The 144,179-nt window shown below is 42.8% G+C and overlaps 1 protein-coding gene across 1 annotated transcript; it reads right to left on the bottom strand.

Annotated features, from left to right (window-relative positions):
• Positions 1-3,563: 3,563 nt before the first annotated feature.
• KCNU1 (potassium calcium-activated channel subfamily U member 1) lies at positions 3,564-85,000 on the bottom strand. The gene is made up of 24 exons (XM_073324746.1): positions 84,830-85,000; positions 82,527-82,652; positions 81,329-81,390; positions 76,286-76,376; positions 74,613-74,724; positions 73,054-73,129; positions 72,611-72,686; positions 71,449-71,619; positions 69,692-69,783; positions 67,859-67,969; positions 66,103-66,208; positions 65,575-65,657; positions 63,472-63,541; positions 62,263-62,418; positions 58,405-58,517; positions 53,916-54,002; positions 31,899-31,998; positions 27,695-27,919; positions 26,961-27,138; positions 18,659-18,736; positions 11,323-11,453; positions 6,427-6,621; positions 5,074-5,168; positions 3,564-3,738 (listed from the first exon to the last, which is right to left on the bottom strand). Exons 1-24 carry the CDS (start codon positions 84,998-85,000, stop codon positions 3,564-3,566), a joined length of 2,880 nt encoding a protein of 959 aa, XP_073180847.1.
• Between the last annotated feature and the right edge of the window lie 59,179 nt (positions 85,001-144,179).

A 144,179-nucleotide genomic window follows, 5' to 3' on the forward strand; every position in this document is an offset into this window, starting at 1 on the left:
CAACTTGATTGTGCACTGTGTGAAGAAACATATCCTTTTGTTTGTTTTAAACTTGTTGCCTATTAATTTCATTGGGTGACCCCTAGTTCATGTGTGTTATGAAGGGGTAAATAACACTTTTTTGTTCACTTTCTCCATACCAGTCATGATTTTATAGACCTCTATCATATCCCCGTCATTTGTCTCTTTTCCAAGCTGAACAGTCCCGGTCTTTTTAATCTCTCACTTCACATGGAAGCTGTTCCATCCCCCTAATCATTTTTGTTGCCCTTCTCTGTATTTTTTCCAATTCTAATATATCTTTTGTGAGATGGAGCGATCAGAACTGCATGCATTATTTGAGGTGTGGGCGCACTATGGATTTATATAGTGAAATTATGGTATTTTCTATCTTATGATATTTTCTGTCCATCTGGAGTGTTGGTTCAAGCCTGTCTCTAGATGCTTATTAATTATTATTATTATTATTATTTGTTTCATGGTAGCACTTGGATCCTAGATCTGGGTCCCATTGTGCTAGACTCTACACATGATAAGAGATAGACCCTTACAAAAAGAGCTTACAATCTAAATAGACACAGGGCCAATTATTATCCTTAATTTACAGATGGTGAATTAAGTCAGAGAGATTAAGTGATTTGCCCTGATCACATAGAGTGTTTGTGGCAGAGCTGGGAAATGAGCCCAGATCTCTTGAATCCCAGTTCAGTTCCTTAGCCTTTCTCTCAATAACGGTGTAAGCTTGGATGTGTCCATTGCATAGGCCAGAGAGAACTGGCACACTCCTTCATTTAATTCAACCCTTTTTTTCCCCCTTTAAAATAGAAAAAGGACTAAGACTTTCTTCCTGAGCTTCAGGGATCTGTTAATTGTCTCCCTAGTAAAATTACAGAGAGTCGGCTGCCTGATAATGATTGTAAATGACAGAGACTATCAGGTTTACCTTGTGACGTCCCTGGGGAGCTTGCAGTTAGTTTAGTCTGAACTCTGCTTCAGCTGTTCGGGTTCCTTTCTTCTCGGCATGCGGTGGCTGGACTCAAGCTGCAGTCTTTCAAACCTAATTAGCGTTAGGGGAAGAGGGAAAAAAAACAACACCCTTTCTCCTTCCCTTGGCTGACTTTGTAATGTAAGGACAGAGCCTAATTTATGCCACAAGTTCCTTTTGAGTTTTTATATTTCATAGCAATATCTTCAGTTAACTGTGAAGTCCTTTCTCCCTCGGCATGGTAAAGAGACACTAATCTCCCAAGAGTAGTTAATTATGGTTGTTCCATGCATTGCTCAGCAGAGATTCCAGTATCTTCTGCCTCCTATTAGAGAAAAGATATCATCATAATATCCAGGTGTGGTATTAGCATTTGAGCTCGTCAACATCTTGAAATGTCAACAACAATTTAATTTTCAAAATCCATCTCTCACCCAAAAAGTAAAGCAAAACCACAGAAAAATGACAACAATTCCCTCCACATGCCCACATTTGGACCAACTCTAGAGTTGGTTGGCCTTTTTTGAATTTTATTTTTTTATTTTTTTTTTAAAAATCACATTTTGAAATTTCAAATTTTGAGGAACTGGGATTAGTTTCTGGGAGAAAAGGCCTGATCCTCTAGCCCTTTTTCCTGAGCCTCTCTAACTGTCATGGGTTTTTTGAATTTCTTTGTTCAACTGTCCTTTGCCCAGATCCTTAGCCCTCCAACTGACCCATTTGTTGCTGTTGTTGTTTTACACTTGAGAAGAGCAGCTAGCCAGGCAAGGAAGCTTTTTCCCCTTGGCACAACTGGCTCCTATAAGATGGATGTGGGGATTACCTTCTCTGAAGTATCAGATATTGGCCATAGGCAGAACACTGGGCTTGAAGGACAGATAGTCTAACCCCACATGGTATGTTTCAAAGAATCAATATCCTATATTTACTTGGGAGAAGCCTCAAAAATAAAGGGAAAGGGGGAATGAGATGGTAAACGAAAGATTAGAGGGGAAGACAGAATGGAAGAGAGACAAATCAGAAACATGTATTTCACAATTAGGAATGCACTGGGGTGCTCCCTCTGGGTCTACTGCTCCATTGAAGTCAATGGGAGTTTTGCCATTGACTTAACAGGCATAAGGCCAAGCTCTCCATGCCATCTTCCGTACAAAGGCAGCAGATAGCTACGCTTGGCTCTGCCCCTCTTCTATCCCTGTTTCTGTCTAGAATGGCCCACCTTGATTATCATACACATTGTAAGGAGAGTGGTCACTTTAGATAAGCTATTACCAGCAGGAGAGTGGGGTGGGAGGAGGTATTTTTTCATGCTTTGTGTATAAAAAGATCTTCTACACTTTCCACAGTATGCATCCGATGAAGTGAGCTGTAGCTCACGAAAGCTTATGCTCAAATAAATTGGTTAGTCTCTAAGGTGCCACAAGTACTCCTTTTCTTCTGTCTAGAAGAGAAAACTGTTACATGCCTTACCTGTGTGTGTGGCCTGAGAACCAAGGGAGATACCTTGTCAGTGAAAAGTGGGTAATGCTAATTGGGGGCAGATGGGTTACTTTCAAAGGTAGAGTTGGGAACTGGGAGCCCAACTTCCATTGAACTTCTCTGCGAGCGGGGTGTAGCCTGATGATTATTTTGAGGTGCAAAATGCACTTGTCACTAATAACAGCCTCTTTCTTTGGTGGCTACTTAGAGATTAATTATGAAGAAGATGATTGGTAAGACATATAAAGAGATTTCATGAATTTTATTAATACCACGATCAGTATAAACAAAATCAGAAATTAGAAAAACACAAACAGCAGCAGAATCCACATCTTGTAAACTCATGAATCCATGGGGCTGTGGGTTCCCCTTAAGGAAAGAAAAGCATTAAGGTTGACACCATCCTGTCATCCTGAATTCTTGCCAAGGCTCAGGTTCAATACCCCTTTATGCACCTATTCCCACACCCTCCTACTTCTGAGACCATATTTGATTACATCTTGACCTTTTGTCTATACTTGGGCATTTAGGCTATCTATTTTGGGTATTCCCACTATTGTCATAAGGATTTGCTCAGGTAGAAGGTTCTCTGTTCAATGACATTAAGGAAGTCTGGGCTAAATACAGCCTTTGCAGTCTAACAGTCTATCACAGGATACATATTGCTAAATCTTTTAACCCAAGGTTACTTACGTATGCTAACTTACAATAGGCCTAATGTGGCCTCATGCTAAGTACTGTGCCCCAGGTCTACTGCAAAACCAATTTGAAAATAATCCTTACATTTCTTTGGTTACTCCTACTTTGCATGAGAATTTGAGTTTCATTGGTGTTAATTTAGAAAGAGTTAAGATGCTTGCTAAGATATAAATGATTATTTACCTGATCATCTGAGTTAAGGTCATGGGTAAAAGGTTCACATGGATGCCTAACTTCTGTAGGCACTTTTGAAAATCCCAGCCTGTGTGGCTACACAGTTGCTCATGTCAGTGTTTAAGCATTTCAAATTGCCTGCTACATCCCTAGGAAAAAATGACCAAGAAAGCTCATTGTGGGGTCTTAGTAACCAATACATTCTTTTTTATTTCCACAGTCTCACTTAATTTTGCTTTATGGAGCTGTCCGTATGGCTCTGATGCCTCCTTGGTGAAAGATCCTCCTCACAAACTGACAGGTCACTAGTTGCTGTGGTGCTGAATGGGACAATGCAAAACACCATATCCGTAGGTAACATCTTGAAATCACTGGGGGGCCGAGCAATTGCATACCTGGAAAAGCACCAGAACATGAGAATCCAACAGCTCTGTGGGGTCCTTTGACCTTTGCTAAGTAATGCTCAGAATAGCTAGGGAATAGCATCTTTTTGCAATGTTTAACTGCACTTGAAAAATCCTTTTGAATAATTAGAACAGAGGTCAGCAACCTTCGGCACGCGGTCCACCAGGGTAATCCGCTGGCGGGCCATGAGACATTTTGTTTATGTTGACCATCCGCAGGCACAGCCTCCCGCAGCTCCCAGTGGCCATGGTTTGCCGTTCCTGGCCAATGGGAGCTGTGGGAAGAGGCAGCCAGCACGTCCCTGCAGCCCGCTGTTTCCCGCAGCTCCCATAGGCCAGGAACAGTGAACCGCAGCCACTGGGAGCTGCGGGGGGCCATGCCTGTGGACGGTCAACGTAAACAAAATGTCTCACGGCCCGCCAGCGGATTACCCTGATGGACCGCGTGCCGAAGATTACCAACCCCTGAATTAGAAGATGCATACTATACTGTACCATTCATAGGGCTTTCTTCTGCCTTCACTTATACCTAGGAATAAGATATAAATTTTTAATTGGGGTTAATTAATCACTGGAAGAGATTGCCAAGGGATGTGATAAATGCTTTATCCCTCGAAGAGTGGGTGTCTTTTTAAGAGAGCTGCTCTAGTTCAACCAACATTTTTGGCTCATTGCAGGAATCACTGGGTGGGATTCTCTGGCCTTGGTCATGCTGGAGATCAGATTAGATGATCATTGTGCTCTCTTCTGACTTTAAAATCTGTGGAATCTATGAATTTGGACAACCCCACTAACATCACACTCTGGCCTCTCGCTAAAGGCCAGTGTTCACATGTAAAGAATAATCAGATATTAAATAAGCATCGTTGTCTCTCATGCTAGCCTATAGTAGGCACCGTAACTGCCACAAAAGTAGATATATCTAAAGGTCTCTGTTCAGGGGATACCCAGAGCCATAACAAGGGTGTAAATCTTGACTCAGACTGGGGAAGGGACCAGGATTATGATATCATGGAGGCACAGCACTGGAACAGCTGGGGCTGCTCTAGTTTAAGATTTAGGTTAGCATCTGAGCTTCAAGTCAAGACTGAGGTGTCTTGTTAGAGCCATGTGAAGGCTTCATCTGCCCGCACTGCACATGTAATTAGCAAATCTTGACTCCTTTGTTTTCATGAGCACTCCAAAATTCATTGTATCTCCTTGCCCACCATCTAAAATAATTGCAGCATTATGATTATGATTGATTAAACAGAATTTTTTGGATCTTTCTTGCCCAGCTCAAACTGAAGTAAATATAAAACACAGTTTCAAATAAAATGCACTCCCCTATTCTTGTATGGATTGGGCTCTTCTGTCAGACGGTAGAGTCCAAAGCAAAGGATTCCAAACAAGTCTAATGCTTTGCAGTAAATGTCTCCAAAGGAATCCTGCAGAGAGAGAACAAAAAGTACTCTTAGCTGGAATGGTCATTCAGCCCTCTGGTGAGATCAGTCCATTAGCAGATTTATTATTATTTATTATTGGTATTTCAGTAGCACCGAGGAGCCCCAGTCATGGACCCCACAGTGCTTGATGCTGTAGAAGCACAGAATAAAAAAAGGACCCTGCCCTACAGAGTTTACAATCTAAGTAATATTAAGAAAGGATATCTGACACCCTAACCACAGATTCAGATCCAACTTAATGAACCTGAATTTTACATATGTCAGCTTAGTCTTATGTCTCCACTAGGGCATGTGCGCAAGGTTGTGTTTCACACTCAGCAGCCAGAGAAAAGACAAACCCTGATTCAGCAAAGCACATAAGCACATTCTTAACTTTAAGCACTTGCTTAAGTCCCATTGACTGAAGTGCTTTGCTGAATCAAGGCCTTCATTTGGAGAGTGGTTTTCAAAATGCTTAATAAGGATGAGCAATGCCTAGCCTTGAGAGTCACACTCACTTGCCTTGGTACATGATACATGCCAGGATTCCAACCCCCTTCCCATTGGTCCCTGTGGATTTGTATGAAAGAGACAATAATGACCACTGGAGAGATGACCGTGGACAGCAATCAGGGACAAAGGAAGCCAGGTATCTTTGGAAGAGAAAGAGACACATCTAGGCCAGGCCCTGGTCAGTAGTCACCAGCATTTTGGTAAGAGAACAAGAAGAGGATAAGTTGATAGAGGGTGATTCAGGTGATATTTTACTCTGAGGTTTGCAGCAGGCCAGAGTGTCAATATCATATTAGGACAGCCAATATCCCAGCTACACAAGTGAATCTTGGGATATTTTGTGCCTGGTCATATTCTTATGAAAGTTCCAAAATCTCTTGCTGTAAAATAAAGGAGGCTTCAGAATGGACAGGATATTGTTGAGACAGTCACCACTGGCTACTCGCAGATTGCATAGGTGGTGAGGCTGGATAAGGGAGGAGATATTTACTGACTGCACTTGGTAACCAACTCACTAATCAGTGCGAGGTCATGACATATTTACCCCATAAAACACTGAGATACAGGACATGCCATATACACAGGTTAGGCTGTTCACATGCTGCACTGAATAGCGATATGGGATCTGATTATACTCTCAACACTGGGTTTCCATTGACTTCAGGGGAGTTACTTCTAATTTACACCAGTGTGAGATCAGAACCAAGCTCATAAAGGGCAACGCTACCAAGATGGTACTATAACTTACCCGGGAATCCATTAACAGCCTCTTGGACAGAGGCATAAGCGCAAGTTTGCACCTAGCTCTGGGGGCCACGTATGCTGTGTTCATGAAACTGCCACACAGCACATTCTTCTCTGCCAGCTGTTCCTCCAGTTCAGGGCTTGTCCCACCCGTCACCAGAGTCTGGAGCAGAGCCAAGACGTGGTGGTCACGGTAGGTCTGGAAAGGAAGGTCACAGCAGACACAGAAACCTCCGGTTTATATCAGGCTGACAAAAATGATCACCCTATCACTTTAAGATGGAAATTACCTATCCGTCACCTCTAGTACAGCAATCCCTGCTGGTGCAGGATTATTCTCCACAGTGTGTGCTCCAGTGTTTTGACTAGACCTGGTCAGAAAATGGGACTTCTTCCCCCCCCCCCCCCGCAATTAGATTAAAATGAAAAAGAATTCCTGTCCTGAATCAGGACGAAACGTGAAAAAAATCTCAACAATCTTAATGAACCAGAAATCTGGGAGAGGTGTGTGTGAAACTAAATTGGGTCAACAGAAACATTTCGTTTTGATTTTGAGCTTCTTATTTTCTTAAATGCTTTTTACAATAACTTATCCTAAATTTCTAAACAAAAAGTTGTTTGGAGTCAAAAAATGGAACTCTTCACTGAGAAAATGTCAAAAAAGGGGACATTCTGGCAATTTTGAAACTTCTATTTTCAAAAGTTTTTCAAAACAGGAAATTCATTGAAACCAACCCTTTCCTGAGAAAAGTTTTTGTTTTGATGAATCTGTATTTTCCAATGCAAAAATATTTCGTTGACAAATTTCCATCTGTCTCTGATTACAGTCTAAATAGACCAAGTCAGACAAGGGGTGAAAGGGGAAACAGAGGCAGCAATTAGCGAAAAGGCTTGCTCAAGGTCACACAGACGTCAGTGATAGGGATGGAAAGAAAGCTCAGGTCTTCTGATTCTAGCACCCTAATTCTGTGGCTATATTTTTTTAAAGTTATGCAGGGCGCTTTAGCTTCATGGGCCCTCTGTTTTGGAAGAAGACTGGTGAAGACAGAACTAACACACTGAGCTTTCAAAATATCCCCCCAGACTGACAAAACAGAATACTCATTAAGTGTACAGCCCAAACTCTGCAGGACACAGTGGGCCTAATCCTCTATTGTCCTGCACTTTGTGAATTCATTTATACCAATAATAGTCGGCAAAAAATGCTAGCAACTCAGAAAGATACTTTCTGAAACACACTCTTAACAATGTAAGTAACTCTACAAGGAGAATCTGTGCCAGCCGTTTAAGCTAGATAAGGAGGCTCTCTGGAGAAACTGTAAAGCACATCCTGAAACATTACAAGACAGAAGTAGGGGGAAAAAGACAACTGAGCTTTTGCAAACCTGAAAAAAAAGTGTGTGGTTCAAATTCAAATTTGGGGCAAAAAAAAAAAAGCATTTTTCTTATGTTTATTTGAACCGATTTCCTCTGTCCATAATCTCAATGCATCGAATAATTTAATTTCTACTCTTTCTCAAAAACTGATTTCCCACATGTAGCAATCTTATGGAATCTGTCAGCTGCATTCTCAGGAGGAAAAACTAAACAAGCTGTGGAGAAGGAATGGTGTTACTAAATCAGAGCTAAACTCAAATCCGCTTAATAACATGTGAACACATTGTTGGGCAAAAGGCTATAATGCTGTTAGAGTAATTATCAGCCTTTTAAAGTAAGGAGCTGTAGTCTGGGGTTATTCTGAAGTGATACTGCTCCAGAGGAATCTGCATTTTACATATTTAACTGAAGAGCGCTGAGCTATTTAACATATCGTTGCTGTACTTTTTGACATCAAAAGAATTGTATTTCCATACTTGGGTGAATTAATAGGATTTGCATGTCACCCTCATTCTGTACTTTCTTTGCTTAGCTATACTGTAGAAGTTTGAAAGGGGCAAAACAAGTAAAGAGATGTGTAAGAGTATATGCACACAGGCAAGTTTCAGTATGCTTAAAATGGATCTCCAAGCTCACTGTAAAGGAGCCAAGTTCTTGTGATGAAAGGGGGAGACCCTACTGACTTCTCCATCTGTTATTTGGTTACAGCCTGAAGAGCATGGATGCCCTTGGAATGCCACTGCATACGACAGGACAGGCTGTGAACCCTCTTCTCACATTATTGAGCAGTTACCCAGTTAGTCCCATCAACTCCATATTGGCTGCTGAGCATGATGGAAAATCCAGACCAATTGTAAGTGCTGAGCATTTGCAAACCTGGCCCTGCATGAGTTGCCCCCCATCATACAGGAAACCTACGGCAGAGTTATTAATTGAACTCTTTTCAGTGCCTTAACCACAAAACCATCCTCTCTCTCTTCTTGCACTATATAGCTCCTTTCTGTCCTGCTAGCCATCAAGTATCAGGTTAGCGCGAGAGCCATTTCTACTTCCGACTTCTGAGGGGGTTATGCTTCACTTGATGGAATCTACTGTCATTGCTTTTCCTCCACTCTGGCCTCTCTAGCACCGTCCTTTCCCGTTACAGAAAAACAACAAACTGGCTCTCAGGCAGCTCAAAACCCCAGGAACTTTCAGCAGATCTTCACAATGATGGGAAAGCGGAGATGATATTTAACAGCTGAATGCTTTCCTCTATTCTTTATTCTCATTCGCTTGCTTTGCTTTTCCCAACCCTCTGCCTGACTAAACAATATCATGTCTCTTTTCCTTCTTCCCTACATTTAATGACCAGCTGAATCTGACCAAAGACATTCTCCTGCTGAAAAATTAGACCTAAGAGTTGATCATTCCTGGACTGACTTGGGATCTGAAGCCTGAGTGAAATTTTATCCTTTAAGATAGGTCATGCTAGATCTCAAGTTACTTTTACACTTGACACCAGCGATCCTTAATTACAGTCAGGCTGACTGACATATCAGTGACTAGCAGCCATGTAATACTTTCCCTAACACTGGAGTCTTCTCAGGAAAGCATAACTGGACTTGACACTCTTCTTTTTTTTTTTGGACTGCTTATCCCTTCAAGAGGTTTGTGGTGTATTTATTCAATTTCTTTAAAACTGCCGCCCAAGCAGTATCTTGTTACACCTGAATCCAAGGCAAGTCACGTGTAACTTGACTGCAGCACCAAAGGTCATGGAGGATGGGAGGTGGCACAGTTAAGAAAGAAGGGCAGCCAGTTTGGGAGATGCAGGCTTATTATGAATTGAGCTGCTGTCTTCCTGACAAAATATTGGCTTAACTGCCCCACACTTTCCCTCATCCGCGTCACTACCATCAGTATCACTCACTTGTGTCAGTGATCTGACATGAATATGTTATGGGGGTGGGGAACTGTCATGTTCTCTTTGCTCTCCTTACATTTTCAATCCCATCTACCATGTTAAACACACTCTTAAAGATATAAATGTTATACAGAGCCAGTGCCAAAAAATTTTGCAGATTCAAACCTTTCCCTCTTTTGCAAGGGTCCTAATCTGATGGGGCTTGCAGACATCTGGACCACATCGGGTTTATGATTGTGGCAACATGTGTAGAATTAGTTGTACACCTAAATCTCTTTGTAGAAAACATACTACTCCCATTGACTTCGCTTTGCAATCCAGCCCAATTGAATTTCCATGCTGATGCCAGACAGACATCCCTGGAGAATGAAGTGTTTTGTTTATCCCCACATCAGTTATAGCAGGGTAGTGGTCGTGCAAATGTCCCTCCACACTTCAGCTCACCAATGCACCTCAAGCCGGACCTGGAGGTACCTTCTCCCACTCCCTCTGTCCCTCCCTCCCATGGATGAGCAAGAAGTTTGAGTCTTCATGGGCCATTCAGTTATTGGCACTACTATTGTGATTTCCAACACAGGGTCCAATTGGTGTCAAAGGTAATGATGGTTTGAACGAATACATTTCCCTTTAGAGGAACAGCTTGCTCCTGATCTAAATCATGCTAAAAAACAGTCAGACTCATCCTAAATATCTTTTACAGCAAGTAAGGATTCTTTAAAAAAAAAAATCTGTAATGAAAACACTATAAAATAACTCCAGCTAACTTATTTATACAGTGTAGAGAAGCGGTTCTCAAACTGTGGATCGGGACAACCTGTTTTAATGGGGCCGCTAAGGCTGGCATTAGCTTTGCTGGTGCCTGGGGCCAAAGCAAAGCTCGAGCACCACTTCCCAGGGCAGAAGTCGAAGTCTGAGGGCTTCAGCCCTGGATGGCAGGGATCAGATTACAGGCCCCCGCCTGGGGCTAAAGCCCTTGGGATTTGGATTTGGCCCTCCCCACCTGGGGTGATGGGGCTCAGGTTTTGGGCCTGCCCGCCCCCACCCAGGGTAGTGGGGCTCAGGTGGGCTCAGGCTTCGGTCCCTCCTCCTGGGGTCGTGTAGTAATTTTTGTTGTCAGCAGGGGGTTGCAGTGCAATAACGTCTGAGAACCCCTGGCACAGAGAATGAGAGAGCTGACAATGGTGTGCACTGAATGAGATGTCTCTTGGAACTGATGGTTCTCCGGATTCGCATAACCCTGTGGAACTCACTGCCACAAGATATCATTGAGGCCAAAAGCAGGATTCAAAAAAGGAGTAAACATTTCTCTGGATAACAGGAATATCTAGAGCTATAAAATTTAAAGGATTAAAAATATACAAGAGTTTTGGAAGAGCTATAAACTCTCCTACATTAGGGAATAAGCCAACCTCTAACTAACCCCATCATTGCCTACTGCAGGGTTTCTTGCACCTTGTTCTCAAGCAGGTGATATTGGCTGCTTTTTTTGGAGACAGGATGGGAGATTTAGTGGATTTATCCCAAATGGAAATTGTTATATTGCTTGATCGGTTGTCCCTGTCCTAGCGAATGGTTGTTTATGAGGCCACCAGTTACAGGAGTCAGTGATGTACTTACAGTAGACAAGAGAGAATCCAAAAAGCTATCTGAGAAGATACCACCAGTGGAGCTGAGATACAGCTCTTGTTCTGGGATCTGAGAGTCACTGCTAATGTGGTGATCAATGAACTGGACATTCGATGTAGTGTCTGTAAAATCAATCAATCAATCAAAGAAGGAACACTAAAGATCTTAAAAACACTGTAGTTACCATACAGGATGAGAACAGAACAATGATTCATTAGCCTAGCCCATTATCCTGTCTCCTGCACTAGCCAGAACCTACTGCTTTAGAGGAAGAAGGGGAAAAAAGCGTTTAATGTACCTGACCAGTTGTGCACTGGGACAAAAGCTTATCACACCAAGAACCCAGACCTTAGTGACATGGGGTAAAAGTTTTCAAAGCACCCAAATGACTTAGGAATAAAGCCACATTTTCAAAAATGACTTATGACTTAGGTTTCTTTTTGAAGTCACTTTTTGAAAATGGGACTTCCCAAGTCACTTTTTGAAAATGGGACTTTGGCTTCTCAGTCACTTAAATGTTTTGGAAACTTTTACCCATAATGCCTCAGCATCCTGTAGCAGTGAGTTCCACTGCTTAATTATACAATCATAAAAAAGAAAAAAAATTGCTGTTTAAATTTGCTTAGTTAATTTTTTGGAACCCCCTCCCCCCGCCTCACACACCAATTCTTAAGTTATGGGATATCAGGCAGTCTCTCAGTCTTGCCCACATTTAAGAGCCAACATATAGTTCTTGAAGAAATCCTCATAATAAAAAATGGCATTGCTTTAACTTTCTTTTCTGTTTTTAATAGACTGTGTAAATCGTCCAGGCAGAAGGCACCTGCTGTGCTGCTGAATGTACTAGGTATATGCTCGTATTCGAGCTATGCCAGTGAGAATGTTGATGAATGACAGCAACACAGCTGGAGTGGGACAGAATGAGCAACGGAATTAAGACCAAGAACCCATTTTTTCCATTAAAAATAAAACCTTAACAAGTAACCTTTCTGTGATTACTGATTAATGTATTTTGTGCCCTGCAAAGCTAGGAGGCATTTGAACAGATGCTTAAAGAAGGTGACTAAAATTGGCCAGTTTCACATTGCTGTTGAAAGACTTCTGATACCCGGTCACACTGGCATTATCATTTAGCAGTGTATTCTGTACACAAAAATTTAACCAACCTACATTTTGGGGGTCAGACCTTCAACGGGTATAAATCAGTATTGCTCCATTGATCGGCCCTTAAGAATCTGGGTATAAAAACCATGGACATACTAGCACAGATTGAAATAACCTGTTTTGTTTTTTTCCCATTCTTTCCTGTTTAGGGGGGGGTTGTTATTGTTTCTAAGTTATTTGTTTCACTTATTGGCCGCTTGTGCCAGGGGTATCTAGCAGCCGTAACTCCAGAGGAATGTCCATTCACCCTGCGTTCGAGGGAGTAGCCAAGCAAAGTTTGTTGCATTGGAAATCCGAACCCTGCCAGCCAGTTCCCTGGGCTAAACGAAAGCCCACTGCGCCCAGTGAGACATTCTATTGACTTCAATGGGCTTTAGATCAGCCTGATGGGAGGTGGCTGGTTTGGCTAATTCCCTTCCTTGAATACTCCTCCTCATGTCCCCATAAGTAAGGGGAAAGCAGCAGCCTATCAGAGTATAAGGGCAGTAACACAACTCTCCAGATGTGGGAATAATGCTCCAACAGCTATATCCATGTCTATTTCCTTCATGGGCACTCAGGATCTATGCTGGCACTGAAAAGTCCGTGTTTCGGTCTATCATGCCTCATGGCTCAGCAAGTGCCAGGAGATGGCATGGCCTCAGGGGCCACAGTAAGCTTTGTACTTCACTGGGATATCATCATGATCTCACAGTAATTACAGCAGAGGCCAGCCAAGCTTGGCAATGCTGATTCAATTGAGATATCATATTGCAGATGAGAATCCAGAGGAAACAGCTTGGCTGCTTTTAATACAATGGGTCTGAGTTCCTGGAGAGCTCTTTTTAGTGTAGAAATTGGGTCTGCTGATGCCTTCTTATGCTTCTGTGGGAGCTGGGAGTCTGTAATAGGTTTCCTTTGGTAGGTGGCAATTGAGGAGCTCGTAGGAATTTACTATTTACCAGTTATATTGTGGCAGCTCCTAGAGGCCATCACGGTCAGGACTCCACTGTGCTAAGTGTTGTACAAACATATAGCAAAGGCCAATCCTTGCCCAGAAGAGATGGCAATCTAAAAGACACAGGATGAAATCCTATCCCCATGGAGATGAACATCAAAACTTCCACTGACTTCAGTTGGCCCAGGATTTCACCCAAAGATACTAAGGATCTAAGATATTAAGGTGCTAAGATGATACTTTTGGCAGGTTTTGAGCAGTGTGTGACTGGTATTCAGAAGATGCCTTTGGTAGATGGCAACATTGGTAATGGATGTCTTATTGCTGACATTGGTATGTAGTACCCAGCAGTGACCAGAGGTTAGCCACAGACCTGATCCAGCAAAGCACGTATGCATATGGCTAACTTTAAGCATGCAAGTAATTCCTCCATTGGCTTGGAAGGTAGGCACAGACATAAGTGCTTCACTGGCCAGGGAGCTATATGAGGGACTTTTTGCAAGACAGCTGTTTTTGTGCTTTCAAGTCTTAAACTCTTGAGGGCATTTGCCTTCATACCTTACCCCTGAGTCTGCAAACAGATTCCCATTTCTGTTCTAGGCCACAGTGGGGGCAGGGAAGCATGTGCGAAGGGACTGGCCCAAATTCATTACTTTGTCAAAGATCTAACATGACTAAAATGCAAAGCCATGTCAATTGATTTCAGGTGTTTTCCCCTCCACTGCCACATGGAATCCAGGAGGGAATTGCGCACTTGGTCCATTGCCTGTCTCAAGCCATCAGCTTGACGGCACATTCTCTCCTCAGTGGGGCTGGATCGTAACAGCTGGCTCAAAACATTCTGAGATGCTGGGAGGCAAGAGAAATAAAAGCACAGACCACAGCACAAGTGAATATCAAAGCATGACTATGGGAAATTCAAGTGTCAGAGTGGCCCATAGGTCTGAGATGCTGGTAGGACAGGTGTTATTTGATTATTATTTCTATTGCAATATTGGCTAGAAATCCCAGTCATGGATGGTACCCTATGGTGCTAGGTGCTGTACAAAAAGATGGTCAATGCCCCAAAGAGCTTACAATCTAAGTGAGGCATCATGTCCTAAACCTAAGCTTTGTAATCCCTTCCAAACTATCAGTACCAAGACATGTGACAGAACACTAATGAAATCAGGCTGGAACCCTCAGAGAACAACCTTCTTTCATGATTTCTGCTGCTTCCTGGCACCTATGGGAAATTAAGCTGTGATAAGGCAGCATCAGGACCATAGGGTACGATCAGTCAGTAAAATGTTGTTTTGAGGTTGTAAATAAGGATGGTCTTGTGGCTAAGGCACTGGATTGGGACTCAGAAGAGCTGGGGGCAATTTCTGGTTCTGCCCCAGATCCCCTATATGACCTTGAGCAAGTCATGAGATCTCTCTATACCTCAAGTCTCCTTCTGTACATAACAGAAGAACAGCCATACTGGGCCAGACCAATGGTCCATCTAGCTCAATATCCTATCTTCCAACAGTGTCTAATGCCAGATATTTCAAAGGAAATGAACAGAACTGGGAAATTATCAAGAGATCCATCCCGTCATCCAGTCCCAGCATCTGGCAGTCAGAGGCTTAGGGACATCCAGATCATGGGGTTGCATCCCTGACCATCTTGGCTCATAGCCATTGATGAAGCTATCCTCCGGGAACTTAACTAATTCTTTTTTGAATGAAGTTATACTTTTGGCCTTCACAACATCCCCTGGCAATGAGTTCCACAGGGTGACTCTGCATTGTACTTCCTTTTGTTACCTGGTGCCTATTAATTTCATTGGTGACCCTTGGTTTGTGTGTTATTTGAAGGGTTAAATAGCGCTTCCTTATTCACGTTCTCCATACCACTCATGATTTTATAGACCTCTATCATATCTCCCCTTAGTGTCTCTTTTCCAAGCTGAACAGTCCCAGTCTTCTTAATCTCTCCTATATGGAAGCTTAATCATTTTTGTTGCCTTTCTCTGTACCTTTTCCAATTCTAATGTATCTTTTTTGAGATGGGACGACCAGAACTGCACGCAGATTCCAGGTGTGGAGGTGCCATAGATTTATATAGTGGCATTATGATATTTCCTGCCTTATTATCTCTCTCTTTCCTAATGGCTCCCAACATTCTGTTCGCTTTTTTGACTGCCACTGCATATCCATCATTTTGTATGTATAGTTGGGATTATGTTTTCCAAGGTGCATCACTTTGCATTTATCAACACTGAATTCCACCTGCCATTTTGTTGCCCAGTCACCCAGTTTTGTGAGATCCCTTTGTAACTCTTCACAGTCAGCTTTGGATTTAACTAATTTGAGTAATTTGTATCATCTGCAAACTTCTAGAGATACCACTATTTAGGCCTCTCCATTCTGAAAACCGACCATTTATTCCTGCCTTGTGTTTCCAGTCTTTCAACCAGTTACTGATCCATGAGAGGACCTTCCCTCTTATCCCATGACTCCTGACTTTGCTTAAGAGCCTTTGATGAGGGACTTTGTGATAGGCTTTCTGAAAGTCCAAGTACACTATATCCACTGGATCACCCTTATCCACTTGTCTGTTGAGCTCATCAAAGAATTCTAATTTTGTTGACCCCATCAAAGAATTCTAATAGATCGGTGAGGCATGAGTTCCCTTTATAAAAGCCATGTTGACTCTTCCCCAACAAATTGTGTTCATCCATGTGTCTGATAATTCTGTTCTTTATTATAGTTTCAACCAATTTGCCTGGAACTGAAGTTAGGGTTATTGGCCTGTAATTGCCAGGATCACCTCTGGAGCCATTTTTAAAAGTGGTGTCACACTAGCTATCCTCCAGTCATCTGGTACAAAAGCTGATTTAACTGATAGGTTACATACCACAGTTAGCAGTTCTACAATTTCATATTTTCAGAACTCTTGAGTGAATGCCATCTGGCCCTGATGACTGATTATTGTTTAATTTACCAATTTGTTCCAAAATCTCCTCTATAGACACCTCAATCTGGGACAGTTCCTCAGATTTGTCACCTAAAAGAAATGGCTCAGGTGAGGGAATCTTCCTCACATCCTCTGCAGTGAAGACTGATGCAAAGAATTCATTTACTCATTTATTCATTCATTTACCTCTGTAAGATGAGGTAGTCATACATCCCTACATCATGGGGTGTTGCGAGGGTAAATTCATTAAGGGACGTGAGCTGTTCATATACTATAGGGATGGAGACCTACATGGGTAGAATGTACAGCCACTGGACCTTGGGCAGCTTTGGTGAAAATGAGGTTTCTGTGGAGAGCTACATTTTTCTTTCTCTCCAACTGGTGCAGTTTCAATTAGCTCAGCCAAATAGAATCTCCCAGTAGAAATGTGATTATTTTTCTAATGTGTCTCTGGAGTCTCCATTAACAGTTACTCCAAGTGTAATGACTACCCAGCCACAAGCTCCATCACCACAACTTTTCAGTAATTTGCAAACTGGATACAATTAACTCAGGCTTGAATAGAGACTGGGAGTGGATGGGTCATTACACAAAGTAAAACTATTTCCCCTTGTTTATTTCCCCCACCCCCCACTGTTCCTCAGACGTTCTTGTCAACTGCTGGAAATGGCCCACCTTGATTATCACTACAAAAAGTCGTCGTCCCCCCCGCCCCCGCTCTCCTTCTGGTAATAGCTCACCTTAAGTGATCACTCTCGTTACAGTGCGTATGGTAACACCCATTGTTTCATGTTCTCTATGTATATAAATCTCCCCACTGTATTTTCCACTGAATGCATCTGATGAAGTGAGCTGTAGCTCATGAAAGCTTATGCTCAAATAAATTTGTTAGTCTCTAAGGTGCCACAAGTACTCCTGTTCTTTTGTGAATACAGACTAACACAGCTGCTACTCTGAAACTTTTCAGTACTGTTACTTCCTGCCCCAGCTGGAACTGGAAAGCACAGAAAATCATGGAAATAGGAGAAACAATAAAATAAATAAATAAATGAATGAATAAAATAACATTGTCAAACCTCAGACAAACAAGTAAACCTCCTATTCAAACCACCTCAGCCATTCCTACCGCCACCTCAGGGCATCGAGCTTTGAAAGAGTTACCATAAGCTGTGCTGTGATGATCCTGAGAGATGGTTACATATGGACAAGAAGGAAGGGCAGATCATTGGTTCTGGCTCAGTTATGAATGGAGGGTGATTCTGGAATTGACAGAACTGTCACTGAGTTGTTCAGTGCACATGGCACTTCTAAGGATCATGCCAAACAAAACAGTGGCTGATGGAGTCAGGGTCCAGTCAGAACGCCTAGCGACACACTATGCTAATTTGATGAGTACTGCTTTGTGTCAGCACTCTAAATGGAACTAAACATCCGCATCCCTGGAGACTAGCAGCCCAGCCATACCACTCTGGTGTCACACTGCCTGCTATGTTACTAGTAATCAGTTAATCATTGCACATGTTTCTAATTAATGGATTTAGTATGTAATCACCAGGGGATGAAGATGAAACAGCCAAGAGTAGCATGAAAAAGCATTGTGGGTTGTCTCTGTTATAAATGAAATCCAGAGTGGCTGAACAATATGGGATGTGAAGGACAGACGTATTCACTGGATCTGATACTAAAATGCGTTGAGCTCTTGAGCTGTCTCCAGACTAATATGGACTCATCACAGTAATGTCTGAATTGCTCACCATCACTCTGAATGATCTTCACAGCACACCCTTGTGAGGCAGGTGGTACTTAGATTGCATGCTCTTTGGTACAGGGATTGTCTTTCTGGAGAGTGGGCTGACGCCTCTAGATGACAACGTAGTACAAATGAGATGAAAGAGGGAAGTGGTACTAGCCCTAAGTTTACAGACTGGGAACTGAGGCACAGAGAGATTTAGGGACTTGCCCAGATCCCAGAGGGAGTCTGCAGCAGAACCAGGTACTGAACCCGGATCTCCTGATGTGTAGTCAGTTGCATAGCCGTAAGGGTATCCTTTCTCTCCTAAACAGACTCACTACACACTGGGGATTTTATAACACTGTTATAGGTTTTTTCCCCCTGACTCCTTCAAAGCCACCAAATTAACATTTAAGTCAACCCTTTTAATGCTCCTTGGACATGCAGTGCTTGTTGTTTTCTGTCTGTGAATTTTAAAGGGGGCATGGGGTAAATAAATAATGCAGTACGCTTATCGCTTCTGTGAAATTTGTTCCCAAAGAATAACTTACTCAGCTCTGTGATGATGGGGATCCTTTTATAACTTGGCTCTGATTCATTCTCCAGTGTTCTCACTCTGCCAACTGCCTCTGCAGAAACAATCAACAACAACATGGGGAGAGAAGAGAGAGGTAAAGGCAGAAAGACAATGGTTCAGAGACTGACACATACAGAAAGGCACTTACCTGAGCCTAAAAAATGTCATTGTCATGTAAAAATCCCAAAGCACTTCCTATAAATAGAAAGTTTCTTGCCTTGGTTTGCTTTTCCATGCTGCATTTTATTCACTCAGAGTTTCAAAGGATTAAGAAAGAAAAGCTCTCCTGGGAGCCGCTTATTGACATCATAACTAAAATATAATTACTCTCTGTGGAGCAGCGGGGCTGGTAATAGTGTTGTTAGGCACAAAGCCCCTAGTAAGCCAATTTGCACTCCAAGGGTGTTTTTTTTTTCCCTTGAAGAAGGCTATAAAGAAATGGGATAGGACATGTGCAGCAAAAGTGAAGGGGAAAGCAAAATGGCCTGCATTTTGGAACTCAAGACATAAGCCAGTGGTTTAAGAGAGACATGTGAAGGCCTCCTGGAAAACATTAGTCCTGATTCTCCCCTTACTTTGTGGGTGCCTTCAAGGAGTTATTTCTGATTTACATCAGTGGGAAAACCAGACTCATTTTATTTAAAGACAGTTTTCAGAGACTGTGTTAGATTGTCTGCTTTCCCCATCTCTTGTTTGGATAGGATTTGATTCGGTCTCTCTTACTTATGTTCTATCAATCAACATCTAAGTACTTATATTAGTGCCCATCACTGTAATATCTGAGTAGGTGACTATTAATTGGACTAATCATTGAGTAAGGCATTATTCAAAGTAAAGATGGCAGAATCCAAACTGCACTAGGGACTCTGACTAAAAGCAGGGTCTCATCTCAGTCAGAGACAGGATATTGGATAGTGGATCGTCTCTCTTACAAATCCTATAGAAAGTGGCTGAACAAACAGGGATAACAGAAGTATTATCTGAGTCTGGAAGTAAAATTCATTGAACCTTCTCTCTGTCTAGACACTAATATGGTCCTAGATGGGTCACTGGTCTAATCTATTCTGACAATTACTAAATTCAGGTGACACAAATGCCCAAAAACATTTGAAATGTGGGGCACAGAAGCAGCACAAAAAGCACCTCCTGGGCATGCACTGGCATTTCTGAACATCGGCTGGTGACATCAGCTAAATGCCTGAAAATGAATTATTGCCCTTTTTCTACCTTTCCACGTATTATAGTAGCTGATTTGAATGTATGTCAGATCATTGCCTGGATGCATTTTCCTTATGTCAATATTTTTGCTACCAAACAGTACACAGCACTGTACCTGAAATCTTACAAACTGGCAGCGTGCTATTACAAAAGATTACTTAATTGTAGATTACTACTGTACATTTGAATTTCAATAGCATATTAAGTTGTCAGACTTAATTACTGTTATATATTTAGATTATGCCACAGATTATTTAGTTCAGTACCTAGGTTTGCCAACCTGTTCACTTAGTGACATGACAGGGTGATCATTACAGCATTACTGGAAAACCTAAAAGTTTCCATGGGAAAGACTAGGAGTCCTTGGCATTCAAAATGACCCTAACAAATGGTCATTCCTGTGGGTGTAAGTAATGTTGACCTCCAGGGGGGTCTGGCTCACTAAGATCTCTTCAGTTGCATACCCCGGAGACAGGTAATGTGTGGAAGAGATGTGCTGGGCTCGGGTAGAGCTCTCTGAAATGTTTATGATGAAATCCAAAACCACAAGACACAACCACAGAAACCTCCAGACTCGGTTCATATAGCTACAATGTTCACTTAACTTCTGAGGAACCTAGGACTTCTGCCTCAAAATCATGACAAATGTCCAACTTTTGCAAGGTTGCAGATGTGAAATGGGGTGGTTTTATTTACAGCTGCAAAGTTTAGGATGATGGAGAATCAGGATCAGTAAGGTGGCTGGATGTCCAGCCAAGTAATTGAATGGTCCATCAGCAACTGATAAATATTGCACAGAAAAGTCCAGCTTTTAACCATCTTTTTTAAAACTAGGTTTGCTGCTTCATAACATACATAAACAGGTATTTTAAATTGGTCCCTTCTGTACTTGCTAGTTCCTCAGATTATTATGATGTTAAAGAATGATCTTCATAATCTATGCTCTCTCCTCCTATTTCCCAAACCAATAGTTACTGTCAGCCAATGCTTTTCTACTCTTGGTCTCCAAGATCAATCTGGGTCATACCAGCAGCAGGTCTTCATCAGTCATTCATTCTCTGGTATGAACTCCACACCCCCTAAAAAAGGAATCCTGCATTCATGGATGTGCTGCAATCCCACTTATTTCAGATGGACTAATTTGGACTATTTATTGGACATCTTCTACATGTCTCCTCCCTGACCCCAATTCTGTGAACAGTTAGGCTCTGTCTACATTGGGTTTTTTTTTTTTAAATTTTGTCTTGCAACTGTAAAGCTATGCCAGTGAAACCCCCGGTGTGGATGTGCTGCACTGGTATAGAACGGAGCTTGTACACGCTAGTGCAATTTATCCCAGTGAGTTCCCATAGTGGGTTGCAACAGTAGAAGCCCTAATTTGCTTCTACCGGGGAACAGGTGTACATTCATATTTTCAAAGCTTAAGATGAAAATAGAACTATAGGTGTCTCTCCTGTGCTGTGGGCACCTACTCCACATATTAAAAATCGCTGAATAAGAAAATGGCTGCCTATAAATACATCCGCTCCTTCCTCCAAAGCCTTATAAAAGGGAAAAAAAGGAGACTATCTGCATTCTCAAACTTAAACATGTGTCTGAGTGTTTGCAAGATCAGGGATCTTTTGAGACAGAGCCCCTCCATGAATGGTTTTGCCAGCCTCATACCAGCTGAGTTTGGCAAAATGTTTGGACATCCTCTATCTCTGTGGGCTCTTTTCTCCCCCACCCCTTTCTAGTTCTTTTACTTGGCTTACATCAAGTAAACAAGCTCATCTCTTTCCCCCTTTGCCCCCACCAAAATGGAAACAGAGAATAGAAAACCCTCTTCCTTATTTATATTTGGATCATCAGCTGACCTCATCAGGTTCCTTAGTTGCTAGCATTATTCAACTGTTTCACCTGGAAGTATTCCCCTCAGTTAATGCCACCTGAGTAGTGGCCCTGTTTCAGCACCACACACAGTGACCCTGCTGTAATAATGCTAGTAGAGAAAGGAAAGATCAACACTAATTTGCACTTGAGGCCAGATTTTCAAAGGTATTTAGGTATCTAAATATGCAAATAGGCACCTACTGGGAAATTCAAAAGTGGCTAAGCAAGTTAGCCATGTAGGGTAGGATCCATGAAGGGACTTAGGCATTGCAATGCTGAATGTCATAACACCTAACTTTTAAGTGCCTAGAAAATCACAGGAACAACACTGTGATCCATAAAGCCAAGTTAGGCATCTAGAGTCCCTACTAACAATGCACAGGGAAAGAGAGGTGCCTCAGAATGTGATCCACAAAAGCCAGCATGCGAGGCAGGGAGCCCCCCAAGCTAACTGATGGGAGCGGGTGTGTACCAAGCCCCGCTCCTCCCACAGACCAGCCTATAGTATAGTGGTTAGGGACCCACCTGGAAGGTGGGAGAGGACCCATTCCCCTACTCCAATCACTTGTTATTTATCCACAATGGAACAGCTTCAGCAGGAGACATTGAAGGAGCCCCACATCAGAATATCCCATAGCTCAGTGATTAGACCCAGCTCCTGTGTGGTGGGACATGCTGTATTCAAATCCTTTCTCTCTGCTGACAGACGGGGGAATTAAACCTGGGTCTCACACATGAGTTAAAAGTTATAAAGTGGGTGCCATTACCTCCTCCTCCAGCTGGCTTTTGAATGGGACCCAATCCTGTAGATCTGCTCAGAGGCAGCCTACCAGATTGTGCCCTGCACATGACTTAGGCAGCTGAATGCCTATCTTCTCCCAGGTCTGGAGTCACTCCGAGGCTTAGGTGGGAGATAAGTGGCACGGCCCAGAGAATAGAGCAGCAGTGAGTGCATTCCAGGGTCTAAAGCTTAGGCACTTAGGGAATTTTTACAGAGGAAAGCTAGGCACCCTGAGTGAATTTAGGTGCCTACAAAGTTAGGTGGCAGCCAAGCAGGAGATTTGGTGCCACACCTGGGGATTTAGATACCTAACTTGTAGGTACCTTAGCTACTCATGCATTGCACCCCTACTTCCGCTGAAATCAATGGGAGTTGGACACCTAACCTGCTTAGCAGGTGTTTAAAGTGCTAGTAGGCACCTTTCTGGGCCTTAGACCCCTTGAAAATTTGGGCCCTTAGACCCTTCTGACAGCCTAAAGGCAGCTTTCGAGTACAGGACTGTCTGATCTAGCAAGGCTGGGAATTTTTGTTTTTATATGTGAGGTTATTAAAAAGAAATAGTCATTCAAAAAAAATAACATATTTTTATGGTATCTCCTGCCTTTAACCACTGATGCTTTTACTGACCACGATTTTGGTTTCTAGAAGTGGTGTTTAGAGGTGGACTAATACAAAATAATTACGAGGAAAAAGTGAAGCTAGTGGTTATAGCAGTGGGAGCTGGGACACCTGGGTACTACTCCAACCTCTCCCCACCTTAGTTCATAACCTGCTGGCTAACCATATAACCTCTCTGTGACTTGATTTAGCCATTCGCAAATGGGGTGTAATAATAATTTACTTCTTCCTAGGGGTGAATGTCTATAAGACGGTTTTGAGATCTTCATATGAAAAGCCCCATAGGAGTGTAAAATGTGGCCTCAATCTTTTGTTGGATCAGCAGAGACTTCCTATAGGTGGACCCAGCTGCAGGATCTGGGCCTATAATTACAAATAATTACAGCTGCAAAGCAGAAAGTGGGTTGGCTATTTTAACAACACATCTAATGAACCTAGAAAGAGGAAAGAGCTAATTTATACTCAGAAGGTGAATCACTAAACAGATTTAATGGCTGGCTCAGGGAAAAGGGGTTTTATTTATTGATGATAATTTCCTTTAAGTGAATACTACTTTTCTGTCCCCAGAAAACAGTGTAAATCTGAGAAATGGCCTTAACTGAGTAGCCAAGGATTTATGAAATTGGGATTGTAGTTACTTTAGGGTTCCAGAACTCACTAAAAAGTGAGTTAGGAGAGAGGCACTTTATAAATACCTGAGTGAAAAACCTAGGCTAAATAGAAAGGGATCATGTTGGGGAACTCAGTCTTTTGTCAGAAGATGTCAAAGCTGCTCGAGTCAGTGGTGACAGAATCTCTTTCCATTTATTGAAATAATTCTTTTAACAAGAACTGATCACAGTTGTGAGTAATAAAAACAAGAATAATTTGCATTTCCACATTGCCTCTCAGCCAAAGATCTCAACGCATGTTGCAAACTTTAATTAATTTGGCTTCACAACAATCCTATAACTATTATTACACAGGTGTACAATTGGGGTGCAGAACGACTAGGTAGTTGCCCAAGGACACACAGCAAGTCAGTGGTAAGGATGAGAATAGACTTGATGCCAGGATTCTTACTCTAACCACTAGATACCACTCCTTCCCAAACCCATAAATAGAACCCAGGAGCTCTGACTCTCAGTTCCCTGCTCTAACCACTAGCCCACACTCTAGCCATGAGTCAGGAAGAGAACCCAGGAGCCCCGATTTTTAATCGTCCCATCTCTAACCAGTACACTAGACTCCCACCCTGAAACATAATCTGGGGGTCCTGGCTCTCACTCCTATGCTCTAACTACTAGCCTTTTTTTTCCTTCTCCAGAGAAGTAATCTGATTCCTTATATGCTTGTCAGTGTCCCTGCTTCTCCTATTCTGGGGCCGAGCATTGGCCAAGCTTTTCCATTATCCATGATAGAAGATTTTTTCCCCATCCCCCTTGGTCATTTTAATGAATGAGGAAATCAGAGGCATCTTATTCCACATGCTCTGCTTCCATGGAACAAATTGTCTTGTCATCTGTCCATCTCCCAACAGAATTGTTGGAAAGCTACATGGTGTGAAGAAGGATAGTCTTGTAGTTAAACCCCAGGACTGAGGATCTGAGATCTATTCCTGCCTATGATGTGTGACCATTGGTATGGGCTCAGATCAACAAAGGTATTTGGCCCACAATGCCTGAATACCCTTGAGGACCTGGGCCATGTTGCCTAACTTCTTTGTGCCTCAGTTTAAAGAACTGTAAAACATTGATAATACCTTGGGGAAAAGCCTGGGAGCTTGTTGGGGTTAATTAAAGTTTGTAAAGGGCTCTGAAATCTTCTGATGGATAAAGCTATAGAAGTATTTCCACGAGAAGTGGATAAAAATGTACTTGAGGAAACTACCCAGATGGGGTGGGAAGGGTTGTTTTTCTATTTTTCTCTATTATTGTTATTGCAGCTAAGGGGTTTGGATTCTGCTTATCACAAGTTCTGGTGATAAAGGCAAAAATGCTGAAGAGAAGACAGCCAGTGATTGATAGAAAGAAATGTCTTTTTATTCCTGTAGATAGATCTATCTATCTATCTATCTATCTATCTATCTATCTATCTATCTCCATATGTATGTACAGTAGCTATATCTGTTTACTATGGATAGAGAGATTTAGACAAATATATATATATACACACACACACGGTATCTATATCTATCTATGTGGTCAATATATAGATCTATAACTATAAATCTAACTTTATATGTGTACAGATTGCTTCTTAACTAATTAATCTGTTTCAGCTACATGTACTTCTTACTCAAACATCCCTTATTAGTCACTCTTTCTTCTTTTCTAATCCTATATTCATATTGTTTTGTCAATTTATTATTAAAAACGTGTCTCTGCCTTACTCTAATCTTCCTTTGGCACAGCCATTGTTTTAAAAGCCTTGTGAATGATAATAAAGTATGGGGAAAACACTTAGGAGAGCCATATATTTCTCAGCCTGTTTTCAGTTAATTAATACTTCTCCTTTCCCAAGAGGAGGACAAATCTTGGCTCCTTTGCCAAATGAAGGGAGGAAGAGAGATGCAATAAATATTCTGCTGGACTGGAGTTGTTTGCTTCCATGGCAGTTCTGTGCTATAAATGCTGTTTAGATTAAAACAGCAGCCCTCCACCCCACCTCAAGCCCCCATGGGGAAACATACAAATCTCTTACCTGTGTTGAAGGTTAGGGAATGTGCAATTCATCTGCCATCTACCACTGCCCATTAGCTCCATTCACATGGGCTTTTGCAAACAAAACTGGAGCTACTAAAGCTTCAGAAGTAAGCATGGATGCACCCCCACCCCTTCCCCATCCTCAGAAGGTGGAAACCCAAAGTATTGCTCTGAATTTGGAAGAGTCATTGATGTATTTATCTTTCGGAGGGATACCCAGTGACCAGAGCAGTGGTAGATGAGGGGGCAATGCCCAGCAGTCTAAAGGGGTGGTGGAGAGAAAGAAAGGACACAGATGATTCCTCATCAAATTTTTCAATTTGACTCAGTCATGTTTTGCTATAGCACACTGGGTAGCTCTCTGAGCACTTGGAGAATAAGTCCCAGAGACCTACTGGTTTTCCTTTCCATTAAACACCTGTTTGTCAAGCAGAAAAAAGTTTCCTTCCCCACTCCCTGACTCACCTCATTACTTAAGCTTTCTCTGTTTTTAATTTTTTTTACAATTATTTTATGCCAGGAGTTTCCTAGCAACCAAAGGATGGACTGTGGGGCCCCTATGGTTGTTCCTGGCAGTGGTAGTGGGTGTATTTTGCAATACATGCTGCCCATTGGTGAGAGTAGCTGGCTTCCTATTCTCCCTGACCCTTGCCAAGGAGTTGCTCTTACTTGGTGCCCCTCACCTCAAAGCTGCAAGACAGTGGGAACTGCCATCTTGTGTCCCCTAATTCCTACCAAATCTGACACCAGTACTAAGCCAGAGAGAGGGCAGTGGCTGCATTTTTTACTTCTTCGTGTTGGACAAAGCAGGACAGGGCTTGTGGCAAGAGTCCCAACCTACAATCCATCACTGATGGGGCCTTGAAAAACCTCAAAATTGCCGACCAAAGTGCATGTTACCATTGTGGATGGTGTTAGTGCAAAGTCGTGACCACTCTCAATGAAAGATTAGTTTCAATTTGTCCTCTGCTAAGGTTTATGCAGAAGTAAACTGAAATATTCCTCTTCTAATGCTGCTGCTTGAGAAAGGCTACAGAGATTATTCTATTTTCCCCTGCCTCATCACATCAAAATGCTCATCTACATAACTGAGAAGTTCTTACCTCCAGCAGTTGAGCTGCACTTAAACTGCATAGACCGGATGTTAAGAGTGGCTAAGATATTTTCTGTGTCCACCAGAGTTGGATTGGTGGAAGCCCTCACGTGAGAAGACAGGATGGTACACATGGTGCAGTACCTTATGTTAACTGCCCTCAGGTCTGCACAGGAGAGGGCGCTGCCCTGGTAAAAAAGGACAGACAGTTGGAGTATGAGACTCAGAGAAGGGTGAACATTAAAGGGTCATAGGTTTGGTTCAGATAAGCAAACAAATTTCAGAAACTTCTCCAATGTTCCTCTCACCAGCAAAGGTCCAGAAACAGAAGTAGAAACTGCAAAAACTTTGAACTTCTCTTGTCAAATTTTGGATACTTTCCCACTTATTGTGGGGATCAGGTTCTCTGTGCTTCTGTAGGAAACCAGAGAGTGAAGAAGCACCCATAAAAGAAAACAAACTTTGGAGAAGTGAAAATTTGTCAAGAAAGTTTTGGGTTCAGGTTCAAGTTTGGATCTGAACGGATTTGTCCATCTCTGATGAGAATACAGAATTGCAGAAGGAAAATCCAGTGGAAGACAAAAGAAGCAAACTCCTATCATAAGGGAAAAGTGTCAAATCTGGAGTGTTGTACATGGTTACTAAAAACATATTGAACTTTAAAACTGTCTAAAAATGGTGTGTGTGTGTGTGTGTGTGTGTCTGTGTCTGTGTGTGTGAGAGACTGAAGAGAGAAATACTTACCGGGAATAATAGCAGCTTTGGGAAATTCTGGATAAATTTCCACTCTCTTTTCATATATTCCAGAGACCCAAGAAAGACAATGTCTTTCAGCTCCTGGTAAGTGAAGTTACTGGCTCTTAAAGGCATCACAAAGTTCCGCAGCCCAATCAATGTTGAATTAGCATCTCCAAAGACACAAACGACGATATGATCATGCAGAGGTGAAGTAGTTTGTCTCTGGTGCTTCTAAATTAAAACAGAACAGACCCCAAGCTGCTAGTTTTTTACATTTTTCCTCAACGTCCCGGAAGACTTGGGCCATTTCCTTACTGGATAACACTCCTGCCATAGAATCAGACTTTGTATACAATGAAACAATTCCTCATAAGTTCTTTGACTCCAAACTCACTCCCCTAAAGTTTCGGTAGCAGGAATACAACATAGCAGAGAAGATAGCTTACAATGGTGAGGAGAACTACATGTTCAAATCCCAACAGTATCTGCTGAGCCCTACAGTCTTCTAAAACAGTAAAATAAATATCAGGCAGTGTTGTGTTTGAGTCTTTCAGGTGAGCCTTTAAAAAGTAAGGTACTGTTAGCTCTGCATGGACATTACTGATACAAGGCACTTTTTCACTAAGGGTTAGAAGTTCCCCTTGAAGTTGTGGTCAAAATCTCTTCCCCCTACACACACATTGTTGTGAAGTGTGCTCGCCTCAGTACATATGAGCAGTAAATTCCATGAAGCTTGCAACTTCCCTTCAGAAAACACAAGCTGATTGCTGCAAACAGAAGAATTTTACCCAGACACCAGATTAGAACCCCTTCCTCTGCTGTGCTCAGGCAGAGTCAGGGATTTTAAAGGGACGCTCCCCACCCTTTCTGCACTGGCTGCTCCTACTGTGCTAAGGTTTTTAGTGTGTTCCATATCATGGCTAATCAGAACTTCACTGCAATGGTGGGATTAGAACTCCAATCATCTTGCTCCAGAAGCACAGAGCAGTATCGCTTGGAGCAAGCTATTAGCAGTATAGGTCCTACAACACACAGTGGAGCAGTTCTTAGTCCTTCCAGTAGAGAGCAGTGGTGCACATAGACAATTTAAAACCCTCTTCGTTCCTCTCCCTCACAGTCTCTTCACCTCATCTTTACGGCCCCTCTCATCTGTGTCCCCCTCATACGCCTTCCCTTCAATTTCCTCACTCCCTTTCTTTTCTGTTTATTTATCCAATCTCCTCCCAACCAAACCTGCCCCCCCCAAAATAAATATATACATAAATTAAATTGTAGCACTAACATGACACCTGCTGCCTGCACACTGTTCTCTCTGCTTGTGTTTTATATCATGTTCCCCATGCTGTGTCCGCTACCCTGTGTTTGTCCATGAGCCCCCCTTCTTGCTTGGTCCTTAGGCATTACTGCAGTAAATATGATTAATAATAACAACTTTGGCCAATTTGTTATTTACATAGGATCGTATTTATCCAGTTATGTATTTGTTATTAATTTCAGGGTTGGGGCCCCATTGTGCAAGGCAAAGTACAAATGCACAGGAAGACATGGTTAGTCCTTGTCTCAAGGAGCGTGCCATCTCATTTAAACCACAGAGATCAGGGGAGAGGCAGAGCAATCATGTTAGGGAATTTGTTTCCTTATTTTTTGACCAGATGTATATTTGGGTTTTGCATTTCTGGTCCTGTGATGTCATGTTTCCTTGTGACACACTATGCCATTGTTTGTGTCATCCTCTCTGCATGATGAGGTTCCAAATAATGAGATGTAACTGAGGAAGCCTTACTTGATTGGTACATGGTATGTGTCCACATTAACCAGTTGAGAGCTGTCAATGTACATGGTGTGTATCCACCTTAGGCAATGAGGTGTCAAATTAGTAAGTCCTCGTAACATTCTTTCCCCAGCCACTTTTCTTTCCAGAGAAACAAAAGCATTATGGCAGAGGAAACTTTCCTGATGAGAGATTACAATCATAACTAAATTAAATGACAGGTTTCAGAGTAACAGCCGTGTTAGTCTGTATTCGCAAAAAGAAAAGGAGTACTTGTGGCACCTTAGAGACTAACCAATTTATTAGAGCATAAGCTTTCGTGAGCTACAGCTCACTTCCTCAGATGCATATTGTGGAAACTGCAGCAGGCTTTATATATACACAGAGAATATGAAACAATACCTCCTCCCACCCCACTGTCCTGCTGGTAATAGCTTATCTAAAGTGATCATCAGGTGGGCCATTTCCTGATGATCACTTTAGATAAGCTATTACCAGCAGGACAGTGGGGTGGGAGGAGGTATTGTTTCATATTCTCTGTGTATATATAAAGCCTGCTGCAGTTTCCACAATATGCAACTGAGGAAGTGAGCTGTAGCTCACGAAAGCTTATGCTCTAATAAATTGGTTAGTCTCTAAGGTGCCACAAGTACTCCTTTTCTTTTTAAATTAAATGATTGTCTCTAACTAATCGGTTTAGTTTATATTGAATAATGAAACCTTCAGCTGTATTTAATGCAACATGCCTTAAGTCCAATGATTAGTTTGTTGAATGGAGCTAAACAATTAAAAATGCAATCTATTATATAGTGTATTTTATAGGAACAATTGGAAAAACGATGACCGCGGGAATCTACAGAAGGAAATATGCAGTTGCTAGATCAACAGGAGAAAGTTTGATATAATAAGCGAGCAACAGGGACGGACATGTTATTTTGGAGAAACAAGTCTACAAGCTTGAGGTGTAATTCCCAGCTTGAAGAATCATACCGGTGCTAGCTCTGATAGTGCTTGTGCACTAAAAATAGCCTAGCATGAGTAATGGGAGCGGCTCACCACCCCAGTACATATCCATCTGAGATGCTAGGTACCTAGCTGGGTTGCCTAGCACCTCAGGCTGCTTGCACTGCAGTGGCTACACTCTATTTTTAGCACACAGGCTTGATCAGACCTAGCGCTGATGCGATTTCTCAAGCTAACAATCCCCAGCCCCAAGTGTAGACGTACGCTAAGGATTTGAAAATGTGACTTAGGTGCTTTTGAAAATGCTACCGTTGGGTTATCTGAGCTGAGCCTCCAGGCCTTTCAGATATTTATCCCTTTCTACTTTGGATGTTGATGGCTTTTAGGATCCTTTTACATGCTCAGAAGGAGGATGCTGCATTTCAAGCAGCATGAATTCCAACCTGCTGCAAGTCTCCCAGCTGGCGGAACAGCTTGAACATTCCGTATTTCTGATGAAATCTTTGATCACCTCACTGCAAGATTTGGTTGCCTCCTCTCAGAATCCTGGCAGCTCAGAGCACCACCTGCCATTTCTAAATGGAATTTTATTCTTTTAAAAGATTAACACTTATAGTAAATAAATGAGCTAAAAGGAAAAAAAAAAAAAAAGAGTTTAAAGATTCCCAGACTGGTAAAATCAGAACACAGAAAGTCTTGAAATTTGCAATTAAGTCATTAAAAAAATTTTTTTTGAAAATCTGTTTCCTCTTTGCCTACCTGCCAGGACCCTCTAGTGAACCAGCTGCTCCCCCACCCCCAAGTCTTGCTGCATAGGAAAGGCCTTGCTGGGGAGGTATTATGTATTATATTAGAGATATATTAAAAAGAGCCCCCTCTCTGTGCACCCCATATAGCCCTAGTAAGGTTGGGGTTCAATTCCCAGCCCAGACACCTTGTATGACCTTGGGCAAGTCACTTAGCCTCTCTCAGCTTCAGATCCCCATCTGTAAAGTGGGGATAACACTCCTGTGCCAGTCGTCCGCCTGTAGAGTATACGTTCTTTGGGAGAGGGACTGTCTCCTGATATGTGCATTTACAGTGCCTAACACGATGGGGTCTTTGTCTTGATTGGAGCCTCTAGGTGCTATTGTCATACTAATAATAATAACCAGCAGGAACAGATGGAACCACCCTCAAGGATGCTACTGCTTCTAGACACTCCCATTCCCACCTGTCCCTGAGGCTCAACCCCTCTCTGAGCTTCCCTCAGGGTCTCGTAGCATAGATCAGTGTCACAGTGTATCCCTAAGAGAAGAAGAAAGAACACAAGTAAAGTGAGTGAGTGAACCGCGCAGGTGTGAGTGTGTCCTCGGCACTGAGTACACAGTGGGTGCCAACCTCTGCAGACAGCACAGCCCTTAGATACTTAGAAAGGCATTCCCCAGAAGCAGTCATAGGAGTTCCATACAGCCTAGCTGATTACACCACACCTACCAGGACAGCCTGTTCCAGTGGGACAGCCTTGCACCAGTGGAACATTCCTGTGGAATCCAGCAGAGCATTGCTATCCTCTTCTGCCACGACAGCCGCAATCCTAAAGAGATAGAGCAACTGATCAGCTACATCGCAGCCATGGTGACAGTTTAGCCACATTGAAATGATCTTTGTACCGGTTCGCAAGAACCCATCTTTGTCTGACTCGTGGCTAGTCTGTCTCACTGCAGCAAGGCAGATCGGTTGTAAGGAGCTGTACATTACATACAAGAGATCTGTCTTGTCCTGGCTGGTACATAGTTGCAGTGATGGTGCAGCAATTTAAAGAAAACACTAGAGGGGATTATTTAGATGAATTCTCTTGTTAATGTGCAAAAAGAAAAGGAGGACTTGTGGCACCTTAGAGGCGAACAAATTTATTAGAGCATAAGCTTTTGTGAGCTACAGCTCACTTCATCGGATGCATGCATGTATCTCACAAAAGCTTATGCTGAAATAAATTTGTTCGTCTCTAAGGTGCCACAAGTCCTCCTTTTCTTTCTGTGAATACAGACTAACACGGCTGCTACTCTGAAACCTGTCATCTTGTTAATGTGCCGTGTAGAGCCAAGCAAATGCAGGGAGAACACATTCATCAAATATTTCTTTGAATTATTATATGGATGGTTCTAGTGGCTGTTTCATGCTTGCTTCCCCTGAATACTCTAACCACCGAGTTCATCAGCAGGGATGTTCATGGAAAGAGCGATTTTTATGCAACCCCTGTCTAGCCCCAAAACCCAATGAAATCAGCAGGAACCTTTCCATTGACTCGATGAGTTTAGGATCAGGACGATGTTGCAGAGTATTGACAGAAAGTAAATTTCAAATATGTAGTTGTGCTTCAAAGTGTTATATTCATCTAATCAGGGAGCAGAACGAACACCATGTGCCTTACATATCCAATCAGGTTAAATTCTGAATGCCAAATTGTTGTGATGTTACTGTTCCTGACCTCAAGAATTGTTCGGAGAATACTTTTGAATGGCAGATAACTATGAGAAAATCACTATCTGATCTCAGCCAACTCCTGAACAGAAAAAAGAGGTGAAATGTGTTGAATAAATAATTTACTCAGAACGATTTTCTCCCGTTCTGAAGTTGGGGTAAAATCAACCTTGAACAATTGTCAAGAACATTTACCAAGTCAGGTACAAAATCGACTTGATCACCCTATGACTGTAATGACCACAATAATGGGGGGAATTAAAAAACCCACCCAGGGGATTAGATCTTCTGCTGTCGTAAACTGGCATAACTCCACCAGCCAAGGTACTAGCCCTTCATATTTTACGTGTCTTAGGGCTTGTCTAATCTTAAAATGCAGCAGTGTTGCTGTAGTGCTTCAGTGAAGACGCTACCAATGCCGATGGAAGGGCTTCTCCTACTGGCGTAGATACTCCGCCTCCCCAAGAAGCGGTAGCTGTGTCGACAGGAGAATTCCCACCTCCCCATTGATATAGCGCAGTCTACACAAGGAATTAGGTTGGTATCACTACATCATTCATGGTGAGCAATGCAGTTATACCGACATACCTTGCTGGTGTAGACCACACCTCAGTAATCTCTCACCTGGCACAAACAGAATGAGCAAGGCCAGGTTCACTGAATGGGAGGGTGTTGCAGGGGCAGGAGGGAGGTGTGAAGGGAAAGGGTGACATTCCTTTCTGAGGGCCTTTCTGAGGCTGTTTCTTTCCACAGGAGACCTCATCAAAGACCAGGCTGGAAGTTCCAGCTGGCTGCTGCTAGCTCACCAACCATAGTCTAAGGAAGTAATAACGAAGCCCCAGGGTGTCCTCGTTAGAATGGGTTGCCTTGTTCTTTTTAAATTAACATGTTTCCAGGTTTTATAAACATTCACCCATCACGAGACCAACACAAAATATAAAAGCCACAGAGGGTCCATTAATGGCACTGAGCAAAACTGTAATGATTGCAGCTTGGCAAGCAGCCCGCAAACCTTCTCTGTGACATGTTCAAGACATTAGAACATGTGCTGGGTTTAATTTTAATCATAAGTCAGAAAGCTGGCTCCATTGCAGAACTGCAGTGCCTTCCTAACCCTGTTCCCTCTTAGCTAGCACAGTCCAGCAGGGACCAGCACCAGATGTTTCAGAGGAAAGTGCAAGAACCCTCACTGTGGCAGATATGGGATAATCTGCCCTCAATGATGGTCTCACTTTAGAGACTGGCTTAAACACTGAACCATAAGGTCTTATATCTCTTCCAAATTTAATTAGTATTAACTATTAAAACTCTAGATATTATTGCTACCATGTAAATGTCTAGTCCCTCTTTGAGTCTTGCTAAATTCTTGGCCTTAATGACATCCTGTGGCAGTGAGTTCCACTGTCTAATTACTGGTTGCATGAAAAAAATTCCTTTTATCAGTTTTGAATTTTTCACTTTCCAATTTTATTTGTTCTCCCTTTGTTCTAGTGTTATGAGACAGTGAGAAAGTCTAAACTTGTTCTCTAAATAGAACTGTCTACAGTAATTGATATATCTGGGGGAATAAATAAACCTGCGTCCCATTAAACCTCTCCAGTGTATCCATACAGTCCGATGCCAAATAGAGACAGTTTTGTCCATTAGCCCTACGGCTCCTCCCCAGTATACAAGGCCTCTTCCCTGCTGCCCAGATAATGAATGTCCCAGCCAGTGATTAAATGGTATTTTGGCAAGCTGGAGACAGTCTTCTCACAAGTCCTTTTCACTCTACTCAGCGCTACCAATCAATCAGTGCACACGTTTTCTATCATAATAAAACCATCATCTATATACACAAGCCACCATGGGTGACATCTCCCTTCATTCCAATATTATAGGAAACATATATGCCTTGGAGGAAACACCTGTTGGAACTCCGAGATGGGAAAAAAAAAAAAAAAAGACTGCAAGAAACCCACTTAATCATAAAGGCATCCACCCGATGTCCTTGCCAAAGCAAAGGGGATTGTGATTTAGCTCACCATTCTTTAACTAAGGTTCCCTTCTGCCATATGTTCTGCAAATGACATGATCCTTGCAGAAATCTGCTTTCCTTGGGAGAGGAATAAATCAGCCTACACTAAGATCTTAGGAATTTGAAAGTGGGGAAAAAAGTCTTACTGGTATATAGATGCTTGGGGCCAGATTATCAAAAGAGTTCAGGGCCAGCTTTTCAAGAGCTTGTCACTTGCTGTTGGGACCAAATTTCTCAAAAGGGCTGAGCATGTTGGGCGCTGGGCTTTTTTGAAAATGTGGCTTTTGGTGTCAGAATAAGAGCGGCTGCATGGTGAGTACTTTGGAAAAACTGGGCCTTATTTAGATGTCTGAATGGGAGCTGAGCTCTTTGAAAATCTGGCCACAATTGTGAGGGCTAAATGTTTGAAAATCTGGAGATAGGTGCATATCCCACTTGTGGATTGGTGCGTAGGGATGTGGGGCGTGTGGGTGTGTTTCCAGGTCCCACTCTGTGCCTGATCCACCCAAGATATGAATCTTTTATAGCCTCACCTGATAATGCTTGGCTGTTTAACCAAGCCATAGAAAGACTTGTGCTTTCAGCTCTAGAGGTCCCCAGTTTAATCCCCTGTGTGTCAGCCAGGATGGCAGCCATCACAGGTGCTCTAGAGTTGAAATGATAGGTAGACAGATAACCACAGTTTGATGGTGAAGTTTGTTCTTTTCCTATATCAACTCATAGTCAGAACTGTAACAGAAACCCATCAGTCACGTCTTAGTGAACACTGGATCAGTACCTCAGCTCCGAGGTATGCTAGAAGACAGATAGATAGATCCATTATGTTTCAAACGTCACCTGAGAATTTTGAACTAGCATAAGTGATTAACAGTTGTTTATAGCATTCCAAGACAGGAATGGAAGCCCTTTTATCGTATCTTCAGCTGCCAATAACTTCTGCTGATAAGCTATCTTTAAATCCTTCACAATGTCTTTGCAAAGCTCTGAAATCTTTTTTGAATCCCCAGCCTGCAGCATTCTGACCTTGGATGTTTCAGTCTCACATAGGAGAATGTGCTTGAAGTGAGTCTTGGTGTCAGACTTTTTGGTGTTTGCTGAGTTCTTTGCTTACTGGTATTCCCTTGGCTTCAGCTGAAAGCTAAAAACCTTTGCAAATCCTTTGGACACAATACTGCCTTCTGTCTCCCAGTGTTGTAATGAGGAGAGGAAAAGGACATAAGACTGAGTGCAAAGCATCCTACCGTTAGCGGTGGATGGAAGAATTTCTTGATTATGCCTGAACAACCAACACACACAGTAAATACCTGAGCTGCCATTGCAGAAGATTTCAGAAAGAAGAAATCTCTGGGTACCTAAATGAAGCAGGCAGGTTGATTCAACAGCTGGAGCTTGGAAAGTCCGCATCCCACCAGCCTGAACATCATTCCATTGTCTTCTGCATCTTGAGGCTTGTGAATGATTTAAGGCATGGAATGTAGGCTATTCAGTTCACATCCCATTTGGGAATCCTCTTTATTGTTTTTTTAATCACTCCCAGATATTGCACTGCACATATGTTAGTCTTATACTTCAAGGAGGAGTAGGGCTTCACACACAAAGCAAAAATTGCCTGTGCCCAGGCAGGTTGCTAAACAGTCTCCCGTTAATGGCCATGGCTGCATTGTGAGAATACTGCTTATTCATCATCACAGATTAATGTACATTACTTCAATCATAATGGATCAAAGTGGTTTGCCTACTTCACATGGAACTGTGAGGCGTAATTAATTGATGCATGCAGAGGAGCTGTGCATAATTGCAAAGTATCATTATTTATAGTATTCCAACAAACTGTTAACAAACACATCCGGCAACACATAAACCCAGCATTTTAGAAAAAAGGATTGTAATTATATCCATTGAACCAAACAGTTCCTTAACAATGTACATGCAACCCCCAGTGAAGTGAGTGGAGTTACATGGGTATCACTAAAGTTGCAACAAACAATTTTATTTATAGCACAGTAACACCTAAAGGCCACAGCTGAGTTCAGGGCCTTATTATACTAGATGCTTTGCCCGCACAGTGTAAGGGACAGTCCCTACCCCCAAAAAGCTTTCAGTATGAACTGACAAGACAGAGAAAGGATGGAAAGTGGTTTGCCTGCAGTCACACACGAGGTGGATAGAAGGGCTGAGATTCGAACCCAGATTTTCTGACTTCCAGTCTAATGCATCATCCATTAAACCACAGCAAGGCCACACTGAGACATATCGTGCTGCAGTGGCATAGCACAGCTGTGCCAGACGCTCTGGTCAAGATGCTCTATGCCGATGGGAGAGAGCTTTCCCGTCGGCATAAAAAAACCACCTCCGCAAACTGCATAAATTATGCACACAAACACTTATGCTGGTGTAATTTATATTGCTCAGGGGTCTGGAATATTCACACCCCCATGCAACGTAAGTTTTGTCAGCATAGGCTGTAGTATAGACATAGCCTGAGACAGCAGCTGCTTTGTGTTGAGCTACAAGAATAAAGTTCTCTGCAGCCACAAGGTTAGCAACTTTTGTTTTAAATGAAAGCCAGGAGTCTCATGTAATAACATGACTGCAGGAGCCAGGGCTTTAATAAAAACACCAAATAGCACTCAGATTTGTGATAAAATCATGAGTTAGCTACTCTGTGAACAAAATATGGGTGCAAATGTACAATAGGTAACAATGCTGCACTGTTGGGGAGATGGCCTAGGTGCTCTCATGGGTCCTTTCCATCTCTAAACTCATGAAGCTGTTTGACCTTCTTTAGTAAGCCTGTCATCTGATCTGTATGTCCCCTCTCTGCCCTCCAGTCTAATTAGCTTCCTCGGAAAGGTTGCTAACACTTCAATGTACAAGGACACATTGTGCAGCACACAGATAAAAGCCAGGTGCCATAACTCCATCGCTGATGTGTTTAATAACAGCACCATTATCACAAGAAAGCCAGACGCCCCGGTTGCAGATTGAATTTGTGTATCCGCGAATTGTTTTACCAGAAAACAATAGCTCATTATGAGTGGTGTCCATTTTGAGATCTCTGCTGAAGTTCCCAAGGGTTACTGTAGGGCCATTAAAAATGCAGTCTCGCCCACACCTACGTATAACGTATTGCAACTGAGAGATGGTTTAAAATTGCAAACCACTGACTCAGAGTAGCATCAGCTTCAGGACTCTGGCAGCCCCTAACTAGTTTAGTCTGGGTTCTGACCCCCCCACACACACCCCACACATACTCAATTCACCAGCTGTGACATCACCTGCGATTGCCAGAACATCATAATGAAGGGGTATTGTCCTGACACGACACTGTGTCTAAACTACTGTTCCCTGTAGGTGTCCTGCTCATGGTTCCTTCCCACCCTCCCTGCATTCCAACTTATTTCATGTCACTATACCACGGATTTAAATTTAACCATTCTCATCGAGGTGGGAGAAAATGCCTTTCACTGACAGTACAAACTTCTGAAGGTACACTGCTGAAGAAGAGATGTGGTTTGCCTTATGGTGGAAATTGGTGAAAAGCCCACATTTGGCTGGTTTTATGCTACAAGAGAACTCTACACACAGCTGTACTGATGGAAAATGACCACAGATATTTACAGTGGAAATTTCTGGATTCAAGCCCATTGTCAATCAGAATGGGGCAGATGCTAACTTTAAAAGTAGGGCCTGATTCTGCTACTCACACTTTCAGCAGTGGCTTTTCTCGGTGACAGTCAGACTGATTAGAGAGTCAGGCACTACTCAGCTTGAGCACGGGTGGCAGAATTTGGCCCCTAATTATTTAATTAAAACCCCAAAGCACGTGATGTGTATGAAGGAACAATGTTGAACTTGGCAAACAGGGAAAAGCAAATCTGGTCATGATGAATAATCTCCAATGACAACCTTGTCATTTTTCTGAGAGCTTCTCAAGAGTTCCCTTTTTTTTTTTTTTTTTTTGGTCACTGTTTATCAGAATTTGCATGGCTAGTTAGCAGGTTAATTTAATTAGCAGCAGTGTTTCTGAACAGCCTGATGGGGGATCTGTGGAGGGCAACAGAATCTGTTCTTGAATTATGGAATTGCACACACTCACACATCTGGAAGCCATCGTGGAACAGATCACGGTCTTGTAAACACATGTTGAGTGTTGCAATATTGTACTAATCACTTCCAACCTGTCAAAGTTTGCAGGAGAAGAGTGACTGGGAACATTTGGGATCATTTGTGACTCAGTGCCATCAGCTACTTCCCCGCCACTTATCATGACGTTATTAATAGCAAAATAATCTAAAAAACAGAACTTGGGTTAGTCAAGATCTTTGATGATAGGAGTGATTTTTCACTAAGACCAATATCCAGTAAAAGCTGGGACCCAGTTACATAGCAACATACCATGTGATTTTTAGATGAACTGAATCTCTAGCATGTGAGACAGACTTCTCTGAGTCCTCTACAAGTGGCATGCAGCTCTGGAGCTGGCTTTCTGCACTGGGGTGGATTTAATCCAATGCAAAACAATCATACTCTCTCACAAAAGCTTCTGCGCAAATAAATCTGTTAGTCTTTAAGGTGCCACCAGACTCCTTGTTGTTTTTGTGGATACAGACTAACACGGCTACCCCTCTGATACTTGATACTCTCTTAGGGAGACGTACCTGGTGGAGTAATGGGTCTTTGGACTCAGTGAAACGAAGAGGAGTTTTGTTGAGCGAGGATTGAGCACGGAAGGTGAAATTCACCTCACACAAGGCCTATGCACCATTTAAGTCCCGTTTAAGCCCTATTTTGAGTTCTTCAGTGGTGCATAGGCCTTGTGGCTAGCCCTCTGCAAAGAGCGAATTCCACCCAGGCAGATTAAGGAATTCAGGACTTGGCCCTGTCAAAGAGAGTTCCACCAGTATTTCTCACATGCTCGCGCACCAGTTCAACCAATAAAATATGGCTGCCTTGTACTCCAAGCTCAAGTTCTTTGTTAATCCACTGCATACCTGTTTAACTCAAATCCCCATGCAGGATTAATTAAATAGTTTTTTTTAAATGGATCATTACAATGTGATTTATGACATTTGCGTAATTGTCAGAATTACTGTAGGTAATTAAAATACAACATGCATGCTGCCAGAGACTTCAGTCACTCTCAGCACCCTGATTAAAAATCAGGAGATGACCAAATTAGAAATAGATTGGTTTGCACAAGTTCACAGGGAAAACTAATTACGAAACTTATCCTTATGCATTCAGAACTCACACAGTCAGGCATGCACAGTCTTAAAGCGATAATACTATTGTACAATGTGAAATGGAGTGAGCAGTATATGGGTGGGAACACCTCTCATTACACAGTGCAATGCAACTTCATTTTGCAAAGTAAGCATATGCCCCAAACCCTTTGGAAAGCTTGATAATGGACATGAGAGACGGGAATGAAGAGGCGTAGGGGAGAGAGAAAGACTATGATTTCACACGAGATTTGAAAAGAGGTAGGAAAATGAAGGGAGTAGCAGAAGTTGCAGAGAAGAAGGCTCTCTCACCAACAGTGGCAAGCTGGAGAGAAAGAAACAGAGCGAAGAGAGTGGCTAACGGAGCTGAGAGAGATGAAGTCTGTGAGGTTAGCTGGAATAAGTTCATAAGCATCTTTAAAAACAAGGAAGGGAGATTTGTACTGGACTGTGAAAAGCATGAATAAACAAGGAAGTCAGCAGACAGCAGGGGTTGAAATGGCACTAAAGCTGGCTGGGAATTTTTTGGCAAACTGTTTTTGCATCAAAATATGTTGATTCATCAGAACTGAAACTGTTTGTGGGAAAGGGTTTGTTTTGATTAATTTCTTGACTAGAAAATTTTTTGGGAAAAAAAGTTTAGAAAAATTGTTGAAAAGTCCAGTTTCTGACATTTTTGAAACAAAAAAAATTCAACTTCACAGTTCGTGATGACTTTTCCTAGACAAAAGGGGCACGGAAAAGCATCCAAACTTTTCTTGTTTATCCAAACCCTCTTCGGTTGTGCTATGGCTTTAAACACCCCCTGATACTTCCATCAACAGAAAAACAAAGGGAAAGTGAAACTTGTTTAACTTGTAAGTTAGGTTTTCCCCCTGACTGAAACACAGGCAGCTAAACTTTCCCAGAATCCCCGCTCCTTCAGGGCAAATGCCAGGTAGGGATCAAAAGCACACAGTGCAAGCTGACAAAAAGGATCTTGCTTATTGTAACAACACTTTCTCCACCTCTATCTATCTCCCTTTTCTTGAGAACACAGTTTTACACTTGTCCTTCATACAAATAACCCGAGGGTGAGAATTATTCAGAAGGCTTGTGTTTGACACCCCATCTGTTCATTTCTGACAGCGATATATAATGTAAGGCTATAAAAACTTGAAAAATAATGCAACATAAAAAGGGATTGACTCGGCTCCAAGAGGCCATAAACGGTAACAAATACCATTGTATGATTTATTTCATGCTGTAATCTTTACAGTAAGTCATCTTTCAGACATTTCCATGTGACAGGTTTTAATAATATTAATGCCCAGAGCAATCCAAATCATCGCCAATAGACATATTTATCAAGCTGCCAATCCAAGTAAATGAAATTCTATAAGCAATAATGTAACATGTTTAAAGGAAGCTAATAAAACAAGTCAGCAGAGAAATATTACTTCAAAGTATTCTCTCTCTAATCCGGCCCTGGATGTTATACAGCCAAAATGCAAATCTTTCCCCTATGTGATTTATTACTCCAAAAATACCAATGACCTTTTCACGAGCTCCTGCACAGCCCCTCACACACATTCATAAAGATCGTGATGCATTCTGCCAGATTAGCTGAATGCTGGAGTGCTTAGCATTATTGCTTTGTTTTGCCTTGCCTTTGGATTGAGATGTGATGGGTAGCATCAAAGAATAAGATCTTATGTCTTTAAGATTTATTAAAAACTGACAAGCCCTAACGTAGGCTTTGCAACTCAGCAGGTATTTATGAACAATTATCCAGATGCTAGATAAGTTTCAATTAAAGAGGAACTAAAATTTTGTTCTTTAACCTGGTTTTCCCTTTCATCTAATTCAGTTTTTATTAATCCTTTGTTTGGCTAAACGATCTCTCATCCAGGACAAAAAGGAGTCCGAGACAGCACAGTCAAGCATCAATGTGGGTTCTTATGCACAAACATTCTTTAGTACCAATCTAGAAACAAAGCAGGAATGAAAAACAAGAGTCAACAACTCAGCAAAAAATACACCATTAAATTTGTCATGCCTATAGGCAAGAACATGTGGAAAAACCATGTCTAGTAAAGGAAATGTATTGATGGAAAGACTCATAAGTGTCTCAGGATCCTAACAGGTTTTCAGTCTTTTACTTATAGCCCAGCTTTATAGAATTTCTTTTGTGAAATGGTACCAGTTAAGTCAATTTCCTGGATATAAAGACCCACTTCTTGGTGATCAATTTTGGGTGAAAAAATGTGTGCGTATTTGAGTTTTGTACGTGTAGTTTGAGAGAAGAAATCTTTAATCAGAGCTTTGCATGCAGCCAAAAATCTATGCAAGACCTGGGCCTGGTGGGTGTTTGAAGACTAGTAACCCTGCCCATTTCCCTCCAACTGGACCTCCTTGAAATTTTCTGAATTTCAGGTTCTTGATAAAATTTTTAATTGAAAATACATTTTTTGACAAAGAACCCTCTCCCGAATAAATATAGAGCTAGTGAAAACTTTTTGAGCAGTGAAAAAGTTTGCTGATTTTGACATTTCAAAAGTTCTGAAACACTATTAAAATATTTTGAAAATTCCTAATTTTTTTTTTTTCGTACCTACTCTACCTTCTCTCTCACTCACTCCTTAGCTGGAGTCTATTTCAGTGGTATATGAGCACCTTTTTTTATGGGATGCTTAAAACTATGTGTCTTAAAAGTCCCCAAGTCCCTGCAACCTTCCTAAACAAGGGATCATGTGATCTCTAAGTTCTTGTCTACAGTAGGGAATAGAGCCATTTGTAACTGAACTGGTTTAAGCATGAACAGTTAAGTAGATCTACACTAACTAGAATGAATTGGTTTAAGACCCTTTGCATATTCCTTCCTCCACAACAGCACTGTCCCTAAATCATTTTCAACTGCAATGCCCTCTTGGCATCTATCCTAACGTTCTCACCATACCTCCCAGAAGAGGTGCTTCTTGAAGATTTTGAACAGTCTCTGGTACACAATGTGAATCAATGCAGTTCATCTGTGTCCCTATATGTACTGCAATGGTTCAAGAGGAAGTCGCTTCTAATGCTGCAGCAGCAGCAGAGCATACTCCAAATGGTATTAAGCCAGTATGGAAAACTTTGGAGCACTTCTGTGCATTAACACAAGGGCTGGGAGCTGGGCTCCTAAATTTCCATAGATCCTCTTTTAAAATCCCAACGGAGGTGCAAAGGGTCCCTAGTTCAATGACATTTCAATTTGTCAGGAAGGGTTTTGGTGCAGGGCTCAAGCCAGGGAGACAAATTCTACTGCTTAGTGATCAGGGCAATGGCCTGGGATGTGGGAGACCCATGCTTAAATCCTTGCTTTGCTGCATTTGGGGTGCAGAGCAGGGATATAAACATGGGCTATGCACATTGCAGGCCACTGCTCTAACCTAACCTCTTTGCTATGGAGTGTGATAGTCATCCTTTCACTAGACAGCCCAGGATGGAAACGCTCAGGTGTGTTCACTCAATTCCACTGTTGCAAAGACATTCACAAGGTTTTGTTTCATTTCAGTGCAGAAAAAAAACAAATTCTGAAACCTGGAGAGAGACTTTAAGGATGTCCGGGGTGAGTTCACCTGGTAGTACCCCTGCACAGGAGGCAGCCACACCTGTAGGGGGTGGTTTGCTTGCAATTGGTCCTGGCCACTCACTCAGCTCTCACTAGTGGCTCCAAGTAGCTGCATGTACACTGCAGTGTCACACCCTGATACTTTACCTCAGCTGGCATGCTGAACCTAGTGAGAGGAGTCAGTGGTGGCAACCGCTAGAGAAGGGCATGCCTGGCCCTCCAAGGAGTCAGGGTCAAACACGTGTGGAATATTAGACAATAGAAACTGAATGAAGAACGGAAAAGACTTCATTTGGCCCCATCGTTATTGCTGAGAATACAGACGTGAACCAAAGAAGGAGAGAAGAAAGTTACCGGAGCACGGAATTGTTGTGCTCCTGACAACTCCATCTAGGAGAGTGTGTCTTCACTTTGTGAGCTTGGGCCCATCACTTCCCCACTCTGTGAGCCCCTTCCTTTGGGCTTGTCTTCACTACAGAGCCTTCGCTGGCATAGCTATGCCAGCAGATCCCGCTAGTGAAGACGCAGCTTAAGCAGACAGAAGAAGTTCTTCTCCCAGCATGATGACACCACCTCCAAGAACAACATTAGCTAAGATGTCAGAAGCACTCTTCTGTTGACATAGCTGTGTTTACACCAGCGGTTTTGTCAGCATTGCTCTGTTGGCTAGGGGTATGCTTTTTTCCCATTCACAGATGACATAGCTATGCCAGCAAAACTTTGTCGCATAGTCTGAGACTTTGGCTGTCTTCTCCATTTAGACTGTGAGCTCTTTTAGAAAGGGACTGTCTCTTACTGTGTGTGTACACAGTGCCTCCTGATCTCAATAGGAGTCTCTAGGCACTATTATAATGCCTGTAATAAGTACTACTACTGCTATCTGTAACATTATAAAATGTCCTCCCATAGGAAGCAGTGGAAGTCCAATCCCTGGTGGCATTTAAATCTAGACATCCGAAAACCTTGTGTAGGGTACAGTCATGCCTTGGCTAGAAGGGACATCATTGCCTCTTTTGTGATTTGATGGTGAGGGAGAACCTTGATGGGGAAGGGAATTATGTATTTGCATATTTGGCTGCATCTTCAGGGAATTACAGTACATCTGCTAGTAACATTTGTGTTCCTTTTTGTTAAGCGGCAGCAAAGATCTCAGGGAAAAATAAATAAATAAGAAATACCTAATCCCCAAGGTGTAATGCCAGAATATGGAAACTCACTTCTCTTGAATACCTCCCTCTGGCATAATTGACTTTTCATGCACATTTTAATAATGATATTTCAGCAGGTGGTGAGGGCTCTTTTTGTGTGTGTAAATTATGTTGTGGGATGTAAGGGGAAAAGAGACGTGTTATAAATTAATTGTGTTTTCATTTATATTTAACGAGTCAGCACAGTCTAACGGCGCGTGTGTATGTGTTTACTATGCAGTTCCAATATTTACAACTGACCTAACTGGTGGCAGAAAGGAGCAATGAACAAGGTTTTATCGTTCTGATCCTATATAAGTGCTGGGGACAGCTGCCGAGCTGCAAAGCTACCCAGAGGAGACCTTGGAGTTTTTGTTATGCCAATGCTTGTCTTTGCTGTCAAAACAGAGAAAAGGATTGTGTTGTTCATGAGCTCTTAACAGACTTAGATCTCAAGCCTTTGTAGAAGGAAGGTGACAAACGTGTGACGATATCTGATTAAAATATGACCATGTAGATCATGGTTGCTACCACTGTTATATAATTGCAACAGATCTTATACAAAGTGTGTCTAGTAAGGTGTCAGCAGAAAAGTTATGATTTGCTGAAAATTATTATAGTGTCACTGTGCGTCTCTCAGGGTCACAATGAAGAATACCAAATTCAGGACAAACTGCTGAGAAATAGGATAGACACACCCCAAAACTGGTGGTTATTCTCCCATCAGATATACCAAACCAGCAACAAAAGTAAACTTCTGTTTCATCACACTGGCTAACAAGAAGTCAGGAAAGTAGTCTCCTTAGGCATTCCAGTCCTGGGTTCAACATCCAGACACTAGACTTAAAGATGCATGGTTATTCATTTCATCAAACAAAAGGATTCTTCTGATCCCAAAGGACCAGCCACATATCCAGGTCAATATATAACTCAGATCTTTCCCAATAATCACACTGTTGCCAATCTTTTAGTATCTAAAATCTAAAGGTTTATTTATAAAAGAAAGAAAGAAAGAAAGAAAGAAAGAAAGAAAGAAAGAAAGAAAGAAAGAAAGAAAGAAAGAAAGAAAGAGAGTTGAAATTGGTTAAAGGAATCAAATACATACAGTAATTACAAAGTTCTTGGTTCAGGCTTGTAGCAGTGATGGAATAAACTGCTGGTTTGTTAAGTCTCTCAGTGCTTCCAAATCATTGGAAGGTCCTTGATCCCTTGGTTAGAATGCTCCCATTAGTGTAAGTCCATAGTCCAGATTTTTGAGCAGGAAAGAGGCAAAATGGAGGTGTTTCCAGGGCCTTTTATAGCTTCTCTCAAGTGAAGGAAAACCCATTGTTCTCACTGTGGAAAATTGCAGGTGACAAGATGGTGTTTGGAGTCAAATGGGCAAGTCACATGTCCATACATGATTTTGCTTAGTCATAGCTGGAAAATCCATTAAGTGTAGATGGGCGTCTTCCATTGTGAGTTAAGTGTTCCTTAATGGGACATTCACTTGAATAGTTCCTTCACAATGTGCTGGCTAAATACCTTGTGGGTGCTACCCAGAAGCAAACAATTGAAATACAGGTATAGAGCCAATGCTCATAATTTCAGATACAAAAATGATACATGCATAATCATTGCATAATCATATTCAGCAAATCATAACTTTTCTATTGACACCTTACTTGACACACTTTATATCAGATTTGTTGCAATTATATAACAGTGGTAACAACAATGATCTACATGGTCATATTTTAATAAGATGTTGGTTGTGTGTTCCTCCCCAGCCAGGATCTTGTGTACTCCCCGCAAGTCCTTGTATAACGACTCTGGCCAAAATGTGCTTCATCCCCCTCTAGAGCATGATTCATCACAGTATAACAGCCTACTACTGCTGCCAGCTAAGTATCAGATAGTGATTCCCCTTACTTGGCTGAGTAGCACCTTACACCATAAGCAGTCCTACTGAAGGTCAGTAGGGCTGCTTGTGAAGGTAAGGACTATTCAATGTGAATAAGAGTACCCAGGTTCAAACTCTTCTGATGACCATATATCCAGTGGAGACAGCTGGAGGAATTTAGATTGTGAAACCTGGGAAGGTCTCCCCTGTTGGTACTGCCATCACTTTGGTTAGCAGACTGATTTAGGCTGGCGCTTAGGTTAGACAAGTGGGACTGCTGTCAGGGGGTTCTCTGGGATTCAAGGCCATTCAACTTTATATCATCCTTTTCCCATGCTGCACTATCGTCCAGATTTGCTAAACCTTCCAGGCATGCAAGGTGCTGAGCACCTTTTTGTCAGGTGCTGAGTTCAGAATGCCTCGCATCTTGCAGAATTGAGCCCTTCGAGGAGAGTATGGGTTGATGGACTGAGAAGCTGGATGTGTGTAAGGTTGAATTGAGCTTCTATGAGGCCATTCAATTAATCAAGGCAGGGAGGAGCCATTAAACCATCCATTGCAATCAAAACCAGTAGCAATGCCACAAGAAGTAGTACGTGCAAAGGGTTTTTAATTGCATCCTGAAAGAAAACACCCTGCCATTCTCATCTCTCACACAAATATTCACTGCAGCTGCAATACCAAGAAGAGTTCTGAACTTCTTACCTGGCAGTGATACCTGTAACAGGAAGAACCCCAAGAGACCTCGACTTTGCTGGCTCTTGGTCTGGAAGGTACAGTGTTTCTTGAGTAATCCTCAGCTTCTCTGAAAACAAAGGTAGTGAAAAGGAACTTGCCTTTCTTTATATATCGTTTGGTTGTATTTCTATGCGGATTGCAAGTGGCCACCGCGCCATAGGAGAGTTCTGCAGGGGCTTAAAAAATGCTTGACAATGGGGCTTTAGGTAATTGCTTAGCCAAACAATCACACAGCTAATAAAGCACAGTATTATATTATGGTGCATATGTATAGTATGTACATGATAGCCTTATACATGACTAATACTACATATGACTCATGGTTTCATTCCAAAGGGCTGTTCAAATAAATCTTTTTGTTTGCGGTTTTTAGAGGACTCATATAAACCAAAAAAATAAAACTCACTCAAAACTGCCAACTTTTGCCCACCCAAAACAGGTGACCCTCCCATTTATCCTTTGGTAATGCAAACTCCAAGCTATATACCATTGGGTTAAATCAGACTTTTCCAGTGTCTTTGATACTTGTCTTATTCAGTGAAAGGTGAATACCTTTACCATGCACTAAGGGCTTGTTTGCGTGGGGACACTCAGGAAAAGTAACCCAAATTAACAAAGGTGTGAATTTAAAGTTGATTTGTTAAACCCTGTGTGGACATGCTCGTTCAGAATTAAAGGGGCCTTAACTCAGTGCTTGTCTATACCGTAACTCAGTGTGAATGGTGGGAGTATGAATTGCAGAACACACAAAAGTGTTGCACTCTAACTGCTTCATGTGAATGCTGCTGATGTGAACTAAAAGGCACATTGTTTGTGATAATAAAATCCTGTCTGAAAGAGGACTGCATTAACTGGTAGCTATGGGATATTGGCCATGTAGATGGCTGTCATGTGCATACTATATGCTATAGTATAGTTTGAAGGAGGACTATGTTAACATGAACAAGGTACCTTTCAGTTCGCCCCAACTGTATCCACCTGGAGCAGTTAGTGCACAGCTCTGCAGTGCACTCTGCCATTCACACCCCTGCAATTCACACTAGGGAGCTGTGTAGACATAGCCTGCTCAGTTTAGTTTAATTCACTTCCAAGGTGAAATAAAATCAACCAATTTAAGGCCACTTTATCATTCTGATTCAGACTGTCCACATGGATTTAATTTAGATTTAGATTTAGTTCAACTAATCCATTTTACAAACTAATTCGGATTAACTTTCTTGAGGCCTGCTCTACACTAAAAAGTTATACCTGCATAGTTATAACGGTCAGGGGTGTGAACAAAACCACACCCCAGACTGACATCGCTATACCAACATAATTCGCATTGTAAACACAACTATCTCTATGAAAGATGACTTCCGTCAGCACAGCTAACTTCATTTGCACCAACAGAAAAAACTTAAATTAGGCCAGTATAATCTCTGTGTAGACATATCTTCACTGTCCCCATGTAGACAAGCCGTTAGGTCCTATGGTATAACACACACTTGCACAGCCTGTTATGCCTTGGTGTTCAATTGCATTTTGTGGAAAGAGAGTGGGGGATGCTCTTTATGTGAGTTATGCTTAGATTAGAGAAAGAGCTCTAGACAATCTCTTCCACATGATTAGAAATAAAAGTCATAGAGGGAAGAGTGAATCTGTCTTAGGTACTTAAATGGACCCCATTACTGACTCAACTGTCTGAAAATCTCACAATCTTGAACCTTTTTATCCTCAGAGCACTCTGTGAAAAAGGGAAGTGCTATTATGTCCATTTTACAGATGGAGAAGTGGGTCACCGAGAGAGCAAGTGAATTGCCCAGTGTCACACAGGGAGTCGGCAGCTGATCAGGGAAATGAACCTAGGCCTCTCAAGTCACAGACTAGCACCCTAACCACTGTAGTATCATTTCTCTGAATAAACTGATGTTCCATCTAATTCTGACGTCCTTCCTGTTGAGTAACAACTGTGCAAAGGTCTCAGGATTTGGCCCACTGATTCTCAGATTCTCTGTCTTGCCATCTGCCTTTCCACTCTGCATTCCTATCACTATCGGAGCCTGACAGGAGGCTCAGCAAAGATCTCTACATTACATGTGTCCAAACATGTCCATACATGTGTGTATGTGGGTGGAACTTGGACTGGAGAAGCATTCAGACCCACATATCTCTTCATCGCACTGTCTGACAGGGGAAACCTATCACACCATTTATCTCCTTTGGATGTTGTAACTCTTCCCAGACTGTTCTAATCCAGCTAAAAGGTCTCATGAGTTGAAACATACACCTGGCAGAAAAGGGACATCTTTTTGCATGGGCCATTTGTCAACTTTAATAAGCAGCAATTGACCACACAGGTGTGTTTAGAAGCAGGTGCATTTACTCCTGGTAACAAGATAGCTCTACCTGCCATTCTACCAGCCTCTATTTATTTACAGTGTCCTGTCTCAGTTTATCCAAGTGACTGATGTTTCCTTATCTGGGGATTTGTTCTCCGGGAGGTGGGTGGGAAAGAAAACAGCTCTCTGAGGGCACAGCATGCAGCTGTCAGCCTTTACAGGAGATCAGGCTTAATAAAAGTATGGTAAGCCAAGACAGATATGGTATATAAAATGTAAAACCAGCCTAACTAGCTTCAGGAGAAACAATCATCTGAGAAACCTCTGAGTTTGAGGAAGGATGGTCTTCAGGTTAAGGCATTTGACTGTAAATCAGGTGATCTGGGTTAAATTGCTGGCTTTGCCACAGACTCCCCATGTAATTCACATAAGGCCAGATTCTCAACTGAGATAAATCAGGGCCCTTGACTTTCAAGGTGCTAAGGCTGAATTTTGTCCTCGAAGAGTTTGAGCTGCGATTTTCAAAAATGCCTGAAGGCCTCCCTTAGGCACCAAGGGATTTTTGAAAATCTCATCAGGTGCCCATCTACATCTGCAGGTGACAAAATGCACCTAAAAATCTGGTCCTAAGTAGTTTATGACTACTAACCATTAGCTTAAGTTACTTAGGGATTACCTACATGTGGAAATTTACTGGTACATACAAGTATAACTATAGCTGTAGAAACAATGAGGAGTCCTTGTGGCACCTTAGAGACTAACAAATTTATTTGGACATAAGCTTTCGTGGGCTAGAACCCAAGTTTATGCCCAAATAAATTTGTTAGTCTCTAAGGTGCCACAGGGACTCCTTATTGTTTTTGCTGATACAGACTAACATGCTACCACTCTGAAACCTATAGCTGTAGATTCAACTATAGTGAGATAATTATTGCAATGCTGATAAATTTCCTGGTGTAGACAAGCTCTAGGCATGTTTGAAAATCTCAGACCTCGTCTAAATTTAGGAGGGTTTGCCAGCATAGATATACTAGTAGATCTATATTGACCACACCTCCCAGTGGAGACAAAGCTTATACCAGCAAAATAATTTGTTTGCTGGGACAACTTAAACTAGTTCTCCAAATGGAATAAGCTATACCAGAGAAAGAACTCTTGCCAACATAACTGTTTACACTAGGGATTTTGCCAGCATTGCTATGTTGGTTGGCATGCTATTTTTTTCACATCCCTAGCTATGCCAACATAGCTATTACAGTAAAACTTTCTAGCGTGGACCAGGTCTCACAACCGCTTGAGATGTACGTGGTCTCTAGATAGAGGCTTCAGGCTGGCTCCCTTCTTAAAAATACCATGGCAGCCCCAGATGGGGAAAGGTTATGTTTTATTACCAATAGCTATTGGCAAGATTTAGGTATTTTGGGGCTAGGGCAGGAATAGCCCTTGTCTCTGATTTTAACAGATTGCCCTGGCTTTTCACAGCCATGCGTACTCCAGTTAAATGCTGACACTGTATGTGATGCACAGTGGGAAAGCTTTTGGCTGCTTTAACTGACGTTCAATTCTCTTAGGCTTCTGCATTAGTTTGGGGATTAATGAAAATGAATCAGATCCTTCGCTGGTGTAAAATCAGCCTAATTTCATTGAAAACAACAGAGAGAGGCTGATTTTACACCAGCTGGGGATCTGGCTCACGATTCCTTATCTCACTTCAGCTGACAGTGGAACTAGAGGCAGCCAGGACGTTATGTACTGATTAAGCTGCATTACTTCTTTTGTCACAGACCAAAGCACTTCTTTTTATGCAGTGTTTTGCTCTGATACATCCAAAATGCTAGGGAGAACTGACAGCAAGTTCTTACATCTGGCAATACTTTCGATCCCTCTGAAGCAACTGTTTCCCTGCAGTCTATCTGGTGAAGAACTGTAAACAATTGTTTTTTATCAGGCTACATTTATACTAAAATCCCACCTTGCCTTTTCATCCAACCACCTTAAATTGCATAGGAAGGAAAAGGTAAAGCCATCAGGTGTGAGAGCTCTTACAGCGTCAATGTCTGTCCATGTGTCTCTTGATGACTCTTTTTGAGATGTCTTTGTATTATACAGAAACCTCTGTTCTGGGAATCAACTGGTTTTGGGGGACCTTGGTTGCATCTATTTTAATAAGTATGTGGAACTGAAAAATGGGCTATGATTTCTCTTTATAAATGACATTCCTACATGGAATCCTCCAGGTGTCAGCATGCTTGTGTTTGTTCACATGGCCTGTTTTGCTGAGCATTCTCTATGAATGAGTTTTTCCTTTATCTCAGCCCTGTGTACTTCAGCCAGATATTTAATAATGGGGCTCGGCTGCCATCTACTGCTGAAAGGAGATTTAATTTTAAAATATATATTTTGTGTGTGAGAATTTGCTGAGTGCTGATGAAAGATACCTGATTGACAGCTTTGTACAGCAAAAGTCCTATATCCAGGGCACAGACACAGTGCCTGAGAATTTCAAAACAGTCTAGATTTATATACACATTCTTCAGTAAAACTAGGAGATTTAGACACAACTCTTCCATTAGACTGCTTTTGAAAATTTCAGCCAGTATTTGTAGCTGCCGGGAATGGTGCTCCAGCAGGCCACCACAACGGACCTCAACATTATTCTGAGGAGAACACTTTATGGGAATAGGAGCGTATCACAGTTCCATGGCCTTTCTGTTCATGCTGGTATAACACAAGTTGTGCTCTAGTCAAACACAAGTTATTGAGCTCAATATAGAGATAAGTGGGTGAATTTTAATGGCCAGTTATGTAAAGAAGGTCAGATTAGATGATGTAATGGTACTTTCTAGTCTTGAACTCCATGAATCTATGAAGCAAGAAGGATGTTAATTAGTAATGACCAAAGTGATGTACATTTTGGTGTGGACATGTATCCACTAAGGAATGAACTGAGATCCATCAAGTCATTCATGTAAGCCAATGAAGAACCAATGGACTGAAGCAATTTGCACTTACTACCGGGGGTAGATTTCAGCAGGTGACTTAGTACTGAAAGGCTGTAGGTCCCATTTCCAGTCCCAGGGAATTTGGGGTAGGATGGGAATGAGCCATTCCACAGTTGCATTGACATTATCGTGAATAGGAGTTTTTCCCATCCAATCTATGCTTTCCCAATTTTTAGCCTAAACTCCTTAAATCTTATAATACATCCTTGCTCAACCTCAAATACATCTTTTCTGCCTTCATTATTATTATTTCCTAGTCTTATGATGATAATATCTTATATATAGAGTAATATCCTGACCTCCTTACTCACTGTCATACTCGACTTTTATTTAGGGTAATTCCCACGGACTTTAATGAGAGTTTTGCCTGAGCAGGAATTGAGTACAAACTGAGTAAGGACTTCTGGGTTTATCCTGTAGCACCTTTCACACCAAAGCACCTCACAAACTATACGCATACAGCACCAATGAGATGCAATTGCCCCAGACTCCAGTTCTGAAGTTAAAGAGCAGCAGCCCATGCAAGGATGACAATGGGGAAATTCTGGCCAAGGAGATGTGGCTCTTATAAAAATGCAGCAGGAACCTTTACTGTCCAGTCAGAGTAGATGGGATCTAAAAGTCTTCTGAGAACTTGTCTGAAAGATCTGCACTCAATAAATTGTGTGCAATTCAGTTTCAATCTTTCAGAATGATAAAGGGTTATGTTCAAACCTATGTTTTCACAGACAGAATAAAGAAGAGGATGATTCAGTAACCTAAGAATCAGGTAGGAACTAGCTAGCTGCTTCCTATTTCCTCTAACTGAAACCCAGTCTGAACAGAACATTACCTGAAAAGGATCTTGTCCAAGATTTCCTTCTGCAGTGACATATTTTAATCAGCTCCGGATTATCAATATCACTATGGCAGGCTTTACAGTAAAAATGAGCCCTGAGCAACAAAAGCAAATCAGGAGAAATTGGATTAAATTTAGCGGAGTGGAGGAATAGGTCCAAATGCATTTGTTAACTCTTGAAAGCTCTACTCATCTAGAACTTTTTTACTATAGGATAGTACAGAAAGTTACCTTTTGACTTCCACTTTGGATTTGGCAATAAAAAAGCCCATTGTGTTTCGATGGAGCTTTATCTGTGCAGATGGGTTGACCAGGAGGCTATTGGAAAACAGTTTGGAAACAAACAAACAAACAAACAAAGGCAAATTACCATTCACAGATTCCAAGGCCAAAAGAGATCATTTTGATAATCTAATCTGACTTCCTGTATCACACAGGCCATAACACTTCCCAAAATAATTCCTAGAGTGGATCTTTTGGAAAAATCAGCCAATCTTGATTTAAAAATTCTCCATGATGGAGAATCTACCACAAGCTTTGGTAAATTGTTCCAATCATCTGCATCTATTGGGTGAGGTTTTTTGGCCAGTGTTCTGCAAGGAGTCAGAGTAGATGGTCATAATGGCTCCTTCTTACCTTACAGTGTACGAGGCACTTATACACCACCCCACTATCATTGTTGTGTTCAAGTTTCACAATACCCCCATCATTAAGTGACGTGTTATTTGCCCCATTTTACAGATGGGGAACTGAGGCAGAGAGATTGACTTGCCTGTGGGCACATGGGGAGTCTGCGGAAGAGCCACGACTCAAACCCCAGTCTCCTGAGTCCCAATCTAATAACTTAATGACAAGACCAATCTTCACAGACTTACCGCAATATAATAACTGTTTTTAAAAAATAATTAAAATGTTTTTAGATGTTTGTTAGATGGTTAAGTTTATAGGAAACTGACTCTTTTCATTCTCAAACCAATTTAAAAACATTTATTTTAATGTAATGGATAAATTCATAGTCTAGCCGCAGTTGCTGAATATTCCAGATAGATCCAGGTGCACCCACTGTGTAGCTGAGAACGCCAAGTACTTCCCATTAAAGCATGCTTGTTGTGCTGTTACATGTATAAGGGATGTGCAGGTTCAATGCACCTGCTGCACTGCTAAACATACTATTACATCCCGGAAAAAGACACCTGAACATCCCAGGCACATTCAGAGAGCATGTACCTGCTGTGTTGCTATAAGTACTAGGTACAGCTAGGTAGAATCCCCCTGCAGTGTTACTAAATTTATCAGATACAGTTAGGCAGAGCTGCCCAGCTGCTGGATGTATCAGTGACATCCTAACATCCTACTGATTTCAACGCAGTTTTAATGGGTCTTGGCAGTACAGCTGGAGCAGGGAACAGCCATGTAAGGTTTCATCTTTCACTTCCCACCCAGAAAGGAAGAGGACACCTCCCCATAGCTTCTCCTCTTTAGTTACTCAGTTACTAATGAATAAACAATTGATCCAGAAGAAAAAAATATTCCTTATTATTATTATTGTGGCAGCATCTAGAAGCCTCAGCCATGGACCAAGGCCCCCATTGTGGTAGGTTCTGTACCAACACAGAACAGAATGATGGTCTCTGCCCCAAAGAGTTTTCCCCCTTGTCATCTCTTTCTCATTCCCATTATTTCCCTACAGATGCCAGAAGCACCAGATTCACCCAGGGACTGACTTGCAGTAGAGCTGATCATCCACAACATTCACTGACTTCACAGCTGTGAGCATTCAGCACCTCTGGAAATCAGCCCTGTGGTATCTCTAGCAGTTTTCTCTCTCCTGTATCCCTTTGTTTTGTTGTCAGTGTTTCTTTTCATGTTCTCAGAGTCTCCCTGAAACAGGCAGACACTTCATTTACAAAGGCAGAAAAAAGTAATTGCACTTAATAAACTGCTGTTTTCTGGATAATTTTGTAATGTTTTCTCAAATCTGTAGCATTGGCTCATTCTCCTTTTCTCAGCCAGTTCCAGCATCCCCATTAGGGTGTCTTGCATTTCATCATTAGAGCAGTTAGGGACTACTATCTGGCTCTGACCCAGATCAGCTTCAGCTTTGAGCAGATTCTGCTTTCAGCACTGACAGACTATCCCTTTGTGACCAAACTTCATGGAGGTGAGGGAACTTGGCAATTTCTGAGGTTAAAACCTAGGGAAGTGTTTCTATTAGTGATGGAAAGAAATGGGCTCAGATTGAGCTGGGTCACCCGAAATCAAGGTGAAACATCTGCAGTTTACACATGAGATCCCAGTTAAGACCATGAAGTGAGGCCTAAACTGCTGAACACTTCCTGTTTTCATGAGCCCGTCTCTGTCCACGGTCATCATTGTCATGGCCCTGGTACCGTGGTCTTGTACTGGCTGGGAAAAGGGCCACTCTATCAGTCATTATTGTATAATTGTGCTACAGAGAGGAAGTCACATATTGATTCAGGGGACCTTCCCTCCTCCCTCAACACAAAGAAAACCACAACTCTCCTTGTGTCCGAACCTAAGAAGTGCTGCGTGCTGTCACCTGCTCTAAATCCAGCTGCAGATGAGAGTGCTCAGTAGCAGGGCTGGCTGCAAAAAATCCAGGTTACAAAATTTGTTTTCATTCCAAGGTGGAGTGAAACCAAAACCTTTTGCAATTCTTTGCAAAAACAGGAAAAAAAGAAAAAGAAAAAGAGACCTGTCCCAGAATAGTCAGCACACTCAACTGGGATGTGAACCCCAGTTCTAATCCCTACCGTAGATAGGGTGACCAGATGTCCCGATTTTACAGGGACAGTCCCGATATTTGGGGCTTTATCTTATGTAGGAGCCTATGACCCCCCACCCCATGTCCTGATTTTTTACAGTTGCTGTCTAGTCACCCTAATTTTAGATCAGGAACTTGAGCCCAGGTCATATCCCAAGTGAGTCTCACGTAAGTCTTGCAACATAGCTTAAGTGGGATTGAAGGATACATCTACACTGGAAAAAAAACAACCCATGGCAGCAAGATTCAGAGGCTGGGTCTATAAACTTGGGCTGATGTGATGTCTCTAAAGATAGCCATGTTCCCTTTTGGGCTAGAGCTCAGGCTCTCAGATCCAACCCCCTCGTCGTGTTTCCAAGTTCAAGCTCCAGCCCGACCAGGAACACCTACTTGGCTACTTTTAACACTAAAGTGCAAGCTCCACAAGTCCAAGTCTGTAGGCCTGAGCTTTTTGCCGTGGGTGATTTTTTGCATTATAGACGTATCCTAAGTAGTTCATAGGCCTTGTGCTAGCTCTCCGTCCAGAGGCAAATTTCATCCGAAGTAGTTTGGGAATGATATTTCTTAGCTGAGTCCTTGTTAAAAGCAATGAACCAGCAGGTGAACAAGTCAGGTGAGTTAGCTAACTCTGAGCTATTGCCTGCTCTCAGGAAGGTCCCTGTCTTATATTCCATCCTGGGCCTGAGAAACATTTCTGCCAAAACCAATACATTTTAGTAAAACATTCATTTTCAACAAAATAGTGTTTTTCTCTGAACAAAAAAAATTCTTTGAAAATTTTTCAACCTGTCCTACTCAGCCCTTTGCAGGAAATGCTATGTCTTCCACTGAGGGCTCCCTGAGTTTGAACTGTTCAGAGGCTTTTAGAGCCACTTCCTCCGCATTCTGTAATATCATGTAACATGTGATACAGTGTGGCCTCGTAGCTTGAGTACAAGGCTAGGACTGAGGCGATCTGGGTTCTATTCACAGCTCTGCTACTGGCCTGCAGAGTAACCTTGAGCATGTCACTTCACATCTCTGCCTCAGTTTACCCATCCATAAAATATGGATAATGACCCTGACCTCTGTCATAAAGTGTTTTGAGATCTGTGGATGAAAAATGCTGTATAAAATGGTGATATGCTATCAATTATTAGAACTGAGAGGGTGATGGGGAAGAGAGTCAGCGGGATCCATTCTTCTTTGGGGAATGGGCAGTCACTTCAGTACAGGAGTGGACAATGCAAATAGTAGTTCATTTGCCTCTTCTGCTGATCATCCTGGAGGTGAAGAGGAAACTAATCATATGGGGTGAAATTCATCCCTTTGCATTTGACCAGCCCAAAGACTAATCTCACTTATGTCTTCAAAATAGGGCTGAAATGGGGTGTATGCTATGTAAAGACCTTGTGCTAGCTCTCTGCCCAGGGACAAATTTCATCCAAAGGGGCTTGGGAATGGTTACTACATAGACAAGTTCTTGTTAAAAGAAATGGATCAGCAGCTTCTCTCATCACCTGTTTTCATGAATGCCAGTTCTGAATTCAACTGCGAGCAGCACAAGATCCAACTTAACAAAGCAGAACCTGGGGAAAGAAAACAGGCCTGAAGTGGATTGGTTAAACTGCATTAAGTCCCTGTGTGAATACTTTTATTCAGAATTAGAGTGTCTTTATTCAGTTGATCTTAATTCACTTTAGAAATGAATTGAGTGAAATCAAATTAAGGCCCGAATAGCTCGTCTACATAGGGAATTATTCCAGAATAGCTATTCCTGATTAATTCCATGGGTGATGTTCTGGTTCTGAAATAAGAGCTTCCAGCACATGAAATTAATCAGGAATAGTTAATTCGCTTTAAATTCACACCTTACCTTATTCTGGATTGACTTTCATGTGTAGACAAACCCTAAGAGGGAAGCAGGGAAGTAACACTGAATTCTGTTCTACCTACCGGCAAACATCTGGAAAAGTCATGTTCACAAAATCATTGGAGAGCCAGTCAGTCATCACTTTGTAGTCATTGCCTTCAAAAAGGTTCCTGTTCCACAGGCCTTTTCTCTTCACCTAAGACAAATAACCATGGACCAAATGTTGTTTTGCAAAAGCTAGTGTAACAATGGGCTGCCTCTGGCCACATGATTATATATTGGTGCAGCAACCCTGACAGTTACTAGAATGCAGTGGCACCCATTGGCTACTGCAGCAGCCACATAAGCAGCCCTTAGAATAATGAGCCAAGTTAAACCATAAGTGATCTGGACACTTCACACTAATACATCAATTGAGGCTGCCTGTTTAGCAGGACTGAAAATGGAGAAAGTCACATAATGACGAAAACATACAAAGGAGTCCCAGAGTCAGATAATTTTGAGCAAAATTTCCTTTACTTTGCAATAACAATTACTCTGTCTACCTATCTATTGTAAGGCTGATCTTCTCTTAAGAGTTGTAGTGATGTAAGTATCTTGGTTAGGTGTGTGATTTTTTGCTGGCATGGTTATATTGGTAAAAGCCATAGTGTAGGGGCAATTATACTGGTATAATCAGTATTGCTTATTTTGGTTCTTCAGTTGGAATAAGCTATACCAGTATAGGCTCTTTGAACCAGTATAACTGTGTCCATCCTAGGGGCATTGCTGCTTTAAATATATCACTATAGTTAAAATAGCAACATTTTCTAGTCCTTAGGCAAGTCCTTAGGGTTTTATACTGCCACCCATCATCATGGTATCTTAGTGCCTGCCATGAAAAACAATTAATGGAGCTGTTTGAAAATTCTCTGTTGAAAAGGTTTTGCTTTTGTTTTTAAATGGAAAATGGCTTTGTTGACAAAATGGAAATTTTGGCCAAAAAATGCCAATGGTCAAAGATTTTCAGGGTTTCATCAAACAAAAAAAAATGGGGGGGGGGTTGTTTTTGTTTTTCTGGCAACCAGAAAAACAGAAATTTTGGTCAGAAACTAAACACCTGAAAAATTTTGCAGGAAAGAAAATTTCCTAACCAGCTCGAACAATTAATAATAGTTAACTAATATCTTGGGCAATGTATTCCGTGGTCATAATTACTGTTTGATAATGGACAGTTTCCTTATATCTAACCTGAATTCCATTGTCACTTGAAAAAATCACATATATGATTTTTTCTTGGAAGGAAAAGGCAAAAATAATTTTTAAAAGGTGACTAGTAGAAAAGATACCTGTATTACATCCAGGCGCCATGCACTTGACTTACTAGCTTATGTACATTCCATGTTGCTGAACACTAACAGAATTTATTTTATGTAGACTCCAGATTTTTAAGAGTGGCTACTAACTGTGAGTGCTTCTGTACCTGGGTGCTCGGTTAGAGAAACCTTGGGCCTGGTTTTGAGAAGTGCAGAGCACCAAAAATTCCATTGAAGAAAGTGGGAGTTGAAATGGCTCAGTACGGGGCCAGCCCTAAGCCAAATGGTGCCCCAGGCCAGGAGCGTCTTCGGCATCCACTCCTTCCATTTATTAATTTTTTGAATCCCTTATTTTTTATTGCATTTGTAGCTCATTTCACAACTTTGATGTGCAATTTAATGTGTTATATAAGGTGATAAATTTGAACACTAGACCTGTAACTTTGTGTTTTTTCATGCCATATATAAGCAAATAAAAAAAATGTTTCCTTAAGTATGCTGGTATAAGCACTTTTATATCAATACAGCAGCATCCATGCTAGAGATGTTGTATCTATTTAATGATACTGGGATAATTAAAGCTGAAGAACTAAAGCAGGCCACAGGACGACAATTCTATTTTGCAACATATGCTATCAGAATTTGGTTTTGTTCCACATTGTAACAAAACGAAAACCTTCTCAACGTTTTGTGAAATGGAATTGTGTCAAAACACCTGTTTTTAAATGCAAAGCATCAGGTTTTCAATGTGGGTCTCTCTTTTTCTCTGTTCAGCAGAGAACCCTGCACATCAGGAACCTTCTTGTTAAAAATTTTCTCAAAAATGCATACATTTCTTCAAAACATTTTGGCTTTGATAACACAGAATATTTTGATGAAAATATGTTCAGTCAAAAATCTTCCAACAAGTTTTAGGTCCAATTTTTGTATATGAATGAGACATGTATTTATTTCATATTCCATTCACTTAATCTGTATAAGCAAAACCTGTGAAGGAAAAGTATCAGAAGTCAGAAATGCTAGCATAATTCTCTTGCCACTGTTCTAAACCAGAATACAGGGAAATTCAATTAGCATAGAAGCCACTTATGGAAGGCATCTCAAATGGCCACTAGATGATAGTAAAAACATATCCATTGCAGCACAAGGAAACATGAGGCTTCTCCAGACAACTTAATGCCTGACAGTTATTTTTTTTTATTACATCTTCCAGCATTGGCTGTAAGAATTGAGAGCAATTTTGTGTACTGAAAAGTTAATACCTTACTTGTTGATTTTTCTTCAATCAGGACAGATCAAGAAAGGGAGAATATATTAGTATTTACTCTTTTGCAGAAGGACAGTACTTAAATCCTTTGCACACCTAAGCGCCAATTAAATTCTATTTGGAGGGTGTAAGTGCTTCAGTGGCCTTGTTCTGTCCCTATGTAAAGGCTGAATCTAAGGCTATGCCTACACTGTCCAGCAGCTCAGACTGTAGGGGTATGATTTGCAGTGTGCACCGAAGTGTTGCACCCTATCTCCCCCTTGTGGATGCTGCAGGCACAAACTAAAAGGTTTCAGAGTAGCAGCCGTGTTAGTCTGTATTCGCAAAAAGAAAAGGAGTACTTGTGGCACCTTAGAGACTAACCAATTTATTTGAGCATGAGCTTTCGTGAGCTACAGCTCAGCATCCGATGAAGTGAGCTGTAGCTCACGAAAGCTCATGCTCAAATAAATTGGTTAGTCTCTAAGGTGCCACAAGTACTCCTTTTCTTTTCACAAACTAAAAGACTCCTACTTCACATAAATGTAGTCCTGTTTACCTTTTAGTTCACACCCACAGTGTGCAATTGGAGGAGTTATACCAGAGTACTTTGGTGCACACTGCTTTTCATTCCCCTGTTGTCTGAACTGCAGGGCTGTGTAGACAAGGCCTAAGCCTTGGTCAACAGTTAAAACACATAAAACACACCTAAAACACATAGCTACAGTGCTCAGGGGTATGAAAAGTTCACACTCCTAAGCACCGTAGCTATGCTGATCCTAACACAGAGTGTAGACACAACTAGGTCAATGGAACAATACTCCCATCAACTTAGTTGCCTTCACTTGGAGAGGAGAATTACCTATAGCAATGGAAAAACCCCTTCCAACACTGCAGGAAGCTTTACTATGGCAAGACAGTGGAATAACTACAGGGTGTTTTTATAGCACTCATAGAGTAGACATAGCCTAACTCTGTAAGAATTAAACAAAGACAGGAAATTAATTTGCACAGAGCAATCCTAAACTGTGAGAAGCAGGGTATTAACTACACAGGATGGAAAAGCTACCCTGGGACTGACTCTCACCTTATTTACATCAATCAGTTCAAATCAGGAGTAATTCCACTGAAGTCAGCAAAGCTACATTGGTTTGAAAGGAGAATCAGAATCCATACCTTTAATCAGGCTGTAAAGCATTATTGCAAACCTGTGGTACTACATTCAAGTGTTAAATAAAAACAGCCTATTAGGTTATTTAGTCTCCCCTGCCAAATTAAGTCCCAGTTTGATCAAGATGAGACTGAAAATACCCAAGCTTCCACTAAAACAAGGAACACACGCTTGTCAGATAAGATCCTGTAATGGCCATTCACATTGTTTGGACAAGTGAAGGGCTTACCTTGGGACTCTTTTGCCTAATGAACAGGCTTCTTAGGAGTGTGGACAAGCCTGGAACCAAGCAACTCTGTGCTATGAAGCCTAGTTTTAGTTCAGCAAAACAGATGATGCTGTCTCCTCTCCTCCAGTCCCAGTTGGGGATGTTTGCCAGGTATACCTGTCTCAGGATATGATAGTGAATACAAGTGAGGGTCAAGACAGGCAGGTACATGATGTTCCTATAAAATAAAAACTGTCTTTTCTGTCTCCCTTTTTTGATTTTGAAAAAATAGTTACTGAAATTTTCAAAATAACAATATTCTAAAAATGTTCACAAAACCAGCAATGAAAATTGTGAACAGCTCTAGGCCAAAGTTTTTAAAAGGAGCTAGTGATTTTGGGTGCCACTTGGTTTAGGTGCCCTACTTGAAACACCTTAAAGGAGCTAAGCACTTTCTGAAAATCAGGCTGCTTTAAGAGGTCTCACATTGGCCACCAAAACACTGAGGAACCAAAAATCACTTTTTTTAAAAAATCCTGGCCTAGCTCCTACCGTTCTGAAATCTACCCCAGTAGGGATCCCACACCTTGGCATAGTGGATCAGACTACCTATCCTTCTAGTTTGATCACCCATATCTTGCTATGACCAATACTTGAAGCTTTGCTGGAAAGCAAAAATAAATCTCTGCCAGCTGAGCAATGCTTCTGATGGGGACAGCATACAATGCAGAGTTAAACACTAAACATATATTTTTAAAACAAAATAGAATAATGCCCCTGTGATGACACACAATGTGCATGAGAGAAGAAGATTCAGTTATTATCATTTAGTAACACAGAATCATCATAGAATATGAGGGTTGGAAGGAACCTCAGGAGATCATCTAGTCCAACCCCCTGCTCAAAGCAGGACCAATCCCCAACTAAATCATCCCAGCCAGGGCTTTGTCAAGCCTGACCTTAAAAACCTCAAAGGAAGGAGATTCCACCACCTCCCTAGGTAACCCATTCCAATGCTTCACCACCCTCCTAGTGAAAAAGTTTGTCCTAATATCCATTAATAGACACACTTGATGTGGTAGTAATGGAAGGAGCAAGATCTATGGGGTGAAAGCCTGGTCTTCTAGAAGTCAGTAGGAACTTAGCCATTAATTTTAGTGGGGCCAGTCTTTCACCCATGATGATCAGCACTAAAGGAATAAGATTAGACTGACAGAGCTACTGGGCTACCTTTTTATGAGACTGGATTATCTGTATAATGACTCTCGTCTTTGGATAGTGATTCTTGACAGACAGCGCCCTGCATGAAAAATATACCCATTGGTTAATGTGTCTTGTCTGGGTGAAATGCCCTCAGATTTCAAAGCCTTTACTGCAAAGCATAGCGAGAAGGGAATGGAGACCTGCCAGGGATACGGGATGTAGCAGCTGACCACAGCAGTGGAAGCAGTTGGACATTATGAAATCCAGAGCTGGATCCCATTGTTGTGGGGTGGGGACAACTGTGGGGGACCCTCCAGCGAAATGACAGTCACTTTCTGATTTTTGTGTGTGCAAAATTGTTATCTGAAAATAAAGTTCTATAATTCTGCAAAGGAATCATAGAATCATAGAATCATAGAATATCAGGGTTGGAAGGGACCTCACGAGGTCATCTAGTCCAACCCCCTGCTCAAAGCAGGACCAATCCCCAACTAAATCATCCCAGCCAGGGCTTTGTCAAGCCTGACCTTAAAAATATCTAAGGAAGGAGATTCCACCACCTCCCTATGGTGGAAACGCATTCCAGTGTTTCACCACCCTCCTAGTGAAAAAGTTTTTCCTAATATCCAACCTAAACCTCCCCCACTGCAACTTGAGACCATTACTCCTTGTCCTGTCCTCTTCTACCACTGAGAACAGTCTAGATCCATCCTCTTTGGAACCCCCTTTCAGGTAGTTGAAAGCAGCTATCAAATCCCCCCTCATTCTTCTCTTCCGCAGACTAAACAATCCCAGTTCCCTCAGCCTCTCCTCATAAGTCATGTGTTCTAGTCCCCTAATCATTTTTGTTGCCCTCCGCTGGACGTTTTCCAATTTTTCCACATCCTTCTTGTAGTGTGGGGCCCAAAACTGGACACAGTACTCCAGATGAGGCCTCACCAATGTTGAATAGAGGGGAACAATCACATCCCTCGATCTGCTGGCCATGCCCCTACGTATACATCCCAAAATGCCATTGGCCTTCTTGGCAACAAGGGCACGCTGTTGACTCATATCCAGCTTCTTGTCCACTGTAATCCCTAGGTCCTTTTCTGCAGAAATATTTCCAACCCCAGGCTTCCTCCCCACCCCTCTGTCTGGTGCTGGGAGAGAAGGTGGGCTTAGGGAGAACAATAATTTATAAAGTACTTTCCCATTGTGCCTCTCCCACAAATGATGTTTTCCAAATGTAACAAATTGATACTCCAACTATCGCGGGGGAGGCACTTCACTCTCTATTGAAATGCAGCCACCTCTGGTGTGAAATGAAAGGGTGCCTGACAATGTTATCAGACAAGAAGTGGAGAACCATACCCAGTGGCATTGGAACAATCATACCCAGAGGGGGTGCTGAGAGCCATTGAACAAAACTGCAAACCCTGTATATGATGAGAACCACTTCAAGGCAGGGGCTGCTACCACACTCCCAGCACCCATAGTTCCAGCACCCCTGATCATATCTGTATCCATTGAGAGCCACAAGGGGGATTCAAGGAGGCAGCAAGTATTCTATGATTTATTTGTATTGCAGTAGCACCTAGGAGCCCCAGTCATGGACCAGGACCCCACTGTGCCAGGCACTGTACAAACACAAAATGTAAACAATCATCTAGCTTGGAATTTGGGCTGGAACAGTACTTCTGTAATGATTCTGAAGAGGAGCAACACACCGATTGAACTACCAGCACCAGATAATACAGCATCTACATGCACTCTGGGAGTCTCAGATACAAGTACTGACTTAGCCTAACCATGCTTAGTGTGTGAGAGCTAATGCAATCACTGCTCAAGGTAGTCCACCTGAGAGTGCATGACTGTTTCCTCAGGATAAAGGCACCGTTCCCCTTGAGAGCTGCAACAGTGTTCATGAGGGTGAGAGTGCAAAAACATCGTCCACTGTGGGTTTTGGGAGGTTAGAGAGCTGTCCACCTTCTTGGTCCTCTTACACAAAAGGTGATGTTAGGGTTCTGCTTGCAGAGAAACTTGTGACAGTGTAAACACATTCTGCTCCTGCCTATGTCTGCTCATAGTGTTTGCAGGTGTTAACATCACCCAGACACAGAAAGAGAATGCTGGAGGATCTCACCCTACCTCATGATATTGGAAGTGTCTTCAACATAAGGGTCCGAAGAGCAAGTATCTGCTAGGATCAGACAAGCATCTGCAGATCCCATCTGTTTCTCAGGAGAGAAAAGCAGAGTCAGGGGTTTGATTCCACATGGAGTACAATAATCCTCTGTGCTTATCTGACTTATTGTCAAGAATCTCTACTTTCCAAAAAATGCTACATTTCTTAGAACCATTTTATATGCTTCTTTTAAGGCCAATTGGTCCCAATTCGGTTTTGTCATTTATTTTCATTTTCCTTCTTTCCAAGTTTTAATCCATTAAACTCAAACATTTAGGATTAGATTCTTGCATCCTTGCTGACACTGAGTTGCACCTTACTCTGCAAACTGTTTCACTGAAATACGTGGGAGTGCTTGAAGCAAGGTTCTAATCAATGCTAGTCGTGGCAGAATCTCACCATTTGGCTGGCTGGAGCTCATGGCTGGAGTCTGGATTTTCAAAACTGTGACTCCTGAAAAGAAAATGGTGGATGGAAAAAAGGGGTCTTACCACAACTCTCTTCAGATCTTTATAGTTCAGTGCAGAGCCATGGAAGAAAGTGGTATAGGCAGAATAGCATTTGAATACAATTTCCAGCTCCAGACTAGGAAGAGTTCTACACGATAAAAAATTCAGAACAGAAGGAAAATGCTGATCAGCCCCTAATAACAATGTTCTTGACTCCCCTGCCCCGCCCCAAATGTGTGTTTATGTGCCGTTTTAAAAATCTGCTTAAAAGGGACACTGGCAGACCAGCTAAGGCACATAATTTAGGTTTTACACAGCCTAAGTGTCATGGAATTTAAGGAAGTTCTATTCCACTCAAATGAGTGCAGCCACACTTTGCAGCATGGTGGTACTGCGTGAGAAGCAGAAAGCAAGACTTGCTAAGGCCCTGATCCTGTAATCTGCATCCAGGTGGAACCATGGATCCATTTCTTTCTTCCCTGTGGACTTCAGGTCACCTCCTTCCCTTAAAAACTCAGTTATTTTCCTCACTCATTTCCACACTGTCATTGACTATTACTCCAAATACAAGAGACGTGACCCAACCTTCCCTTGTAGAATAATAGATTTTAAGACCAGAAGGGAAGTTTAGATCATCTAGATCATCCTGTATAACACAAACCAGAGAATTTCACCCCATTACCTCTGTATTCAGCCCAATAATTTATGTTTGGCTAAGGCCAAGAAAGGCATCCAGTCTTGATTTGAAAACAAGGGATGAAAAATCCACCACTTCCCTTAGTAGTTTGTTCCAGTGGTTAATCACCCTCACTATAAAAAATTATGCCTCACTGGAATGTGTCTGGCTTTAAATTCCAGCCACTGGTTCTTATTATGCCTTTCTCCACTAGATTAAAGACCCCTTTAGTACACTGTATTTGCTCCCCATGAAGATATACGTACACTAATCTAACCATCTCTCAATCGTCTTTTTGATAAACTAAACAGATTGAGCTCTTTAAGTCTTTCACTATAAGGCATTTTTTCCAGCCCTCTAATAATTTTTGTGGGTTTTTTCCACACCTTGTTCGATTCTTCAACATCCCCCGCAAAATGTGGGTGCCAGAACGGCACGCATTACTCCAGCGCCAGTCCCATCAGTGCTCCAGAGACAAAATCACCTCCCCACTCCCACTCATTTTGCTCAGACTGTAAATGGGAATCCATTGTGAATCATGCAATACTTAATTTGCACGTGGCCAGCCAGAGAGAGATAAATATCTCCTCCCCCCGACAGACAGGAGTATATGGATCACCTTTTGGTGACCTGTCTTAACAGACCTAGAGAACATATTTTATTGTATATACATAACTCCTCACATATTTTCCATACAAACATGTCTATGATTATGATGAGCACTGTGACATAGGCTTTCACTACAGAAATTAAATGATATTCTCTGACAATAAGTAGATACCAGACCCTGTAACCCTTATTTTACCCCGTACCCTCTGCCAGATAGCTCCAAGAGATCCTTGGGTGGGTCATAGAGTCTCATATAGAGTGAGTCCAAAATGCAAGATACACTCAAAAAAGGAGAACATTTTTATTCTCATTAAACATTTAGCACAGAGAAGATTTTATCATAAAGCTTCCCAAGGTGGGAAGGTCTCATATGACTCTCTGCTCTTTCCTATTAATTAGTTATACAATGTGACTTCCCTTGCCCAAAGCCACCAGGCAATAAAAGTATCCTCTAGCTCCCCCAAACAGCTGTGCTTAGGAAGTGACTTTGAAATGTTTAGTGGGAATACTTACTCTCCCAGAAAGACAATCTCAGTGCAAACATCTCCTGTGTCCTGGACCAGGAAGTTTCTTAAGAAAGCTGTCACACTCTTCAGAGTGATATCACCGCAGACAACAATGTACCTACAGAAAGAACTCTCTGTCATGTCTGGAACCTGTAGAGTGCTTATTATAAGCATGACATTGTATGTAACAATTAATTAGCCACTAGATGTCTCTGTGTGCTAAACAGAGTTCCAAACAGAGTGTGGTCCTGGGTAAATATGACAACAAAGTTGGAACTCAAGTTGTGTGGAAGTCTTTTTGTTTGTATCTGTAGTTGTGATTATGATTCCATATATCATGATCCTGTAGGTTAGAAGGGTTATTTGGTAAACAAGGGGGAGATATAACCCTTTACAAGTATTCAAAAGGGGTAGACACCAAAGGGAAAACGTTTAGGAAAACATTTAGGGGGAGTTTGGGGGATACCGAAGAGAAGTTTAAGAGGTGACTTAATCAGAGTTTATAGGTGCCTACACAGGAACAAGATATCAGGTAGTAAAGGTTTTTTTTTAGTCACGTAGACAAAGGCATAACAAAATCCAAATAACTGGAAGTTGAAGCTTGACAATTCTGAAGTGGAAATAAGATTCAAATTTTTAACAGTGAGGGTAATTAATCATTGCAACAATTTACCAAAGGATATGGTGGACTCTAATCAATTCAAACCTTTAAATCAAGAAGAGATGTCTTTCTCAAAGAGATGATCTAGTTCAACCACAAGTTATGTGCTTGATGCAAGATTACTGGGTAAAATTCTATGCCATGCTGGAGGTTGGCATAGATGATTGCACTGGTCCCTTTTAGCATTAAAATCTCTCAGTCTATGAATGTATAACTAGGAGTGATGGGATAAAATTAAGCCAAAAACAATTCAGAATGAGTATCAGGGAGAAAATGCTACACGTGATTTCTTTAATACAGTGCGATATTCCCCCAAGGAAACAGTGGGAGCTCCATCACTTGAGTCAGTGAAAAATAGAGTTGGCTGACAAACAGGTCAAGGCAAATTAATGGACATATTTCCTTTTTATTTTTTAATTAAAAATAAAAAAAATCCAAACTCTGAAAAATGTTGACCTACTGACAGTCCCCCCTCCCCTTGTTTTTGTTGATAATTTAAATGCCAATAACATTTTTCATTGTAATTTGAAAAATTTCAACCAGTTTTACTGAAAAATAGAATGGACTAAGCACTGAAGAATATACTGGAACAATCCTGCTTTATTTGAAAGGGATGGGCTAATTGAAATGATAGGACTCATCTATCTGCAATTTATACTTCCTCTCCTCTAGGCTATTTCTACACTACAGCCTCTGTTGGCACAACTTACGGAGCTCAGGGGTGTGAATAAACCACCCCCGAGTGACACAAGTTACACTGACATAAGAACTTGTGGACACAGTGCTATGTTGGCAAGAGAGCTTCTCCCACCAACGTAGCTTCTTCCACTTGTGGAGGTGGGTTTTTTATGCCAACAGGCGAGCTCTCTCCCAACAGCATAGAGCATCTTCACCACGCACACTGCAGCAGTGAAGCTGTATCCGTACAGCGCTGTATGTATAGACATACCCTTAGAAACAAAACTCACCCTGAAGAGAGCTGTTGTTGACCAGATGTGTACTGAGATACTTTGGTGACGAGGGCCAAGATGGATGGGTAGAAAGACAGAAAGTTTCAGGCTTTGGCTCAAGTTATTTTGGGAAGATTCATATCACTCCTTATTTCCTCTGATCTAATCTGTAACCTAATTAGTAAGATGCTCTTTGTTTTGCAAAGGCAATATAAACAATCACACTTACTTTCTCCCTCTCACTACCTCATACGATTCTTGGTATTGTCGATTGCCACCAACGATATCCACAATTTCAGGGATAAAATTTGCAAACAAGACCTAAAGTGTCAAGAAATACAATACTGTTTAGAGCCATTTCCCATTGTCCAAGGGCAGTACTGGTTGCGTCCCCTTGCGGCTGAGTCTGGGGATTAGCTCTGTCCAGTCTGACCCCACTTCCTTTGGTCACTCACGCCATGACCCCTCTTACTCTCTAGCAGTTGCAGTGCTTCCACTTCATGGCTTGGCCCTCTGGCCAGATCACTGTACAGTTTTCCCATTCTTGGGTAATAAAAGTCTCACCAGACCAGCTGCCATTCCAGGCACTCTTCCAATTCAAGACTGTGCCACTTTCCCAGTGGCTAGAAAACCCGGCCCTCCCTTTGCAGCTTCCTTCTCCACCACCCCCTGGGTAAACTTTTCTGTCAGGCTCAGAATCCCAGGGCTTCTGCTCCCCCTGGGTTTCCTCCTTCTCTTCTCACTAGGTCCAGAGAGTGACTGTACAGCTCCCCACTGCAACCCCCTTCTGCTCTCTCTTCCTGGTTTTATACAAGCCCCCACCGACTGCTGCCCAGATGGGCTCCATCTTCAATTAGTGCTTGTCAGGGAAGTCTAAGTCTCCCCCTATGTGCAGCCTACTAAGTTAATTAGCCCTCTTCTGAGCCATGTTAACTCCTTCAGGTGTTGTGTGGAGTGAACACCCCCATCTTACCCACCCATGTTAAATTTCAGACCCTAAGTTGTGAGTCATTATAGAAGCTCCCAATAAGGCTTGATATTTCTATAGTCATCATGAAGACTGGGGGAATGCCCACTGGTTACATGTGGGATACAGGAATTGTCTTGCTGGTTTCAGGGGTCCATTTAGCTCAGTATCCTAGCTCTGGCAATGGCATGACTAGCTGCTACAAAGAGAAGTACAAGAAACCCTGCAGTAGGCAGTTATGAGAGGGGGCAGCTTCCACATGCCCCCACTATGCACCCCACACAGACACACACCCTCCAGATGCCTACTATACTGGTGGAAGGATGATCTAGAGGATAAGGTATATAACTGGGATTCAGATGACCTGTGTTCTAGTCCCACTTCACCCATAACCTCCCTATGTGACCTTGAGCAAATCACTTAACCTACCATTATGCCTCAATTCTTCATTTTTAAAATGGGAATAATAGTCCCTTACCTCATAGGTCTGTTGTAGGATTCAATTCATTAATGATTATGAGGTGATCAGATACAATAGTGATGAGTGACATATAAATAGATAAGATATTTTCCTAACTCTGATTAGTTCAAGCTTGTGTCCTGAAGCATGAGGATTAATATATTAAACACTTGCAATTTTTTTGCTATTAAAATCTGGGGTATCCTTTGTTAATAGATATGTATCCATCCCATTTTGAATCCTCCTAAGATCATGACCTCTATGATACCTTGTAGCAGTAAGTTCTACTGACTGTTCATTGTTAGAAAAAAATATTTATTTTTAGCCATTTTATATTTGCCACATTTGGAGTTCATTGAATGTCCCCTGGTTCTTGTGCAGTGAGAAAGGCAAGTGAATGCAGTTCCCTGATCTACTGCTAGTCCCCTGCCAACATCTATCACAGTAGAAATGCTGGACCCTGAGCTTTTGTGTCAGCATTCAAATCAACTAACATCTTGTCATTGCATTAAACTCCAGGGAAGTGGCCACTTGTGAAAAGGAGATAATGGTTTCTTACCAAACCACCGATGATGAAAAAAATCATGAAAATACGACCCAAGGACGTTTTAGTTACAACATCTCCAAAGCCAACTGTGGACATGGTCACCATTGTCAAGTATAAACAGTCAAAATAGCTCAGGGACTGGGAATTTTGATGGTGGACCCAAGGATCTCCACTGTTCTCCACCTGCCAGAATTATAAAAGGGTAGGAAATGGTTTGAATACAAGATTTTGGTTCAGGTCCATCTCTAATTAATGAGTGTGTCATGGATACATTTCAGCCCAATCTGAAAGAGTCAATGCTTCTTGGAAAGATTTGGTTGAGTGGAAAATCTTGCTGCTGTCTCTCTCTCTTTATTTTCCCATGAATGAAACAAGCATTTTCGTTGCTATAGACTCTGCTGCTTATTTCCTAGCAAGAGTTATAATAATCCTTTGCCATTGATATCCCAGTTGGATGAGTTGCCTCCTGCCTGTTCCAATATATAAATATATAATAGGGCTTACCTCCCTCACTTTCATCTGCTCCGTGAGCTAGGGTTGGGGAAGCTCTTTGCCAGAAAGAACATAAATGAAATTTGCCCTGTTGTAGCTACATCCACATAGCTAAACCCATGTAACGCCCTGATGCAGACATGCGACAGCAGTGCAAAATGGGGCTTGCCCCAGTGCAGATTAATCTGGGAACACACCCAAGCAAGTTGTGTTGGTATAAATTCTGCTTTGCTCAGGTACAACACATCTGCATTAGGGATTTGTGCTGATGTCTAAAGGTCTCCTACTCCTTTGGGAGACTAATTTCTGAATCTACCTCACCCTTGTCCCCTGCCAAGGCACAGCTTGTCACTGTGCAGCTAAGAAGAAACTGCTTCCCTGTTTGTTCTATATTCCATTAACGTTGCTACCATCATTTGGGGAGGCGGTGTTTCTACCCTTCCACTGATGTAGGCTGTCTACCCTGTGGGGTTATGCTGGCATAGATATGGCTTTGTAGCTATGCTGGTACAATTTCTGTAGTATAGACATACCCTTACAGTGGTCTTTCATACCAATAGCTACTCCTGTCCCATCTCTTCCCAGTAAAAGTCTACATTTCCCCAGCAAAATATACACAAAGAATATGCCTTAGCACTGTTTTATGGTTATCCAGGAAGGATGTGGAACTAACTGTACATACCAAGTGAATAAATCCTGCAGCTGTGAGCCAGGTGCTGAGAACTGCAGCTAACAATCTGGACAGCTTGATTGAATTACTGAGGACAGGAGGGGGAAAAGCTCATTAAAGACGTTGCATAAGTTATGTTAATATTTCAACCACCTGCATGACTCCATCTGCCTACTGCACCCAGCCTCTTGCAAGAGACCTCCAACTGGGCATATTATTTTTGATTTTCCTTCTTAATAGATCAGCCGGAGCCACAAGTTGGATAAGGAATAGTTTGCACAGTTCAGATTCAGGGTCAGAGGCCGGATGCAATATACAGATCCACATGAAAAACTGGATCAGAATTTTCCAGCAGTGTATTGCACTTACTTTCTCCATTTCCTAAACCAGCCAAAATACAGGAGCCAGGAGATAATGATAAATGACAGACATCACTTGACCAGACTTTGATTTACCTAGTCCTAGTGATCCTGAGAAACTGCAATATTTTGGGAAGTTCTAACAATCTGAGTGCTCGCAAGAACCGCAAACCTGCAGGAAAACAGCAAAGGAAGAGGACAGAGAAAAGCAATGTCTAGCAACAAGACCACATCTCTGTGTGTGCATGCGTGCGCACCATGTGTGTGTGTGCGCGCAAGTGCAAACACATATGCAAACTTCTGTTTTTATCTGTAGCCAATGTCACATCAAACTTGGCTCCAGGACCATGCACCTCTTGAGTTCAACTGAAGCCCTCAAGATAGGGCTTGTATTATACAAAAATATAAGGCCTGAAGTTCCCATATCTGTATCTATAAATCCATGGTACATCCACACCTTGAATACTGCATGAAGTTCCAGTTGCCCCATCTCAAAAAACATACATTAGAAATGGAAAAGGTCCAGAGAAGGGCAACAAAAATGTTTAAGGGCATGGAACAGCTTCCGTATGAGGAGAGGTTAAAAAGACTGGGACTGTTCAGCTCAGAAAAGAGACAGTGGAGGGGGGATAGGACAGAGGACCTATAAAATCATGAATGGTGTGAAAAAAAGTGACTAAGGAAATGTTATTTACCCCTTTACCTAGCACAAAAACTAAGGGTCACCTAATGAAATTAATAGGCAGCAGGTTTAAAACAAACAAAATTAAAGTACTTCTTCACACAACACACAGTCAACCTGTGGAACTCATTGCCAGGGGATGTTGTGAAGGCCAAAAGTTTATCCTGGTTCAAAAAAGAACTAGGTATGTTCATGGAGGATAGGTCTATCAATGGCTATTAGTCAAGATTGTTAGGGATGCAACCCTATGCTCTGGGTGTCTATAAACCTTCAATCTCAAAAGTAGGTGGTAGGATGTATTCCTGGAGGTTTCATCACATGACATAATCTTTAATTAAAGATTTATCTTTAATTCCTTGAGATTCCAGGACAATCCTGGAGGGTTGGCAACCCTACAAAGGGAGGACTGGTTGGCAGAGGGTTTATCACTCGATAAATTACCCTGGTCTGTTCATTCCCTCTGACACACCTGGCATTGGCCACCGTCAGACAGCAGGTTATCGGGTTAGTTGGACCATTGGACTGACCGAGTATGGCTGTTCTTATATTCTTATGTATTGTGAGGGCCTAAGTGAGATGTAAATGAGGCCCAGGCCTTGAGGTTTTCACCACAGAATGGGTATGGAAGTCAGTCCATAGTGGAAGCACTGTACTCTCCCATTTGAATGCCTCATGGGAGAAGCACCACATCCAAAGATGCAGATGGACATGGTATTAAAAGCTAGACAGACAGATAAACCTGGCTGAAGCAGAACTTAAGTGGTGCATAGGCTTCTGCCAATTCTCTTCATGGAGGCGGTAGGGCTGCGGTTACCCTTAGGGCCTAATTCTGCCCCCACTCACACAAGAGCAGTTTCCATAGTGCAGGAAACTCAAGATAAGGAGATACCTTCACCTCTGCGAAGTAAAATAATCCTGAGAACAAGACGTGAAATAACAATGATGGGGAACTAAATCTCCAAGTCCTACTTACCAAGACAGTTCCTCTTTAAATAGTAGGAAACACAAACTGGAGGGATGGTGAAAAAATCCACAATGGAGTTGAGCTCGAGCCAGAAACTCAGCTTGTTGTTTGCTGCCATGAACTACAGAAAACAGGCAAAGTCAAAGAGCATGAGGACAGCGTGAGACTGAAGCACATCAGAGCAGAAAGAAAGAGACTGGTTAGTAAGCCCAGGAGGAGGCTTCTTTTGCCGAATGCAGCTAGCTCCGCTCTCAGTCTCTCTCTCTTCACCCTGTAGGCACCCAATGAACGTTTCCCAGTTTGTTTTAAAATAGGGTAGCTTGGGGAAAATTACTCCCTAGTGTAGCTGAACTGCACTGACTTCAGTGGAGAATGGAATTACAACAGGAGGCTTTGATCCACCATCTCACAGTCATAGTGATGAATTCTCTATCTCCACTGACAACTAGTTACCCATCTTTTTTTCCTCATGGTATCTAAGTGCCGATGACACTGAACTAGAAAATTCAATGGTTGGCAAAACCCACAGCCATCATTACCCAAATCTGTCATAAGGAAAAGCCTATTTTCTAAAGACTTTGCCAGAGTTCTAATGCCAAAAACTAAAACAAAAGGGCATTTCACCTCAGTGCAGCCAATGGTATCTTAAAAAATGCACACTATGACCACTCCATGAAAGGGAGAATGGAGGTGAAATCTAGCTAATTGACTAGATGGTTTGAGGATTAGGGGTGAGGAACACATTGTTCACAGTGGGAGCTGCAAAAGGTCTTAACAATTTATCAGGCTGAGGAAAAAGACAGATTAAAAAGCAGAAAATTCTTATTAGGCTTGGTAACACTTGTACCAGAGCTAAGCTAAGGCAGTCAGATCTTATGCTTCAGAGCACAGACATTGCTGTCAGGGTAGGAAGGAACTTTCCCTTAATGTACCAGACTGACTGTTCATTAAGAAATTATTCACTTTTATCTGAAACATCAGGTTTTGCTCACTGCCATCAATGGTCGGAACCAGTATGGCAAATCCTATGTTCCTAATTGGCAGCAACATGGTTCATAAAGGGGATACATCTATCTTAGCACTGATATGGCCCCTTCCCAACACCATGGTATCCAAGCCTCACAAACTCTAATGACGCTTGGTCTGCAGCACCCATGGAGGTAGGGAAGTATTTTTAGCCTCATCTACAGAGAAGTGAAATGACTTGCCTAAGCTCACTGAGGGAGTCTCTGGCAAAGTTGGGAATTGAACCCAGATCCTGAGACCCAGTACAGTAACATAATAGTTAGAGCATCATTCCACCATAGTTGTTAACTCTGGGGAGAGATTCTGATAACCTTGCTCATGGCAAATAACATCTTACTTCACTATTGGGGTTAGTGTGGAGTAATGTCCTATACAATGTGATGAAAAACCTAGCCCTTTGTAATGATGCCCTGGTATTAGGATGTATTCCCTCTTGCTATCAGAAATGTCCAGTCTCTCTTACATATTGGAATTTGAGACAAGATTCTGATCTCATGCCAGTTCCATACTAGTGTAATCCCATTGATTTCAGTTGAGTTAATTCCTGCTTCATATTGTGGTGAGAAGAGAAATATTCCTATCATGTACCTTCATGCTGTTAAAATAATACGTACTTGGAAATAATTTAACTCAGATTGATTGTAAAGTGCCCTTACCCGTAATCCAAAATAGAAGAGGAAGAATGCATTGAAGCTCATATCTACAGCAAGGGTGGTGTCTGCGAAGGACTGGTAGTGCTCTATGGGGCTAAGGGAGGAAAAGTCATCATCATTTGCATTGACATTGCCCTTTTCATGCAAAAACCTCCAAACGCTTGACTAACTAATTTATTAAACTCTTGCAAAATGCCTATGAATTAGGGATTATTCCTCCATATTTTTGATGATTCACAGCCTGATCCAAAGCATATTAAAGTCAATGGGAGTCTTTCCATTCACCTCAGTGGGCTTTGGATCAGACCCAAAATGAGACACAGGGGGATTAAGTGATTTGCCCAAGTTCACACATGAAATCAGTAGCAGAGCTGGGAATGGGACTCAAAATTCTGAGTCCCCTATTCTAATCCGTACTCCTCTGTTCTGTAGTGCCACCAGATAAGAGAGGCACTGGCAGAGTCTAACACAAACAAAGTTGAAATGCGTATGTACCTGTATGATGTCATCGTTCCATTTACACATTTAGGTCCTGATCCAACAGCCATTATAGCCAATACAGAAACTTGCAATGGACATTGATCTGGCTTTTATTTTGATTGTGGAATTTTCCCAAACCATAGGTTAAGAACACACCAAATAATTTAAATCTCTGCTTTCTCAGTGTATTAGGATGTGTAAACTAATATCAAGAAGGGAAGAAGGAGGATCCTGGGAACTACAGGCCAGTCAGCCTCACCTCAGTCCCTGGAAAAATAATGGAGCAGGTCCTCAAAGAATCAATCCTGCAGCACTTGCATGAGAGGAAAGTGATCAGGAACAGCCAGCATGGATTCACCAAGGGAAGGTCATGCCTGACTAATCTAATCGCCTTTTATGATGAGATTACTGGTTCTGTGGATGAAGGGAAAGCAGTGGATGTATTGTTTCTAGACTTTAGCAAAGCTTTTGACACGGTCTCCCACAGTATTCTTGTCAGCAAGTTAAGGAAGTATGGGCTGGATGAATGCACTATAAGGTGGGTAGAAAGCTGGCTAGATTGTCGGGCTCAACGGGTAGTGATCAATGGCTCCATGTCTAGTTGGCAGCCGGTGTCAAGTGGAGTGCCCCAGGGGTCGGTCCTGGGGCCGGTTTTGTTCAATATCTTCATAAATGATCTGGAGGATGGTGTGGATTGCACTCTCAGCAAATTTGTGGATGATACTAAACTGGGAGGAGTGGTAGATACGCTGGAGGGGAGGGATAGGATACAGAAGGACCTAGACAAATTGGAGGATTGGGCCAAAAGAAATCTGATGAGGTTCAATAAGGATAAGTGCAGGGTCCTGCACTTAGGACGGAAGAACCCAATGCACAGCTACAGACTAGGGACCGAATGGCTAGGCAGCAGTTCTGCGGAAAAGGACCTAGAGGTGACAGTGGACGAGAAGCTGGATATGAGTCAGCAGTGTGCCCTTGTTGCCAAGAAGGCCAATGGCATTTTGGGATGTATAAGTAGGGGCATAGCGAGCAGATCGAGGGACGTGATCGTTCCCCTCTATTCGACGTTGGTGAGGCCTCATCTGGAGTACTGTGTCCAGTTTTGGGCCCCACACTACAAGAAGGATGTGGATAAATTGGAGAGAGTCCAGCGAAGGGCAACAAAAATGATTAGGGGCCTGGAACACATGAGTTATGAGGAGAGGCTGAGGGAGCTGGGATTGTTTAGCCTGCAGAAGAGAAGAATGAGGGGGGATTTGATAGCTGCTTTCAACTACCTGAAAGGGGGTTCCAAAGAGGATGGCTCTAGACTGTTCTCAATGGTAGCAGATGACAGAACGAGGAGTAATGGTCTCAAGTTGCAGTGGGGGAGGTTTAGATTGGATATTAGGAAAAACTTTTTCACTAAGAGGGTGGTGAAATACTGGAATGCGTTACCTAGGGAGGTGGTAGAATCTCCTTCCTTAGAGGTTTTTAAGGTCAGGCTTGACAAAGCCCTGGCTGGGATGATTTAACTGGGAATTGGTCCTGCTTCGAGCAGGGGGTTGGACTAGATGACCTTCTGGGGTCCCTTCCAACCCTGATATTCTATGATTCTATGATTCTATGATTCTATGATCAGGTTTGCATTAAGATGAGTGAGTTAGATTAAATTGTTTTTTGAATCAGGCAAGTTTATTGGACATGTATTTATATAGCATTTTATTAGACACTTATCTGTAGGGTATGTCTACACTGCAAGCAAAGGTGTGACTGTGTCCTGAGCAGGCAACATGTGCTAGCTTTAATCTAGCTAGTGCAGATAACAGGAGTCGTGAAGACATAAAAGCACAGGCTTCAGTGCAGGCTTGCTACCCTGGCTCCTCGACGGACTTAAATTCAGGCAGCTAGCCTGGGCTGAAGCCTGAACTGCCAGTTGTTACCCACCCTAACTAGCTTAAAGCTAGCCAGGGGTATGCCTATGCATGATACAATCACACCTTCACATGCAGTATAGACATGCTCCTAGCGTGACATCATAGCCCCACTGAAGTCAATGGCAAAGCTGCCATTGACTTCATTGGACCCAGGATTTCACCCTGAGTAAGCACTAGATTCTCACACCTGCTATCTCTGGCATGCCGTCTATGCCAGAGTTGGCTGTGAGGGCTGCCTTAGGAGCTTGCTGTGCACCAGTTGAAGACTCTTACATGTTGGGGGCATTCTTAGCTGGAGAGATCTGGTCAGCTAACCTGGCCTTATAGGTTAACCAGTGTAAAAACTTAGTTTACTTTCTAGCATGTCATCCTACTCATGGAGAGACTAGGATATAAATAAGAGTATGTACTTGTATGTGTCTTGTAAAGAAACTCTTTTCCCTCTGTAGCTACTCCTAACGGTTTGGCAGGTTTATGATGTCTTGGGATTAAACACAATATTGGATTGCACTTGATGTATAATTCTGCTTCTGAGGTTTACCCTTGCTATTTGAACACACTTCAGTTTGTTCCAAAACTTTTATATTTTATTTATTTTGTTTTAACATTCCAATTTATTTTCTGAGTGTTGCGCAACAATCTAAATAAAGTGTTGAGAAAATAAACACCACTGTGGCATATTAAATTGATCACAAGGCTTTACATACTAAAATATTTTTTACCCCTGAGCACTTCCTGTGAGATATATGTATTTGGGTTTGCCACAGTATGTTTCCTACTCAGTCTAGTTACATATTTTATTTCTGTCAAATTGTTTACAAAGGCCAGATTTTCAAAAAAGACTTCAACTCCCATTTGGGCACCAAAATAAGAGGCCAGATTTTCAAAAGAGCTCAGGATATTGGGTCCTGAGCTCTGTTGAAAATCTGGCCGTAAGTGTCAGAATGTGAGCTACTGAGTGCTGAGTTCTTTTAAAAATCTGGCCCCAATTGTGGGTGTTGAGCACATGGAGATCTGCCCCTAAGATCGTTTGGAAAATAAAAAAATGTAGCTCCACCAGGGGAAAGGAAAAAAGAATTCAGTTTAAGGAAATTTGAGCAGAAGAATGTTCATGGGATGTTTTCCTTTCCTGGTTATATTATCTAATTCAGTGAGTGTATTTATACTGCAATTACAGTGTAATTACATTTTAGTTACGCTTTCTTGCGCCTATAATCATTACTAAATTTGCAAAATTGGAAGTTTAACTATATGACTGAGTGAGTGATTATAGTGTGAATACAATATAATGAATGTTCCTAAAAGCTAAAAATCCACATATTAAAGAGATGATAAAATGTAAGTCTGTAATGTAGTTAACTTCTGGTGACATGAATAAGTGGTAATTAGTTATTGTAACTACAGTGTAACTACAATGTAATTACAAACATTTAATTTTAAAATATAGCCCATTTTCTTTCTCCTTTGCCCAGGAACATCAAGAGCTCTTTTCACTTGTCATTTCATTTTTTCCATTCAGACAGATTAAATTACTGCTCTCTGTTGTGTGTGTCGTCTTTAGAAGAATAACCTTCTCATTGGTCAGTTTCAATGAGATAACTCAAAGAGGATATTATCACTACCTCACTTTTTAGACCAGAGCATGTCACAAAGAACACAATTGCATTTCTATACTGTCATGTCCTCAGAACAGCAACTGTATGTAAACATAGTCCCTTCTTTCTCAACATCAGATCTGTTGATTTTATGGACACAGATGGGATTCACTCTTGTTAGCAATTCCAATCAAATGCAGCTGTGCAGGAACTAGATGGATTCTATTCTGCCTCATGCATCATCAGGAGAATCATCAGCTATCTTCTTTATTGATGTGGATGATGTGAGAAGCAGCTGGATTTTGTCAGCTTGATATTATTTGATTTTGCTGCACCAGCAGTTGGGAAAAAAAAGATCATTTAACTCTTAATCGGACCCAACTCGATTTGGAGTTTGCTATAAGAGAATCTATTGTCTATCTAGTTATTTATATGCCCCCTCATCACCTTAGTATCTGAGCACTTCACAGGTGTTAATGAATTTATTCTTACAACAACCCTGTGAGGCAGGGAAATATCACTATCCCTGTTTTGCAGCAAGGGAACTAAGGCAGAGAGAGTTTCAGGCTCAGAGGTTAAAAAAGATGCTCAGTCCCCAGAAATGCGGTCAGATGATCAGAAGTGATTTCCAGAAGCCCAGGTGGGAGCTCTAGGTTGCTGAGCACCTTCCTTTGGAGAATCTGGCCCCTTTATTTAGGTGGGAATGGATTTGAAAATCTGGCCCTAAGTGACTCAGCAAAGGCCACAAAGGGAGTCTTTGGCAGACTTGGCAACTGAACCCAGAACTCCTGGGTCCCATTTTTGGGTTTTAACAATAAGGCCACTTCCTCCTTAAAATAAAGCTGTCATTTCCAAATGAGCCTAAGGGAGTTAGACACCCAACTCCCATTGAAATTCAACAGGAGCTGGCTATGCAACTCTCTTAGGCTCCTTTTGCCTGTGTTTGTAGCCACAAGACCACCCTTTAAGAACATATATCATTTTGGGCTTCTATAGCTTGTTCCCATGCATAAGGAAGCAATAAAATTTTGGATAAATGCCTAGATTCTACTTACAAGTCACAGTTGATAAAGTAAATGATGAGGGATCCAATACTCAGTAGTAACACCAGTATCACCTAAAAACATAGGCATCAAGCATGAGATATCATGTTACTTGCCTGTCTGAAACTGACACAGATTCCAAAAATACATCTAGAACATCTCCTGTGGCATTTATCTGTGACCTTGGGGAGAAAGTAGGATACAAATAATCAGCTATCTGAGCTCTGTGACAAAGGTGGGAAATGGGTTTTAATTTGGATTAGTCACAACAGATACTCAGATGTTGTTAATCGACATAGCTGCTAAAGGCTAATGTATTATGCCAATTTACCAATATCTAATATGCAGAGGAAGGTCAGATAAGTAAGGCAATAAGTTCTGATGACAAGTGGCAGTAATTTGACTCAGGACTTGGGGAAATGAAGGGTGACTGTTGATGGATCTTCTTCCCAGTACTATATGATCCAGGTTTGTGACTGATTTTGTCTAGTTCATAATGTTTATTTAACTGAGATTGTAAGCTTCCTGGGAAGGAGATGTGTTTTATTTTATGTTTATGCAAAGCAGTACGCACATCTACACAGCACTCTGCACTAAAGTTCCAGGTACATCTGGGGATCTGTGAACATTAAAAACTGGGTAGATGCCAGTTTCTCTGTGTATTAATTCAGAATAACTTTTAGACCACCTCATTTACAGACATTTCTACTGCAGTCATCATCATCTGCATCAGTGAACAGAGAACATTACCCTTTGAAAGATTTTTGATGGAAGGAGAAGGTACTTTCAGTCTAGTGGAGTGACATTAAATAAATAAATAAATTGACATCATAGTTGGCCCCTGTATTGGCAGTCTCAGTTAAGGGGGCAAGCACCCAATGAGTCATGAGGACTCAGTCCCTTTGATTGTCCACAAGATAGAGTGACTGTGCAACCTGACCCAGCAATCTGCCTCCATCCTGACCTGGAGTGACCCAGGGGTTGTGAATATCTACCATTTCATTTTGCGTTCCTTCTGCTTAGGGAGACTTTTCAGATTCCCCTCCCAGCCCAGTCATGTCTCGTTAGAGGAACAGGGTGAATTGTTGTGTGTGGTTTGCTGGAGCACCCCCAGTGGGTTTTCACTTTGCTACAAGAGTCTCAGAAGACCTGTTCGACAACCCTTATCATCCCTAGCAGGGGATGAAACCCTGCCAACCAATCCACTTACCAGCACGCGCCCAATACATGTTTGAGCTGACAGCATCATCTCCACTGACTCCAGGAAAGCTCCTTTCCAGCGAATTGAAATTTGCCTTATTTTGGGCAGCCACTGAGCACGCTGTTTGTGTTCCCCCTAAGAGCAACACAAATAGTTTGGGACCCTAGGAAGTGCCAGAGTTTACACGGCTTCCTAGGATAGTGAAAGCCACTGAATGGGGTCCTGCTACATGCATCTAATACAATACTATAGCCAGACTAGAAAGAAAACCTATATGGTTCCTAGTCTGCAGCTCTCCCAGGTGAGCTAGCAGGAAGAATTCCCTTGGATGAGCTGGCAGGAGCTGTGTTGAGCTTCACGTTGCTAGAGGTCATTCTGGATAGACTCCCACCGTCACATCACAACAGCATCAAGGTTAATTTCTCCTCTGCCACATGGTAGTCACATGACTGCATAGTCAATTTATAACAGTTTGGAGTCTAATGAAAACAAATTATCAGAAGAAAATCAACTTCCCCAAACCAGCCCCACAACACACAAACCCAAACCCACAAATATTCACCTGAGTGCAAACACACAGCACACATACACACCCACAAATACTCATATGCGCACACACTATTTTGAAAAGAAAGCAGTGAAAGTATTTTTCCTGCAAACAGCTATGTAGCTTTATCACCATCAATAAGCCGTATAACTGTACAACTTAAATGTGAGTTAAACAGTATTCGAGAGTAATCAAACCTCATGATTCAAGATATCAGTTGACTGCCTGCAGGGAATGGAAAAGACATTTTACTCCTATGAATAGCAAGCACTGTGCATTTGACCATATCCATTATGTTAGGTTTGCTTGCCTTTCTGTTTGGGTCACTGTTTGGGATAGGGTACAGGACTGCCTGGACCAATGGCCTGTCTGAGGATGGAGTATTTTATGCTGTCATGGATGACGTATGTCAACAACCCTTACGTTATGGCCCTTTGTAACCTTGGACTGGAGGAAACTGTCAAATTCACCCTGGTGCAAACCAGCACATCTTCTGCGGGGTTTGTGAGATGTCTCTCCTGCTTGCACCAGGAATGAATTCAACCTATGAACTTTGGATCATTTAAACATTGCTCTCACGGATGCCTTGGAATATCCCAGCTCTGGGTTGTTGTTTTAATGTGACCTGCAGGATTCACCCCTTTGTTTTTCCCTTATATGTGACATGACCAACTTGACGCACGACTGGGGCTTTCATTGTCCTTGCAGCATCAGCTAACTGTGATTAGTTTGTCCCTTTTGCAGGCTTCTTTCTTGTCCTATAGGTATGGCTATTAATTAATAGAACATATACCCCAATGCAGATTTATTCTGTTACTAGAAAACTGGGAGCATCTCCTCCCACCACAATAGTCAGACACCTGCATTTTAGGTCTGATTGTCTATTCGTTTCCTTTCCCTTATCACCTATTTTTGGAGCTTCTGTTGTCTGTGCATTACAGAAGATATGCTGACCCCAGCGTCTTTTACACTCAGAGTTTCTCAGGCTCTAGCATCAGTAGGAAGCCAACACTAAACCCCACATCTGCTCTAGTAGCCAAAAAGACACCAGATAATCAGACATTATTTTAACTCTTTGGCAAACAGTGATACCATCTGGCTTGCCAGCACCACAGGTGTTTCTTTCATTTTCTGCCCATGCAATCCAGATGGGTTGATGTCAAATCCTCTCTTCTAAATGATAGAATGATGTGGCACGTCCCAATGGTGGGAGATAGCATAGTATGACATAAGTAAGAAGTTATAGAGTCATTTGAAATCATGTAGTTAAGCAACCTGGGTATGTAACATGAACACAAGCATCTTAAGATTCATTCATTATACACGTTAATGCATTTTATGGGCAACTGTGCTAGTGTAATTGAGAGGGATTGGGGCTGGGTTTTCCAAAGGGAGTTAAGAGCCCAAACCCCTCCGAAATTCAATAGGCATTAGACACCTAATTTCTCTTAAGTCCTTTGACTTAAAGCTGACCTCGTGTGCACACGTGTGTGAGAGAAACAGATTGGCTGTGTATATCTCTCAGTCTAATAATCAAGTAAAATCCAGAATCTTTCATGCCAAATGGCCAAATTTTCCCTGGACACATGCTCTGCTCAGTACAACACAGCAGAAGATCTAGTCAGAGAAAGATTCTAAGGGGCATAATTCTAAGAATTCTAAGTTCTTTTGTAGCCAAATTTAAAAGGCCCAAGACTTCCAAAAATGTAGATTTTCCCATGTCAGCACCCAAACATGCACTACTTCAAGAAGACTTTGTATTTACCTTTGTGCTGAGAATGCACTTTGAGATGAACCTGTAAACATATTTGGCTACCCTGGAAGCTACTATGAGGAACAGGCCTCCTAAGAAAATTGACAAAGAGGAGAGGATAAAAGCCAACTGCATGTATTTTTCACAGAAGGTTCTGTTCTCAGGCAGGTTAGTAGGAGTCATTTCCCTCTGCCTGCTTCTTTCTCAGCTTCCTCCACTGCTCAGCTGTGACATTCTAAGACACACTATGCTTTTGTAGTATCATTGTGACATCATTATCAACATGCAGCAGTGTGATGTCACCGCTGTTACAGAAAGAGAAGAGGTGCAGATGCAAAAAGATGTATCTGGATCCAGGGCTTTTTAAATTTGGGCCATCTCTTATTATTAGGGATACCAGTGTATTTTTCTTTTCAGTCATAACACATTGTATTACTGTTAACTTCATAAATAACCACTAGCTTTTTCACTAGTGGTTATTTATTTATTTCACTAGTGGTTATTTATTTCACTGAAAACCTTTCAAACAATTCTACTCTCAAACTCTGATCTTCTTAATAAATATTAGTACAGAGAGAAAATATGGTTCTGGGATTAAAGAACTAGACTGGATCTCAGTAAATCAGGGTTCAATTGCTGGCTCTTGCACAGTATAAAAAAAGAGGCATCTCACTTGGTCTCTCTGAGCCTCAGTTTCCGATCTGTAAAACAGGGAGAAAAATCCTTCCTTTCTTCCATTCCTTGTTCATCTTGTCTATTTAGATTGTAAACCCGTAGGGCAAGGACTATTTCTCAGTACAGCACCATCTCAGTCTGGAGGTCCAGGCACAACTGTAATATACATAATAATAATGCCATAAAAATTGGAGTTATTTACCAAATTTGGATCCAGAAAAGCTTCAGCTTTGGGTCATCCATAACATTTGGGGCAGGGGTGATCAGCTGAGAGTTCTTGGCTGGGTCCATCAATTCAAAGAGAAATACAAACAATGGGACATTTGTATTTTAAAACAAGAGGTAATGAAAAGGGTGCTCAGATGGCAAGAATTGAAAAAGGGGACTCTCTTTCTCTTCTGTCTGAAGACTGGTTTATTAAACTTCTTCATGAACATATTTTAAGGAAAAACTAAGTTCCTCTCTAGACCTCAATTTCACAATCATCCAGAAAAGAATGGGAGGCAGATATGAATGACACTAGAAAAGTTTCTTGCTGTGTGCTTCTAGCTGTTTTGATGCTAGGCTATGAGAGGGACAAGGTGGGTGAGATAATATATTTTAATGGGCCAACTTCCGTTGCTGGACGAGACAGAGATAAGTTTGTGATCTACACCGAGCTGTTGTCCAGGAGAAGTTGCCATTCTACCTTTCTGTCCATAGGTGGCAGCATTTCCTCAGCGATTAGCCGGCATGCTATGGCATTCCAATATAAGAAAAAAGAAAAGGAGTACTTGTGGCACCTTAGAGACTAACCAGTTTATTTGAGCATAAGCTTTCGTGAGCTACAGCTCACTTCAGTATGAAGTGAGCTGTAGCTCACGAAAGCTTATGCTCAAATAAATTGGTTAGTCTCTAAGGTGCCACAAGTACTCCTTTTCTTTTTGTGAATACAGACTAACACGGCTGTTACTCTGAAACCTGTCAATATAAGAAAGATTCTTTGAAGGGCTGGTGTCATAGCCAGGCCTTGGGACAACAACAGAAGAGAAGCAGCACAATATGCCATATTCAAGAAATTGCTCAATAAAAACAACAGCCCATCTTTTTCCATTCAGGCCCAGCCACCAGATCTGCAGCTGCTCAGTTGGGTTCAGATGCAACCAGTTAACTCAGTACTTTTTTTAACCCCACTGAAATATAATTTCATCAAAAGCTCTAGGGCTCCTCAAGAGTTTTAGTCTTTTATGAAGCTTTCAGATGAATAATGCAATCAGATTCTTCTTCATGCAATCAGGCCAGCTGAGTGTGAAAGTGATGATTTCTCCTGAATGGGGGAATGCGTGCACATGAAAACCGAATGGCAAAATAACAGCCTAGCAACATCGTCTGGTGGGCACAGAATGTATTATTGTGGCCTTTAAATACAGTCATTATTTAGTATTCCCTCCCCCATCTGAGTGCCAAAGGGGACTGTGAGTGATTGGAACTAATGGGACGTGTTTTGAATGGTGAAGACTGTACTTGGACAGTTTGTCATCTGGCAGAATTGTTATTTGTGTATGTGCCTCTATGCTTTGACACGCCACAATTACAATCAGCTACCTATCTAAGACTCCAAAATGCTTGAGCCAGGAATTGAAGGCTGTTGAAATAAGTTCCCAGAGGGAGATAAAAAGACTATTGTCCTAAGATGACTAACTTTCCCCTGGTTTTGCGTGTTTTGTTCACACATGCTGAATTTGGCTGTGTATTCACAACCTCTCTCCGTGCCTGGCTTTTCTGGAAGGGTTTTGAAATCATAGGTTACAGGGAGTAAGCAATCCCAAAATTGTCTGAAGTTCTGACCCTGCTTGGAACTGCCAGGTGTGGGATCTACCATTGCCAGAACTCTCCAACAGGATTTCTCTAAGGGATAACCTCATCTGGTGGCAAGATTTTCTGTGTATGTCCCCTGCATATTACCACAGCTAAGTTTAAATCCAGAAGCATCAAGGACTGTAGGCAGAAGCACTCCCAGGTGACCTAAAACAGAACACTTGGGAGGGAGGATGGTCCTGAGATTAAGGCACCAGTTTAGGACTCAGTTCCTGGCTTTGCCACAGGTTACTATGTGACACTGGGTAAGTCACTTAATCACCCTATGCCTCAGTTTCCTATCTGTAAAACAGAGATAACCAATCTTTCACCCACTCCAGAGGTAGCTGCATTTCAGTAGCGAAGTGATACCTGTGTGTTTATAATCTGTGGGGTGTAAAATGATATTATTCTGGCTCTGAAACCACTCTCCCTGTTTCTAAAGCTACATCTACACTGCATGCCGGTATGCATAGCTACATGCAAGAGCGAAAGGTGGTGGGGAGGAAGTGGGGAAAGACTTCATCAGCTTCCTTCTGCCAGAGCACTGTGGTGAGGAAAGACTCTGGTCGCAGGAAGGTGCCAGAGCCTTTCCCTGCTGCCAAAGTTTTTCCCTGCAGCAGGGATAGGCTGCAGGACACTAGGCTGCTAAAAATAGTAGTGTAGACAGCGTACATACGTACTGGCCTCAGCCATGTCTTTACTGAATTTGCCTATGCACTCCCCCACCATCTACACTGCTGTTTATACCTGTGCTGGGCAGGATACCAGAGTACGTACTCTATATGCCAACAAAAGAAGAGTGCAGTGTAGACATGCCTTAAGGGGCTGTGCTGCCAAAGGTGTGTCCTCTGGGTGGCAGCATTTGCATGTTTTTGCATCCAGCCGGGTGAAGCGCTGGCTAAACACAACTCCAGCTCTTTTCCCACTCAAGTGTCCCCAGAGCAGGAACTTAGTCATTCACAAATCACAATAACTCAGCAACAGTACAGAGCTGCAGAAGGAAAGAAAAAGTGATTGACTGGCATGCAGCAGGGCACTGTCCTGCCTTCACAGCGACAGATACACAATCCAGGAAGGGGAGCTTACCAGAGAGCAGATTTTTGTTTTATTTTATTTTATTTAAGTAAATTGTAGCTTATGTTTCACTGATGTGGACACACAACATTAAATACATAGTGGAAATGCTCTGGGAGATGTCCTGCAGCTCATTTCCAGCAAAAAGGGAATGGCATTTGTGTGCAAAGTGCTGTATAAACATTATCTAAATTCCATAACCTCCTCTGCTGGGAGATAACTCAGTTTTTCCCTCGTTTTACAACTAGGGAAACTGAGAAAAAGAGACTCAAGGCCACACAAGGAGTCAGTGGGAGAGCGGGGATCAGCCCCCAGAAGCACAGCTGAATTGCAAATGAATCACAAAACATTTCTGAGACATTGAAAACATTTTCCATCCCAAATTAGGATGAAAAGTCAAATTCTGGAAAATTTTCACAAAACAAAAAATGGTTCCATTCAGATCACTCAACATATTTTCTTCTGATTTTGATCATTACATTTTTTCTCTACTATAATTAGCTAAAAGTTCTAAACAAAAAGTTGTTTTGAACAGGAAAGCCAGACATTTTGTTTAGATAATGTGAAAACAAAAATGTTTTGACCATTTGGAAACTAGGTTTATTTAAAAATAATAATAATATGGAGTTGGAACATTTATCGAAATTGACCATTTCCCACAAAATATTTAAATGTTGACAAACTGGCATTTTCCAATGGAAAAAAAAACATTTGTTGAAAAATTCCTGACCAGATTTGCTCATGACTCCCTCACACCCAGGCTTGTGCTTAAGTCACAGAACCGTATTTCCCATGGTCAGATGATCTCTGCTGTAACAAATCTGTGTGGCTGTACAGGACTTGATGATTTCCACCAGGCCACAACATAGGGTCACTCAGAACTTCAGTAACAGCAGTGGGGATAGATCCCAGCCAAAAGCACAAAGCCTTACCACTTGGGCTAGAGGAGAAACTCCATTAGGTACTAACAATATAGAACCTGTGACGCACACCTGAGCATATCTGATTCATCCAATTAAGAGATTAGTATGCACAGACAGACACAGAGTTCATCACAATCCTCCATTCCTAAAGAGGACATTAGAAAGGAACAAACATTTCTTTATAAAACATTAAGTTTAAAAACATTGGCTCCTTTTTCCCAGCAGTTTTGGGAAAACGGAAATTAAAAATCGATTTTTTTTAAAACCAGTACTACTCTTTTTTACATCACATTGAAGCGTGGCCAACCATAAGCAGAGCTTGTATGCTTTCTTGTTTCTTGCTAGTCATTGGGGCTATTGGGAAAGCTCTATCTAGCTACTTGCATGGACTTCATCATGGAAGTATCTAAGCACCAGTGCAACACAGCAGAGAAAGTTTGACTCCTAGGATCAGATGTGCAAAATGCTGATTAGCACGTGGAACTCATTGCTGCAATGTATTCCTGGAGCCAGAAGCTTAGCAAGATTCAGAAAAAAGTAATAGGTCACAGAGTGAGAGGGGTATGTAAGGAATTGAGGCCAAACTCTGACCTGCACATGAATCAGGATCACACAATGGTAGCCTAGAAGTGGTACCTACTATTGGAGGGGCTGCCTTTCACACAGTGAGAGATCTGCAGGGAGCAGGAAGCGTCAGGACTAGAACCTGGGGCAAGAGCTGGGTGAATTGTTAAACCCTGAAGAGAGGGCTGGCTGGCTGGTTTTCAATGGTCCATAGATTTTAATGGCAGAAGGACCATTATGATCATCTAGTCCAATCTCCTGTATAACACAGGCTAGAGAACCTCATCCAGTAATTTCTGTATCAACCCCATAACTTCTGTTTGGGATATAGCATCCAGTCTTGATTTAAAGGTTTCTGGTGATGGAGAATCTACCACTTCCCTTGATAAATTGTTCCAATGTCTAATTACCCTCTCTGTTAAAAATTTGCACCTTATTTCTGGCCCAAGTTTATTTAGCTTCAGCTTTTGGCCATTGGATCTTATTTTACCATTGCCTGCTAGATTTAAGAGCCCTCTACTACCAGAATTCTCTTTCCATGTAGGTTCTTGCAGACTCTGATCAAGTCACCTCTTAATCTTTCCTTTGATAGATTACATAGGTTGAGTTCTTTAAATCTGTCATGATAAGGCAAGTTTTCCAGACCTTGAATCCTTCATCTGGCTCTTTTCTGAACCCTTTCCAATAGTTCAACATCTTATTTGAAGTGCTGACACCAGAACCAGACACACCCGTCTATCAATGATGTCACTAATGCTAATGGATCAAGCTGTGAGCTTATTAATAAACTAGATGCTTGAAAGGGAAAGCATTAATTTTGGAATGCATTAATTGGTGTTGGACTGGGAAGAATGAAAGTTGTGGCACTGGGTGCCAGGACTGATAGGGATTAAACTTCTGTTTGGATAATGAGAACATCCACAGTTACTTAAGAGTGGATACAAGAAAAAAGGGGATATAAATTCTGATGCTCCAGGGACACAAATGAAGCACTAACTGATGGAGGCTGGGAAGAATCTTCTCCTATGGGCAGTTATGGTATAATTGTCCATCGCATGCACAATTCTTGTCAGTGCTGGCTACTGTTAGAGACAGGATGCTGAACTAGATGGATCCATAAAATAAATCCTATGTTCCTATTAGGTCAAGAGCCAGGACACACCCTGACAGCAGCAGCGGAAGGTCTGGACTGAGAGACAAAATCCTCATGCCGTCTTTGTGCCCTCCCTCCATTCCCAAACCTCTCCGGTTAGGATGCTGTGAAATTAAAAGGGGGAACTTGCTGCAGAGGCTGTACTTCTCCAGCTCAGTCTCCATTTTGCAGAGAAGAGACGTCTGTGCATGAACGTGACACTTTCCCCATCCCCCGCCTGGTGAACGGCTTCTGCTTTAGCTGCGCTATGAACCTTCCAGGTGCAAAATAAAACGGATCGGTCTGGAATTTGGATGTGAATGAGCCCGGCTGCTTGCTCTAGGCTTCCAATTTAATAAACATGCATCTACACCTAATGAACAGTCTGTCACTTCCCTTTAATAGAAATCACCTGCTCCTCTAATAATCATTAAACAAATTGACAATGCAATAGCCAGGGCCTCTCATCTTAGCACCACCTGCACCAAAAGGAAAATAACCCACTAATATCTCTTCAGAAAGGCCATTATTCTGCCTAATATGAGAAACTTGCCCGATGTGATGGAGGATCAAGCGCGTTTGCGTGGAGAATATTCAGTGCGGCATATTTTTTAGGAATGAGATCATTTCTCATTTTCTCTTGATGATAATAATAATCCTTCATGTTCCTGCAGTGCTGCTTCTCTGCCAGAGGCAGCCGCCAGCAGCTTTGTAGGCTCTGTCTGAATGAGCAGCTGGCAATTGATGCACCTACTGCTGGGACACAGCTGCCTCTGCTGCGGAATGTAGCACGGACACTAGGCAAGAAGAGTGTCTTCTAAGGAGGGATGTGGTAACACTGTTGCAGAGTGACCAATGTGTAAACAAGCCACTGCCCTCTACTGGAAGGAATCTGAACTGCTCTATTGGATGTCATAGGCCCTTTATTGCTAACTGCTAATGGATGTTGTCTCTTAGCTTAGCTGGTTGAGGCCTGTGCTTTAAGGAACAGCAGGTTCTGAGTTCTCTTCTGGTTGTTACCATGACTTGTTGGATGGGCAGGGTGACCTTGGAGACCACTGGCAAGCCTTAAGATCCTCTCAAAGCTTTCTAAGGGACCCCTGATTTGGATTATTTGTAATCACATCCAAATCCCCAAGATGGCTTTTGAACATTTCAGTCTTATATTTTCATTAAAAAAAGTGAAAACAGCAAACTCCACAAATGTTGCAGATAGCTCCCAGGCCCTTTAATGAGCATATAGGATCAGGACCTCAGTCTTGTGTCTCATCCCGAAAATGGCAGCTCCTGGACATGCCATCTGCTTGATTCTTCAGTGCTCTCAATGGCCTGTCTCAGGATGATCTGTTCCTCCTCCAGGAGCATCTTGAGCCCCATCCACCAATCTCTGGCCTTGACAATCTCCTTTCAACTGGTCTTCAAAGCTTTCTCAACTTCAGCAGTCATTACAAAGGGATACTTGAGACTAATGAAGGGTTTTAACAGCCTTATGCAACCTACTTGATTGGCTCAATCACGCTGATTTGGAAATTGTGTTTTATCTGATGGGGGCCTCTTAAAACTCATGAGGGTACAAAAAATGTTGGCATAAGAAGAGACTTAGTGCATAAGAGACTGTGACAGACACAGCTCACAATTAGCAGCCCTTTTCTGGCAGCATTGAGAAGGGCTCTCGAAGAAAGAGACTGGACTGGGGAAAGTGGTGCTTTAAAGACCGTTGCATGGCACCTCTGAAAGCCAGGAAAAGTACAAGCTATTTGCTAGAGCAGCGGTTCTCAAACTGTGGGTCAGGACCCCGGAGTGAGTCACAACCCCATTTTTATGGGATCACCAAGGCGGGGGTTAGACGTGCTGGAGCCCAGGGCCGAAGCCTGAGCCCCACCACCCAGGCCTGATTGAGCTTCAGTCCCGCGCAGTGGGGCTCAGGTTACAGGTGTTCCCCCGGCCTGGGACTGGAGCCCTTGGGCTTCGTCTTTGGCTTCCCCACCTGAGGGGCTCAGGCAGGCTGAGGTTTCAGTCCTCCCTCCCGGGGTCATGTAGTAATTATTATGGTCAGAAGGGGGTCGTGGTGCAATGATGTTTGAGAACCCCTGTGCTAGAGCCTGGCAGCATCCTGTGCGATTCCAGAATGTGGCCCACATCCTCCCGCTGCCTTTAACTTCCAGGTGCAGGCAACCTGGGGAGCATCTGAGGGAAAGTCTCTTTCCTTCCTTTCCAGGGCCCTGTGTTTCTGGAGCCAAAGCTCCTATATTCTAAGCCCCCAGCCTGCATGCATTTGGTTTGGCTCATGACCAAGGTGCCAATCTCTGTATTATGCAGACATTGAAAATTCACCTTTCTACACTAGAAGGGGGAGAGGCAAAAGTTGGGCCTGTAGGACATTCACCCCCCATGCTCCAGCTACTTCCTGCCAGCTACACTGATGCAAATAGGTCACATGACCTTCTTGGTGGCGTCCCCCTGGCATAAAGCCCAAACCATCTGCCCTGCACAGAGCCAGCTCTGTGTTGTCTCCAGGACTTCTCCGCTGCATGTAGGCATACCGGGGAGAAATAGGGGTGTGGGTGAGGTAGACATGCACTGGGGCAATTCCTGCCTGCTGCAAGCCCCTTAGGGGTTCTGGCAATAGGAAACACAAAGTTTAGGCAGACACACAGATGCCTGAGCCTGCATCTGTAGGACAGGGGCATTTCAAGAAAAGAACCTTGCAAAGGATGGCACAGAGATAAAACAGGCTAGAAGAGAAGCCTCCATCTAGCTGTTTATAGGGCCCTTGTCACTGTAGTATCTGAACACCTTACAGTCATTAGGTTTTCCTGCAAGCTAGGGCAGTGCTATTTCTCTCATTTTACAAATGGGGAACTGAAGCACAGGGTGGATTAAGTGATTTTTCTGATGTCACAAAGGAAATCTGTGGGTGAGTGGAATTAAACCCATGTCTCTTGAATCCCAGACTAGTGTTCTGTCCCCACGAGCATCCTTACTACCCCGTTGGGTGACAATTTGACTCTTCTCATCAAACTCACCTAACAGGCTTCTACATGTATTACCATTTTTGCCTTCACCTTTGAGTTTTATGGGGTTTCTACCTCCAGTGTCAGTGTCAATCCAGATCCCTGCTTGCTTCATTACTACATTACTGTATGTTCACTGCATGGGGCTGGTGTATACTCAGAGCTATGATTACATTCCACATATCCACTGAGGCATCAAAGCTTCAAATTAAACCCTGTGAGCCTTCTCAGGCTCTCCAGAAGGCAGTTTCAGTCTCTCTCTCCTCTTGCTCATTTAGTCTTCAGTTGGACCTTGCTGGCTCTGTCTTAAGTCTACAGGGTCTAGAGCCTTCATATGCATACAGTACCAGGAGTTCATTGATAAAGGGATATTAATATATTAATATTCCTTTGATTATTCCTAACTTTATTACTAGTATCTCAAAGCACTTTACTAACACTGACTAGCAATGCTGCTGTGAGGTATTGTTTTCCCCCTTTTACAGATGGGGAAACTGAGGCATAAAAAAGGTGAAGAGAATTTCCCAAGCCTATGCAGTGAGTTAGCATCAGAGCTGGTAAAGGAACCCAGAAGTCCTAAACCCCCGGGCCCAATTCTCCATCACTTTGTACTTTGTGATATTATTGACATCGGGGCAGAGAGTCAAAACATGACCATTCTGATCCAGTAGAATCAGGCTCAGAGGCATCTGCTTTGACAACCCCCTTTCCTTCCCTCTCCACTTCTTCGTAGCAGACTCACAATAGTTTCAGTGGCACAGGACCCTCTGTGATTGTGGGTTTAGGTAGAATTTACTCCTTGGTGCACAAGAAGAGGGGCACTGTTCCATGGACAAGGAGCACAGTTGGATTTGGGGAACAATATACTATATCTTCTAGTTACTCTATGAACTGGGCTGGCAGGGAACAATTAAAAGCTATTTATTACAACTTTGACTTTCTTACTTCTCTTTTGAAGTGAACCAGATTTCCCAATGGGAAATCCCCACTGTGCTCCAATAAAACTCTATCTAAACCAAACATGCAGTGAGGCCTCCAAAGAGCTGATGTCAAGTGTTTGTGTGCCTTCGTCACATGGCTAGTTCATACAGAAGATAACAACCTACTACTGCTACTAGGTAACAGCACAGTAACTGTTAGCACTCTTCCCTACCATTTGAGCTTTGGGGCTGAGAGTTCAAACACTGCTGATGACCTATGAGAGAAGTCATTATGTTAATAGTACCTTCAGCAGATAAGGCATAGTTATCTATTGCAGGAGAAGAGGAAGATGGTACAGCTACAAGTGTTGAAAGTAGGAACCAAAGGGTGCAGGGTCCTTCTTATCCTTTTGCATCCAAAAAATGCCCCAAAGTTCATATGGACCCACATTTAAATATCCCAAAGAAATAAGAGTGAATCAGCTCATTTTCAAACTGCTCAGCAGTCAAAATTAAATGAGTGAGTGTCATTACCGCATGGGGGGAACAGGGGAGAATGGGTAAATAATATTTACAAGAGTGCTGGTGAGAACCAGACTCTACCAGCATTTGCATGAAAGTCCTAAAGTAGCCTGGAATGGTGCTGAATGTTATTAGTGGGATCTCTATTACTTTTGCCAGGCCAATCTCTGATCTCACCAGGCCAACTGGCAAGCAGTTTGTTAAATAACATGGCTTCAAAGCAGTACAGACTGTAAAAATGATTAGGCCTTCGTCTTCAGTAATGCTAATGTTACAATCCAGAAGAGGGGCTTGCTGATATTCTGTCTAGTACTGTAATACCTGCAGAGGCACCTGCAAGCTTTGGCTTTTACACACCTGAGTCTGTGTTATTCAGTCGCAAGTATTTGGCTAAGCAGGATCCTGCCTCCTGAGTACTAGCCTAAGAAACCACCAAGGAGCATCTAGGTGTTGTAGAAAGCAATGCTGGTAATTCAACAGCAGTCTTCTGTCAGGACCCTCATAGAACTGGGACAGCAGGCTGGACTTCAGCCAGTGTAAATGGTGCAGCACCATTAATTTCAACAAAGCTATACCTGTGGAGCTACCCTGATTTACACCAGCTGAGCTTCCAGTTCTGTAGCCCTACTTTTACACAGAGTGACTTGAAATGTTTAAAGAGCAGAAGTTTTACATCACGTTCAGTTTGAGGTTTGGAGTGAAAGTTTGGGTCAGTCCTTCTTTTTAATCAAACCCCTTTCCCTGCTCCAGAGATACTGGTGTGGGGTTTCAAAGGAGACTAATGTAGTCAGCTGCCCATATGTCACTGAAATGCAATGGGAGTTAGGCTCCTAAATCACTTTAGTCCCTTCTGAAAACCTCCTCCATTATGTTTTTGTTGGTCTTGCTGTTCACTTAGAACAGAGTGGTTTGGAAGAACATCCATACATGTAATGGTTTGGCCTGCTACATATACTGCTATGCTAATAAAAAGAAAAACAACTTACAGTGCATATAGGTTAGTCTAACCAAACTGCATTAGACAGACAAAGATTAACATGCCTAAATGATACATGTGTTCTAATTAGAGAAAGTAATCACCTCAGGCTGACTCATTATTGCCCCCTCTATGTTTATCATTTCAGCTGCATTAGGGTCCCTGGCAATTCCTTTATCTGACTTTTATATTCAAGGGCATCAGGTTTTTAATCATTAAACACCTTAAACGCTTGTTTCTTGGGGAACTTTGAAGAATAATAATTTTTCTAGGGTAAGCTTTGTATCCCAGAAGCGTGGTACAAAACCTGTCCTCTCTGGCTACTGCACTCTTGTCAACAGGTCTCCCCTGAAATCGGGGTGTGGAAAAGTTGATCAGAAATGAGGAACACACACACACATAATGTTTTTTTCACAGATTTGCATCAAGTTTAACTTTTGGAAAATTTCCAATCAGCTCTAGGATCTGCCTAACCACAGCTAAATGTCAGAGCTACGGGGATTTTCATGAGACTGAGTCCAGGGGTCCATTCCTCCTCTTGGCTAACAAGAGCACGTAGCAGTTCACCAATGACTGCGGAGAGAGTGGCAATTGAAGATCATTCCTCCTCATTCCAGTTTTCTTTCAAGCACCTTCATGCTCACACCTGTGCTGCCTTCTACTCAGACATAGAGGGATCTCCCTGTAAAAAAAAAAATAAAAAATAAAAACCCCAAGCAGTTGCTGCATTGTATCTTTTTCACATCCCTCCTTTAAAATTCACATCTCTAGAGATGCCTACAAATCACTCAACAGTGGCTATGCGGTTGTTCTGATGACACTTCTCTTTATTAAGCCAACAAAAAGCTTTCCACTGTTTACTTTGTCCCTCACCTCCTGCCCATTATTTCTTTTAATCTCCTGTGATGGTCAGTCATATCTCTTGGAGAGGCTGTAAGCTGTTTGGGTCTTTTCATTACCTGGGTACAGTGCCTGGCACAATACCATCCTGATTTCCCCAGTGGAGCCTTTAGGAGCTTCCATCATAAGATTAATATTTGTTGTGCTGATAAATTTAAGACCTTGGTCTACATAGTACTCTAAAGTGCCCACCTGCCACCTTTCACTAACACTAAATTCAGTGAAGAATGAAAAGAATGGCCTGGAAGAAGGAATGTGTCATGAACAACATATTATGGCTAGATCTGATACATGGTTCCTGTTTGGGAGCAATTTTTAGACTTGATTTCCCCAGAATTTGCCAGGTACTTGCAAACCACAGATTAAATCTCACGCATTAATCCAGGTTTCATATACATGCCTCAGCTTCTTGTATTATTCAGAATTGCTAGACAAGGCGAGAGACTTTGGAGCATACAAAGTGTGGGCAAAGCAGAGAAGATGTTATTCCCTGGTTCAGGTTGTGGTTTGGATTTTTTTTTTTTTTTGAGGATTGGAGGTATTAAGAGTGATTTATATTCTGTCAATTTTTTTCAAGAGAAATGATATTCTGCATTTCAGCCTTTTCTGATTAATGCTGGGGGGAAAAGAGAAACTTTTCTTCTCTACACCCTGCAACCTAATCTTATTTTTCTCTTTTTTATTTGGCACTAATGCTAGAGTTACTGACAGAGTTTTAAACTGGTTATGAAAAGCAACCTTTTTGTTAAAGATATTCTCCCCCTAACTACTTTATATTTCATTGAGAATGGCTCAGATCAGTTTCAATCAATATGTGAATATATATTTATATTTGTAAGAATATGTATGTGTATATATAAATGCTTGTGTATACACATGCATACATTTTATGTTTACAAATGCTCATATTTGTGCATGTATGTATATGTATTTGTGCGTATATCTGTACATATACTTGTGTTACATGGATGCACGTGTATACACACACATATATATGTTTATGTGTGTATGTGCATATATTTATGCATGAATGTATGTGCATTTGAATGTGTGTGTGTGTATACAAGTGGCTACATCCATATATACGTGTGTATATGTTTATGTAGAATTCACTTGAGACATGATTTATTTCATGCCTTCCACATTCATGACACTGATAACTGCCCATTATGAGTTTAAGGTTAAAACCTGAAATATCAGAAATATACATGGAGAGGTTCAGAAAAGACTTGGCATAACATTTCTCACATTCGTTGATACATGTTTTTATTACGTGGTTGGCTTCATGCAGTTCTGAGGCATGCATAAATCTGGCTCAAAATATAAAAATAGCCCACTATCCATCTTTCTGTAGCAGGAGATGCAGGTTCACTGATGCAGGTAAGATGAGCACTGGAAAAAAATTTTACAGCTGCTTGCATAAAGCTGTCAGCAGACGAAACGGGGAGGTTTTTAAGCTCAGGGAATGAGAACCATATTGATACCAACTCGTGTAGCAGGAATACTGATGAGAACCCATATCTGGGTGTGGATGGGGCCAGGAAATCCAAGTGTAGACCTCATTCTCTGCACCAGTGTGAATCCAGCAAGTTATAGAAAACCATCACAGAAACCCAGTTCAATGCAATTTCTAATGATAACATTTCCCCCTTATCTAGGCCTTTCATCTAAGAATCCCTTCAAGCACTTTGCAAATGCTTAGGATAGTCCCTCCTTCACTGTGGACTCCTCATATTAGTGCTTACCAACAGCAACTGGGCCTTAAATAATTAACCCTGACAATATCTTGTTATGCCATTATACAGAGAATGAAAGAGGCATGTGGTGGTGAAGCCAGTACAAATGTCAGCCTGGGGTCCTGGCTGTCAGTTTCATACTGCAACCACAGCTCTTTCCATAAGAATGGAAGGTTTTGCAGAGCTGGATTAGGAAGAGGCATAGTGGGGAGGGTGTGACTGGGTTGTATAATTTTTCTGCAATTTTTCACGGGGCCTTGTACTCAGACATAAACAATTAGAGGTGGTGCTCAAAGAGAAATTTCCATCAGCAGCAACCAAATCTAAAAGCTATGGGGCTACATGTGGGTTCAGGGAGCTACTGGTGCAGAGCTGCTTGGTTGCTTGTTATAAACCCAATGACTCAAAAGAATTATATAGCCCTGACACCACAGAACCCCACAGCCTCGACTCTACTCAGTGCCCAAAGATATTAGTCACAGACCAAGTGGCTCAGAGACCTTTGTCTGAGGTTTGAAAGAAATTGGTTACTTTTATTAAAATTTTGGTTGTACTTATGTCTACACTTCTGTTTTCAGCTAGGAAGAGAAGCCAACATACCATATCTGGTCGTCCGCTCAAGATGCTCTTGGGATTATCACCGTACCTGGATGATATGAACGTGTGCCATCAAAGCCAAAATATAAAACTATCCACACACGATTATTCTAGCTTTGATTTTTCAATCAAAGATGTTCTGGATGCTTTATACAGACCTAACTCATGAGCCTTTTGTGGTAAACTCATCACTCTGGCTTACGCTCAGATACAATTAAAAACCTAGATAGATAACTTTAACTGAAGCCCATACCACATACTGTGGGTTGCTCGGAGGAGCTCATAAGGAGCCCCAGGCTAAGAAGACAAAGGTGTATGTACTCGGAGAGGCCATATGAAGCTGCTGCATTCCATAAGGAAGTCTTTTTGGAAGGCAGAGTCTCCATCCAGCCAGTTTCTCTTTAGGCCCCACAAAGCAAAGCCAGCAGGAGTGGGTGGAAAGGTGTTCTCCTCCACCTCGCAAGGTCCTACACCCCAGGCTCCAGCCTGAGCCCAGAAGTCTACACAGCAATTAAACAGCCCCTTAGCCTGAGCCCCACAAGCACATGTCAGGTGGCATGGGCCAGTGGCAGGTGTCTAATTGCAGTGTAGACATACCCATTAGATGCAGCTCTGTTAACAGCTGCCCCTCAGAGCACAACCTAATTCTATGCCATGAATTTATATTAAAGTGTTTGAATGCTTTCTGCTTTTTCTCTCCTGCCCTCTTCCCCTGGGTCCTCATTGCCAGTTAATCACTGGGCGGGCGGGTAGGGGGGAAGGGAAGAGTGTTTGTTTGTTTCATTATCAACTTCCTGACCATTGCTGGCAATAAAAAATTAGACTATAAAGGAAGAAGCCCAAAGGAAGGCTGAAAAGCTGTACTGAAGAGTTTGTCTCTGCTGAGGTTCGCTGTGTTAGAGGAACTCAGTGGTGGCCAGATGCTGCAAGTGACTGCACAGGCAAATCCCTGCATGGAATCACTTGCAAGATCAGACCTAAGAGGCCAAATTGTGGGAGTCAATTGTCTTTGTATAGCTGGAAAGGGAAGAAAATAGCATGCACTATTATTGTACTTAAGACCCCCAAATAGGACCAGAATCCCATTGTGCTAAGTTAAGTACATACAGATAGACACCCCATCCCCACCCCACACCCTCCACTCCCACTCCTGCAAACAGTTGCACAGCCAAGTCTGTAGCAGAGCCAGGTGCAGAACCCAGGAGTCCTGAGTTAGCCAACAGCAGAATTATAGTAAATGTGTAACATATTAATAAGAGCATTTTGACCAAATGTGAACATGCAAATATTGATCCACTGGCTGCATTTAGGGCAGCAGTCTATATAGGGTCTGATCCAAAGCTCGTTAAAATCCATGGGAAGACTCTTACAGTCTGTCTTTTGAAAATCATTTGATTTTGCTGCATTTGTTTCTCTGTAGAGTGAAATGTCAGTTCTTGATATGTACAAATAGTGCTGGTTTTTAAATTTTGCAAGTTGTCTGGCGTTTGAGATTGGTGCTACTGAAACTGAAATCAATCAATCAGTCAACAAAAGGAATCAGCGTCCTTCTCCAGCATTGTCAGTCATGCAACTTTCACCCAGACCCAAACAGTCTCCAGCATTGTCAGTCATGCAACTTTCACCCAGACCCAAACAGTCACTCTAAAAGAAGTGGGGGGGATTGTTTATCTGTAGAAACTAAAAACAAAAACAATTCAGAATGTGCAACCTTCTCTACTCCTATTTATTTCTCACCATGCATTGTATTTACCCCCTCTTTTTCAGGTACAGTGCCTGGCTGTCTACAGACTTCAGTGGGATGAAGTAAAGGCTCATATTTACTTGACAAGGGGCCCAGTTCTTTGCTCACATCAGTGTAAATCAGGAGTCACACCACTGACACCAACAGCATGCACAAGCCTCAGTTCCACTAAAGCTTTTTTCTTGCACTTACACCCATTCTAATGCCCCTTTCTATTGCCAGGTGAAAACCTGGGCCCGCTCGAGTCAATGGCAAAACTCCCATTGATATCAGTAGGTGCCGATTTCACCCCAGAAGTGGGATAAGAGAGCCTTTGTGTGAATGAGAATTCAGGCCACCCTTGTGAAGTAGAGGAGAATCAGGCTGTATGCCCTGAAGGAATGGGTGCCTTCTTAATGATATAGGGACTTAGTGATATTCTCTGGAATTTACCCGGTAAGACAGTTGTCCACCAGGGCTGTGGCATTTTTCAAAGGGCCTGACAGCCTTGTCCCTATGAAAAATACCATGGACTCTTTAATGACCCTGATGGCTGGGAGGCCCCTGGCATCACACATCATCTGAAAAACTGTTAGCAAATAATCCTGCAAGCCAGTCACTATAAAGCAGTTCAGTGACTATATCATGAGGATTACATCACTTAGACACTGGCTAAACCACAATACTATGCTTCTAGCCAAGAATTCTCCCTGTTATTAGAAAATCAATTACACCTTCCAATCCGGACTGCAAATACCAGAGGTGACTAAGTACCCTGCACTCATGTTCACTCATAAACTTCTCTCCCTGCAGTAGGATCACCTCAGAGGCTATAATAAAATTTGTAACCGGTAGTTTGTACACATTTCAATATAATTTCCTGCAATTCAGCCTGGTGAATGGAAAACAAATTTAAATCATGATAAAAGCCCAGGCAGATGCTATCCATAATGTTAACTGCTTGTCATATGTGGAGATGTATTCTGTATCCTTTGGGAATGGCAGTTCTCATTTCTCCTCAGTGCTAAAGCTGTAACATTTATTGTCTCTGAGCAAGAACTACAAGGTATTCTACTCAGATGATATGTTTGCTCAGAATGGGGTTCTGTGGTTTATAATTTTCCTTCCTCAGCCTACTCTTTCTGCTTTTCTCCAGTATTACAAGGACTCTCTGCTCTTTTTCCCCCCTTCCAAGCCTAATGAGAGAAATAGTAAATCACTCCTCCTGCTCTGCTTCTACATGTTTACACACACACTCACACACACTCCTTAAACTCATAAGTGTCTGATGTTTTTTCTCTCTTGCAGCTATGCCAGATGATGCTCCTCTCCATCTAGTCCCCAAAACTAAGGCCCTTATAAATTAAAGCACTTAAGCATATGTATGTCTTTAAGCATGTGAGATGTCCCACTGGCTCCCACTGGCTCCTTTCAGCTACCACTGAAATCAATGGAAAGACTCCCACTGGCATCCAAGGGTGTTGGATTAGGGTGGCATAAACCAGATTTTCCAAAAGAGTTCACTCAGCACATTGAAAATCTGGTTCTAGGTGCTTTACTGAATAAGGGCCTAAGCAGGATGGGACTAGGATTCTGAACACAGGGGACTTCCAAAGCACCTCTGGGTACTGGTGTTGATTTACTGTATGTGTGTCTTTCTTCTCTCTGTGTAAGCATTTTAGCAATGGTGCAAGGAGACACTGTCCTGCTGGAAGTGTTGTCCTTTACATAGACATAAAACTGAGACTCTGACCACCTTAAGTTATTGAACATCCCCTGGCACTTTTTGGAAGAATAGGGGGTTTGCCTCAGTGTGCCAGTCTAAATCCTCTCTAGATAACTGTAATCTTCTTCCTTGACATCTCCTACCCCCTGCTGCTGTACTTTCAAAGTGGATAGAGTATTATTCATTTCCTGTCCTAAAGTGTTTCATGGTATTGTTTCACTCGGCTAAACAGCTGCCCTGCCCAGTACCAAAGCTGCATTGTAGTTGTAGGTGAAGAGATCCTACCTACCATACAGGGATGTTTTGAAGTTAAAACTAATTAATGTTTGTAAATAGTTGTAAAGCTTCAGATAAAAGATGCTGTACAAGTGTAAAGTATTGTTATAAAGGAAACCCAAGTAGCTTTGATGACTAGCTTTTTTATGTATTGCTACACCCACTCAGGGTACATTTTGCAATTTAGCATGTTAGTTCTGTGCCACAAACAAGGAAATGAACCTAGGTATGGGATCAATGATGGGGTTTGCCCTATGTCCTAGCATGGATTTTATGCGATCAGTGAACGAAGCAGAACATTTTCCCTCCATCTTCCCTTTCTGGCAAGGTGTTTATGTTGGGTGAATAGGGACAAAGACTAGTAGAATCTGCCCCCTAATACCTAGGCTGCATCTTTAATACAACATAGCAAACTAACTGATCAACAGCAATGGAGTTGGTAGCTCATGTGCAGGACTGACGTACTTGCTCACGCCTGCAATAAACAACAAAAGCATTTGCATTCCCTAAAGTTATGACTGGTTGGAAATATAAAAAAATCAAATTAAACAACTAATAATCAGATGCACTGGGGATATTTTCTGGAAGCTCCTTCACACACCTGCAAAGGAAGCAATGGACTTGTTCCCAGAACAAATGACTATGCAGCCTGTGACTATATTTAGCCTTCCTAACAGACTTGGCATCTCAGTTTTCTGCATTTCTTTGTAAATAGCAGGCACTGGTACATTATTTGATCTCTATGCACATGGGGCAATTATTGGCAAAGCAATTTGTTTGTATATAGGTTTTGGATAGATAGATAGATAGATAGATCTTGCAACCTGAAAAATATATAGCCAGACTCGTTAACACCCTGATCAAAAGCCTGTTGAAGTCAGTGGGAGTCTTTCCATTGACTTTAGTGGGCTTTGGATCAGGCCCTAACAGGCTAACACAATCCACTTGGATCCCTCGTATTCTTACCAGTCACAAACCTGGAACCTTTATAAGGCATCAGTGGTAAAAATGTGGATTTCCAGTGAATGCTGTAATGCTCTTGGACAGCAGGGACATGGGGCCAGATCTTCAGCCAGTGTAAATTGGTATAGTTCACCTGACTTCACTCCATGCTGGAAGTATCTTTAATTTAAATCTTTAATTTAATTGACACCACTCTTTCCTTTTCTTTTTTCCCATATGACCCAACTTCCAGTCCAGAACAATCTTAAGCAGACAATCTTAAGCAGAAAGTGGATCAAGGTTTCATTTGGTTCCGCTACTCTCATTTTAGGCAAGTGCCTGTAGTTTCTTGGGAGAAGGTATTGTTGTTGTATTTAATGCAATGGCTTTATGCCTTTAATAAAAGGTAAGTGTGTGTGTATATGTTTGTAGCTGGCCTGGACTTTGATTCTTCATCATGGTTTGTCCCTTCTCATGTTTAGTCATAGAGTATATGTCCAGAAGGGATCATCAGACCATCTGGACTTACCTCCTGTATATCACAGGCCACCAACAACACCCGGCACCTTCACGCTAAATCCAACAACCAAAATTAGACCAAAGTATCACAGCCCATAGGAAACTAAATTATTATATGCCACTGTCATAAATATAAAGGGAAGGGTAAACCCCTTTGAAATCCCTCCTGGCCAGGGGAAAGCTCCTCTCACCTGTAAAGGGTTAAGAAGCTAAAGGTAACCTCGCTGGCACCTGACCAAAATGACCAATGAAGAGACAAGATACTTTCAAAAGCTGGGAGGAGGGAGAGAAAAAAAGGGTCTGTGTCTGTCTGTATGCTGGTTTCTGCCAGGGATAGACCAGGAATGGAGCCTTAGAACTTTTAGTAAGTAATCTAGCTAGGTATGTGTTAGATTATGATTTCTTTTTAAAATCTGTATTTCTAGTTCAAAAAAATCTCAACTGGATCTCAAAATGATTTCAGGTTAATCCCACCACTATGCCACCATGTCAAGGTTCCTCCCCCACTCTGAACTCTAGGGTACAGATGTGGGGACCTGCATGAAAAACCTCCTAAGCTTATCTTTACCAGCTTAGGTCAAAACTTCCCCAAGGTACAAAATATTACACCCGTTATCCTTGGACTGGCCGCTATCACCACCAAACTAATACTGGTTACTGGGGAAGAGCTGTTTGGACGCATCCTTCCCCCCAAAATACTTCCCAAAACCTTGCACCCCACTTCCTGGACAAGGTTTGGTAAAAAGCCTCACCAATTTGCCTAAGTGACTACAGACCCAGACCCTTGGATCTTAAGAACAATGAACAATCCTCCCAACACTTGCACCCCCCCTTTCCTGGGAAATGTTGGATAAAAAGCCTCACCAATTTGCATAGGTGACCACAGACCCAAACCCTTGGATCTGAGAACAATGAAAAAGCATTCAGTGTTTTACAAGAAGACTTTTAATAAAAAATAGAAGTAAATAGAAATAAAGAAATCCCCCCTGTAAAATCAGGATGGTATATATCTTACAGGGTAATTAGATTCAAAAACATAGAGAACCCCTCTAGGCAAAACCTTAAGTTACAAAAAAGATACACAGACAGAAATAGTTATTCTATTCAGCACAATTCTTTTCTCAGCCATTTAAAGAAATCATAATCTAACACATACACACAAGGTCATCAATGGCTACATGACAAGTAATACAGTAACGAAACTCAAGACAAAAGAAGTTAAGAAACTTGGCTGCCTACCCAGTGATCTAAAGATCTAGCCTGGAGGCCCCAATTCATCACAGAAATTAGAGGAAGATTTGCAAAGACTCAAGGGGAAGCTAGGTCCACAACTCACATGACTGAGCATGGGAAATTGGCTCCCTCACTAGAGCTGGGAGGGAAATTGTTTATTTTTTTTCCTGCAAGAAATGATGACACAACTTTTTCTCCACCTACATTTTTCAGGTTTTCATCAAAACAACAAAACCTGAACATTTTTCAATGAGAATTTTCCCAAAAAATGGATTTTTTTCATGAATATTTTCATTTTGTCTTAAAGACATTTCCCATGAAAATAAAGAACAAATTTTGATGGAAAATGTTTGACTAGTTCTTTATCCAACTGCCTTTTCTGTTTTTGAATATCTCTCCCTTCAGCATGTGTGTAAGCACTGTGCTAAACTAGGACCTTACAATGTGCAAGTGATGAGGGGGCTTGGTCAGGTATGCTGACTAATCAGAATCAGTGAATATATAATGAAGAGGGTGGAGCCATGTCAGTTGGTGAGCTCTCTCACCAGTTCAGGAAGGAACAAATGCTAAGACAAAGTCTGTTTCAGCTGCTTGCTTCAGGACACAATTTACTGGTTAAACAGAATACTCCTAAATAACGTAAAACAGAACAATTCGTCAGTTGCTTTACCCCGGCCTCTCTCAGCTCTCCCTTTAAATCCCCCATTGGTCACATGAAAGGCAGGTAGCCCTTCATTCTGTCCTGGCTGATTCACCTTGTCACAAGCCAGCATTCTCCTGGCCTCAGTGAACAACTCGGCACAAATCAGTCAAATAGCTTACTTTGGGTTTTGTCACGTTTGAGGGATGTGCTTGACCACATTTAAAACTCACATAGGCCAGCATCCCCACAAGAGACACTTCACTGAACTTAAACATCTTTTCACTAACAATGTTTGGTTAGAAATGATAGCTATTAAAACAAAAACAAAAGCACAAGCAGCGAGAGAGAGAAAGAGAGAGAGAGAGACAAGACAGCTGAAGTGTGCCCTGAAGAAATTCAGCTTCCTTGGCTAGTTCTACAGAGCACTTCAAAAGTGCAGGAATCAAAGTGACAGTGGTGTTATCCTGAAGACTCAGTGAGTACAGCTAGGTAACTGTTCATATATTTGTATTATTATTATTTTTGGCTTTCCTTTGTCTCCTCCTCTGTTGTGGTTTTCAAAGTGAAGCACAATGCAAGCCCTGTTAGAAATGAACGATTACCCAAAACTAGAATGCAAACAGACTAGCAAAGTTACACATGTGTAGTATTGGATAGCTTGGGCTGTTTCTCCATTGCAAAATCTAGGTGTGTTCTTTACATAGAGATAGCTCACTCGAGACAGCTTTCTTCATATAAAATTATAGTGGAAACAAGGTACTGTAGATTTTACCTTGTCGCAGGTAGTCAAGGTAAACTCCACATGGTGATGTAGGGTTGACCCCAATTAGCTACATAGAAGTAAAACTACCTGTGCCTTGTTTCCAGTGGTTCACATCAAGATAGCCTACTCAAGTTAGCTATCTGGATGTAAAAACACACCCCTTTTGGTAATGAAGACAAAGCCCCAAGGGCCAGTAATGAATTATAGAGTCTTTTTCCACTAGGCTGATGGATTTAGGCTAGGATTAGTGGTGACCAAAATATCTTATTATATAAGTGTGTGGTGGCCCATGTGATTGTGTCTCAATCCTATTCCTAGTGAACAAGTGCCCCTGTTACACAAATTACTGCCCACCACAATTAACACACTCTTTGACTCTCAGTCTCAGAAGATCTGTTAGTCTTTAAGGTGACACCGGACTCCTCATTGTTTTTGTGGATACAGACTAACACAGTTACCCCCTGATATTTAGCCTCAGCAGAGAGTCCCAAGATGGAATGGGCATGGAGACTGCTCTATATTTGCTTTGTAGAGACAGGCTGTCAGTCTTTCACCCTGGGGTTGCCATTTTGGTGTCCCTCACTGGCACTTTCCTAATGACTGCTCACAATCTTTGAACTCAGTTGATGCCCCCAATCCTTTTTGACCCTGCCTTCTAATTAAGGGGATGGCAATTGTTGTACCAAGGCATGCCCTACTTCAGGGGCCTCTTCTGTTTTCCTCTACTCAGGTCACATAGGTGGACACCTGCCACAGTTTCCTAGGCCCTGATTCTGCAACCCCAGTGGGAGCGTTGCTGTTTCTTTCATTAGGAGCAGAACTGAAAACTAAATTAACAAGCACAAGTTTTTTAAAAAGTGAAATGAGCAGGTGGAAAGAGCTTGTCATTTTTTGTTCCCATTTTCCCTTGATCACTTTTTATTTTTCAGAGCTTCAGAAATCAGACCCATTATGTACCACCCACGCTATTAAGATTAAGTAATTAATTAAACTAATGAGAGAATCTCTAAATGTGTTTTTTAATATAATTATTAATTTTTTTATGTAGTTGCCAAATTTCCTAGGTAAATACCAAACTATTGACATTTTGCAAGACTCGCTTTTATAAATAGCATATTTCCAGAGCGCTAAATGTAATAGAATCCTCTTAGAAAACCTATTATACTCTTTAATGTAATATAAAGTTTTATTACTTTTTAGCAATTACAGCATTTGTTTTGCAGAATTAATTACCAACCGACTTCAATCTGAAAAAAATCATCATTCCAGCCTCTTCTCTCCTTCCCCTAGCTATGAGTTCTAAGTCCAGATCATTGCAATAATTACCGGAGATTAGAAGGAAAAGGTAGATTTGTGTGTGTGTGTGGTCTACTCTATTTGACAATAAACATATTTTCTTATAAAAGACTCCAGCTGGAATTAGATCCTTGGGCAAGAAATGTTATGTAATAAGATTGTTAAAAGAAGAAAGGCAAAATATCTCTTTTTTAAGGTAGGCTTTAAGCAGCTTGGAAGGTTATATAGAACATTTATCTACTAACTGCTATTCAAATATTTTGAGGTCTGTTGACTCAGGTATGGGAAAAAATATTTGAGAGATTATTGTTATTATTGTCTACTATTATTCTTAGTATGTTGTTATTGTAGAGCCTCAATCAAGAATCAGGGCCTATTGTACTAGGTGCTGTAGGAACACTTATGAAAAATTCTCTGCCCCAAAGAGCTTGTAGTCTTGAGCTCCAGTGCTGCAGGGAGGACCATGAGGCAAGATCCCTCTGCTTGTATGGAGTTCATGGCCACATCAGGACAAAAGGACACTAGTGTAGGTTTCATTCTTTCCAGCCACAAGTACATTCCAACTTAGCCTTAGAGTGCTCCTTGTGTAAATTAAATGTGATCGGTGAGAGACACACATTTCAAGGACAAAAGCTTCGTAAAGTTATGCAAATAAAATTTACATCCTGCATGTAGGCCTCAGTTTGGGAAAGCACTTAAGCACATGCCTAAATCTATTCCTGTTCAGGACAGAACTTGAGCATGTACTTATTTTTCACTATGTGCTTAAGTCCCATTGACTTCAATAAGCATATGTTTAAAGTTAAGTATATACTTGACTAAGTGCTGCATTGGGATGCCCTCCTGATTCAGAGACTTAGCACATGTAGTCCTATTCATCTGACAATCTCAAAGTATTTTACAACCATATGCTAAGTGTTACTAAACTTCATTACAGATAGGGAAACTGAGGCACAATAATTTTATGTGACCTGCTCAAAATGACATGGCAAGTCAATGTCAAGTCAGAGCCACAAACCAGAAATCATAGAATCATAGGTTTAGAAGGGACAACAAAGTCATCTAGTCTAACCCCCTGCCAAGATGCAGGATTTGTTGTGTCTAAACTGTGATTACTAGCCACTGGTCTGTTAACGAGACCACACTTATACAAATCTTTATAATCAGTATTAGCAATATGACACTAGATGCCCTGCATATATTTAGCCTATTATTATTAGCCCAAACATATTTTGAAGAACCTCTGCATGTGTAAAATCAACCCGTGATATATTTGTTTCATCTCCTCCTTGAAAACTTGGTAGGAACCTACATGAATCCAAACTGACCAACACACACACACACACACACACATACACACACACACACACACACACACGCCACTCTGCCCCTGCTCTGCACTTTAAAAAAAATACACACTGGCCAGATTTTTCAAAAGAGCTCAGAATCCAGAATTGGGTGGTGAGAACTTTTGAAAATCTGACTCATACTTAAGTGCTTAGTAGGGAGTTGCCTTCTTTTGAAAATGTGGCCTGCCACGGTGAATAAAGTTATACACATGCTTAAATGTTTGTAGGATTTCAGCAACGATGATTACTTCCAATTACACTAAGTTTCCAAACCAAGAAATTGCTTAATTTTTTTTTAAAAAACCCTACAACCTCAACAACAAAACAATTGTGATCCATTCTGCACCTTCCTGGAACTACTCATACCTCTTTCTCCTGCTGAGACCACAGTTCATTAACATTGTTAATGTTCTCACTAAATCTGTTTGGAGAATGTGACAAGTCTAATTTGTTACTGACAGACCAGTTGGGAGTATGAAACCTGTTTAAAATGCATCACTCTTGCTGTTCTACCCTTTGAATGGATGTGTGGTTCCTGTCAGGTAGACTTGCTATTTTGTTAAAGACTATCTGTTATTTCATCAATCTCTTCAGGTAGCTCCAGAAGGGAAGACTTTGCATTCTGCTCACTTCTGTCCCTGCTTTTAGATTTTAAAAAGCTTGTCTTTAAAATATGATTGCAGCCCGGGGAAGGAAGGAATGAGGAGGCTTTTCAAGGTGGAATTTAGAAACCAGGAGGTGCTTGATTTTTTTTTAACAGAACTATTTTTAATTAAGTTGGAAAGCTAATTACCATAAAGCCAGATACCATATCTGCTTTTGCAGGTTAACTTTATAAAAAGATCTTATCAAACCATCAAAGGGTTGAACCTTCTCCAGTGCTCAAACAGAATGCAAATCTAAGTAGGTTGCATGTAAAATTAAACAAAGTCATTGGGATTCAGTTTCTGGTTTTTACTTGAAACAAATAAATACCAGCAATAACATTGTCACCTGGGAAAAGGCCATGTGGTCTGTTTCTCCATCTATCCCTCCATCCAATCACGTGGCCCTCATCCTGTAGTATCTGACTCCCCAGATCCATTCACTAGCCCAGACAGTACTGTTGTCAATTAGGGTCCAATACTGTAGGTTTGTTTAAAGGTACTGTGGTGGGTTGATACTTGAATGAGTAAAAGCAAACTTTTCCAAAGGGGACATTGATTTAGGCTGCCTCAGTTTCTGGAAGAAAACTAAGGATATTTCTACACTGCAGTTAAACACCAATGGATGGCCCATGTCAGGTGACCTTGGCTTGCAGGGCTCAGGCTAAAGGGCTGTTTAATTGCAGTGCAGATGTTTGGGCTTGGGCTGGAGCCCGAGCTCTGGGATCCTCCCCACTCATGGTGGGCTCCAGTCTGAGCCCAAATGTCTACTCTGCAATTAAACAGCTCCTTAGACCGACTCAAACCAGTGTTATATATGGGATATTGCACCAAGCATTACTGTCAAGCAAGCTGCTCAGTGATTACACAGGCTATGAACCCCAGAAGACCTGTCAGCTGCTTACACACTGAATAATGCCTGAATGCTCACACTAGCTCTTCATGGTACCTGGTTCCATTTCCAGTTTATGCAGAGCCTACCTGCTACTGTGTCCTGACTGAGAGGAGCAAAGCACAATCCATTCTGGGTATGTGCGAAGCTGCAGAACAGGCACTGTGCTACTTAACTCTCTTGTAGTTAAAGAGTCCACAAAGCTTTCCATAGTGATTACAAGGTACCAGTGCCCTGTGGCCTGTGTTTAGAGGTCCCCCTCAATTCCCATAAGGTGACAGCATGACACAAATCTTTGAACGTTAAGGTGAGTGCAGCCTGTTGTAATATGGAGCAGATGAAACCTGTCTGGAATGCCTGATTCTGGTGAGCATCACCTCGGTGATGAGTGGGCCTGTCAGCTTGACGAACGGACCAGCAGAATGAAAGATCTCAGTGTCTGTACCAAGCAGCTGATGTTATGAAAAGCAGTTTGAGGAACAGATGCTTAATTTATAACATGCAGGTCAACTAAGTTGGAATTTTGCACACTTCTTGTTGTGTCCTCATACTGCTTCCCACCACATTTGTGCACATACGACTGCCTTATCACTGCACTTTGCCAGGTCACTGGAAGAGCATTCACGCTCAAGCAGCTGCATCACAGGCATGCTTCATATTTTGCAACAATCACAGGTATTGATCATCGCATCTCTAAGCTAGTCAACTCCAGTGTGGTATTGATTAAGGCAACGCCTTGTAGTCCATGGCTGATCTGCACCGGATGCGAGGTGCTCAATCGGTGGGAGCCGGAGTGCACAGTCTACAGAGTTGTTCTCTACTCTTGTTTGCCATGAGGGAACCCTTTTCTGTTTGGGTGACAATGTTACATGTTTAATGGTTGCAAGAAAACTTTGTTGTGACTTTGGTCAACTCAGTGTCACGTTACATCATATAGAGAATGTCTTGCATCTGTGCTCGACTCTACTAACAACTTCCCGGAATATGTGTAGAATTGCTGAGCTTTGCACACCGCAACCTTGTTTCCTAATGATTTGACCCATCACATCAGGCACTACAGGCCAGTCCCTTCAGATTCATGCAAGGAAAGAATCAAACTGCATTGATACAGTGGGGAGCAGTCTAGCAGCTGGAGCATGGTGCTGCACAGTCAGGATAATTGGGTTCCACTCCCACAAGTGCCAGTCCATTGGGGGGGGTTGTCTAAGTCACAAATGGCAGTTAGTACCTAACTCCTAGAGAAAATCAAGCTGAAGTGAACACAGCCCAAGTAAATGGGAAATAAGCACCTAACTGTAATTTCTGTTTTTGGAAATCTCCCTCTTTGATTTTCAAGACCTTATTATTGATTTACAGTGCCTTATTTTTGGATCATAGAATCATAGAATCATAGAATATCAGGGTTGGAAGGGACCCCAGAAGGTCATCTAGTCCAACCCCCTGCTCGAAGCAGGACCAATTCCCAGTTAAATCATCCCAGCCAGGGCTTTGTCAAGCCTGACCTTAAAAACCTCTAAGGAAGGAGATTCAACCACCTCCCTAGGTAACGCATTCCAGTGTTTCACCACCCTCTTAGTGAAAAAGTTTTTCCTAATATCCAATCTAAACCTCCCCCACTGCAACTTGAGACCATTACTCCTCGTTCTGTCATCTGCTACCATTGAGAACAGTCTAGAGCCATCCTCTTTGGAACCCCCCTTCAGGTAGTTGAAAGCAGCTATCAAATCCCCCCTCATTCTTCTCTTCTGCAGGCTAAACAATCCCAGCTCCCTCAGCCTCTCCTCATAACTCATGTGTTCCAGTCCCCTAATAATTTTTGTTGCCCTTCGCTGGACTCTCTCCAATTTATCCACATCCTTCTTGAAGTGTGGGGCCCAAAACTGGACACAGTACTCCAGATGAGGCCTCACCAATGTCGAATAGAGGGGAACGATCACGTCCCTCGATCTGCTCGCTATGCCCCTACTTATACATCCCAAAATGCCATTGGCCTTCTTGGCAACAAGGACACACTGCTGACTCATATCCAGCTTCTCATCCACTGTCACCCCTAGGTCCTTTTCCGCAGAACTGCTGCCTAGCCATTCGGTCCCTAGTCTGTAGCGGTGCATTGGGTTCTTCCGTCCTAAGTGCAGGACCCTGCACTTATCCTTATTGAACCTCATCAGATTTCTTTTGGCCCAATCCTCCAATTTGTCTAGGTCCTTCTGTATCCTATCCCTCCCCTCCAGCGTATCTACCACTCCTCCCAGTTTAGTATCATCCGCAAATTTGCTGAGAGTGCAATCCACACCATCCTCCAGATCATTTATGAAGATATTGAACAAAACCGGCCCCAGGACCGACCCTTGGGGCACTCCACTTGATACCGGCTGCCAACTAGACATGGAGCCATTGATCACTACCCGTTGAGCCCAACAATCTAGCCAGCTTTCTACTCACCCTATAGTGCATTCATCCAGCCCATACTTCCTTAACTTGCTGACAAGAATACTGTGGGAGACCGTGTCAAAAGCTTTGCTAAAGTCAAGAAACAATACATCCACTGCTTTCCCTTCATCCACAGAACCAGTAATCTCATCATAAAAGGCGATTAGATTAGTCAGGCCTGACCTTCCCTTGGTGAATCCATGCTGGCTGTTCCTGATCACTTTCCTCTCATGCAAGTACTTCAGGATTGATTCTTTGAGGACCTGCTCCATGATTTTTCCAGGGACTGAGGTGAGGCTGACTGGCCTGTAGTTCCCAGGATCCTCCTTCTTCCCTTTTTTAAAGATTGGCACTACATTAGCCTTTTTCCAGTCATCCGGGACTTCCCCGGTTCGCCACGAGTTTTCAAAGATAATGGCCAATGGCTCTGCAATCACAGCCGCCAATTCCTTCAGCACTCTCGGATGCAACTCGTCCGGCCCCATGGACTTGTGCACGTCCAGCTTTTCTAAATAGTCCCTAACCACCTCTATCTCCACAGAGGGCTGGCCATCTCTTCCCCATTTTGTGATGCCCAGCGCAGCAGTCTGGGAGCTGACCTTGTTAGTGAAAACAGAGGCAAAAAAAAGCATTGAGTACATTAGCTTTTTCCACATCCTCTGTCACTAGGTTGCCTCCCTCATTCAGTAAGGGGCCCACACATTCCTTGGCTTTCTTCTTGTTGCCAACATACCTGAAGAAACCCTTCTTGTTACTCTTGACATCTCTAGCTAGCTGCAGCTCCAGGTGCGATTTGGCCCTCCTGATATCATTCCTACATGCCCGAGCAATATTTTTATACTCTTCCCTGGTCATATGTCCAACCTTCCACTTCTTGTAAGCTTCTTTTTTATGTTTAAGATCCGCTAGGATTTCACCATTAAGCCAAGCTGGTCGCCTGCCATATTTACTATTCTTTCGACTCATCGGGATGGTAACCTCAACAGGGATTCCTTGAAATACAGCCAGCTCTCCTGGACTCCTTTCCCCTTCAAGTTAGTCCCCCAGGGAATCCTGGCCATCCGTTCCCTGAGGGAGTCGAAGTCTGCTTTCCTGAAGTCCAGGGTCCGTATCCTGCTGCTTACCTTTCTTCCCTGCATCAGGATCCTGAACTCAACCAACTCATGGTCACTGCCTCCCAGATTCCCATCCACTTTTGCTTCCCCCACTAATTCTACCCGGTTTGTGAGCAGCAGGTCAAGAAAAGCGCCCCCCCTAGTTGGCTCCTCTAGCACTTGCGCCAGGAAATTGTCCCCTACGCTTTCCAAAAACTTCCTGGATTGTCTATGCACCGCTGTATTGCTCTCCCAGCAGATATCAGGAAAATTAAAGTCACCCATGAGAATCAGGGCATGCGATCTAGTAGCTTCCGTGAGCTGCCGGAAGAAAGCCTCATCCACCTCATCCCCCTGGTCCGGTGGTCTATAGCAGACTCCCACCACTACATCACTCTTGTTGCACACACTTCTAAACTTAATCCAGAGACACTCAGGTTTTTCTGCAGTTTCGTACCGGAGCTCTGAGCAGTCATACTGCTCCCTTACATACAGTGCTACTCCCCCACCTTTTCTGCCCTGCCTGTCCTTCCTGAACAGTTTATAACCATCCATGACAGTACTCCAGTCATGTGAGTTATCCCACCAAGTCTCTGTTATTCCGATCACGTCATAGTTCCTTGACATCACCAGGACCTCCAGTTCTCCCTGCTTGTTTCCAAGGCTTTGTGCATTTGTATATAAGCACTTGAGATAACCTGTTGATCGCCCCTCATTCCCAGTATGAGGCAGGAGCCCTCCCCTCACAGACATTCCTGCCTGTGCTTCCTCCCGGTATCCCACTTTCCCACTTACCTCAGGGCTTTGGTCTCCTTCTCCCGGTGAACCTAGTTTAAAGCCCTCCTCACTAGGTTAGCCAGCCTGCTGGCAAAGATGCTCTTCCCTCTCTTCATAAGATGGAGCCCGTCTCTGCCCAGCACTCCTCCTTCATGGAACACCATCCCATGGTCAAAGAAACCAAAGCCTTCTCTCCGACACCACCTGCGTAGCCATTCGTTGACTTCCACGATTCGACGCTCCCTACCTAGGCCTTTTCCTTCCACGGGGAGGATGGACGAGAACACCACTTGCGCCTCCAACTCCTTTATCCTTCTTCCTAGAGCCACGTAGTCCGCAGTGATCCGCTCAAGGTCATTCTTGGCAGTATCATTGGTGCCCACGTGGAGAAGCAGGAAGGGGTAGCGATCTGAGGGCTTGATGAGTCTCGGCAGTCTCTCCGTCACATCGCGAATCTTAGCCCCTGGCAAGCAGCAGACTTCTCGGTTTTCCCGGTCAGGGTGGCAGATAGATGACTCAGTCCCCCGGAGGAGAGAGTCCCCGACCACCACCACCCGCCTTCTCCTCTTGGGAGTGGTGGTCGTGGAACTCCCAACCTCAGGACATAGCATCTCATGCCTTCCAACCAGCGGAGTCTCCTTCTGCTTTCTCGCCCCAGACATATCTGATCCACTCTCCGCAACGATACCTGTGGAGAGAACATGAAAGCGGTTAGTTACCTGTGTCTGTGTTACTGGAACCCGGACATTCCGCTTACCTCTTCTGGAGGTCACATGTTGCCAAGCTTCTTCACTGGCCTCTTGGCTCCTCTGTGCAACCTGCTCTATATCTGTAGAGCTTTGTGCCCCTAGAAGCCTATCCTGAGTTTTGTCCAGAAAATCCTCAGTTTCTCGTATGCAACGCAGGGTCGTTATCTGTTGCTCCAGACCTTCAATCTTCTCTTCCAATATGGAGACCAGCTTGCACTTTGTACAGACAAAGTCGCTTCTGTTCTGTGGAAGAAAGACAAACATGGCACATCCAGTGCAGGTCACAACAGCTGAACCCCCCCTTCCATATCACCTTCCTACTACGAGCTTCCTCAGAGCAGTTTGCAAGACGTAAGCCTCACTGGGCTCACTCCAGGCGAACTCCCAGGCAAACTCCTGCTGTGAGCTGCTCTGCTGTCCCCGCTGCTCAGCTGGTTCGCGAAGCTCTGGCTATTTTTAACTGTGTAGAGAGCAGCACACACTTATCTGGATGCCCAACTGGAGACCCCTTAAAAAGGCCTGATTTTCAGAGGGTGGAGGATCAGCACTTCCTGAAAATCAGGCGCTTCTATGGTGTCTCCAGTTGGGCACCCAGAAATGGAGGTGCCCAGAATTACTAGTCACTTTTGAAAATCTTGGCCTCTAAAGCACCTCACTTTCCTGTATGTAAAGTGGGAGTGATGCCCACCTTACAGGGCACTGTTACAAGGCTTACGCAACTATACCAAGCTTTCATATAGTACTTTTCATCCATAGCTCTTAAAGTGTGGGGGAGTATCATTCTCCCCATTTTACTCACAGGGAAACTAAAGACATCGAGGGGAAGTGACTTTCCCAAGGTCACCCAGCACTGCAAGCCAGTGACATAACTGTGAACAGAATCCAGGTCCTTTTGAAACAAAGTTGAGTGCCTCATCCACTGGGCAATTGTGCTTCTCAAAGTTTGAAAAGTGCTTTGACCTCCCTGGATAAAGCTCTTAAAAGAGGACAAAGGGTATGTTTTTTTTCTTGTCTGTATTGAGGGGTACTGCACAATTTCCTCATCTTTATGTAAACCATTGCTCAGTGTGTGTTGCTCATGTCCCTGTGCCTGATAGACAGAGGATATGAGTCTGCTACAACTGATAGCTAGGGAGCTCGTTTTTTAGCTCTTAAAGCTCAGTCTACTCACAAAGTTGTGCCATTTTAACTAAAGGAGTGACTGAATACTACTGTAGTTAAACTTGTGCAATTTTGTGGTGAATGCTTTTATGCTGATTTCAATTTGGCTTATAGCAGCTTAGTTTACTTTGCTATATTTACAGCTGCAAGCTAAACTGACATAACCAGTTTTAAACCAATATAAGAAAGTCTACGCAGAGAAGTTGTGCTGGTTTAACTAAACCAGTTTAAATTCAACATATACAACTTCTGTGTGTAGCTTTGGAGAGCCTGCATCCATTCCCCAGTGATGATCCAGATGATTGCTGTTGCACTTATTCCTCCCAAGGATGTAAAGTCCCTGCTTTATGATATCAGAGAATGGCTGGTGGAGAATGCTTTTGAGCATCAGCCAGAAAGGAAATCAGAGCAGCATGCTCCCCTCATGCCTCTCTCAAGAGTCAAGTGTGTGCTGCTCTCTACACAGTTAAGAGATATTTTAATAGGTGACCCTGCTTAGATTCGTCTGGCTGCTGAACTCTTTAATTTGGTCCCTTTTCACAGCACAATGCCTCTGCAAATTTAACAAGCTGAAGGGAATTTATGGCTTTGACTTAAAAGTTTTTAAATTGTTATTGCTTTTTCTTGTGTTTTTTCATTTAAACCAGTTGAAAACCTTGGGGAGATTTCATGGAGAGTGATTTAAATCATCCCATCTTGCGTGTCTGTTACCAGAGCTGGTATAATGCAGGATTGTTATCTAGCTCACAGTAAGGGGAGATGTAGTCTGTTGAATGGACCCATAAAAAGTGAGATACCCATTACCCATGATTGTATTGCCACACACTGCATATTTCATGTAATGCACATATTCTAGATCACATTATCCATCAAATATATCATTTCATACTAATAATAATGCTTAGCAGTTCTATTGGGCTAGTCACTATGGATTGCAAAGTGCTCTTCATTATCCCCATCTAGCCGAGGGGGAGGCTGCAATGCAGGAGGAGACTCCAAAGGCACAAAGGGCACTGAAGCTCCCCGCGCTCAATGAAAGGTCACCTGACTCTCAGTTGTGCCTTTGAAAATCTCCCCTCGAGAGTTTAAACGAAAGCACTTTAAAGCAAGTCAGGGACAGAGCTGGGGTTAGAATCCAGATCCCTTGAATTTCCAGACTGTACCCTAGCCACTGGACATCACTGCTCCCCTTATTACACATTACATTCACTTTGAGAATAATTGTGTAAATGTACTTGTGTCTACCACATGTGCCTGTGCACATGTAGGAGTATGGAGTATTTGCACACTGTACAGAGTACAGTCTACCTGCCCTATGCATACATTAGCGAATGCTGACTGGATAAAGCATGGGACCCGGGAATTCCTGAGTTCTAATCTCTTCTGGTACTGACTAGCTGTGTAGTCCTGAAGCATTAACTTCTCTGTGTCTAAGTTTCCCCTTCTTTGCTCTCTCTCTGGAGTTTTTTGAGGGTAGCTAGGTCCAAATTGTGCCCTGATGACCCCATGTGCACAAAGGGGAAAGGCATAGAGAGTGGCACCCTTTGCACAAATGCAGTCTCCAGAGAATAGGGGAGCAGAAAAGGACCTGGGGATTACAGTGGGTGAGAAGCTGGATATGAGTCAACAGTGTGCCCTTGTTGCGAAGAAGGCTAACAGTATTTTGGGCTGTATAAGTAGGAGCATTGCCAGCAGATCGAAGGACATGATCATTCCCCTCTATTCAGCTTTGGTGAGGCTTCATCTGGAGTACTGTGTCCAGTTTTGGGCCCCACACTACAAGAAGGATGTGGAAAAATTGGAAAGAGTCCATCGAAGAGCAACACAAATTATTAGGGGGCTGGAGCACATGATTTATAAGGATAGGCTGAGGGAACTGGGATTATTTAGTCTTCAGAAGAGAAGAATGAGGGGGGATTTGATAGCTGCTTTTCAACTACCTGAAAGGGGGTTCCAAAGAGGATGGATCTAGACTGTTCTCAGTGGTAGCTGATGGCAGAACGAGGAGTAATGGTCTCAAGTTGCAGTGGGGTAGGTTTAGGTTGGATATTAGGACAAACTTTTTCACTAGGAGGGTGGTGAAGTACTGGAATGGGTTACCTAGGGAGATGGTGGAATCTCCTTCCTTTGATGTTTTTAAAGTCAGGCTTGACAAAGCCCTGGCTGGGATGATTTAGTTGGGGATTGGTCCTGCTTTGAGCAAGGGGTTGGACTAGATGACCTCCTGAGGTTCCTTCCAACCCTGATATTCTAGGATTCTATGAACCTATGAGGAGATCAGGTCATGGCAAAGCTGGCTGTGTGTACAGTAGGGAGTGTGCTGAGCCCCCTTTTAACAATGGTGTGCTCCTCTTGCATACCCAAGAGCTCAGGGAGGAATTCTGCCTCTGTTGCACTGCCCCTACCACTGGGCTATGCCTTAAAAGGTATAATAAAGCCTTAAATGCTTGTGCAGCACTGTAGAAATATACAGCACTTTGGACCAAATCCTGAAAAGTGTTGGGCACAACCCTTAAGCCCATGTGATTTGCAGGTGCTTGGCCCCTCTGAGGACGTAGCCCACTAAGCACCGCCACCATTACTATAAGAACAAAACAATGTGCCTGATCCTCTGAGGTGCTAGGCACCTCCTGAGACATACTGATCCCCCTCAGCTTCCACTGACTTCAGTGGGCGCTCAGCACCATGCAGGATCAGGCCCTGAGCAAATGCAACATCCATCTTGCAGACAGCCCCCTCTTTCCTTGTCTCTTTTAGTTTTGCAGCTCCCACAAATATGCAGCTCTTGTGCTGTAAGCTGCCAGTGAAGATGAAATGTGAGGACGTGCGCAACCTGTAATTTGCATGGACTAGCAGGATCCGAGAGTGGGTTCCATTTCCCCCCCCCCCCCCAGCAAATTTGCAATGGCTCCATAGCTGCACATTTTGAAATAGCTGTTATTTTTAAGCAATAAAGCTAAGACCGCTAGCTGGAGCAGATATTTAAAGTGGACTCTAAATCAATCTGCATCGTCAATTTGGGACTTCTTACATTTTAAATACTTCCAAAATCTTAAAGGTGCCAGGAGCTGATTGGGAAAGATTCACATCCCCTCTGGAACGGGAGTATTTACGTTAGCTACCAATCCCAATAATTACCTGGCAAAAGCTCCAGGCTGCCAGAAATACCTACAGAATTCCCCTTGGGGTCATTGTGAAGAAGAAGGAGAGAAAGAAAATATTAAGCATATACTAGTTCAATATAGACATATCAGCAGGCCTCCGGATTCCTACCCAACTCACTATTTAGCAATGCTAACTGTGTCTTTCCATCTCAGTTACTCACTGAGATGTAGTAACCTGTACCTATAGCTGCCTAACTTTACAAAAGCTGCTCAGCCCCCAGATTACAGCACTTTTCATTTTGTGCAGTGGGAGAGAGAAGCGGCTTCATTAGAGATTTAGTTGGGCTCAGAGCTCATTTGGAACTAAAAGCCCTATGAGAAATCCATTATGAGAAAGATCTGATAGTTTAATGCATTCCTGCAAAGCACTATAATTTGATAGGAAATTGATGGGATAATACCATTCTTGAGATCAACTGGAGGGCGGCATGTTAAATTTCAGTTTTAATGGTTGGTTCAGAGAGATTCGATTAGGAATGGTTGAAGCAGTTCAGAGACAATCATAACCAATATGAAGCTTCTATGGAAACTCCAGGGAAACTTCAGTCAAAACTTCCAAAAAGTTTGAAAAAAATTATTCTCTCATTTTTGCTTCTTGCTTCTGTTCACGACTGAATGTGGAATGGGCTGAAATGCACCAGCATCACTTCATCTCTAAGAAATACAGTTCAGTTTTGCTGACCCAAAGTGTTTGGATATGTTTCTGAAGTAAGTTCTCAGAATTCTTTATTATTATTTGTATTTCAGTAGTGTTTAATAAAGGCCTCAAACAAAATCCCATTGCACTAGGTACTGTACACACACACAGTCTAACCCAAAAAACTTACAGTCTAAACAGATGAAACAGACAAACAGAATGGTGGTGTCCCAATTTTGCAGATGGAGGATTAAGGCACCAGAGATGCAAGGGGACAGATTTTCAACAGTTCAACTCCCATTTACGCTCCGAAATAAGAGATTAGATTTTCAAAAGAGCTCAGCATGTTGAGTGTTGTCCTCTTTCGAAAATCTATCTATACGTTTCACAAGGGGAGCTTCTGGGTGCTGAGCATTTTTGAAAATCTGGCACTTATTTAGGTACCTAACTGGGAGATGTGCTTTTTAAAAAAAGTTTGGACCCAGTTTTGGGTGCTTAACACTTGACAATCTGGCCCTAAACAACTTAACCCACACCGGCAGTGTGGCATAGTAGCTTGGGCACTAGACTACCACTCAAGAGACTTGAGCTGAACTCCAGCTTCTGCCAGTGCTTTGCTGGATGAACTGGGGCAGTCACTTCTGTCCCTGTGCCTCAGTTTCCTCATTTGTAAAATGGGGTAAGGATGCTGACCTCCATTATAAAGCACATTGAGATCTATGGAAGACAAGCATTATATTGGAGGTAAGTGATAGATCTTTATGCATCCTATCCTAGTACCTTAATCATATTTCCTACCCATTGCTTTGTAGAAAATTACAAGAATTCTTCAATCTTTTGTAAAAAAAAGCTCAAAAAGCTAAAACTGAAACAAAGAACTGCCAAAGATAAATGTTAATAAGCTTGTTTTAGAAATGTTAGCCCAGTCATCGTAAATAATAGATCAACCTTCATTTATCGCAGAAGAGACAAGATTTTGGAGATACTGGAGGCAGATATCTGTATGTGGTACTTGCCTAACCACTTAATATTTGTGGGGTTTTTGCTGGTACTTGTCTTCTTTTGGGAACTCACGTTCCTAGCCCCAGCACAGTATGGTAATTATTGATCTGTATTCCCCCCACTCCTGCCACTGCTCCACCCAATTATTATTGTTAATAGCATATTGCTGAGCATAAAGCACAGAAGAAGACAAAGTGGCTGCCCCAAACAGCTCAGGCTTAGAATGCCTTTAGGCTTGCACTCCTGACCAGAGCTCTAGGAGGGAGCAGAAACCTCCACTATATAAACCTCGGTACAGCACAGAGGAGTAAATGGGTGCAGTATAATTGCTACACCCCTTCCACTCCCAACATGCCAGCAAATTATTACTTCCTTCCCCTCCCTCAAGAGCAAGGAGGCAAGTGGGAAGGAATTGTGCATCTCAGAGGTGTGTCATAAAGTAGGCACTGCGTATATGGCAAAGCCTCACTCCAGCCCTTTGGTCTACATAGATACTCAAATCAAACCACAGTGGCAGACCCAGAGGCAGTTGCATGGTATCGCACACCAGAATATAGGTGCTGCAATCTAGTGGGCAGAACATGAGTCTTGCCTATTGCCAGTGCAGAATCAGAGGGAAGAACCAGAGGTGCAGTTAGGGGACAAGCCAATGGTTGGAGCCAGGTGTTCAGGGGATGGTAGGAACTAGGCCTGGAGCAAGGACCAGTGCAGGAAGCAGATTTGGCACAGCTGCAGATATGGAACACATTGAACACTCACTGTGCTACTGTTGCTACAAAGCCTAATTGGGGAGCTGTTGGCCCTTCTGACCAATCAGGTAGCACAGTCAATTAGTGTGGGTTTATTGGGTCCTGCCAGATGATTGGGTTGCTAGGCTGCTGAGCCCAGAGTCAGCTGAGTTCCTGACAGGTGGGAGCTGGGGCACTGGGACAGAAAAGGTTTTCTAGGCTCAAAGGGCAACAATCAAATTGTTGCTGTTGTTCTTTTGCAAAACAGCTAAAGACCTTCCATTCTTTTGCACGAAGTTGTGCTGGGACCACTGCAACAGACTTGGCAGCTTAATACTTATTGGGACAGCAGTGACCCAGCAGGTTTTCCACCCTCTGGGACATTCAGCAGATGTTCTGCCCTTTGGAACGACACACCAAAGTGCCAGGTTTCAGAGTAACAGCCGTGTTAGTCTGTATTCGCAAAAAGAAAAGGAGGACTTGTGGCACCTTAGAGACTAACCAATTTATTAGAGCATAAGCTTTCGTGAGCTACAGCTCACTTCTTCAGATGCATATCGTGGAAACTGCAGCAGGCTTTATATATACACAGAGAATACCAAAGTGCATTTTCTGTAGTGGGTCAAGCGCATCCTGATTAGATGAATTCAGGTGATATCCCTCTGTGGGCAGTCTGGTTTCAAATCAACTTGTGAAAAAAAAAACATCACAAGAGACTTTCTGCTCCAACCCAATCATCTTACTCGCCTTCCCTCACATTCCCCCTTCCACCTATTACCCCACCCACAGCACCCTGAGTGGACATTACAACTTCATAGGTAGAATAAATACAATAATATATTATAAGGAACAATCCTGCACTGGCTAAAGAGGAAAGGCCAGATGACTACTTAGATTGCAAACACTTCGGGGCAGGGACTGTCTCTTGTTTATACAGCACCTAGAACAATAGGTTGCTGGTCTGCTACTGAGTCTCCTCAGTGCTACCAACACAAATAATAAATGACCGAATGGGCCTTCTTTATGTCTAATTTACCATTCACTGTTGTACAGAAGAAATGGACCTGACTTATACAGATACTGTATATCAAGGGCAGATTTTCAATATTAATCAAAATATATAACAATAAGAATGAATCATAAATAATAAATTCATTCTCCTCTTATACAGCACTTTTCACTTGTAGATCTCAAAATGCTTTGGAAAGGTAGATTAGCATTATTATCATCCTCATATTATAGATGGGATAGCTGAGGCCCAGAGTGGTTGAGTGACTTATCCAAACTATGTGGGTCATTGGCAGAATTGGGAATCAAATCCAGAGCATCTTTCTCCTAGGTCCATGTTCAACCCCTTAGATCACAGCTGACTTAAAAAAAAAAAAAAAGACTCACTAATTCCAAAGATTTGTTATAAGGATGATGGACAACATCTGGTATTTTATGTAGAATGGAGGCCATGTGAAGTGCGAACTAATGTTAATTTTAAGGTGAGATGGACTGGGAAACAAGATAAAATGGGAAAAGGTGCAGGATTGTTATCTTCTAAAGACTCTGCTGCTGTGGGATTTATGGGAAACCGAAATCTGAAAGGACCAGAACTAATGAACTAAGGGGATAAATTTTTGAGAATATATCAAACGAATTACTTTAGAGCTAATAAGAAAATATAGTGTAGAACAAGCCAACTGCAGGGACATGGCCTGAGGGGGTATGATGTGAAAGTCAGAAAACAAATGGTTAAGCCAGAGGTAAGGTTAATGCATCTTTACAATTAATGCAACCATAATGTAATGCTGCAACCAGAGAGCAGGTCATAAATTGCCTCAAGGGAAGGAGATGACAGAGGGGAGTCTATGTAGAGTTATGGAATAATATTATCAGAGCATCTGCCATGCAATATGGTTTGAACTTTGTGAAGCCCCGTTGTAGAACTGACTTGTCACTTGGATTGAGGAGATGGCAGGTCTGCCAGGAATGTTTAAAAAAAGACTTTTTAATTTATTATTTTTACTAAAAGAACAAGTTTAAAAACCAGCTGTTGTTACTATGATGGTGTTTTAGCAAATGGCTTGTCCTCCACTTACTAAATGTGCTTGGGATTTTAATATGTACAATGGAAGCCGGCAAAGATGCTCCTATCAGGGTGGGGAAAGAACTTGTGGTGGCTTAGAGCATTAACAGGGTTAGGAAAGATGACGGTAGCAGCAATGAGACCATGTGCTAACATAGTCCAGCTCCGCACATGGCTAGGTTTATTTATTTCACTTCTAGCAATGTTCCCTCTAGGACTGGGCTGAGGCACATAAGCAGGACAGTGTGGAGAGAACTGGTACTCTGCCTTGTAAGGCCAGAATTTTCAAACAAACTCAGTACCCATTTGAAAAAATAACCCTTATTTATGTGCATAAATGGGAGCTGAGCTCTTTTGTAGATTGTCCCAATTGTGCATGCTGAGTAAATGGAAATCTGGTCCTGGGCTCTTTGGAAAATTAGGTCTGCACAAGTCCTGTGGGTAAATAAAGGCTCCATCGGGTGCCTTTCACTCATGTTACCATTGCAAAAAGAAGTAATAAGTATGAGATAAATTATTTATTGTTATTATTATTATTAATAATAAGTATTATTTTCATTACTGTAAATATAGGCCAGAGCACCATTGTGACAGAGAGACAGTTGCTGTCCCCAAAAAGCTTATGTGCATGTTCAAGGATATACCCCTAATTGGACAGATATTGTCTCTGCCTCAGCTTTTATCAAACATAATTAAGAAATGCCAACTGTAGGCGGATGGTAAAATGTTTGAGACAAATGAATGACGAAAGCCATCAACCTCTCCTTTCATAGTAATCATATAAACACTTAGCGACCTGGCTTGCTAGAGAAGCCAGCAGTGAGTCAGAGGCTGGAATCAGAATGGCCTTCTGTTCTGACAATGTACAAGGTGCTTGTTGTCTGTATCAAAAGCAGCAGGGCAAATAATAGAAAAAAATGGATGGATGTGCAACAAGGAGTGAATGAAAGAGACACACTGAGCACATGGCATACAGCTCCAAAATATAGATACAGTGTGTTCAAGAGATATCTTGCGTTCCACATCTCTGGATTTAACTTATGCTCAGAATGAATGAATGTAGTGAAGAAGAAGATAGGGAGCTGAATGTGAAAGCGGGGTAAAATACTGCACAAAAATATGTCTATGCAATATTTATGTACTCTATCAGCCTATACAACTACCTGTCTACATGTATAAACCTGCATGCCTCCGCATGAAGGTTTGTATGGATTATTATTAATAATATTCCAGTAGCACCTAAAGTCCCCATAGAAAACCAGGCCTCATTGTGCTAGGTGCCGTACATACACACAGTAAGAAACAGTCTGTGCCCCAAATATCTTAGATATCCAGATTATGCAGCAGGTTGGTGGTAGAGCAGGAAATAGAAGGCAAATCTCCTGACTTCCAGTACAGTGTGCTATCCACTGAACCATATTGCTTCAGGGATGTGTGTGTGTGTGTATACTGTTATTATTACATGTCTGTGTGTGTATGTATGTATGTGTGTGTGTATATTCATATATATATATAGTATAGTAATACACAGTACTGTTATTATTATTATTTTACTTTATTTATGGTATCCTAATATACAATATACGCAGAAGCCACTTTCTCCCCGTCCCTGGTCTCATCTGCTTCATTGTGAGATTCCTTCACTACCCAGCAGCCTGTGAGGATTCATTCTGTCTCCTATGTTATAGTGTAACTCCCTGCAATCTGTCAGTGCAAATCATGGTAAATAGGTGTACACGGAGGATCTCACAGAATGTATCTTTGCCTTTATGCCAAGGCATATAAAAGGAATCCTTTCAGGCCAAGAGCTTGTGTATCAAAAGATTAATTCTTTGCTGACCTGTGTGAAATGAATTCATAGATTTATAGATTCCAAGGCTAGAAAGGACCACTGCAATAATTTGTTCTGACCTCCTGCATAACACAGGCCAGAGAACTTCCCTAAAATTATTCCTATTTGAACTAGTGCAGATCTTTTAGAAAAAGTTCCAATTTTGATTTCAACATTATCAGTGATTGACAATCCATCGCAAAATTTGGTAAATTGTTTCAATTGGGGTTCTCAGGTCAGTTTCTTCCCAGAGAACTGTCTGCAAAGAAAACCCCATAATCAGAACTGTAAGTGTTGTCACTGGTTCTGGCACTACCATTGGAGAAGTCAAGGCATGGTTCATGGCGGATCCTTCAGGACAGATGAGAGGCACTTTGACATTGGTGAGTGGTATATGTGGGTGGCCTAATAAATGCGCAGCAGTATGTCATTCCTGGGGGTCTCACATCAAAGAAAGAGAGTGCTATTTGGGTAGGGACCAATCAGTATTTCTCAATCAGCATCAGCATTTTCTCCAGATCAGGAGGAGGTATTAACATGGATGAACTGAAGAATTCTTGACTGGATCAGACACAAGGTCCATCTAGTCCAGAATGCTGTCTCCTAGAGTGCCCAGCACCAGATACTGCAGAAATTATCTCTGCTGATTTGAATGACTATTCAAAAGCTCACAAATTCTACCTCTTTATTACTAAGTGACTATCTCTTTTTTACAAAAACTCAGTGAAATTCAACAGCAGTCATACTGCAAGACAGGTGACATTTTAAGGCTCCATGATTGTATGGCTACTTCTCACTCATAGAATCATAGAATCATAGAATATCAGGGTTGGAAGGGACCCCTGAAGGTCATCTAGTCCAACCCCCTGCTCGAAGCAGGACCAATTCCCAGTTAAATCATCCCAGCCAGGGCTTTGTCAAGCCTGACCTTAAAAACCTCTAAGGAAGGAGATTCAACCACCTCCCTAGGTAACGCATTCCAGTGTTTCACCACCCTCTTAGTGAAAAAGTTTTTCCTAATATCCAATCTAAACCTCCCCCACTGCAACTTGAGACCATTACTCCTCGTTCTGTCATCTGCTACCGTTGAGAACAGTCTAGAGCCATCCTCTTTGGAACCCCCTTTCAGGTAGTTGAAAGCAGCTATCAAATCCCCCCTCATTCTTCTCTTCTGCAGGCTAAACAATCCCAGCTCCCTCAGCCTCTCCTCATAAGTCATGTGTTCTAGACCCCTAATCATTTTTGTTGCCCTTCACTGGACTCTCTCCAATTTATCCACATCCTTCTTGTAGTGTGGGGCCCAAAACTGGACACAGTACTCCAGATGAGGCCTCACCAATGTCGAATAGAGGGGAACGATCACGTCCCTCGATCTGCTCGCTATGCCCCTACTTATACATCCCAAAATGCCATTGGCCTTCTTGGCAACAAGGGCACACTGCTGACTCATATCCAGCTTCTCGTCCACTGTCACCCCTAGGTCCTTTTCCGCAGAACTGCTGCCTCGCCATTCGGTCCCTAGTCTGTAGCGGTGCATTGGATTCTTCCATCCTAAGTGCAGGACCCTGCACTTATCCTTATTGAACCTCATCAGATTTCTTTTGGCCCAATCCTCCAATTTGTCTAGGTCCTTCTGTATCCTATCCCTCCCCTCCAGCGTATCTACCACTCCTCCCAGTTTAGTATCATCCGCAAATTTGCTGAGAGTGCAATCCACACCATCCTCCAGATCATTTATGAAGATATTGAACAAAACCGGCCCCAGGACCGACCCTTGGGGCACTCCACTTGATACCGGCTGCCAACTAGACATGGAGCCATTGATCACTACCCGTTGAGCCCGACAATCTAGCCAGCTTTCTACCCACCTTATAGTGCATTCATCCAGCCCATACTTCCTTAACTTGCTGACAAGAATACTGTGGGAGACCGTGTCAAAAGCTTTGCTAAAGTCAAGAAACAATACATCCACTGCTTTCCCTTCATCCACAGAACCAGTAATCTCATCATAAAAGGCAATTAGATTAGTCAGGCCTGACCTTCCCTTGGTGAATCCATGCTGGCTGTTCCTGATCACTTTCCTCTCATGCAAGTGCTTCAGGATTGATTCTTTGAGGACCTGCTCCCTGATTTTTCCAGGGACTGAGGTGAGGCTGACTGGCCTGTAGTTCCCTGGATCCTCCTTCTTCCCTTTTTTAAAGATTGGCACTACATTAGCCTTTTTCCAGTCATCCGGGACTTCCCCGGTTCGCCATGAGTTTTCAAAGACTCACTCATAGTGAGTCAGCATAACTATAACCCATGAAATAAGTTCATTTTTCTTTGTGATTGTTCTTGTGTGTTTATTTTTCCTGAGCACCACAAGTAAATATTCTATCACACATCACATATATTTGCACTCAAGTGTGGCACCAGGAACTTCTTAGCACATGTAGCCCAAGGTCCAGTGTGTTTCAACAGCAGTCGTGGGACCTATAAGTGGTAGACCTACAAACTGCAGCATGTTGGGAGAACTTCCTGGTTCCTGCCAGAAAGTACTCTCTGCCCTCCCAGCAGGAAGTTTCAGCACTGACCGAAGCTGGGAACACAAGGCCAGCAAGCAGAGAGGAGGCTGCTGGATTGTGATCCTGTTCTCATGGACGGCAGGGGGAGACCCTCTTCTGGGAAGCTAGCCCCTGGCTCCGCCCCTTCCTCCCATGCCCCCTCTCCTCCTCCCCGCAGCTGGAGCCCCGAGACCCCTTGCCATGGACCAGCCGTGCCTCCCCTCCCCAAACCCCAAGCCCTGGGGAAAAGCTCTCACTCTCGCAAAGAAGCTATTGATATGCCCCATGCAAGTTCTGGGGTGTCTGAGGAGGTGGTATGGGCTATTCAGTTTCCTGGGTCATCAGTAAATCTCCCTGGACTCCAGAGAGATTACTGATGAACCCAGGAAGCTGAGTAGCAAATACCGCCTCCCCAGCTGCCCCAGAACCTGCATGGGGCATAATAAAGCAAAAACTTGTCCCCCCAAATTCTGGCAGATGTGGCAGTGCCAGGGGAGGCAGAATAAAACTGTCCTTGGTGGTTTGTCTGAGTGGATCTGCTCTGAGGTGAATACACACTGACACACCACGCAGAGCATACAGAGGAACCTCAGGCCCAAGTTCTCAAAGTTGTGTAAAAAGCCATAAGGCACACTTACCCTATCCTGAGCAACCTCATATTGGGCCAGTGGACGGGGGGCTACACATGTAAGCTCTTTGGATGGGAACCAACCATGTGCATGCTCTGTACTCTAATTACAGGCCCTTGATCCTGATTCTATGGTAGGCTAAATATTTATTAAATAAGAATAATGACAACAAACACATGGTACTCCAGGAATCCTTTACCTGCATACTTATCATCGGGAGAGATAGCAAACAATCTCCTTCTGCGATATCACACAGGACCTTGTTTTCCTTCTCCCGCTATGCTTCCTCCCTACCGGATAACGTTCTTTCCTGATTTCATGCTCCTTTTTTCATGCTCATTAACTCATGCTATTTAGTCCTTGTTTGACATGGAACTGGGAAATGCTGTTATCTGCAGAACAGATTTCTTCCTTCTAATCAAATCTGCTGTTTGAAAATTGAGCATTATTACTGCATTGTTTCCAGCTCTGTTTAGTGTTAGCCAGGCTGTGCATTCAAGCTTGAAAACCTCTAGTTCTGTTAGTTTCTAATATCAGCTGTTCTTCTTTCCATGCTTGGGGGAAAACCAGGTCATATAAAATAAGAAGCAAGCTGAACCTTGGGCCAGAACTCAACCAAAATCTTCTCTCCTCCTCCATCACACTTCCTCCAAACCGTGAAAGGTGTAGATGACTTTTCTTTCCCACCGACAATTGTTTTAGGAGCCCTCTGGGGTCAGAAATTATGCATGATGAGACCATTATGATCAGAAGTGAAGTAAGGGGCAAGTCAGGAGAGGAATGTGAGAGATGAGCCCTGACAGTGGGGTGATATGCGGGATGGGAGCTGGGAAGAGCAGAGAGGATGCAGGAGGTAAGTCAGGAGAGAAGAGAGAGTCAGGAGAAGAAGTAAAGAACTGAAGCCTCTTTGGAGGTGATATTAGAGGCATCCTGAATTGACTCCTCACCTTGACACTGAAATGTTCATCTGATGGGTTTACCTTGTGAGCAGTATAGTGTGCTCTGTGTAGCAGTCCCTCGTGACTCCTTCCTGGTGGCCCTGTATGAAGGAATTGCCCCAGAGGAGTTGGAGAAGAACAGTATAGGCTGTAGAAGCAATGTGAGGGCTGCTGTAGCCACAGAGCAAAAACCTCAAAGGACACAAACCATACCATTTACATGACTTACTGAAACCAAATCTGGATTTGGAAGGAGATGTGTGTAAGGACTGCCATATGTGATATGGGCTGTTGTACCCTAATAAAGAACTTCCTTTGTCAGACTTTTCCAAATGCTGCAATAAATTCACAGGGTGCTACAAGGAAGCTGTGCTATTGTCTCCAAATTGTGCTATTTACATGAGTAAAAGCACTTTATAAAACTTGTAATTAATTAAGAACTGTAAAAGGTAAGTTATGTTATCCCTATTTTACAGATCAGGAAACTGAAGTAAACACCAAGCGGAAGTGACTTGCCCAAATCATACAGCAAATGTGTAGCAGAAATCCTGGATTCCTGTTCCCGGTTCTATACAGAAAAAAACACTGACACAATGAAGACAAGCATTAACACTATATTAAATTAAACACTATACGTAGCTGTTTGAAAGGAACAGATTATAAATCTAATCCAAACCTCACTGAAGTGAATGGAAGGACTCCTATTGACTTGAATGGCTTTTGGATCAGGCTCTAAATCCAAGTTTCTTCTGTACCAATGTATTCCCATAACTTGATTCTGCCAATATTCAGATTCACATTCATCCATTAAAATGAAAGATGCATGCAACATTAACTCACATGCTTTTATTCTCCTCTCACATATATGTAAATCAGAAGTAGCTAAAGTCAAGGAGGATTTCATCCAAAGTAAATCCAGGATGTGGTGGAGAAGAAACAGGGTCAAACACTTTTGCTGTAGTAATTCACTCAGAATTGGTCTCTCAGAACAAGTCACCTGTTCAATAATTCACCATATAGGGAACAAATGTTAATGTCTGTCTCCCATGCTTTGTGTTGGAAGATTTTTAGACCTGGTCATTTCAGCGTCATTAATATGCAATAATTTCATCATTAAATTAGGCAGATTTTTTTCTATCTGGAGTAACATTCTCCATTCTCTGTGTTTCTAGGTCTTCAGTCTCACATGAGGTCTCTCTTATTTTTTCATGCTAATTTATAATGAGTTTGATGTCCTAATTTCTCTCCTGAGCCTCTCAAATGAAAATACAGATAGGTATTATTAAGATATGGGCTACAGAGAATTATTAAAATATCTGTGATGGTTTGTAATTTGCCCAGGGCTATTTTAAACGTAGAGCCTGACTTGCAGGGCTGTTACCAGTGCTAGAAAAAAAAACGTGTAATGCCTTTTGTTGTACATATATAACACAGATTTACACCTTTTTTGAGTATATTTCCCAGACCTGAAGAACTTTGGGTAAGCTCGAAAGCTTGTCTCTCTCACCACCAGAAGTCGGTCCATTAAAAGATATTACCTCACCCACCTTGTCTCTCTGAGTGTATATATGAAAGAGAAGAGAAGAATGATAGGGCCTGATTCTCTTCTCCTACTCATTGATGTAAACCAAAAGTACCCTAGTGTAAGAGTGATATAAGTGAACAAGTGGAGAATCCCACCCACAGTGAATAATTCTTGGTTTTGTGATGGCTGAGATTTTCTGTTATTTAATAGAATTGTGTCTATATTTTTAAAAAGTCCTGACAATTATTTCTTTTTTTTTAATGGGTTTCCCCCTTTTTAAGAGCATGGAAGCACAAATATTGTCTGGTTCTCCCTTACGTACCCATTACTCCTTTTTTTCCGGATCTGGGAGAGGGAGTATTAATACTTCATGAAAAGTTACTTATATTTATAAAGTTTCAAACAAAGTGAAGTTTCAAAGCCAAAAATATTAGTTTAATACCATTATGTTACAATAATTTGTTGCTTGTTAAAGGCTAAAAGTTAATTGCAATAAATTACACCCCTCCCCCCACAAACACAATAAATCTAGAATTATTTCCCTCAACTTTTTAAAACTTGAACTAAGAACTTAATTAATCAGAATATCAAATAATGATAATATTTTGCAGTTATATAGCACCTTTAATCTGAAGGAACACAATTAAGTTAGCCTCACAATATCCCCATTTGGCAGGGAAATATGTAAAACATATTTACAGTAAATTTAGGCACAGAAAAGGCAAGAAACTTGTCCAAGTTAGAGAGCCAGAAAAAGAACTCAGGTGCCCTGACTCCCAGCTCTAAGTACTAGATATATTGTGCATGGGTACGTGTACGCACGCACACACACACACAAGCTCTCCTCCCCTCAGGAGCTGCTAATTCAATTTTCAAAAGATATTTTGATTTTTAAGTGCACTGTTAAATAGCTACCATGTTTCACCCCAGAGGGCAGCCAACAAAGGAGAATCTCAAAAATCCATCATCCTAGTCTCCATTATCATTTAATCTCATTAGGGACCCCAAATTAAACCATTTTAGGGGTTTATATATATATATATATAAACAAATAAAAGTAGGAGCTAGTTGTCCAATACACTGAGCCAAATCATGCTTACATTACTCAAGTGATTAGTTCCACTGGATCAAATCAGCTACACTGATATAAACCAACCACACATGACAAAATCCCAAAAGAAACCAAGCAAGTTTCCAATGGAACTTTGCCTGCCAGGCAGGATTCCATCAGAAATCTGCTTGGCTTCCTGACAACTCACCTGCCTGGGCTCCTTGGCAGACCATCTGGCAGGATGCGTGGAACCAGGCTTCCAGGGTCCCAGCTCCTCAGCTGCCTGCCTGGTGGGCTGATGGGAAGCTGGGAGCCTGGAATTTGTAGGAGCCCCCACTCCCAGGCTCATGATTCCTCACCAGACAGGGCTGTTAGGGTCCCTGGCTCCAGCAAAGCCCACCAGGTTGTACTACTGTGGATCTAGGGCTTCAAAGGTTCCCAGGTTCTCCAGCTCTGGGGCAGCCCTCCAGGCTGCTTTAGAGCTCGGTGGAGATCAGTAATTCCATTTAACAGAGAATTTCAAAAATTTTGGTTATCATTCTGAACCAGAATGAAATCTGATTTTGAAATAGTAAAATCCTCTGCAAAATAACTGTTCTCCACTCAGCTCTATACCTTAGCTTAAATAGTTGTCATGTTTCACCACACAGGTAAATTTATTTTAGGAACTGCTAACAAAAATACTAATTAATGCCAAATTCAATTATAACTTCCGTGATCTGTACGGAATGAGGAATGTCAATGAGGAAGTGGACTAGGACCTTCTATTTCATTTCCCAAAGGTCTACTGTCATTTTCATTTTTTATCATCCAAGGGAGAAAAGCAAAATGTACTTGAGCCTGGTTGCAATACAAATGTAAATGGCTATAATTTACCTCGGACCAAAAAACATCCTTGAAGCCTTAACATGCCTCAGATTGTGCAACACACAATATGCACTGTGATAAGTGTCTTTATTTCCTTCTCCTTGTCAGGCTGTTACCTTCATCAACATACCCTCGAAAGGTGCAAAAGTAAATCAGGGCTGTGGAAGTGATCCCTTGGGTTAGGCTGGAAGGGAACAGAAGGGAATTCAGAGGATTGCCATTTGGAGAGGAATAAGAAAACAGGTCCTTCTGATATCATGCAATTTTAATACTGAAGGCTAGCATAATAAGTCATTCCATAAATCCATTATTAACTACCAGCAGGACAAATAAATTACACTATCAACCCATTATCTATAGTTCAAGCTGAATTCTGCTTGGTAATATAATTGCAGAGTAGGTGACCTAAACATGACAGGCATTCTGAGATAAACTGAAGAAATTCAAAGCAGCACCTGTGGCTGTGTATTCAGCTGCTGTTTTCTAACCCTATTTTCCACTGTACATCAGGCAGGACTACTACTTGAAATAGGAAGGTCAAAGTTTGCAAACCATTTTGAATGTGATTTTTTAAACAAATCAAGTCTGTAAACACTTATTTCCTGCTATCTATTGGGATTATTATGATAGTATTTTGTGTTATCACTAAAGATTCACATACACACACAAACCGTATATATTCTATTTATTAAGGGGGAATAAAGAACAGCATTTCCACATAACTCTAGCATGGTCTAAAATTAAAGGTACTGGATTATTACATTTTGTCTTTTGCAGATATAATTGTAAAACTGTAAGCTCTTTATTTTTGTATACAGTAAAACACATCCATACAATTAAATCAAGGTTGAAAGTTTTTTGCCTAGATGATTCATTTAAACCTCTATGGATAAAAATAATAACTTTGAGAACACACTACACTGATGTGTTAATAGCACCTCAGCACATTTCAGTGAGCAGGTAATTCCCTTTCTGATGCCCATGCAGGGGATATCTATTTACACTAGAAACTTTTGCTGAATCTTTTGGCCATACAGCACCAGATCCTCAAAGGTGTTTAGCCATTATGGGAGTGAGGGGCCTAAATATCTCTGAGGATCTGCGCCGCTGTCTCTTGGCTTCCCTTTCCCATCAGTGGAGTCCGGCTGTGCAAATGGGAAATCGATGCCTAAGGCTGGGAGAGGCCCAACTCCTCCCTGGGCTGGTAATGGGCTCTGCCAAAGTGCCTGGGGTGGCACCGTGGTGCTGGGGACGAGGGAAGCTATGTTGGGCTTGGTGTGAGAGCCTAGGCAGCAGGGATGGGGCCAGGCGTGGTGCTGTGGGGAAGCAGGTGCAGGCAGGCTCTGTGAGCTGCTGAGGGACAGCAGGGGATGGTCTGGTCCCCTCTCCCCATAGGAAGAGGCCAGTGGGAGATGGCCTGAGAGGTGAGCTCTGTCTCTTGCACCTCCGGGGCCAGCTCTGCTCAGCTCTGACCCTGCTGCCACCACGGGACCAGGCACCAAAACAGCCCTGGGCACAAGGGCTGGACGGAGCCCACAGGGGTCCACTCAGTGGCAGGGCTCGGGCCGTGCTGGAACGGGTTGGAGAGGGAGGGCATTTGGCATGAGGGAGGCTGAGTCAGCTCAAGCACGGGCCGGGGCTTAGCGTTAGAGGATGGCGGGTGCCGACTGTGAGGTGACACTGAGAGAGAACTGCTGTGGCTGCACGAGCCCAGGCAGGGGCCCAGGTCTTTGAAGCGCTGATGCTGCTCCAGGCCCTCAGGGAAGGGGGAGCCCAATGGGGAGAAGTGGCAGAGGGAGGCTGCCCCAGCACTCGGAGCTGCCAGCAGGCGGAAAATGCTGACGTCACTGAAGGGGGAGAGGAAGGTGATTCGAGGCAGCAGGCTGGGCAAAGACCTGAGGTGGCACGAGTTCAGGGATGGGGCTCAAGCTGAGGCAGGAAAGATCTGAGGTAGATCAAGTGGGTGAGAAAGGCTGAGGTGACGATGGAGGAGGGCTCAGAGTCTGGGCGGGAAAGGCTGAGGTGAGGCTGGAGGAGGGCTCAGGGTCTGGGCAGGAAAGGCTGAGGTGATGCTGGAGGAGGACTCTGGGCGGAAAAGGCTGAGGTGACACTGCAGGAGGGCTCAGGTGATGCCAGAGGAAGGGTGCAGAGACAGGGTGGGAAAGGCTGAGGTGATGCTGGAGGAGAGGCTCAGGGTCTGGGCAGGAAAGGCTGAGGTGCGGCTGGAGGAGGGCTCAGGGTCTGGGCGGGAAAGGCTGAGGTGACACCAGAGGAGAGACTCAGAGCCTGGGCGGGAAAGGCTGAGGTGATGCCGGAGGAGGGCTCAGGGTCTGGGCGGGAAAGGCTGAGGTGATGATAGAGGAGGGGCTCAGGGTCTCGGCGGGAAAGGCTGAGGTGATGCTGGAGGAGGGCTCAGGGTCTGGGCGGGAAAGGCTGAGGTGAGGCTGGAGGAGGGCTCAGGGTCTTGGGGGGAAAGGCTGAGGTGAGGCTGGAGGAGGGCTCAGGGTCTGCGCAGGAAAGGCAGAGGTGAGGCTGGAGGAGGGGCTCAGGCACTGGGCGGGAAAGGCTGAGGTGATGCCGGAGGAGAGATTCAGGGTTTGGGCGAGAAAGGCTGAAGTGACACAGGAGAAGAGACTCAGGGTCTGGGCGGGAAAGGCTGAGGTGAGGCTGGAGGAGGGGCTCAGGCACTGGGCGGGAAAGGCTGAGGTGAGGCTGGAGGAGGGGCTCAGGGTCTGCGCAGGAAAGGCAGAGGTGAGGCTGGAGGAGGGGCTCAGGCACTGGGTGGGAAAGGCTGAGGTGATGCCAGAGGAGAGACTCAGGGTCTGGGCTGGAAAGGCTGAGGTGATGCCGGAGGAGAGATTCAGGGTCTGAGGGGAAAGGCTGAAGTGACACAGGAGAAGAGACTCAGGGTCTGGGTGGGAAAGGCTGAGGTGAGGCTGGAGGAGGGCTCAGGGTCTGGGCGGGAAAGGCTGAGGTGATGCTCGAGGAGGGCTCAGAGCCAGGGTGGGAAAGGCTGAGGTGAGGCTGGAGGAGGGGCTCAGGCACTGGGCGGGAAAGGCTGAGGTGATGCCAGAGGAGAGACTCAGGGTCTGGGCTGGAAAGGCTGAGGTGATGCCGGAGGAGAGATTCAGGGTCTGAGGGGAAAGGCTGAAGTGACACAGGAGAAGAGACTCAGGGTCTGGGTGGGAAAGGCTGAGGTGAGGCTGGAGGAGGGCTCAGGGTCTGGGCGGGAAAGGCTGAGGTGATGCTCGAGGAGGGCTCAGAGCCAGGGTGGGAAAGGCAGAGGTGAGGCTGGAGGAGGGGCTCAGGCACTGGGCAGGAAAGGCTGAGGTGATGCCGGAGGAGAGATTCAGGGTCTGGGCGGGAAAGGCTGAAGTGACACAGAAGAGACTAAGGGTCTAGGCGGGAAAGGCTGAGGTGAGGCTGGAGGAGGGGCTCAGGCACTGGGCGGGAAAGGCTGAGGTGATGCCGGAGGAGAGATTCAGGGTCTGGGAGGGAAAGGCTGAGGTGAGGATGGAGGAGGGGCTCAGGCACTGGGCGGGAAAGGCTGAGGTGATGCCAGAGGAGAGATTCAGGGTCTGAGCGGGAAAGGCTGAAGTGACACAGGAGAGGAGACTCAGGGTCTGGGTGGCAAAGGCTGAGGTGAGGATGGAGAAGGGGGCTCAGTACCTGGTGGAAAACGCTGAGTTGATACCGAAGAAGGGTAGTCTAAACACTGTGGAAATGCTCATGTCTTTTCATTACTTACCAGGAGTGAAGAGAATCTGCACTGATGTTAAGAAAAATAAAATGTGTCAGTTCCTATGAGACTCTTAGAATAATTAAATAAATACAGCCTTACCTAATAAATGGTACAATAAAGGGTTTTTAAGAAAAATAATGATAAAATGAACGCATGATTTTTGCTGGGAGAACTTTGGACTTGTTCTAATGTCTTTATTTTACTATATCAGTCTATTTCCAGCACTTCTGAACACAAGAAGAACAAAGCGTCTGAGAAGTGTCAAGCAAAGAATAGGAAGGAAAACAAATTACTGAAGATGGAGAAGAATGAAAGGGACTCTGGGCACAGTAACCTACGTGTAAACAGGCCTCAGGTCATGTAATGACACTGTATGGGGATCTCGAGCCTTTTCATACCTTGAGCAGGTGACAGCCCTGTAAGCAGGGTCCAGGTCTGTGCTTTTTTGTCCTTTTGACATTATGCTCCGTTAGCTGAGTAGTGAGAGTGACTGCCCTGTAATCAGGGTGCAAGTCACCTTCCCCTCGCTTTCGAGGGACATTGAGCTCTTTGGTAACTTGTGCTATGTGACCACCCTGTAACTAGGGTCTGCGTCTTTGCCCATTTGCTCATTTGGCATTATGCCTTGTTGTGGCCCTCTAGTCAGGATGACAGCCCTGTAATCGGGGTGCAAGTCATATTCCTTTTGCTTTGGGGTGATACTGAGCTCTTTGGAACCCTGAGCAGTTTGACACACCTCCCTGTAATTCGGGGTCAGGTCTCTGCCCTCTTGCTGTTTCGGCATCATGCCCTGCCGGCAATCTAGTCAGTGTGACCACCTGTAATTGGGGTGCATGTCACACCATTCTGTAGTACGGGAAACACTTAGCCCTTTGATATGTTGCAGAGCGTGACCTCCCTGTAATTCGGGGACAGGTCTCTGCCCTTTTGCTCCCTGGCTTTATACACCTTTATCATTCTAATCAGAGTGACCACCCTGTAATTAGGGTGCAGGTCAAATCCCTCTCATTTATTAGGGATTAGGGTTATTTTAGGGCCCTTACGAGCATGACCACCCTGTAATCAGGGTTCAGGTTTAAAGTTGTCTTCTGTGATTATGCTCCTTAATTCAGCTAGTCAGAGTGACCACCTTGTAATCAGGGTGAGAGTCACCTTCCCCTTGCTTACGGGAGCTACTGATGTCTTTGTTACTGGAGCCGTGTGACCTCCCTGTAACTAGGGTTCAGGTCTCTGTCCTTTGCTCTTCTGGGATTGTGTCCTGTTCTCTACCTGGTCGGTTTGACTGCCCTGTAATTAGGGTGCAGGTCATGCGCCTCTTATTCAGGGAGGACTAGGGTCCCCTTCGTGCTTTGGGCTGAGTGACCACCCTGTAAGTAGGGTTCAGGGTCTCCTCCTTTTCTCTTTCTTGTGATGTATTTTCCATTAATCGGCTAGCCCGAGGGACCGCCCTGTAAGAAGGGTTCAGGTCCTTTCCCCTTTGGCTCCTTTGGGTTGTTGGGCTCGTCACTTGGACCCCACCCTGTAATCAGGGTGCAGGTCTTGTCCCTTTTCCCTTTGTTTTTTTGAGGGGAGGAAGGTTGGTCGAGTTTAACACTGAGGGTCGAGTGACCTGTTGTGATGAGCTCTCTTTCTGTTCTGGGAAGTCCCCCTTTGTTTTGTACAGATGTGTTTGTGAGAGCACGTGATAACTGTGGGTGTGCAAGCTTTTTATTCTTTATTTACTTATTTTTATTTTTTTAAGTTAAATCGCTGCAGCGCTTTTTCTTTACTCTTCTCAGAATCAGAAAAAGAGCTCGAGGTGTATTAATGTATTTATCCTCCTCCTCCCCACCAAAGGGAAGAGTAAGGGCTCAGACATCATCTTTTACTGCCTCGTACAGAGTGACCTCCCTGTAAACAGGGATCTGGTCTCTCCCCTTCTGCTCTGTTGAGGCTGAGCTCCTTTTCGTGGGCTGATGGCAAAGACTGGCCTTTAAGGAGGGCACTTTAAGTCACGTGCCTGTGACTCACAGGTAAAGCAGTATTCCCTAGTACATGGGCAGCATAACCACCCTGTATCGAGGGTTCAGGTCTCTGCCTTTCCATCTTTTGCCACCATGCTACTTCAGCCGGTTGGTTTGAGCCCTGACCCTGTAATTAGGGGAGACTTCGTGTCCCTCTGGCTTCTGGGAGATATTGAGCTCTGTGGAACCCTGAGCAGGGTGACCGCCCTGTAACTAGGGTAAGGGTCTTTGCCCACTTGCTCATTTGGCATTACGCCATACACTGGCCCACTAGTCAGCGTGACAACCCCGTAATCAGGGTGCATGTCACAAGTTTCTACAGAATGGGACCTATTGAGCCCTTTGATACTTTCAGGAGCTTGACCTTCCTGTAATTCAGGTTATGGTCTCTGCTATTTGGCTAATCCCAGTGACCCTGCTGAAATAAGGGGACAGGTTGCATCTGTCTTTTGAAATGTGGAGGATTAGAACCATTTGTGTAACATGGGCAGCTTGACCTCCCTGTAACTAGGGTTTGAGTCTCTGAGGCCCTTAGGTCTCTTAGAACTGTGCTTTCTTCACAACCTGAGACAAGGGACCGCCCTGTAATCGGGGATCTGGTCTTTGCGCTCGAGTCTCTTGTCACTAGGACATCTGCAGCCAGCTGGCCTTAATGAGCACCCTGTAAACAGGGTCCAGGTCTCATCAGACCCTCTTTCTGGTCCCCCTTGTAACTGTGTCCAGAGTCCTGGCCCTTCGCACGACACTTCCAACTTGCCTGGAATTCCTTCTGCCAAGTCTCCTGCTTTCTTCACCATGTACTGTGCTCTTGGAGACCGACATCCTGCTGGTGTTGCTGGTAAGCTCCAAGGGAGGGTCCTGTTACAGTTCTGGACTAAGTCAATCCAGGCAGTATACCTCGTGACATTGATTTTGGAATACTTGTCAGTTAATTCCATACTGCCCTTAATCATCGAGTTGTTCTCGATTCTGTATAGAGACTGCCTGGGGTAATAGTTGTCACGGGGAAATCCGGAGATTGTGGCTCTGGGGTTGGATGGGTTTGGTACTTTTCTTACGCAGTGGGGCTGGGGAGGAAGGGCCAGTCCTTATAGAAGTGTCTGAGGACCCCATAGAACGGTCTTGGAGCTGAATATCTAGGCTCTCTGCAGACCCAGAAAACCACACTGTGTCCTTACTTTACACTCAGGTTGCATCAGGGACATAGGGCTGCCATAAGGGCGTCTGACTTACACACTCCTGTGTGCTCTCGCTCTCTCTCTCTTTCAGACAACTCCGAGCACAGGTGGAAAAGAAGAGAGTGTCAGGAATGTCAACCAAAGAAGAGAAAAGAAGACATGTCACTGAAGATTGAGGAGAAGAAAAGGGACTCTGGGCACAGTAACCTCCCTGTAAACAGGCCTCAGGTCATGTAATGACACTGTATGGGGATCTCGAGCCTTTTCACACCTTGAGCAGCGTGACCGCCCTGTAAGCAGGGTACGAGTCTGTGCTGTTTTGTACTTTTGACATGATGCTCCGTCAGCTGACTAGTGAGAGTGACTGCCCTGTAATCAGGGTGCAAGTCACCTTCCCCTCGCTTTCGAGGGACGTTGAGTTGCTTGGTAATTTGAGCCATTTGACCGCCCTATAACTAGGGTATGGGTCTTTGCCCACTTGCTCGTTTGGCATTACGCCGTGCTCGGGCCCACTAGTCAGCGTGACAACCCTGTAATCAGGGTGCAAGTCATAAGTTTCTACAGAATGGGACCTATTGAGCCCTTTGATACTTTCAGGAGCTTGACCTTCCTGTAATTCAGGTTATGGTCTCGGCTATTTGGCTAATCCCAGTGACCCCCCTGTAATCAGGGGACAGGTCATGTAATGACACTGTATGGGGATCTTGAGCCCTTTCATACCTTGAGCAGCGCGACCGCCCTGTAAGCAGGGTCCAGGTCTGTGCTTTTTTGTCCTTTTGACATTATGCTCCGTTAGCTGAGTAGTGAGAGTGACTGCCCTGTAATCAGGGTGCAAGTCACCTTCCCCTCGCTTTCGAGGGACGTTGAGTTGCTTGGTAATTTGAGTCATTTGACCGCCCTATAACTAGGGTATGGGTCTTTGCCCACTTGCTCGTTTGGCATTACGCCGTGCTCGGGCCCACTAGTCAGCGTGACAACCCTGTAATCAGGGTGCAAGTCATAAGTTTCTACAGAATGGGACCTATTGAGCCCTTTGATACTTTCAGGAGCTTGACCTTCCTGTAATTCAGGTTATGGTCTCTGCTATTTGGCTAATCCCAGTGACCCTGCTGAAATAAGGGGACAGGTTGCATCTGTCTTTTGAAATGTGGAGGATTAGAACCATTTGTGTAACATGGGCAGCTTGACCTCCCTGTAACTAGGGTTTGAGTCTCTGAGGCCCTTAGGTCTCTTAGAACTGTGCTTTCTTCACAACCTGAGACAAGGGACCGCCCTGTAATCGGGGATCTGGTCTTTGCGCTCGAGTCTCTTGTCACTAGGACATGTGCAGCCAGCTGGCCTTAATGAGCACCCTGTAAACAGGGTCCAGGTCTCATCAGACCCTCTTTCTGGTCCCCCTTGTAACTGTGTCCAGAGTCCTGGCCCTTCGCACGACACTTCCAACTTGCCTGGAATTCCTTCTGCCAAGTCTCCTGCTTTCTTCACCACGTACTGTGCTCTTGGAGACTGACATCCTGCTGGTGTTGCTGGTAAGCTCCAAGGGAGGGTCCTGTTACAGTTCTGGACTAAGTCAATCCAGGCAGTATACCTCGTGACATTGATTTTGGAATACTTGTCAGTTAATTCCATACTGCCCTTAATCATCGAGTTGTTCTCGATTCTGTATAGAGACTGCCTGGGGTAATAGTTGTCACGGGGAAATCCAGAGTTTGTGGCTCTGGGGTTGGATGGGTTTGGTACGTTTCTCACGCAGTGGGGCTGGGGAGGAAGGGCCAGTCCTTATAGAAGTGTCTGAGGACCCCATAGAACGGTCTTGGAGCTGAATATCTAGGCTCTCTGCAGACCCAGAAAACCACACTGTGTCCTTACTTTACACTCAGGTTGCATCAGGGACATAGGGCTGCCATAAGGTCGTCTGACTTACACACTCCTGTGTGCTCTCGCTCTCTCTCTCTTTCAGACAACTCCGAGCACAGGTGGAAAAGAAGAGAGTGTCAGGAATGTCAACCAAAGAAGAGAAAAGAAGACATGTTACTGAAGATTGAGGAGAAGAAAAGGGACTCTGGGCACAGTAACCTCCCTGTAAACAGGCCTCAGGTCATGTAATGACACTGTATGGGGATCTCGAGCCTTTTCATACCTTGAGCAGCGTGACCGCCCTGTAAGCAGGGTCCGAGTCTGTGCTGTTTTGTCCTTTTGACATTATGCTCCGTCAGCTGACTAGTGAGAGTGACTGCCCTGTAATCAGGGTGCAAGTCACCTTCCCCTCGCTTTCGAGGGACGTTGAGTTGCTTGGTAATTTGAGCCATTTGACCGCCCTATAACTAGGGTATGGGTCTTTGCCCACTTGCTCGTTTGGCA

Source organism: Lepidochelys kempii, chromosome 26 (assembly GCF_965140265.1).
Source record: "Lepidochelys kempii isolate rLepKem1 chromosome 26, rLepKem1.hap2, whole genome shotgun sequence".
Taxonomy (NCBI): Eukaryota; Metazoa; Chordata; order Testudines; family Cheloniidae; genus Lepidochelys; species Lepidochelys kempii.

What these genes read in the sequence shown, in the direction of transcription:
- KCNU1 (XM_073324746.1), bottom strand. Translation starts at nt 85,000, where the DNA reads ATGACTCCTACTAACCTGCCTGAGAACAGAACCTTCTGTGAAAAATAC. An exon ending in TCTTCTATTTTGGATTACGG is followed by an intron (nt 74,725 to 76,285) that starts GTAAGGGCACTT and finishes TGTTTTCTGTAG; the next exon opens with TTCATGGCAGCAAACAACAA. An exon ending in GAGATTGTCTTTCTGGGAGA is followed by an intron (nt 66,209 to 67,858) that starts GTAAGTATTCCC and finishes TTTATCGTGTAG; the next exon opens with AACTCTTCCTAGTCTGGAGC.